The sequence below is a fragment of the Amborella trichopoda genome, chromosome 3 (assembly GCF_054954075.1).
Source record: "Amborella trichopoda isolate Santa Cruz 75 chromosome 3, AtrichopodaSantaCruz75HAP2 v2.0, whole genome shotgun sequence".
In the NCBI taxonomy this organism is placed as follows: domain Eukaryota; kingdom Viridiplantae; phylum Streptophyta; class Magnoliopsida; order Amborellales; family Amborellaceae; genus Amborella; species Amborella trichopoda.
Window position 1 is genome coordinate 1,677,273 of NC_142338.1, and position 119,405 is coordinate 1,796,677.

Genomic DNA, 119,405 nt, shown 5'->3' on the forward strand with positions numbered 1-119,405 from the left:
GTTGATCCTTGATTTATTTAAGTTAGTTTTGCTTTTGGCTGGTAAAGCTAGTTGGTGCCATACAAAGGCTGCAATCTGAATCCTTTTGTTATTATCTCCTTTCTAGGAGCAGGATATAAAGTAAACTAGGGGTATAGTATTTCCTCCATCAGGTTGTTATTTACTTGGTTCATCTAGAATATTTTGAGGTCCATAAGATATCATGATTAATCCTTAAATATTCATTTCATGTAAAATGACTGGCTGCCATCTTCAATGATTTTGCATGTACCTAAGAATTTGTTCCTTAAGTCTGTGTATGGCAAAGGTTAATCACTCACTGCTTATTTTTATCTGACTGATTGGGACATTAGAAGTTTGTGCCATTTGGATTTAGAAGGTTGTATGGCAAAGGTTAATCACTCAGTGCTTGTTTTTATCTAACTGATTGGGTCGTTAGAAGTTTGTACCATTTAGATTTAGAGGGTAACTAGTCACATATTTCATGGCTGCATTATGTTCATGTTTGAGTTTCTTACAACTAGAATACTGTTTTGAGTTGGATGTCAAGGTTGGATCTATTGTTAGTACCAGCTCCCAATTTCACATTGCAGAAACTTATTCATGTTCCATTGTTGGTCAAAGGAATGAAAGCCTAGGTGGATTTTGTATATTATAATGGGTTAGTGCAGATAGTCTTTTGTTTTATTCGTATGGTGCTTGTTGATTCTTTTATTTCATTGTTTAACATGACTGTGAATTAGCCTCCTAATCCTACAGTCCATTATTTGTTTTTAGTGGTGGAAACTTATTTGCCTGTAATAATGATATGCATCATCTGATATAGTTCTTCCTCCAAACTACTGTTCATCGCAGATTTGGAGCCATGGCAGGCTTCTGTGGCTTGTCTTATGTTCCATATACCTGACATGTGCTTGAGTTATGATATGCCATTTTTTGCTGTACTCTGCTTTTTCGTGTTTGTTGGTTTTGTAAAGCCTTTATGCATATTTCTGGATTAAAAAGTGCTTTTACTGAATAATCCCTATGGAAATCTCAGGGTTGGAGTCGTATTCAGTGGGAGGCAATCTCCAGGGGGGCATAATGTTATTTGGGGCCTTTATGATGCCATTAAATGCCACAATCCAAATAGCACTTTACTGGGATTTGTTGGTAAGTCCTAATAAAAATCATAAAAAATCCACATACATGCACGTCACATTCTCACACACATACATGCATATCATGTGTTGTAAGGAGTATCTGACACACTACAGATACTGGAAATCCATGTTGATATACATGTCTGGAAATCTTCATTTTTGGATTCTCAGGCCCTCTAATATTGAATGACTTGAAAAGAAAATACGTCTTTCATTTCACTTAGCTACTAACAAAATCATTTTCATCTAATTTCTCAACTGCAGCATCGTGCAACACATGTTCCATTAGCTAGTATATGTGTAGATATTCATGTATTCATGCACTATATGCATGCATGTAGTATTCTCTTAAATATTGGCATTTAATTATATAAGAAAAAGATATCAAGCATGTGGTCTCAATGCCAGCTTAAGGATAAAGTTTATTAATATTTTTTTTGGTCTAATATTTTGTAGTTGTATTATTATTTTTATCATTTCCTTTTAAATAATTGCTTCGTTGACTAACAAATTAAAAAAGAGAATTAAAAAATTCCCCTGATGAGCGCATGCATCATGATATCACATATTCACATTATTATTTCTTACGATTTTTTATTTGAACTGTTACTCTTGGAATTTTAATCTACAGGGGGCACCGATGGTTTATTTGCACTGCAAACCTTGGAAGTCACGGAGAAGGTTCTCTCAACATATAAAAATCAAGGTATCATTCTAATGAGTCGCTTTTTCATGATGCTGAATCTTTATTCATGATGTTATGAGTCAATATTGTATAGCTTGAACTTGTTAAAAATACTAGATTCAGTCAGCTTTGATACAAAAATAGGGAAAACATTACACTGGAAATCTCTATAGTTGAAAGGCATAATATGTACGTGGCAATGGACATGCTATGTGCTTAGACATGAAAGGCGCATGTAGACATGGTCTGGTGCTGTTTGCCCAGTTCTCAAAATATCTTTCGTTGTCACATTACTGATTATTCAGGGGGAATCCTTTCTTTCATTGCTTGTTCAGCTAAATTGACCCACTTTCAACTTATTGGGTAGAAGGATTTAAAATTCTATATGGTAAATGGCCTTTTATCTATTACAGAAAATGTATATTAAGTTTCTAATATAAATAAATTTGTGCTATCCATATATATAAAGAAAAGATTAGGGGTATTATATAACACCCTGCTGTTATAATCTTTTTTGGGCAAATCAGGGGAAATATTATTAGGGAGCTGTCTGGTAGTTCTATCAAGAACCTTAGGATGAAATTTGTTATTTATGATTAGAGTTTTTTGTGTGAAGGTGGTTATGATATGCTTGGTCGATCAAAAGATCAGATAAGAACAACCGAGCAAGTAAATGCTGCATTGGCTGCATGCCAGGCTTTGAAGTTGGACGCCCTTGTCATAATTGGAGGTAGGATTGTACTCGGCATAAGTAGTTTATTAACGATCCTTACACAGCCAAAAATACTTACATTTGATGAGTTTCTTGAAGGCGTCACATCCAATACCGATGCGGCACAACTTGCTGAGACTTTTGCAGAGAAAAAGTGCCCAACAAAGGTATTTTGCATGTGTGGAAGCTGAAAGCCTCCCCCCCTCCCCCCCTCTCTCTTCGGGTTAGTTGTAAGAAGATGAAATAAGTTTATGGTAATAATTTAATGGGCTTTTGGAACTGAAGAATGTTGAGTCTGGACTACTAGTTGAACCCTGCAAAAAGTCAATCCTGCCATCTTTTAGGACACATAGACATGGACACACACATACAGACACACTCAAAGAAGCACACATGTGGAGAGACACGTGGAGGCTTACATGCGCACATGAGTATTCTGTGCTGTTTGTAAATATTTGTGAAATTATTTCATCTATTGGCTGTTAACTTTGCTAGTGGGTTCTTGCAGGTTGTAGGAGTGCCTGTTACTTTAAATGGCGATCTAAAGAACCAGTTTGTTGAAACAGATGTTGGTTTTGATACCATATGCAAGGTATTGTGACCTGTCTGATTTCGTCTCTTGTACTTTAGAGGCATATGCATGAATTCAATATTATCTGTTTCGTTGATCATTGGGGATTGTGGACTCCTTATACATTAGCTTCGTGTTTTTCAATTGACATCCTGTGGTCGCCTTATGTATGGTTGAACTATGTGGTTCTTGCAGGTACATTTTAAGATATTGACCAAGCAAACGAGCATTTGGACAAAATACATTAGATAAGATAAGCTTGTCATGGATCTTTATGCAAAAATTGCAAATGGCTGTTTCTAACCCAAATGATCCTCGGATTGACCTTTTGTTTTAATCTTGCTTTTGCAATAATTTGCTACTGAAAATTGTGGATACATTTAGTTAATCTAGTGCATTGAAGGTTATGAACTTGAGCTTCAACGAACCTGATACTTTAGTTGTTTGGTTTATCTTCTTCTATTGGACTTTGTGATTGTGAAGCAGGAATCTATTTTTACTTCTGAGCCATGTGATTCCATGCGTACCGTATGATCAGATGCTTTGACCTAAAAATTATTTATTGATCTGTGTGGATGCGCTACCAGTTATATATCTCCTTATATGTATATTCTTCTTTCCATTTTTCAGCTTATTTAGAATGCAGCTCTCCAGTTTCAGATATAAAATATTTGGTTGGCAATGATTATGGATTAATTTTAAAATTATGCACGTAGTGTCGTATTTAGAGTAAACTATAGTACTGATACCAAAAAAGAAAAGAAAAGAAAGATGGTGAAAAAAAGAAACCTTATTTTGAGTAAGTGTTTCTTATCTTGTTGGAAATTTTTTTTTAATTGTTGTGTATCAGTGCCTGCACTCCATAAGGTAGGTTATTTGAATCTCTCTCTTCTTCTCTGGTCTCCAGGTGAATTCACAACTAATTAGTAATGTTTGCACGGATGCTCTATCGGCAGAGAAGGTGAAATATTTTATTTTGCATCATTTGTCTTGTAGATCATGCTGGTGTCCTCAAGGATTGGTTATATTTGAACTTTCCTTTTTAAGAGTTTGATGTCATTGCACCATGTGTGATGAATCTTGTGATTCCTCACCATATTTTCTGAGACAAAGATTATCCATCCCTTAATTGTGAATCATATTTGGGTAGGGTATTTTGGATTTTTTTTAATAACATTTTGAAAGAAAATTAAACATGCATGATTGAAACATATTTTAACTGGTCTACTAGACAGAGAAAGGAAGTGAAATATTTGGACAAGTGATGTCTCACTCATCCATATTAATGCAAGATGTGAAATAGTAACGTGCTCCAATTACATATGGTAGTGGTAAACTTTCCCATAATAAAGAGGGAGGGAGGGAAGGAGGGGAGTCACTTATTCTCATTTATCAGAATGCTGAATGCACTTGATTCTGTTGACTTTACATATGTTTCTCTCTGTTTGTTGTTTTGGGCTTTTATGAACTAACTGCACGCCAATGGTCTTTTCCTCGCAGTATTATTACTTTATTCGACTGATGGGTAGAAAGGCATCTCATGTTGCACTGGAATGCACTCTGCAATCGCACCCCAATATGGTTGGTTCTCTCAATTTGGAAATTTTTTTAAATTTGTTAGATTGATCTTTTAAAATGGAAATTAACTTTATTTGTACTTAGGTCATCCTTGGTGAGGAGGTTGCTGCATCAAAGCTGACTCTTTTTGACTTGACAATACAAATTTGTGATTCAGTTCAAGCCAGAGCAGAACAAAGTCTGATGTCACCTATTTACTTCAAAACTAAGCCTCTATCTTTCTCTATAGTTTTCATTGTTGCTCTCTTGTCTTTCATCTGTCGCTGATATACTTGATACTACTGGTCAGAAAATATCATCTCTCTCTCTCTCTCTCTCTCTCTTCCCCCCCCCCCCCCCCCCCCCCCCTGCCCCCGCCATTTCTCGTTAAGAGGTCATCTTTATCTAGTGTTGATTTACTTGTATTTCTTTTGTTCAGACAAATATCACGGGGTTATCCTTTTGCCGGAGGGGCTGATAGAAAGTATACCTGAGGTCTACGCACTCTTGCAGGTAGCTCTTGTTGCCAAAATGATTTTGACTATATGGTTTGTATGGAATCTGTAGCACCAATGGCCTCTTTGTCAGGTTTTTTACCATGAGATGTCTTTTTGGGAGAGTAAAATTTATTGGACTATTAGAGCAGGGAATTTTTCCTTTGTTCCATGCTTAGTTATCCTTTTTTTCCTGACAATGATTTATCTTATTCTGATTGACAGGAAATTCATGGCTTGCATAAGCAAGGTGTTTCTGTGGAGAGCATGTCTTCCCAGCTTTCACCTTGGGCATCTGCCTTGTTCGAGTTTCTTCCACCCTTTATCAGGAAACAGGTCACACTTGTTACTTAGAGCTTTTGAGATTATTTTGCATTCTTTGTCTAATAAGCAAGTGTTAAAGAAAGGACTAGTTTTGCGGCATGTCCCTTTCCTTAGGAATACTATAGAACATGCCCAGGACCCCTGCATATGACATGCAGGTGCCGCAGAAGTCTATAGTTTGTTTTTCCCTAACTAGCATTTGGAAATAGTGGACAATTTTTTTTTTCTTATTCAAGTATAGTCCAAATTTTGGAACACTCACCTAGCAGGGGCATATGGTACAATGCAGTCATTGTCCTTTTCCCTTCTGCAATCTGTTGTTTGGACTGCATTTTCCCTTAAAAAAAATGTAGGAAAATTTTCTTTCCTACCTGTCTGTAATGGTAAAATGGTAGAAGGAAAGCCTGACTGGCCCAGGTACTATGATTGGGTGCCCACATTGTATGCAGACCTTGTAGGACCTGTTCGATAATTTCTCCATGTCTTTTAATAATTTCTCCATGTCTTTTAATAAAAATAAATAAGCTTCAAGTGGACTTTATTGCGTTACAGTGAATGCTGCTTTTAAAAGTGTGCAGTGTTGTATTATTTCAGCTTCTCCTCCATCCTGAATCAGATGACTCAGCTCAGTTATCCCAGGTTAGTAGAGGTGGAATTAGCAGTTTATGTTACCTTTTTGCTGCTCAGTCTTCATCCGTGCTTCGATTATTCATGATTAACTTGCCTTATGATTTCAAAATATGTAGATTGAAACAGAGAAACTCTTAGCTCAATTAGTGGAGGATGAGATGAACAAGAGATTGGTAGGTTTTCTTAACCACAGAGAGAGCGAGAGGTATCGATTCATCTCAAGTTTCATCTCGGGAAACAACTGGTTAGCTGACTCTCTTTATGGATTTGTTGCAGAAAGAAGGGACATATACTGGGAAAAAATTCAATGCAATCTGTCACTTCTTTGGCTACCAGGCTCGGGGTTCTTTGCCTTCAAAGTTTGACTGTGACTATGCCTATGTATGATCTTGCATCCCAATGGGGTTCACTTGCTCTTTTGGCTGGTTGTGGAACTCACAAAATGAAGTCTCTTCTGCAGGTTCTTGGGCACGTCTCCTATCATCTTATTGCTGCTAACTTGAATGGTTACATGGCAACTGTGACCAACTTGAAAAATCCTGTCGCCAAGTGGCGATGTGGTGGAGCTCCTATAACGGTGAGGTTTATGTTTCTCCCTTTCTACTTAATGTAGAGAATTATGTAGAGAATTATTTAATGGTGAGGTTTATGGTTCTCCCTTTCTACTTAATGTAGAGAATTATGTAGAGAATTATTTAAGGCTCTGATTATTCAAAGTAAAATGAGCTCTCTCTCTCTCTTTTCGTCTCCCTCTCCTCCCCCCCTTTCTCTCTCGCTCTCTCTCTCTCAGCTTGGGTGCATAACACACACACACACACCCTCTTTCTCCCTGTGATATTTGTGTATGCTCGTCTGCATCTAATCTTTTCTCTCTCTGGTTGCTTGTAGGCAATGATGACTGTGAGGAGATATGCACGTGGTCCTGGGGTCATTCCAATTGGAAAACCTGCTGTCCATCCTGCTACTGTAGATTTGAGAGGCAAAGCATATGAGTGCGTCTTCTCATTCCTAAAACTTCAAAATGGACCATGAAGAAAGCATATCCATTGAAATGATGGAAGATGGTTGAGAGAGAGGGACCCATCATTAAGTTATTGTCAGCATTTTTGTGGGTCATGCTCTCTCAATCGCCGTCCATCATTTCCATGCATGGTGATGAACTGATGGACTATTTGTTTTCCATAGTCGGTTTGATACTTCTATACTTCCCAAAATTAGAATCCATGAAATCCCAGATGCTTATACATGGTTTCACTCTACAAGATTTCAACTATATAATTTTGAAACTCATTAGAATTTGTGCAATCCTTTTCCTGGGGAGGATGCCACATTCGAGTGGACCATGGTATATCGTACTCCAATCTGATTTATCATTCCTTACCCTAGTGGATGGATGGATATTTTTTTTGAAATCAATGGATGGATGGATATGAACTGCACTTTGTGAGCCCTACTCTGGTTAATCTCCATCCCTTATGGATGGGAACACACAGTGGATGCTTCCATGGAGTTACCATGTACCATAGTCCAATGGACTATGGCATGCTTTCCCTTTTATTGTTATGATTTATGAGCAGAATCTATTCACTAATTAATTGAACAAACGTGTTTTTGCAGGTTGCTGAGACAAAATGCAGTGAGCTATTTGACGGATGATATCTATAGAAACCCTGGACCTCTTCAGTTTGAAGGACCTGGCTCTGATGCAAAACCCATTAGCCTGTGTGTTGAGGATCAAGACTACATGGGCAGGATTAAAAAGTTGCAGGAATATCTCGACAAGGTATTTTCAACCAATCAAATGCATGCATTTATGCATATGCACCTACTTATATGCAACCATAGATGTCTTGTATTTGTTGACTTTGCATCCATTTTGCGTTCACCGTCCATAGATGTGTGCAATATGGATTGGCTTGTGTTCACACTGGCCATTCCTTAATTCTTAGGAAATTTATTGAAAGTTGAATATAGCATTGGTTTTCAAAATTTTATACCACCATTTTTGTGTTCCTAAGTAGAGGTTTTGGAGACCACAACCGTCTCTCTAGTCGGGTACTGCTGCTTTGAATAATATTTCTTGGAACCATCAGTATTTTCTTTGTTTCCAAATGCTCTAGTCCGATATGCGTAATCAGCTTGGCAACACTGCACTGTTTTCTCTATCCTCACCTCTCTCTCTTTTCAGGTGAAAAGCATTGTGAAGCCAGGATGCTCCCAGGATGTTCTCAAAGCCGCTTTGAGTGCCATGTCCTCAGTCACAGATATCCTCTCTGTTATGACAGCCCCTTCTTTTAGCAGCCAGACCCCCTTTTAACTCTTGGTAAAAAAATATTCTTGACAAAGGGCCCCTTGTCTCTCAAGTTCCGGCTTTTTATTTTAATCTATTTTTAAAAATTTTACTTTTGTCGTTAATCTTCAGTGTGTTTATCATGAATTATCTGAGAGATATTGAGAATCAGATTAATAATTATGCGAGTTTTAGGATTTAGATGTACACTGAGTACAAATGTGAGAGTAGCAATAAACTGCATATATTTGTATTGTCTTAAGCATATGAATTAGAATGAGACTTATTCTAGTCTCTTTTTTGACAGAATTCACAAAATTTATATGATGCCATGCTTTGGTTCTTAGATGAAAAGAATTTGGTCGATTGGTTTGATTTGCTGATTGAAAAATTCCTAATCAGGACCTATAATTAGGTGTTTCTGTTCTTGAAACCCTGTAATTGCCCCGATTCTCATGGTTTAACTTCTTTTGTTTTTCTTTTTTAAATTCCTTTTTGAAATACAGCCCTACCTGGCTTGAGAATTGCCCGAGTCGAATAGGTCTACTTGGAATCGGACCTTAGAGAGTTATGGTAAGATTCTGATTTTTAAAAACTGGTTTGATGTGTGATGCCTTTTTAACGCAGATTTACAATATTAGGACACTGGTGAAGTTCTATTACATATTATGGATATTTTACCAGTTTGAGTGGAGATCGATAATTTACCAGTTTGAGTGGAGATATGTTTTTTCACCTTGCTAAAGGAGCACTCTCTTTCCCTAAGTTCAGGTTCATGACTCTCTCTCTCTCTCTTGGAAGCAAGGGAAGAATAGAGCTTTTCCTCTATGGAGAGATTATAAATCAGTAACAACTTGGACATGAATATCTTTCAGCTACACTCCTGGTTTTTCTTTTGGGGAAAAGATCATTTGGATTGATAGCCCATGAAGTAGGCCTTCGATTTCTCTTCCTCTTCCTCTACCTGATATATGTATAGTATGCTCCTATGGAAGCATGTACTGTAGACTCTCTCCCTCAAGCAAAAGAGCTATTTGGGATAAAGTTGAAATTTTGGGATCCATCTTAGAATCTGAATCAAGATGATTATTTTCAGAAAGAGAAGAATTTTGAGTTTGTAGATCTTACCCTTAAAAAATGGGATGGTACTGCTTGTTTGATTGTAGTTTTTTATTTGATCGTTTTTTTTATTGGACGGTTGGTTGTAGGGGTGGCAACGGGTCATCCGGCCGTGGACCCGAATAGTATTCAAGTCTAGGTTTCGGACTTGGACTTGACCTTTCAGGTCCAAAATTTGGACCCATACCTAGACTTGACGTTGGGTCTACCCATCGGGTTCTAGGTCCGGTCGGGTCCATTGGTTGGTCACTAGGTTCAAGAGGTTACGTCTCCACCATTTGGGTCCTAAAAGTACACCTAGCTGACTTTAGGTCGAAGGCGCAAATGATCGGTGCCTAAACAATATGAAAGTTTGACTTTATTTCTCTCTCTCTTCCCCCTAAAAATTCTCTCATGCATATATGTTTTTTTCCCTTAATATTGGTTAAGCTTATAGGAAATTGTCCTTCAAATTTTGGAATCAATCAACTCCTGGAAAGTTGGCCTCCCTCTATCGACATCTTTAGACCCTCTCGTTTAAGGGAGCTTACCCTAAATTATCTTTAAGAATATGTCCATTCTAACAATGTGGCATGTGTTCACGTTTATTTGCAACCTTTTTTTTTTGAATGTTCCAAATCTATTGATAGCCGAGAAAATTACAAGATAGCATAGAAAATTACAAGATGTCGAGGATATTAGTAGAAATCATCAACATGTCCAACTCAACTCCCTTTTTGGTCAAGGAATCAGTCAAGATTTGGTTCCCAAGTAACTTGAGATTCCATGGTTCCCAAGGAACTTGAGTTGCCATGGAAGGCGTTCTCTCTTACACCATTTAATCACAATTAGCGAATCCTCTTCAACAATAAAACCCTATAAGTTCTGCATGATTAGCCGTCGCAACTCCGCATGGCTTTGCATAAGCAATAATGACATTTCCTTATCAATCCCGAATGGCTCCTCCATAACCAGCCAATCGTGGATTTCCCATCGAGCTTCCATCAAAGTTAAGCTTGAGTACACTAATGTCTAGTGGTTTCCATCTAGTGACCGGTCTAAACAAATGAACTTCCAACTGAAACAGGTTGAGGAGGTTAATCATGACATCCATCTTAGAGATATCCCGACCTTCCTTAGGAACATGCAGCCAAAACCAAAGAGTGAGTTTGATATTATTAAGAACCCTATCAAAGCAACAAATCTTCCTATCAAAAGTTCTACGGTTTCTCTCCAACCAGATTTCCCATAAAATAACACCTTGCAAGATCCTCCATATAGAACCACCAACCTTTGGCAAAGTCACCTCAAATTGAGTTAGCAAATCCACATGTTGTAGCATAGTCAGGTTAAACTCCAACATTTGGAAGCACCAGGGCCAAATCTTGGAGCAATGTAAAAAAAGATGCGCCACAGACTCACCATCTTCCTTACACATCAAATAGATATTTGTGATAATTTTGCCTCTTTTAGATCAAATTATCTACAATGAGGATCTTGTCTTTAGCCGCGAGTCATAATAACACTTGCACCTTATGAGGGATGGGCCACTACCAAATTCTGGCTAACACTGGAAAAGACCAGCGTACTCTATCAAAGAAGAGTAAGCGATAAACAGACTTGACCGAAAAATGTCCACCATTCTCAACTGCCCATACGACTTCGTCCTCACTATGCTCCCTAATAAAATATTGCTCTAATATTTCAAGCAAATTGATAAGTTGTAGAAAAAGAGGATTCTGAATTCTATCATAAGGAAAGCTTATATTCCAACTTACCTTATCGCCGCTAAAATCCACCAAATGAGCAATCGTAGCCTGGGAGCAGCTGACTTTACCAAAAAGAAGAGGAAAAATATATTTAAGTGGTTCGTCACCCTGCCATTTATGGTGCCAAAAAGACACCGCATTGCCCGCACCCCGGGATCCAACGGACATTGCAATCTACTACTTGCTTGAGTGTGTAGATATCTCTCCACAATGAAGATGTACTATCCCTACCCACTCATCTTTTAATCCAAATACCAAAACCATCTACGCCATACTTTGATAAGAGCACTATGTACCAAAGTTGATCTTTATTCAAGAGACTTTGCCACCACCATTTACATAACAGAGCATCATTCATCAACAAAAGTCTCCTCACACCTATACCACCTTCACATTTAGGAGTACACACCGTCTCCCAATGAATAAGGTGAAATTTCCTCTCAACCCCAAGAGAACCCCATAGAAAGTTGTGCATCAACACTTCAATATGCTTTATAAACAGCCCTAGGCATTCGCAACATAAACATCTGATAAATAGGAAGATTTGTAGGACAGAAATTCAAAAAGGTAACTCTGCCTCCTAAAGAGAGATGTTTAGGCTTCTAAAGAACAAGCTTGATTTGAACTATCTGTAGGACATTATCCCATGCAGAAATAGGTATTGTCCCAACAGAAATAGGAACGCTTAGGTACGTGAAGGGAAATTTATCCACCCTACATCCAAGCCTCAATGCTAAATCATTTACCAACCCCTCATCACAATTGACACCAATCAATGCCGTTTTAGAAAAGTTGACCTTAAGGCCTAGTAAAACCTCACAACAAATCAAGAAAGTTTTAATTGTCTCGATTTGATCTCCCATCCCATCACAAAACAACCACGTATCGTCTGCATATTGAAGATGAGAAATACGTGGAGCATTATGAGAGATTAAGAAACCGAAAAAATACCTGCTATTTACAATGTTACAGATCATCTTACTAAAGCATTCGACATAGAGCGTGAATAGAAAAGGTGATAAAGTGTCCCCCTGCTTGAGGCTTTGAGAGGCCCTGAAGAAACCTTTAGGGCTCCCAATAATAAGAACTGAAAAGTTAGCTGTGGAAGGGCAACCAAAAATCCATCTCCTCCATTTAGGACCAAAACCCATATGTTTCATGACTTCTAATAGAATACACCATTCAACTCTGTCGTAGGCTTTTTCTATATCCAATTTAATTACAATACCCGATTCACTTCTCAAAAGTCTAGAATGGATGCATTCTTGGGCAATAAGCATGCTGCCTAAAATTAACCTATTTTGGACAAAAGTTGATTGCATATCAGATATGATCATAAGGAGAACCACTTTCAACCTTTCAGCAAACATTTTCGCTACAATTTTATAGAGGCTGGTAAGGAGACTGATATGCCTGATATCCGAAAGAGATGAGATAGCAGATCTCTTAGGGATTAAGGCTATGAAAGTAGCATTAACTCCCTTAAAAAATTTCCTCGTCTCCATGAACTCCCTAATCATATCCAACAGCTCTCCCTTAACCAGGTGCCTGAACCGCTAGAAAAAAGAAAAAGGGAAGCCATTAGGGCCAGGGGCTTTATCTCCTAGAAGTTTTAAAACGGCAAGTTTAAGTTCATCCATATAAACATCTCTATGCAAATTATTAGCAACAGAAGGGGGAAGAGAAGAAAAGGCTAAGCCGTCCAACTTGGGTTTAAAAGGAATTTCAGTAGAGAAGGCTTTAAGAAAATGAGTAATAATACCCTCCTCCCACCCAGAGTGTTCATCTTCAGTAACACCAGGAATCACCAGACCAGACAAATCATTCTGTTTCCGATGAGCACTAGCAATGGCATGAAAGAACTTAGTATTGCGATTGCCTTTTTTCAGCCATCTCACCCTGGATCTCTGTTTCCAATACATCTCCTTTACTCTATTCAGATATTCCAAAGTGGACAACAACATACTTCTCTCCACCATATTAGCCTTAGAAATGAGCCTTACTTGTTGGATACCTTGATCCCAACTTTGGATATTGGACAACACTTGATCAATTTTAGTCTTAACCGAAGACCAGTTCTCAGTTTTCTAAGCCAACAACTTATGTTTCACATTGAGGAGTTTCTTATGGAGAATGAAGTCCACTGACCCAAAGCTAACAGAATTCATCCAGGTGGACTTAATAAGATCAACAACACCCGGTTCATCCAACCAACAGAGCTCTAGACAGAAAGGATTTTTTTCCTTTTTATTAAAAGTAGTATTGAGAAGAAGAGGGGTGTGATTAGATGAAAACCTAGGCAGTGCTTTGACAACAACCAAAGGAAATGCTTCCATCCAATCCTGAGTCACTAAAAATCGGTCAAACTTAGACATAATCAGATTATGAGTACAACTATTTGACCAAGTAAATTTAGCACCCACTACTGGCAAGTCAAACAATTGAAAACGCTCAATGAACGCATTAAACATTCGCATCAACGAATGAAGTTAAAATCACCGCCCAAACAAATGGGCACATCATGAGAAAGCAACACATCACCCAAATCAATAAGAAAACCTTCTTTAAGAGAAGACACCAGGGCCGTAGACATTGACAATACCCTATTTAAAACCACCACCTGGCCCCTCAAAGAAAATGCCCAAAATTCTATCCCTCTTAACTCATCAAAACTATGAAAAAGAAGTGGATCCCACAAGATCCATAAACCCGAAGCCTCTAAAGTATACACCCCTTCAAAATTAACTGCCTTATTACCCTAAATGTCTCTAACTACAGACAAATATGGAGCAAAAGACTTAGTTTCTTGCAAAATAAGAACTTCAGGTCTAAACTGGTGAACCAACATTTTGACATCATTCGTACGTCTGGGGTCACCCATACCTCTAACATTCCAAGTAAAAACAATCATTAAGGGTTAGAGGTAGAACCTGGTCCTTCAGGGAAGGAACCGCCATCGTCCCCATCTGTGTGATTTGCAACACCATCCATGAACTCCCCTAAGGTAGAGGAACCGCTAGTAACATCAATGACATCATCATCATTAAACGCGATACCACCCACACACTTCCCTTTGGGGCCCATTGTGGCCAGGCGAGTTGAAAACCGAATTGCCTGGCTATCTTGTCGGGACACAGAGTTTTTTTTCTTGGGAGTAACTAGCAACGGATCTTTCCCAGTAAGTGCTTTAGCAGGCCTCGCAGTTTTGATCTTCTCCTTCAAAGTTTGGACCACCAAAGCCAAGGGAACTCTAAAAGAAAGTCCTCAATCATCAATCAAGGAGGACAACTTCTCATCCTCATCAGTGGTATGGAAACCATCATCCAACGTGCTAGGAGCCCTGACTAGAGGGCATTCCGAAGTGGTATCATTCTCAGCTGTTAACATGCAACCATCATCTAAGTCCTCCTTTAGTACAGAAGGACCCTCCTCCACAGCTGAACCCACATGACCGACCAAAGAAAAACGACGAAGCAAAGGTGTAGATTGAGGAACAACCTCAATCGGCTGCACCCATCCTACTTCCACCATGGCTAGAGCACCACTAGCATGATCCACTCCTTCAGCTGCTTCGAAAGCACCATCAAGAGCACCTTCATAAACACCAACCTCGTCCACCATCTCCAAAGCACCATCCATTTCAAGATCTTCCACCAAAATCACCGCCAAAGGATCAATAGGCTGCGGTTTTTTCTCTTTTGCAGCTTTCTTCTTTTTAGCATCGAAGCGGAAGGGGAGTGAACTCATTTTCGCAACAAAGGACCACCACAGCAAAGGCACTAGCACCAAATGGCAAAAGCTAGAAAATGCAGGCTTCAGCGAAAGAAAAAGGTTGCCAACCTGTTTCCCCAAGAAGCAATCTTTAGTAACAACAGCAAGACCAAAGGGAGAAGGTGAACAACCCAAACCCAAAGGAAGGCGGTGCAATAAAGGAGCAGGGTTCTTTCTGAGGTGGGACTGGTACAACGCCATCATTGCCGGATACAGGTCAGCCTCCACGCCGGTATGGTCGCTCTTCCCAATAGCGCACCCATCCATCTCCAAATCTTTCCCCAGCGAGAAAAAAGTTTTGGTGGGCCCTCAAGAGAACCAATGATTCTCACAGAGAACTCATTTCACTTTGAGAGGTAGTCAAAGGTATTGCTAGGAAAGTGAGCCACCTACACCTAACGCTTTTTTAATTTCAAATTTTTTAAATGTAACTGATCCCCACGTGTCATCTTCATCCGCAGGATCTGGTGTCTGTGGGGCTACCCAGACAAACCTACTACACGGGGAGCATTTTTTTTCTTTTTGTGGCTAACCACCGTCCACTCATCATCGCTACATCGCTCAACTAAGATATGCTTTGGGTCTCGCTCCTCCCTAGGGGACTCAGACTCTACAACCACCACATTGATCATGAAACTTTCAAGGCCCACCAATAAGTGAATCTTCGAAGGAATGGGAGACTCTGCCAAGTGCCACAATTGAACTCTAACGAAATCCAGTGGGTCCATTTTCAGCAAATTCCAGTTAATGTCACAGTACGCTTATTTGCAACTTGATATACATGGAGTTGATGTAGGCAAAGTTTTGTTTATTTTAAATAATCGAAGTTGATTAATCAATAAGGCACAAATGATGATGATTTTAAATAATCATGAACAATGATTAAAAGTCCTTGAGAGAGGGATAATGATTAAGAGTGCTTCAGAGAGAGTGACAATAGTTGCAAGTGCTTAAGAGAGAAAATAATTAGGGAAAACATTTGTATGTCTAGTGGTGGACTGGACTAAAATCCATCCTCCCCCATTTTTGGGGGTTTAGGGGCCTCTGTTTTGCTCCTATTTTGTTATACACATCATTTTGGTCTTGATGAAGGAGATTGTTAAAATACATCTTCTCCTAAAATCCTGGTCTTCTCCTAATTTGTTAGACCCATCTTGGTCTTGGCAAAGAAGATTGTGAAAATTTTTTAGAGGTAGGGGTGGCTAGACCTGGACCCGGACCTGGACTCCAAAGAAAAAAAGGGACTTAGACCTGGACCCGAAGTTACTGGACCCCGACCTAGGCCTAGACCTGGACTCAATGGGACTTGATTGGAGTCGACAATAAATAAAAAATATATATTTAAATATTATATATTAAAGGGTGTGGTTTCTACAAAGTTGCAACCTTAAACAAGCCAATTAAGGTGCACCTCCAAATTTTATCATAACATGTAATCTTGATGTTAAAAATTATTAGGATTATCTCAAAATCTATTTTCATATCTAATTATAAAATTTTGAACTCTAAAAATGTTAAAATCAAGAAGATCTATAAACATATGAAAATCTTGAAAATGGACGGTCTAGATAATGTGTTGCAAGATGCATTATTTTTTGGAATCAATTTTTTTTTTTTTTTTTTTTCATATTCGTACATTTAGTTGTCGAGATGATGAAGTAGAGGGTTTTTCAACATTAAAAACACTTTTTCTGATGGATTTTTGGGGTGTATATGTAATTCTACATTTTAAGGTGTCAACCTTATATAACCTTTTTCCTATATTAAATATTATTTAAATAAAAATACTATTTAGGTTGGGTCCACATGGACCTGGACCTGAATAATGTTCGGGTCTAATATTTGGACCCAGATTAGGTCCAACTTTTGGACCCATACCCAGACTTTGGTCGGGTCTAGTTGTCGGGTCTCGGTTTTGGTCTGGGTCCGATGCCACCCTTATAAGTAGAAAAAAAAAAATGGCATGTAGGGCGATTTGTTTAACATCAAATTTCCTGTATGGCCTCATTATCACCAACTGGATAATTAAAAACGAAAAATGTCAAGAATCCTAAACCCATAGAGCTATAAGTCCGAATAAACCATTCTAAAGTCTCCTTTATCAGGACTTTTTTTCATGAGCTTCTTCACCGGGGTGGTGAAAACTTAGGTCGGGTCGACCTGTGGAGCTAACTGGTCGACCCGACTTGGTCCGTGTCGACCAGTGATGACATAACTTAGCAATGATCCCATTCTTGACGATAGCATTCTACGTATTGAAAAAAAATAAAAATAAAAATAGGCTGATGTATTGTTAGATCTAAGGTTAGATATACTCAAAATTATTTATTTATTTTGGAATTATTTATTTAGAATTTTAGAACCATCCCCTTGGATTTAAAATCAAATAAATCTTGTCTAAACCAAGGTTTTGAGCGTGGCATAGCTAGTTACTCCCCCAAAATCGCTAATCCTTATACTCCTGTTAAACTAAGGTTATTTATTTTTAGTATAAGGAAGTCATAATTGACTGTTAGATGTCAGGTCAAGTGGTCGGGGATGTATCATTGAATAGACACAAAGTCTAAAATAAAATTTCTCCATTTTTATGACACATTTCAACTTGTGGAATTTCATGTACAGTGGTTAAAAGTGATTGTGATCATCTTGTACCAAAAATAAATGTTCTTATTAATTAATATACAATCGATATTTCACGTAACAATAAGAATTTTCATTCCAGTGATTAAGCATTTCACTCATTGACCACATGCATGTAGGGTCTCTCCTCCCTTCATCCCTCCCTCTTTCTTTCAAATTTTAATTATGATTCATGCACTTAGCCCACCAATTTTTCTATTTCTAGATGCCATACGTCCAGCTTTAGGCCATGTTAAATAAATACCTGTATTGTGTCTTCATTCTTTAATTTTGAATATGAAATGGGTTTCAAATATGATATCATTTGAAGGCCTCAAACCATATGCGTGAAGGAACGAGGAAGCCAAGAACCACACAAACAAGTCTTAAGAATTAAATTTTTTTTCTCAATACAAGGCACGGTTGGTACATGGTGAAATACTCCTATAACGCAAAAAAACTCCTGATGTAACTAGGTACGAGAGTTTTTTCGCACCAATTGATGATCCCAATGCATTTTCACACTACTTGGCGGGGATTGATAAGAAAAAAACTCCCACACCAAATCATATGAGGGAATTTTTTTTGTGTGAAAATACTTTCATGGAAGTATTTTCACATGTACCAAACGTGCCCATAAGGTTCAAGACATGAAACACATTTGAAACCAGTATAACTATTTGTAGACCCATGAATTTGGAGCTCCAAAAACCAACGTATATCCTCAAAAATAAAAGTAAACAATAAAAAGATATGAAATAAAATTTTTTTTATCATCATATATATATTTTTAATTTTTTTCTATTTTCATGATAACGGATAGACTTATAAAATTTTGGATCTAAAATCCATCTTGAACATGAATTACGGAAGGGTGGACTAAATGTATGAGGTGCATCATTGGAGGCACTTAGACCAACCCTAATATTCTATTCTTCATGGTTTTTGTTTGGCCTCTAGTTTTTACAACTAGATTTATTAGGAACTACACCCATATGTGTGATCTTGACCAATGGTGTATTGCCCCTCTCAACTGTATTAGACAAGTGCAATTACTAAATACGATTTAGTTTCTATTAGCCTCACCTCAAAATCTTCTTCACGAAACACTTAGGGCATGGGAAATCCCCAATATTATTCTAAAATCTATTTCTGCCACCAATTATTAAATTTGTAGCTAAATAAATGATACATTTCTTGTGGATCTATGAACACATGAAACTGAAAAATTGGACGGATTAGATAACATGGTAGAATATATATTATTTTTAGGACTTGAAATCCTAATTTTTTTCGTAACTATAATGATTGAGGTCGAGATGATCGATTTAAGGTCGAGATGATCGATTTAAAGGCTTTATGACACCATAACTATAATTTTATGTGAGTTTTGAGGTGATGCTTTACTTTTTTCCATAAAACCTAGGCCTTATTTTATCCTTTTTGTATTAAATAAAGTGGGGAGAAAAACTAGCTTTCCTTTCGATTGTATAGGTGAGGTTAGCATATGTCCCTAAATGCAAGCAATTTGCTCATGTTGGAGATGGATGGACGATTCAAAACTCTATATCTCTAATATTTCGACATCTACAGTATTGAATTTAAAAATAAAAACGAAATTTAAGTCTTAAAAATAATTGACAAGGATTTAATATATGTTCCAAGTCTTCAATCAAGCTAAAATTGGATTAGTCTCATACGTCTTGAGATCTCTTCCCTCAAGGGAGAGAGAAAGACGAAAGAGAAAGGAGTTACCAGTTCAACTATCTAAGAGTAAAAAGAGGTTCAAAGAACCCAAATCCAACCAACTCTCTGATATAAGGCATCAAACCCAAATCATAGAAGTAGGGTGCATCTCAAAAATCCTCCAGAGAAGGTTTCTCTAATGGTAGAAGGTCTTCCAATTGATCGTCTTGACGTTGCAATGTATAGATGTGAAAGGATTCTTAAGTCTTAAAATAGTGCATCTTGTAACAAATTATTTGAGAGGTGCCGTTGGCATTCAGATGTATCCGTAGGTGTAGAGGTAAGGTGCACCTTCAAATTTTATCATGGTATATAATTTTGATGTAAAATATTCTTAGGATTATCTCAAAATATATTTTGATATCTAATTATAAAATTTTAAATGTCAAAAATGGTTAAAATCAAGTAGATCTATAAACATATGAAAATCTTGAAAATAGACGGCGTAGATAATATGTTGTAAAAGACACTATTTTTGAGACTTAAAATCTTTTTATTTTTCATAGTCATACATCTCGATGTCGAGATGATCAATCAAAAGGTTTTTCAATGTTAAAACTACCTTTTCCAATGGATTTTAGAGGGGCATCCGTAGTTCTACATTATAAGGTAGCATCCTTATATAAACTTTTTCTTTATTTGAGACACATGTTTTATAGATTTTCATATTTTATAGATTTACTCAATCTATATCATTTATGAAGATCTAAAATTCATAATTATGGTTGAAAATAGGCTCTTAGGCCATTACATCTTCAAATTGGAAGCCTGTCTTTGTCTTAATTTTGTTTAAAGTTGTCACCTTACACAAATCACACTCTAGATATTTTAACCTCCATTTGATCCTTACACAAATGCACCATGCACCATATAATGCATATGTGTTTCAAGTCTTAAAATAGTGCAACTTGTAACATATTATTTGTGACGTCAATTTTTTAGATTTCCAAATTTTATAGATCTGCTTGATCTATAATATTTGTGGAGATTTGAAATTCGTAATTATGGTTGAAAATAGGCTTTTAGGTCTGTCTTTGTCTTACTCTATTATTTAAAATTGACACCTTACACAAATCACAGCCCAAAATATTTTAACCTCTCATCTCCCCATCTATTTATTTTTGTCTCTCTCCCCCCTCAATCTCGCTATTGATGCATTGTTGTACAGTTCCAACCATGTGCAATGCATGGTTGCCTTTTAGTATACTTACCAATTAATATGATACTATTCAATAGTATTTTTCTTTAAAGACATGGCCCACAACCGTGTTGTGTCTTCCTCTCATTGATAAGGACACCAAATTTTAGAGAGGGAAAATGTTAGCATAGTAGAAAGAAATAAATATTGTTCGCGTGATGACAAAGCATCACTATCTCTTACCTAATAATTTCGGATCCGGTAAAAGAAATGGATTTCAGACTCTAAAAATGATATATCGTATAACGTATTATCTGAATCGCTTATTTTCACGTGTTTATAGATTAATTTGACTTGTATACTTTTTTTAACATCAAATTTTATAGCTAGGATGATCTTAGAAGGGTGAGGACTATAAACTTTCATTTAACCCATCTCTGGGTAAATGAGGTGAGTTGTGTCAGATAGATAGCCGACATAAGACCTGGCATAAGTGTGCCTCCTCAACTTTTTGTACCATCATAAATATGATGTTGGCATTTATCTATAACTAGTTTCATGCACATGGGATGCACGTTTTTTATTTTTAGTGTTGGGTGGGATTTCTTTAAGGCCTAGGTTTTATGAAAATAAAATAAAGTCTCACTTCAAAATCCTTGTCCAAAAAGTACTTTCAGCAATAGAAATATCCATGATGGCGTTAAAATCAATTTCCAATATCGATAATGAAATTTGAAACTAAAAAAGTAGTACAGATCTTTTAGATTTATGAACACTTATTTTTGGGTAAAATGAATGGTCTAGATAATTTGTTACAATATACACTATTTTTAGAGCTTGAGATCCTCTTTTTTTTCACAACTATAATGTTTAAGCCAAGATGATAGGTATAAAAGTTCTCTAATGCTTGAATTACGATTTTTAATGAGTTAGGAGGAGAGGCTTTACTTAATTTGATAAGAAGGCTTTCTAACCATTGAATTGCAATTTTTAATGTGCGAATGGAAGACCACTCATTATAGCGTCCTGCTACCTCCAGACCACCTAATTTTGATCTGATTCTACATTTTTTTTTGGTGCTTATTTGTTCAATGTTTTTCTCATGGGTGGCGTTTCTAAGCGTTGGCTGACTCATATATTCATTTGTGTTCCCTTCTAATATTCATCTTAAAGATGGATTTTGGATTTAAATCTTTAGGGACCCATAATCTATACAATGGTGATCATAAATATAAAAATAAGTGAATTTTGAAATACAAAAATAGGTCTTTTTTTATGAGATATTTTCCACCCCTAAATTTAGATTTTGGCACACTTTTTTTTTACATCCATATTAAAGATGGACGTTTGATGGTCAGGGTTTCGTGTGTCCCCTGACTCACCAAGTACCTTTCCTTTTCTTATCACGATGCCCTTCATGCTTTCCTAAAGAACAAGTATCTGGTGAGTCCGCTGCCTCATATTCATGGATTTGTAATTCCACATAATAATTATTGAAGAATTAAATTGGGCTATCCAAAAAAAAGCACAAACATAATTATTTTTAAGTCTTCAAATGTCAATTTTTTAAGATTCATCATTGTAGTGATTCACATGGTAGACTTGTAAAATTTGAATCCAAAATTCCTCCATAATTTGAATTTGGGCAAGGTGAACTTACTGCATAAAATTTTGGATCCAAATTCCATGTTTAAGATGAATTTCTTAGATCCATCTTTATTCCACCTTGAAATCAATTTTCAGAAAATAATTTAGTTCATATTTTAGTCAGGGAAGAGAGATTGATTTCAGGCACTTAATACACTTCGAAATCATTTCGTGATCTGGATATTTTGAAATTAAATAAGGAAAAATATTTGGTGAGTCAGCGGATTCACGCATTTGCTTGCATCCCTCTCTAAAGTCCATCTAAAGATGGATTTTGAATGCTAATCTCGATGATCATGTACGCTAATCTCGATGATCATGTATTTGAATTTTTTTTTTTTGAAGAATAAATAGTATTTTTAAACTTTTTTCCTATACCATTTTGACTTTAATTCGGGCACCCTATATGAATGTTTGATGCATGAGAAGATGATCAAACTAGGTGAGTCGGCTGACTCACCAAAATCGTGTCCATTACATAAAAATTGTGGATAAAACGGTAAATAACTTATTTCTCAACATTATTTTAATCGTTGTTTTTTTTTTTTTTTTTTTAATTTACAGGGCACTATGTTATGTTCCTTTGGGAGAATAATTTATTTCTACTCCCTCGGTCAAACGGCTTTTGTGATTTTTTTTGAGTCTGAAATTTTTGGAACCACTTAAAAATCAATAGATAACTATTCTCAAAAGAAAAAAAAAAATTAAAATTTGAGTTTTCTCACGCTTAAATCTCACTATCAAAAAATTGGATGGTCTCTATTCATTCTTGAGACATTATTATTTTTTAAGTGCATAGAGAGTACAATTTTTATTATTAAGGCTAATCATGGGTTAAAAAGGGTACATCCAAAAATTTTGGAGTCCTAAAATTGATTCTAGATAGGCTTTTACCCAAGGGAGTAATAGACAATATGCTCGCGGGAGTATCATATCGGCTTGTTGTAAAGGGAAAAGGTTTATGCACTTCTCCCATTATAAAAAAGTTTTATACTTACCTCTTCATCCAGCCGTCCAATTTAGATTAAATAAGCTATGACCCTTCGATCTAGATTTGATACTTCAGAGTAATTTGTTTTTAATTTTTATTTTATAAATATAAAATTTGTTACGTGTCATCTTCTCAATTACGCGCACTAAAAAATTATAAAAAACATTTTTAATGAAATAAAACGACCAAAATACCATAAAAGTTTTAGAGATATTTTGGTCATTTTATTTTATCAAGAATATTTTTTTATATTTTTGTAGATACAAGTTGAAGAGAGGAGTGGACACCCAAAATTTGGTATGAAAATGTTTTGTAAAAAATTTTAAATAAAATAGTGTAGAGGCGTAACCTTATAATTAAATCCCCCTCAACACGTCATTTAGATGTGACAACTAGATAAAAATAAATATATAACTATTATACATAAAGGAGAAGTATAGAAAGCTTGCCCTATTTATAATTCTAAAGGGAAAATTGTTTCATGCGGGCTTGACCACATTTCTACATATGCGGTCCAGAAAGGGTAAAGAATCTATTTTAAATATGGATGCAAGTAAGAGTTCCATCTAAAAATAATAGAAACTAACAATCTAAATGTTTTCTTACTAGAATTATTATTTATAAGTTTTAAAATTTATTTATTTTTTCATATTCATGAACTATTACATGTCCTTAAAATTTAGGGAAAAGTTTATATAGCGCTGAGGCTCTAAACAATCAAATTAGAGCCTACCTCAAAAATCTCAGTAGAAGAGGTTATTTTGACGCTCAAATATCCTCAAATTGATCATCTCGACATCAAAATGGATGGACATGAGAAAAAAATGGATTTCAAGTTTTGAAAATAGTTTGTAACGCATTTTTGGACCGTCAATTTTCAAGTTTTCATAGATTTGTCGATCTACATTATTTTTGAAGCTTTAAACTTTAAAAATAAAGGTGAAAATATATTTTAAGGCTATCACAAAGATTTCCACTATTTAAACCACATTTCTCAACACTATTTGGAGGTAGGCTCTAATTTGATTGTTTAGGGCCTAGGCTCTACACAAACCACACCCTAAAAATTAAGGGGTGCTGTTTGTATGGAGCATATGCTCTAAATAATCAAATTAGAGCTTACTTTCAAATAGTATAGAGAAATATAATTTCAATGCTGAAAATCTTTATGAGGACCTTACAATATATTTTTATTTTTATTTGTAAAGTTTAAAGCTTAAAAAATAGTGTAGATCGACATATCTATAAAAACTTGAAAATTGATGGTCTTAAAATGCATTACAAAATACACTATTTTCAAAACTTTAAATCCATTTTTTTCTCATGTCTATGCATCTTGATATCGAGATGATCAATTTGAGGATATTTAGGTATCAAAACAACCTCTTCTAGTGAAATTTTTTAGGTAGGCTTTAATTTGATTGTTTAGAGCCTCGATTTTATATAAACTTTTCTCAAAATTAAGTCTTAAAATCCATCTAAGAAATGGATTTATTAAGAGATCCGAATTTCTATAGACTTAGCCACATAGAATCCAGGCCCTATTTAGAATTCTAGAATGATTTATTTTAGGGAAAATATCTTCATATTTTTTATTTTTAAGTTTTATTTCATAATAAATTTAAGGTTTTAAAAGATATTTTGGAGCATTAAAATTATAAATTTTATTTCTTCTGACCTTTTAAACGAATTTAAATTTATTTATTTTAGGCTAAACAAATATAAAAAGAAGTATTTTCTAAAAGCTATCCTCCCTAACTTTGAGAGAGAGAAAAGAGTTTCATAGAGGTGAGGGGTTATACGGAGGAGAGATGAAAGTAGAGAGAGATGAGAGAGACATAAAAAAGAAAAAAAAAAGTTTGAAATATATGAATAAAGAGACAAAAACGATTGAATTAAAAAATAACAAGTCTTTCTCATATTTATTTAGATTAAAAAATAAATATAAAATAATCTAAGAGTTAAAAATATTTTTTAAAACCTTAAAATTATCACGAAAAAAATATATAGATATTTTATCTTTACTTTATAGGTAACTTTCGGTAATATTTCCCATCCCCTCCAACTATCGATCCAAAAACCCAAACATCCACGTGGCAATCACTCTTGTGCAACCACGTGGCACTATCTGGTGACCTTTCTAGACCCGGGCACGTCACCAGTTGCCTTTGGACTTGGCACGTGTCTCTATAAAGGGTTAACCTCTCAAAGTCTTGCCGTTGTTTTCTGAGAAAATAATGGAAACACCCAACGGAAAACAAGACGGAAATGGTGACGCCGCCGTCACGGAAGCACGGCCCGCCGTCCTCAAGCGGACGGAGTATGACGCCGTCCGCTCTAATGTCGCCGTCTTCTTCTGGTTGGGAGCCATCCACTGTAACGCCTTCTTAGTCTTAACGGCGTTTGCTCTCTTCCCAAGCTGGCGTTCGCTCCTGTACGTTAACTTTCCGTCTCCTCTCCGTTAACTGAACCTTCTTTCCTTTTGTGTTCATGAGGAAAAGGGGAATTTCCTTTTTTTTCATTTTTTTGGCGGCTGGAATTATTTATTTGTTACTGATGTTTAAGGATATTGGGGTTGCTGATTTTGCTAATGCTGATTCCTTTGGATGATAAGAGCAAATTGGGTCAGGACATAGCTAGGTATTACCCCATTTTTTGTTTTTTGTAATTTCAGTTTTTGCTCTTTTTTTTGATGAATTTATGATTTATTCTTGGTAAATATGTTTATGGATTATCTCTTTTTTAAAATAAATTTCTTATTTTTATTCTTGGTAAACTTATATATATATATATATATATATATATATATATATTGATTTTTCTTTTGCAGGTTTGTGTGTAAATATGCATGTGGGTATTTCCCAGTAACTCTACATGTTGAGGATATGAAGGCTTTCAGCCCCAATAGAGCTTATGGTAAGTAACATCGGTGTTCTTTTTCTTTCTTTTTTTGGGTAATTTGAAGCTCCAATTTGTTTTTTTTTTTCTTTTTGTTATTATATATCCTTTCTACTTTTTCTCAGCGCACTTGTTTATGGTTATTTTCTTGATTTGTGTAATTTTTTATTTTCTTCCAGTTACTGCATTTTACTTATTTGATGAGTTTATCTCCATTCCATTTACTCTTTTTTTTTTGTCTCTTTTTATTCTATTTTTTGGTTAATTTCACTAGGAACAGGTACTGGGACTTTGCTCACGCATGCCATTTACTTCTCTCTCTTTTTTTTCTTTTTTTTTATTCCTTTTCTTTTTTTTCATTGTCTCCTTTTTTTGGCTCTGAAAATTGATAGGTGTACTATATTAGCAATGTTCCATGTGTCTCCCTGTACAAATGATTTACGTGTATGTATGGAGAAATCTAGTCATCTTGATTGTATTGACTGCGAGTGATCGAACACTGTACCAGGTCGGCGTCAACTATGTTTGTCAAACCATAAGTAATGCGTGATATCGTTGTTGGCTCACTTCAAGAGACGTATAAGTTATATGTGGGAGGAGCCGCATAGAAAGATTTCCCCCTTAGAAAATGTTTGTCTTGTTGATCAAAAGTATAAAAAAGCTCTACGTGAAAAGCTTTTTCTTGTGTTAAGTGGTCATCCCTTTTGGCCCAAGTGAATCTAAATGACTGGATAGACGCCAAGCATGGTTCTTATTTGTAGCTGCCATTCAAGTTCAGACTTACTCTCCTACTGGTTAGCAAAAGCTTCAATTGTGATGTCTAACTTCAATCCACTGATTCCTTACTGTAATGGCCTCCACATCTTTCCTATAACTCTCTCCAATAATGGAGGTCGTGCAATTGGCCTAGGTTGGGTAAAGTGTCTGACAATTGCAGCACTGTTTCCCAAGTTCGAATACTACTGCTGAACTATTCGGAAAAGAAAGGAAGAAAGATGTTATATTTACTTAGAGAAAAAAAAAAAAATGGAATGAGGCAGAATCTGATGCTTCACATCAAACCAAGATTTTATTCCAATTATTTCTTTCCCTTCATCCCTGCTGAAAATGTGCTTGCTGTTTGTGCCACCCATGGTTGTAGATCGAATAAGGGGCTGTCACCATCTATGACTTACTGATTGCAACAAAGATTTGGGATTTTGTGAGGCTAGTGACTTGACTATCTATTGAGGAGTTGGGCAGCTGTGTTGCCTTCTAGATAGGAAGCACTAGTAAGGGGAAAGGTTTTCGACTTTTGTTACCCAAAAGTCAGCAGAAAAGTTAATCTTTCAATGGTGGCCTAGTTTCTTAGATTCCCGGTAGGCAAATGTCTTGGTTTCAAGGAGATTTGGTTATTGATGATTTTAATTTACATTTATGCTTAAAGAAGTATTATGAACACCAACAGTTAAAAAACAAATGAAAAAAAAGAAAAAAAAGAACTTTTACTAGTGGTATATTTGAATGCATATTTTAAGACCCAAATGCATTATGTAGTGTGTGAGCTCGCATACACAGGTTTTCTATTTTTCTTTGTTATATGCACATGGAAATAATGTGAATGCTGTCATAATGACTAGCGATCATGTATTCAATGACATGATCAGAGATATTGAGGATTGTTGTTTCATCAGATATGGGTTAATTGATGTAAATATTACTCTTCAGTGCATTAGTTCAACAGGAGAAATTGCATGCTTGCTTACTAGTTTGTGAATGATATAGTAAACTACCAACAGTTCTTCTTATCAGCAGAGAATCCAGTTTGTGGGGATTGGGTAGTTAAAACATTAATATACTGAATCTGTGTGTATGTCTTATTTTGGCAAGTTGTTTTCTGCTTTGAAAGTTGTCTATTTTTCTTGTACTTTTGATGCCCCTGCTGTTTGTGCTTAGGAAGTATGTGTATTTATGCACTGATAGTTACTGTGTTTTTGTGAATTCCTGCATAATTTTCCATAATTTCCTCAGGGTAGTAATTTTGTGTTTATTATGCGTCTTTGCCTTTACAAAATTCTTCTGTGATCATCAATGCAACTACTCAAATAAAGTGTTCTTTGGTTTCTACTTGAGAGATATTAGTGCTTTTTTAGAGCTTATAGTCTTATACCCATCTGCCTTCATAATGTTTTCGAGTAAATTCAAAGCAACTCATTCCAGCGAAGAATGTTCATGCTCCAGATTGCTCGTTTTGGATTTCATGCATTTTGTAGTTTTACAATTCCCTTAGTATTTCCAGGGAAGGCTTCCTCTCTTTGGAAGATAGAAATACTTGGTCTATCTTCTCTCATCTTGCTTTGATGATTATATGATATTCTCAGGCATCATCCAGATGAACCCATTCATAATTAATCATTCTTACTTCTTTGATATGACTGCCATTTTCATTAAAAATCCACTGAAACACCCTCTTTTTCAAGTAAATGTCCTTTTTAATGTATAGTTTCTTGGTAATCTCAAAATACACACAGTGGATGCTATGGTCCCCGTCCCTGGAATTTCTTACTCTATTTCATTTTGTTTTAACCATTTTGTGTTGTTTATTTATGCCTTTGATTGATCTGTAAACTAATTATTTATTTAAGCATTACTTTCCCAATTTGTTTTGGTGCAGTCTTTGCCGTTGAACCTCACTCAGTTCTTCCTATCGCCATTGTCTCCCTGTGCAACTTCACAGGGTTCATGCCTCTGCCTAAAATAAAGGCTCTTGCAAGCAGTGCGGTAAGCTTTGGTTCATGAGCTGAAAAAATATGCATTAACCCTTGGAAATGTACTCCTTAAACAACTTTTAAGGGATATGATCACAGCTTTGGTATCCAGTATCCATTCTCAATAATAGATGATGGAGTTTATCTGTGGCTCCTGATAAGTGACATCAATGGATAGTTTCAACAGTCTATTATTTAGAATGGATGGTGGATACACTGCCTATGTGCTTTGGAAGATATACTCCCAAACTTTAATCATGAGAACCAGAGAAAAAATACCACAATCCATTTGATTATTGAAAAGCTATGACTGTTATCACCGTCCAATCGATTAATGGTGGAGATACGGTGTGAGCTGCCTCGTGGGTCATGTTGTCTTGTTATGATTCACTCTCTCTCTCCATTACCGTACACCAATAAATGGGACGGTGATAACACTTAATGGCCGCTGGTTTTATGTAATGATATGGATCATGTTGTGCTTTCCCTTTCATCTTCTGGAGAGCGTTTTCTTGGTTATGATTTTTGTTTCTTTTGTCGTGTTTCCCTTTCCTTTTTTACTTCATGATCAAATAAGGACATTGGTTCTCATTATTTTTGGTTAGATATTTTACACACCAATTCTTCGTCATATTTGGACATGGATGGGACTTGTTGCTGCTACAAAGAAGAACTTTGTTTCATACTTGAGAGATGGCTACAGTTGCATTGTCATTCCTGGCGGGGCTCGCGAGATAATGTATATGGAGAAGGGATCTGAGGTTGGTAATGAAGATTCATTGAATTTGCATGGCTATGTTTTCTTGATATGAACAATTGATACTCGATTTCTGCCTACGCTGAAAAATAAAGGATTAATCATTAAGGTCCAGAGCTCGAGTCAGCTGGCTCTATGACTCGGGCAAGTCTCAATAGGACTCGTCCGAGTCTCAGTGACTAAAAGATAGTAGGGTTTAGGACCCAGTGAGTTCTGAGTTTTGGAAGTGGACCCGGCACCTTAACGTGTCCAAGTAACTTGGGCAAATCCGAGCATGAGTCACTGAGTTGGAGAACACTGATTATACGCACATTTCTTAACTAATCAACATAATATTGACGGTTTCTTAATTAACATTCTTTGCTTACCTTAGGTGGCCTATCTCAAGGCAAGGACTGGATTCGTTCGTGTTGCCATGGACATGGGTAGCCCTTTAGTCCCTGTATTTTGCTTTGGTCAGGTAAAAATTGCATGTCTATATACTGTTACACAATACATTCAGGTATGGTCATACATATAGTCAACAAAAAAGTACTTATTTATGCAAATGTACAAACATACACATATATGTACCTATAATTCAGTGATAGGAATCAAACTTTAAATGGATTGCTGCGATTCTCAACAACTAACCCATCGAGTGCAGGCCCGACATAACATAAATATACACACGCATGCATAAGTTGAAATATGAATGCATGCGCATGTATATTTGCATCATCATCATCATCATAGCCTCTTCCCCATTAATTGGGGTGGGCATGTAGCTATGTCTGCATGCATCTTTTTTTTTCTTCTTTTTCTTTTTCCCCCCTCTGGCTAAGTTTGTCAGCATAATTACTTGATTGTTCTGAATTTCAGCTGATTATTATCTATTTTGCAAGGGCACAGAGTGATATATATAGTTGGTGGAAAGGGAAAGGGGACTTATATGTCCGAGTAACTAAAGCACTCCGCTTCACTCCTCTTGTATTTTGGGGGCGGTTTGGGTATTTCCTACACCCCTTTTCTTACCATTATTTGAAGAGGTGCTTAGTGCGCGAATTTGTATATCTCGAGACTCGTAGCCATCACATCTTGATTGGACAACAGTGAGTGGGACGAGAACAATATCATAAGCTGACTCTTGCCATGTTCGTCAGCCATTATTAATGCGTAATATTGTTGTGTGCTGGCTTGACTGTCCAATCAAGATTGGATAACTAGATCATATGTATATCAGCCTTTTGGTAAATCTTCAAGAATAATGATCTTTTCCAACATATTGTTTCTCCACTCTAGACCCTCTTCACTAGTTTAGGTTCTCGTCTTTGTTTTATATTTTCAGAGATGAATTGTTGTCCCTCTCTCTCTCTCTCTCTCAAGAAATTGCTTATTATTTTGTGCTCTCTTTCTCTCTCTCTCTCAAGAAATCGCTCATTATTTTGTGCAGGCCTATCCCGTATCGTCGACCAATGCATGTTGTAGTAGGGAGACCAATTGAAGTGAATAGAAATCACCAGCCTACCAAAGAAGAGGTGGGGTGCATTCTTTGTTGATTTACTGGTCACTTGAGGAAATGAAAGAGTTTGTATAGGGTTGCAACTTTAATAAAATGTAGAATTAAGCTGCACATCAAAAATCCATCATAAAAGATTGTTTTGATGTTGGAAAGCCCTCTAATTGATCATTTAGAAATCAAGATGTACGAATATGGAAAAAAAAAGAGATTTCGAGTCCCAAAAATATTGTATCTTGCAACATATTATTTAGACCGTCCATTTTGAAGATTTTCGAAGTGTTTATAGATCTACTTGATTGAACTATTTTTGGAGTTTAAGATTTTACAATTAGAGATGAAAATAGATTTCTCAAGCCATCTTAATAATTTTTGACACCAAAATTATATTTACGATCAAACTTGGAGGTGCACCTTAATTTGATTGTTTAAAATTGCAACGTTATACAAACCGCACCTTTTGAAGAATAGGTTCGAATGCACCATTGACTTTGAATTTTGTTTCAGGTTGCTGAAGTTCATCAGAAATATACGGAGGCTCTTAGAGAGCTTTTTGAGAGGCATAAAGCTGAAGCCGGGTATGCTGAATATCAGCTGAGAATACTGTGATAGAAGCACATGTTGCTCTCTTTATGATGTCATTTGTTATCTAGCAGGAAATTTTTATTGTACTGGTTCAAACTAGGTTTCAAATCAGTGAATGGAAGCCTCTCTCTGTGTTATATGGTAGGAATTCTCATTATATGATTTCTATATGCACACACAAAAGCTTAGAACTCTTTTGATGAAAGGAAAACTGATTTGAGAGAGTATATGTTTTGACCTAAGAGTAAATGTTTCAATCCAAGTCTAGAATCCAGATTGGTAAATCATCTTCCCTCTTTCTCTCGGAAGGGTTTACAATATTCTTCAAGTGGTCAAATCAACTAGTTTAGCACGGGAGGAGTAATTATGAAATTATAATTATTTAGGCACTTAGAAATATTTTCAAAGTGTTTAAATTGGTCCTTTCCATATGGAACCCTGCAAGGATGTACAAGTAAGAGCTTTTGGTAGGTTGGTTCTATTCAAGTGGTGTCAAGTGAACTGATATAAATATACTTGTTTGTTGTGGGTAAAATTTTTATTATGGAATTAATTTTTTTCCTGTCCATGAATATAGAAGTACAATAGTCATTTAACTTGAATTATATTTTCCCGGGCCAAACCCCCACTGACTTACCGCTTTATTTACCCAAAAAATAAAATAGCTCTAGCAAGATATTGACTTTACCTATGCATGTTGAGGGCTGGAAGTTTGGAATTTCAATTTTTTTTTTCACCGGAAATCTTTATTCTAGGTTTCTGACCATAAATGATCAAGGCCTTAGGGGTGGCAACCGTCGGGTCAGGTCTAGCAGGACTTGGACCCGATCGGACCCGACTAAAAAAATTAAAATATCTATGTATTTAATTATATTTAAATATATTTCATATATTGGGACTCAAAAAATATTACTGGACCTAGGTCCAAACCCAAATAGTGATCTTGGACTCAGATTGACCCGTTAGGTCCAATTTTTGGACCCATACTTGGATGTGAATTGGGTCTACCTGGGTTGGGTCCAAGTCCATTGCCACCGCTATCAAAGGTTAAGTGAGGTTAAATTGTCAATAATAGTCTGGCAATTTAAAACAAAATTATGTGGGATGTACATATCTAAAGGGCACCCTACCAAAATTTTAATACTGAAAGCGCACTCTTTAGTTTGGCTTTTCGAGTGCCCGAACTCATTTTTTTTAAACAAAGTACATGTATATCATGCTTCCACAATTGCGAAAGACCTCCCTAGGATGATTCTTTGGATCTACCTAAAAATCATCGGATAATTATTTTTTGAAAAATGGAATTGGATTTTGACTTTTTAACGATTTAGATCTAACCAACCAAAATTTGGACAATCTGTGTTCAATTTTAAGATTGATGTTTTTTGGGTGAAGTTTGTATAAGGTTGAGGATTTAAACAATCAAAGTAAGGCGCATTTCTAAATGATGTCGAAATATTCTTTTTCAATGCTTGGAATCCCATGGTCTAAAAGTTTGCTTTCATCTTGATTTTGACATTGAAAATCTTCAAAGATGATGTAGATCGAGTAGATCTACGAACATTTCAAAATCTTGAAGATAACACATTATGTACCATTTCAAGAACTGGAAATCTTTTTTGAGATTGTCATGATCAATTGTAAGGTTTTTGGGCATCTAACAGCCTTCTCAAGTGAGGTTTTGAGGTGGACTTTACTTCTTTAGTATAAGGTTGCAACTTTAAATAATTTTTTTTTCTATTTTATACAAATAGAATTGAAAAAAAAAATATTTATAAGATGGTTGACGACGTCACATCCCAATGGGAAAAGAAAACTTAGCAAAATCATGTAAATACATTGGTCCATATATCATCATCATAATCAAAGGCTTTTCTCAACGGCTACACGAATTATGGTCCACCATTATGCTCCATCAAGGGCTATATAATTTGCCATATTACTTCTCATTACATCTAACCATGTCTTTTTGTGTCTACTCCTTGCCATTTTTGAGTTTTCTGCTTGAACTAATTTGTACATTATAATTGGTGTTGTACTGGATTTGTACTACACATACAATGATTGATATATATATATATATTATTGAGGGGTTTATAATTAATGACTAGTCGTGGAACTCCTCGTTCTTGTTCGGCATTTTTATTGACATAAAAAGCAGAGCAGCTCCATGGAGATGAATTGGGAAGTATGAGTTTCTTAAGAAGTAAATCTTTAATTTCATTATGACATGTTTGTAATAATTCCGTATTCATCTGAATAGGTCGAGCTTTTGTTGGTATTTTTGTTTCACTAAAATTTGGTTCATATGGTAATCCAACAATATGTTGTTTTCTATGTCAAAAAGCGGTTGGTAGATCATTACATATTTCGTTTTCAATAAAACTTTTGAGTTGTATTTTTTGTATCATATTATTAGTTTGGAGTTTTTCACTGATAATCTTATGTTTGATTTCAAGTTGTAACGATCCTATAAAATCTTCTTTTTGTTTGACAATATTAATTTCTTTGATTTTTGGTTTATCAAGGAATTCAAATTTAATAGGGGTACCATGGGTATTTGTTTCAATACCTGTATGGGAAATAGTAATTGGATATAACAGAGTGAGGAAATGTATACCAAGGATTACAACCTGACTGAGTCCCTTGACCATAATAAATGGAGTAGGAAAACAATGTCCCTCATTATAAATTTTAGCATTAGATAACTTGTATTTAATAAATAGTCTACTTCCATTCGCAGTATTAAGGATTTGGGTAGGTTTATCAAAGTATTTTGTAGGGACTAATCCTTCATTGAGGCAATTCAGATCAGCACCTGAATCAATTAAAGCTAGAGATTGAAATTCATATTCATCATTTATGACAATGGTTACTAAGACAAACCATTTTTGTGTGATTACTCTATTTAAGACATTTACTGATTTCTTGGTAGATGATTCGCATTGATTTATATAATCATTGGGATGATATGATTTAAGTAAGTGGTCAAATTCAATGATATCTGTGTCAGTGTCTATTTCGGAGGTTTTGTTATGGAGTTCAAGGATTTGAATTCTATTTTTTAATTGGGTTACTTTTACCTTGACTATATTTACTTCGGCTTTGAGTTCAGCAATAGTAGGTTCTTTTTGTGTGGCTTCATGCTGACTGATACGTTTCATTATATCAGAAAAATTATAATTATCAGGAGGTTTGACTAATGGCATATGTTTTGTTTTTGTTTTAGTTAAATTAATAAACTGAGTAATTATTTCTCTTTTTTCATCAGGATCAGAAATTTTCTCTATTAGGTCTAAAATAAGATTGTCTTCTTTTGTTAGCGTATGGATATCAGAAGTTGTAATAGGACGTTTACATATTTCTTCATCAGAACTACTATTCGTGGACCAATAGAAATCATCATTATGTATAGTGCCTATAAAAGAACTATCACTACTCGTTATAGTAGAGTCCGTATCTGAGCTAGATGAATCATATATTTGAATAATGTCATATATTTTATTTCTGATATTTTCATCTAGTGTAATAGAGTCTAATTTTTGTTTGACTTTGCATTGGCTTTTATAATGGCCAACTTTTCCACACTTATAGCAAACATGTAATTTCTTACTATTTTGTTGAAATTTTTTAGCTGTAAAACATTTAGTAAATTTCCTATATTTTTTATGTTTGGTTGGAAAAGACTTATGTGTTTTTTTAGGTTTATTAATGCGATGTTTTTTCTTTTTATATATTTTATGTATTTTATGTGGTTTGTTTTTATCAATATGATAGCCAAATTGTTGGCAGAAGTCTCCTAACTCTTTTTTACCACTTATGTTTTGTTTATCAAGTTGCTTTTTAAGTTTCATATCTGTGCATAGGGCTAAGCCTTCAGCACATATTTCAGAGGATAATTCTCCTAAAGTATATCGAGCGTAATTGATTACACCACTATTTTTATTTTTCAGACGTTCTTTGACCTGGTAATCCTGCTACGAACTTTTCTTTCTAGTGGTCAACATGAATATCTTCTCGTATAAGTAAACGAGAGAAAAAGACGTCTTTATACCATTTGTAGTGAGATAATGTGGGACAACGTAAATTGGATAAAAGATCAGCAGTTCGAGCTGAAAGTATTGAAGTATTTCCTATGAAATGAAGAGCAATTGTATAAATCAGTGAATTGACAACATCACTTTCAGAATATACCATATCCTGGTTGTGTTCATTTTTTGCTGTCCATTGGCGAGTATTTGTTAATATTTGTTGATTTGTTTGTTCATTGAGATAAGAATCCCACCATCCTCTTAGCCAGCCAGTAAATCTTGAAACTATGGCTTTTGCTATTTCCTGATCATGGTTACCAGCCATTTTACATGCCAAAGCATACATAGTCATATGTTTCATTGTATCTAATATTCGGTGATCGAAAATTCCATCAATGTTCCAATCTATAATAGTTCGACCAGTATATGTAGAAGTATGACTTGTAAGGTATTCTTCTAATTGTATATCAACTGGGGTTGGTCTCTTGTAATATGGTCGGGCATTTATTGGTTGCCAATTCTTATTATAATTGATTCGATTTATCGTATCTGGGGAAATATGATGTTCAGAAAATGCTTTTTGCATATTTGATATTGTGTTGGCAATTGATGGTTCGATATTTTCATTTTCTTGAAACATTATTTCTTCTTGAAGAGTCATATTATCACGTTCAGGGATTTTTGTTTTCCCTTTATCGTTGTCTGGTATAATAATATTTTCTTTAGGTTTGGAATCTTTTATTTATAATTTGGATAATTTGGAAATTAATTGGTCCATTAGTGTTTTATTATCGTCACCTATATGAAATTTTTCTTTATTTAATTCAGGAGGAGGTTTAAAGAATAATTGTTTCTTTTCTTTATATGTGGGAGGATGTAATAAGTTTTCTATTCTAATGGTTTGTTGTCCAATAATGTAAAGATAGAGATTTGTATAATTGTTTTGTTCAATTATGTGTGAGAGTAATTCCATACGAGCTAAATTTGCGTTATTTAATTTGTATGGTGTAGCTATTGTTTCGTATACAATCATTTGGGTTGAGGATCCTATATGATGCTCTGTGTTTGATCCTGTTGTGGTGGATCCAGTAACTGTTTCAGCCATTCCTTGTATTTTCAGACTTTGTTCAGGAGGATGTATGGCTTTAATTGTGTTTCCTTCAGTAGTATTGAATAATATATACTGAGTTTCTAGTGTATTTATTTCAAAGTCGGGAATAGGAATTTGGTATTTGAGTAGGATGTCTTTTAACCAATCAAAAAAACATGTTCCTTTATTTCCTTGTTTTCTCCATTTGTTGAATCTTTTATGAAACAAAGATACTAATTTAGGTTCAAAAGTTTCTACATACCATTCTCTGATGTTTTTATTTTTGTGGGATGAATAATCATTATGATAAACTCTTTATCCAATTGTTCTTCAAGTTGTAGTACTTGAATAAATTCTGCTTCCTCAGGTTCTTCCTGAGCCTGCTTATATTGAGGGATAATGATATGATCAGATGTTCGTAATAGTCCATCAATTGGAGGTTTTATTGGTGTTGATGGAAGAGTTATGATGGGAGGAATTCGATTGTAAGTAGTAACAGATTTTCTTGCTGGTTCTGGTTCTCGGAAAGAGTGAGTACTTGAAGTACCTAAGATGGATGAATCATCCATTTGTTGTAAAATCCTATTATTTGTGAATTGGATTTCAATATTTCCATCTGTATATTCAATAATTTTATCTGGAATATTTTGGATAGATGTTTGTGATGGTTGATTTTCATTATGGATTGACCATGTTTATGGTAAGATAATATCTGACCATGATATTGTTTTTGGTACAATCGTATTGGATTTTTCTATATTGGTTTGGAAAAATATTGTTTGTCATCTTGTATCTATCTGAAGTACATTTGGACATAATGTATTCATAACTTTATAATAAATACGATAAACTATAGCTATATTTTGAGAACCTAACATCATTTTAAATCCTTGAATTTTTAGATTTAAAGATAAAACATTTAAAATATTTGGGTCTGTAAGAGATACAGAATAATTTGGAAAACAATTGAAATATATTGGTTCGCTGCATACACTAGATTCGACCATCCCTAGTAATGAATCAGAAAATCTGTTATGCCTAGTATCTCGTAAGCATACTAAGATAGAATTATTTAATCCAAGACGAGTTAAAGGTTTTACAGCTATTTGGATTAGTCCTACGTGTAAATATTTATAGTTTCTTGTTTTATGGACTTGTAATATTTTTTGGGATAATAATTGAAAATCTTCTTGATTACTTGTAACAGATAGAGTCTGTTCTACTATTTTGATAGCATATCCGATTTTTAGATCGAATGTGCCTTTCTTATATACGTCTGATATTGGTACTTTGGGTGTGTTCTAATTTTGTATTTGATTTTCAATATCGTTAATAATAATTTTTTCTTTATTTTTTATCCTTAGAGTCCTATTAGTTGTACTGGTTGTTTTATCCGTCAGATTCTTAATAAATTTTTCCATTATTAGGTTGCGGTTGAGTGTTATCTGGACAGTCCTCTTTGACCACCTCTTACGTCTTCTAGACCTCAGCGGCTCTCCTGGCCTAAACGGTCAACTGACTGGGTGTCTGAGCGTCTCTAACCTCAATGCTCGGACCAACTTTCTTTAATGGATTAATTTGTTAAGTTTCTTGAGATAAAAGAACTAGCGATAACTCTTAGTCCTCTAATATAGGGTTGGCTCTGATACCAAAACTGCGCCAAGATTTTTAAGACCAAAGGGCATAACATTCCATTCATATTGTCCAAAAGGGACATTAAATGCTGTTTTATATTTATCTTCTTCCTTTATCAGTATTTACCAAAAACCAGATTTTAAATCAAATTTTGAGAAGATTACTGCAGGTAAGAGTCTATCGAGTAAATCTTTTTTATTTGGAATGAGATATCTAATCCATTGTAATATTTTATTGAGGGGTTTATAATTAATGACTAGTCGTGGAACTCCTCGTTCTTGTTCGGCATTTTTATTGACATAAAAAGCAGAGCAGCTCCATGGAGATAAACTGGGACGTATGAGTTTCTTAAGAAATAAATATATATATATATATATATATATATATATATATATATATATATATATATATGTATCAAAAAGCTGGGGTTATCCCACTAGCTCATATGAACATATGAGCGCAACAGCCCAGATTGAATCTAGGCCAATCTGACGATCACGGATGTCCGGTAGTACTTGAATTTTATTTATTTTTTTACGAATCGAAATCAATTGAAATTTTAGATGTGTGTTCTTATCATCAAAGCGCATCTAATAAAAATATAAAAAAAATTTATTTGTAAAAAATAAGATGACCAAAATACCCTAAAACATTTTGGAGGTATTTTGGTCAATTTATTTCATGTAAAATATTTTTTTGATATTTTTCGAAGATTCACCTATTTTTTATGAACACATGTCTAAAATTTCAAGTAATTTAGACTTATAAAAAAAAAATTTCAAACACTACCAAACATCCATGATCATTAGATCGGCCCAGATTGAATTTGGGCCGTTGGGCTCATACGTTCATATGAGTTAATGGGCTAACCCTATATATATATGGGTACGGTTTGCATAGAGTCGAGGCTCTAAACAATTAAAATGGAGCCCACCTTTAAATAGTGTCGAGAAATGTGGTTTCAATATTGAAAATCTTTGTGATAGCCTTAAAATATATTTTCATCTCTAATTATAAAATTTAAAGCTTAAAAAATAGTATAAATCAAGCAGATCTATACAAACTTGAAAATTTAAAAAATTGACGGTCCAAAAAATGTATTGCAAGATGCACTATCTCTAAACTTGAAATCCAACTTTTTCTCATGTCCATACATCTTGATTTCGAGAAGATCGATTTGCGGATATTTGAACATCAAAACAACTTCTTCTAGTGAAATTTTTTAGATAGGCTATGATTTGATTGTAATTTATATTGGCTACAAATTGGTCACAAATACGCATATATATACAAAGAGGGAGAGAGAGTCGAAAGTATTCTATTTATAATTTGGAAAAAATTTGGTGAGTCGGCCGACTCATACTATTCTTGTGTGGTCTCCCTAAAAAATATATCTCAAACATGTATTTTCGATTCAACACTTTAGAGTTCAACAATATCAACCATGACAATCATCTAAATTTGAAAATTTTATTTTTTTAAAAATGTAAATGTTATTTTTAAATTCTTTTTTTCACTATCCATTTTAACTTTTAGTGGATGTAACATTTTTTAACATCCATTTCAGAGAATGACACTAGGGGTACTTTGGGTACATGGAAATCTATTACGTCATGACAATAATTACAAGGAAATATGACATTTACGTTGGGTACACTTTAATAGAGATTAATTGAGGTTTCCTAAAAAATCACGAAATCCATTACGCGTGAGGGATGAAAAATCTATTATAAAGTTTACGGGTAAACTCTCTGCCCGCTTAAAAAAATATTTCCTTCTCTCAAGTATACATTCTACGTTATAATTATTAAAGTAAATAGAAAGTGAAAGTAGGGGATATGAAAAGGGGACTCTAAATTGATTTGAACAGATGTACGAGGACAATTTTCTACTGCAATCATCACAACAAATTTCTACATCCCTCTATCGTCAATTGGGTTGTAGCCCTCATCTGACTCTAATATAAGAACAAAATTTTTTAATAAAGGGAAATCTAAGATAGATTGTAGCCCTCATCTAACTCTCATATAAAAACAAAATTTTTTATTAAGGGAAAATCTAATTGATTTGAATGGTTGTATAACTTGACAAGAGACAATTTTCTACTGCAATTATAATAAAAAATTTCTAGATCTCTTTATATTCAATTTTAATAATTGGTAAATGAAAGTAGGGAGAAATCTAAATTGATTTGAACAATTATAAAACTTGGGACAATTTTCTAGCGCAATCATATTAAAAAAATTTCTACATCCTGCTATTCCCAATTTGGGTAGTAGGGAGAAATCTAAATTGATTTGAACAGGTGTAAAACTTGGGAAGCGCAATCATATTAAAAAAATTTCTACACCCCTATATTCCCAAGTTGGGTTGTAGCGCGCAGCTCTAGTATAAAAATATAAATAATAAAAATAATAATTGGTAATCAATGGGAAATTACATAACACAATCCTAATAAAATATTTCATACAACATAATCTTCATAAGAGATTAGTAAAAGCTCAATTGAAATAACATACCTCTTTAGTCTCTTCCAATACTTCAAAATTTTATATTGTAACTACCAAACGTTTCAGTTTACTAATCAAACTTCTTCCCATTTTTTAACTTGTACCATAAAGATTTTGATTTTGGCATAAAAAATTTATTGTTTATTTGAAATTATATATAGAGACATTTGAAAGATTTCTATAAAAAATAAATAAAAATAAAACTTATCACAATAAAATCATGTTATTCCATTTATATTATTCAAATGACTTATTGTATTGAAACCAAAATTTAATCATGTTAGCCAAATATAGTCATATTTTTTATATTTGGATAGTAGTGCATTTCTCATATTTTTTCTCGACATAGCCAAACAATAGCAGTGTATTTCCCAAATTATATCTAAATACTACCTAGTGACAAACCATTTACAAGTAATTTATTACATCTCTAATATATTTCACAAAAAAAATATTTCCAGATATCCAGACGGCCAATAGATAAGGGACCGTAATACATGAGTCGGCTGACTCACCAAAACGGTGTCAAATTAATTTTTTGGCAATTTTCCTTTCTATTTTCTAGGTTTTGAGATGGGGCTTTTCTAAAAGACGAGTATATTACCGCCTATGACAAAAACAACTAGGGCCAATCTCGTCCTTTCTTTGCTTTATTTTTTTTACAAACAGGGTGAAATTTGAAATTCAAATCCATTGGACCGTTGGGACCCTATGCACCTCAGCGGCTGCGTCTACAAAAAGAGCAGGACTTCTGGTTTCAGTTTTTTAGAGAGAAAGAGAGAGAGAAAGGAGTTTTCGAGAGAGAGAGGAGGGGCTTTAGTGTTTACTGAGGAAGAGAGAGATGGACGCCTATGAGAAGATTGAGAAGGTGGGAGAGGGGACGTATGGGAAGGTATACAAAGCTAGAGATAGAGAAACGGGCATGATTGTTGCCCTCAAGAAGACGCGCCTCCATGGCGATGAAGAAGGGGTTCCGCCCACTACCCTTAGGGAGGTCTCCCTGCTGAAAATGCTCTCCATGGATCCCCATATTGTCAGGTCTCTCTCTCTCTCTCTCTCTCTCTCTCTCTCTCTCTCTCTCTCTCTCTCTCCATTGATTTCCCTGTAAATCGTTATGTTTTTTCTATCTATCTACCTTAGTGTGTATGGTTTTTGATTCTTTATCTCTTCAAATGGGTCTTGTCATCGTCACCAGATTCTTCTTCCTCTTCCTTTCTTTGACTCTTTGGGTTCTTTTCATGTACCAGATTTTTTTCTTTCAAACCTAGGTTTTACACACTCTCTCTAGATTTTAACAGATTTGGGTCTTCCTCAAGGTTTTGACCGATTTAATTCTAAGTTTTGACAAATCTCTCTCTCTCTCTCTCTGTTTTGACAGATTTGGGTCTCTCTCTAGGTTTTGACAGATTCGGGTCTCTCTCTAGGTTTTCTCTGATTTGGGCTCTCTCTCCCTCTCTTGGTTTTGACAGTTTTTTTCTTTTAATAATAATTCCAGGCTCCTAAGTTTGAAGCAAAGCCACAATAAGGAGGGGAGGACTGTTCTTTACCTGGTTTTTGAATACATGGATACCGATCTCAAGAAGTACATCAAAAGCTTTCGCAATGAAGGCAAGAAAGTGCCACCTGAAATGGTGAAGGTACACATTTTCCTTCTTGTATGTTAACATATTGTGTTTTGATGATTTATCATGACATGAAATTAATTGCCAATGAGAAAAGATATAAATAAATTATGCCCAAGCATTTTTTTCCCTTTTTTTACCTGTTTAAAGCTTTCTTGAGCGTGATTCTACTTTCGATTTTTTTATTTTATTTTTATTAACTTTGATATGGTTGAGCTAATGTATTTATAAAATGAAGTTTTGGTTCCATTTTCTTTATGGAAAGGCATCTGAAGGTTATGGTTTTCATATTGATTGCTTTGGGAAACAGAGCTTGATGTACCAGCTGTGCAAAGGAATTGCAATCTGCCATGGTCATGGGGTTCTTCACAGGTTTCTCTCTCCCCTCCTCTCTCTCATATTTAGTTTTTGTTTGCTGTTTACAATTTTCTGACATTTGCCCAACCCTCAACAGAGGGTTTTTGAAGCCTCTCTCTCACTCTCTCTCACAATGGTGCTTATCTCTTCTGAAATCGCAGGGATCTGAAGCCCCACAATCTCTTAATGGACAGAAAGACTGGAAGGCTTAAAATAGCAGATCTTGGGCTTAGCAGATCTTTCACAGTCCCTCTTAAAAAGTACACACATGAGGTGAACACACTATTCGCGCACATTCCTTTTCAAAATTTCAATGAGAGTCACTTTGAAACTGTAGAATTTGAGTAAATAGTTCATAAAATTTCTCTTGAGAATCACTTATTTAGTCTTTTGCTTTTAAATTTTGAGACAGATGACTTGGCAATTCAATCAACGAAACCAATTTTGTTCAATGAATAATTTTGCAGGTTATTCAGAAGTTTGAGAATAGATGTTAAATGCGTTTTTTTAGTGGGAAAAAAAGATATGCCATGGCATTGATTAATGCAATATATTTGATGCAGATTTTGACACTCTGGTATAGAGCTCCTGAGGTGCTTCTGGGTGCTACTCATTATTCAACTCCAGTTGATATATGGTCAATCGGATGCGTATTTGGTCTCTCTCTCTCTCTCTCTCTCTCTCTCTCTTTTCAAAACCGTTACTGAGAATTTAATGGGGAGATTCTATTGTTATCAGCTGAATTGGTCACAACCCAAGCACTCTTTCCAGGAGATTCTGAATTGCAGCAGCTTCTCCACATATTCAGGTCATAACACATAACCCAAGCTCTACTTTCCCCTTGTATTCTTTTACTTTTTAATTTTAAGCATTGCTTTCACTTTGCTAGTTATGCTCTCCCTCTCTCTCTCAAACACTACACACACACTCTCTGCATTGTCTTAAGTGATTATCACTACCAAGCCCTTTATTTTCATCCTCTGTTTTTACTCTCTCTCTCTCAGATTGCTTGGAACTCCTGATGATGCAATGTGGCCTGGTGTAAGCAAACTAACAAACTGGCATGAGTATCCACAGTGGCGCCCTAAAGATTTGGTCTCTGCTGTTCCTGGTTTGGAACGAAGTGGTCTAGACCTGCTTTCTGTAAGTAAAAAATATATCCCTTTTCTCTGAACCCTAAAGATTTGGTCTCTGCTGTTCCTGGTTTGGAACGAAGTGGTCTAGACCTGCTTTCTGTAAGTAAAAAATATATCCCATTTCTCTAAACCCCAGTCCCAAACTTACCACCCATTATCCCTTTAATGTCAAAGCCTTGCCTTTCAATTTAGACTGAACTCATCTCTCTCTCTCTCTCTCTACAGAAAATGTTGCAGTATGAACCGTCCAGGAGGATTTCAGCGAAAGCGGCCATGCAGCATCCTTACTTTGATGGCCTGGACAAAGCCAATCTTTGAAGGCCCATCCCTTATACTGGATTTTCTCTAATGACTGAGCAGGAAAACCAGGGGGGATGGTCATATGCTTTCTTCAAGCATTTGTTAGCATAATTACTGTGAATCTATTGACATAATTGGACGTGGTTTCTTCTAATATGATCAGCTTGATCTAGGGATGGATCATACTTTTAACTGCCAAGTTTGTGCTGCTTTAACTTCAATATAACAACAGCTTTTTGGATTGTCTAATGGAAGCTAAAGTTTTTGACAGATTCCCTGTCTTCTGGTCATTGATGTTGTTGTTGTTCTGTGTGTGTGTGTGAGAGAGAGTGTGTGTGTGCGTGAGAGAGAGAAGAGTGTGTGTATGTGAGAGAGAGAGGGTGTGTGTCTTCTGGTCATTGATGTTGTTGTTGTTCTGTGTGTGTGTGTGAGAGAGAGTGTGTGTGCGTGAGAGAGAGAAGAGTGTGTATGTGAGAGAGAGAGTGTGTGTGCGCGTGAGGGAGAGAGAGAGAGAGAGAGAGTGTGTGTGCTTTAATTCTAATTGTCTACTCTACTCTGTTGCCATGGAAACTGCATAATTCAGATCTTGAATAATTATTGGTAGATCAAATTTTGGTGGGATCCCTCTCTCCAAAGGAGGAGGGTTTTGGGTTTGGATTTTCAACCCATACAATTTACTGCATACCATTCAAGATGAACACCATTCAAGATGAAGGAAGAAAGCCTATCAATCAAAATCAAATCATTTACATAACTAAAAGAAATATATTAATGGAAATAACATCTTTTGCAAATAGTACAGAATTCAGAGCTAGCACATAACAAAAGCCAAAGAACAATTGTTTTGTTTCATCCGGGCTGGATCGCATTTGTACCATATGCAGCCCAGCCCATAGATATAAAGTATCCATTTTAAAGATGGATGCAAATAGGTGGTCCATCTAAAAACAATTGTAACTAACCGTTCAAATATTTTTTTAATATAATTATTATTTTTAGTTTTCAAAATTTATTTATTTATTCATATCCATGATCTGCATGTTAAAAATTATATATTATCTTAAAATTAGGATCAAATTATATTTAAAATATATTTTTATTGCCAAGCTCGCATTTCTACTATATGCTGGCCGCATGCTAAGTGAGTCCAAAAAAAATAGAACAATCTAGGGTTTCATGATAAATTTTCATTACATCTACTACTGGTTAAAACAAGACGGGTCAGACTCACTTGGGCATGGGCATTGAGCCCAAGTTAGGTCACAGGCTTTGGCTGAGTTTCCTCAGGCCAGATTTGCACCTCAATTTTCTCACCCATTGTCTCAAGTGTTTTTTTAAGCCCTTTATTTTTGAATAAAAACAATTTTTAGTCGAGTTTGAGAAAGAAAAAAATCGATGTTTTTAGAAATTTTTAGCTAGCCCTTCTCATTTTTTATCAAAAAAATTGGGCTTTTTGAAGAATCATATATTTTGTATTTTCAATGCACAATGACAAGGATGTTGTGTAGAGAGTGTCAGGTCCGATTTAGATTTTGATCACTTCTCCTTTGAATTGTATAGATTTTGATTTTTCATTCTCATTTTTTAAATTTTTGAAAGGCCAACACCTAGATTGGGGGCTTTTTCATTGATTTGTGATTCATTTTTAACATATTTTTACTATGAGAAATTGAGGAAAATTTATGTTTTCTTAAAGCCCAAGCTCTAAACAATCAAATAGTGTCAAGATATGTGGTTTCAAGACTGGAAATCATTGTGATAGCCTTAAAATATATTTTCATATTTATTTATAAAGTTTAAAGCTTAAAAAATAGTGTAGATCCATAGATCTATAAAAACTTAAAAATTGGCGGTAAAAAATGCATTACAAAATACACTACTTTGAAAACTTGAAATCCATTTTTTTCTCATGTCCATCTATCTAGATATCGAGATGATCAATTTGAAGATATTTAAGCATCAAAACAACCTCTTCTAATAAAATTTTTGAGGTAGGCTCAAATTTGATTGTTTAGAGCCTTAGCTCTATATAAACTTTTCCCTTTCTTAAATCATTATTACAATAGTCCATATTTTTCTTGAATTCATAGTTAATAAGCAATTATATGATTATTTTCATGATTTATTTAATGAAGGCTCATTACAATTTCTTCTTTGTGGCTCCTTTTTTTTTGTTATTATTAGTTTCATAATTTATTCATTTTCTTCCACAATTTATTTTTTATTTTTATTATTTATTTATTTTTATTTTGTCATCATTGAATTGCTATTTATTTTTCTTTTTATACATCTCACTGGTAGGAGAGTGGTATGGGTACATATGGAGGAGCAGGGTATTTTTCTTTTTATACATCTCACTGGTAGGAGAGTGGTATGGGTACATATGGAGGAGCAGGGTCCTTTACGTGTTTTTTCTTTTTTGGCTAATTCAGGGGGAATACATGCCCCTACTTGTTTTTGAAATGGTTAGTAGTTTTTGAAGTTATGAGAATGGAAGTCACCACGTGCATGGGAGTTTTCCCGGGTCCTTTGCATGCTAGAGAAGGATGATAGATACTCTCTTTCCACTTGCCTTTGGCAACTTTCGTAGGTGGCATATACCACCCATTCCTATCTAAACCCGGCCACAAACATATGAACATCATGACTAGCTTTATGAAAACCACAAGGTCGGCCATAACTAAGGCAATGTCCAAGTGGTTTTTTGATTTTGGGATCCCTTTCACTGCAGCCAATTACCGATATTATGCATCAATGGTTGCCACCATTAGGAGTGATCGACTAAAGTCTACCCATCACGGCACATGATGGGTAGACCTGCATAGAGGTGGTCGTTTATTAATGAGCTTAAGATGACACCAAGAAAGGGGGTCTCAATCAGCTTTGATGTTTGGAGGGACGCAAGGGATGAGAGATTTTCTTTGGTGTAATAAGAATTTTAATCCGTTTTCAGCTTTATTTGATAGAGTAGTGGCGGAAGTAGGAGTGGGAGAGGAGAATGTCGTTAAGGCGACAATGCTAAGACATGAATATCTGCAGATATCTTAATGAGATAGAGGAAGCAGTTGGTCCTCTTTAGCTGCTTATTGCATCGAGTTGATATTCACTGCAATCTTAGGAATGTGGACACCATGAAGTTCTAATATCTCCTATCTCGCATCTTTCTCTTGATGAGGTAAACCATCGATGGGAGGGAGCGGATTAAACCAGATGTCACATGCTTTGTAACTTTTTTTTGTCCATGGAGTCTATTTAAAATCAGGTCAAAGATGATGGTTGCCTCAAATGAGTGACTTTCTGCCCTTATCTCAATGTCTGATGCTGATTAGAAAATTACTGGCATACTCATCTCCACGAGGTTCTAGGATAAGTGCCGGAACATAATGGCAACCACAGCTCCTACATTTGGCAATGTTGAAGGTCGTTTGACGGTGACAAGAAATCTATTATTGGGTACCTCTACAAAGGGATTGAGAGACTGAAGGCCGTTGCTTAAGAGGCTTGCTCCTTTCAGAGTTGATGGAGGACAGATGGATGAGGTAGTTGGGCAAACCGATTTACTATGAAGGTAAATGGCCCGCAGCCATTTAGAGCTTTCAACATTAAGAGATCTAATTATGGTTTTGATGATGATTCACGCGATTAATCATGGTGTATCGTCTTCATATCTGCATTGTCTAGGTTTCTTCAATCCTGACTATAACTATTTAAAGCCATATTCCCCCAAGATCATAGAAGGGATGAAATTCACAAAAGAAAGATTTGAGAGAAATAGGACAAACAAATTAAAGCTCCAAAGGATATAAAAATCAACCTTATTCGTTTCTTAGCTTCCCTTGTACTGGAATGCTAAAGAGACATTTTCAACTAACAGTGCCAAGTTATCTCAGAGTAACATTGATCCAGGCTAGCTCACAAGTCCTTTCTTATTCTCATTTCTCATCATTTTATTTTCATATTAGTTGGGGCATTTCTCAGCTAAACAGTGAAAGTTATGACATTAATTAACTGCACTTCAACAAAGCGTAGTGCTGAAAGAGCTCGGTTAAACTTGTTTTCGTACAAATGTGAAATCAGAATACATTCTAGAGGATGTATGCCCCTAAGAGGAATATATTGACTTCTCTGAGGTTTCAAAAATTCGTTTGCATCAATTACAATTTGAACCTCCAAAACGGGTGGCTGAGGGAATCAAGGACAATGAATTACAACCTCTCGCATATTTATAAGGGATTGTCTACAAAGAGACCATTTGCCTTTTCTACAAAGAGGTCACAACTATTCTCACATATTAGATGTCCAATTGGATGGCTTGGGGTGAGTCGCGAAGTCTGAGAATTTTTTTTTGGAACTTTGTGCCTAATAATGACACTCTAAAAACCACCCATTTTGAAATCTGAGACCAGAATGGTTGTCCTTCTTGTACAAAAGGTATATGGTCTCTTTGTAAACAATCACTATTTATAAATAATACAACTTGGTGATTAGTGGAACTGGAGGATCAATAAGAAGACATTACCAGAAGCATTATGTGACAAAGAAGGTGTGAACCATTAGGGATAAGGAGGTGATCAACCAAAGCGGAGGAAACAATTTGAGGAGTTGTAATGTGCAAGTACGTGTGGAGGGAGATTGGACTAGGAGATGGGAGAACAAAGGTGATGATGGTGATTGTAAGGCTAGTGTGTTGCCACTAGATGTAGGTAGGGCTGGCAAGGTGCCAAGCCGGCCCTGGCCCTGGCCCAGGTTGGGTGGGGCCTTATAAAACACAAAATTGAAAAGAAAAAAGGAAAACATAGGGCCAGGCTTGTCAATCGTGGCCCTAGTCTGGCTCAGTCTCAGGTCATGACGGTCCAGTCCTTGCCCGGCTTGAGGGCATATTTTGTGGCCCAAGCCCTAGATTTCAAGGCCAGGTTAGGCTACCTTGCCCATTGCCAGCCGCCCTAGATGGAGACACTCACACAAGAGAGCGTGAGCCTGACTCCACCAGCAACAGTAGGGTGAGGCAAGCTCCAGCATGGCCTAACCTTAGAGACTTTGGACTCAGAGGAAGGTACGACTCCTTACTCAACCAATGGTTCTCAAGATACCAAACCCTAGACATGTTTCTCAACCACTTGGTCCACTTCATCAATGGCACAACAATGATCATGATGACAGTAGTTGGAATGATTTAAGCTCTCGTTATTCAATTTTGTGTAAGATAGTTTGTTTTGATATATGTACTTATGTTTTTCACATTTGATTGTTCCTATGGATGTCATTATTGGAATCTACTCCATTTAGATTGTGAAATGGATGTGCAATACCCATATTGGAACCGAACTATTAATATTTCGGTGTTTTTGATAATTACATCAACATCAGCAATGATGTGGTCTACTACTTCTGCATTTTATATGCCTTGTTTAGACTTTCCAACATCCTTACAGCTGAATCGGTAGGAACCGGTCCAAGTCACTAATCTGGACCAGTTCAGTTAGCCAGCAGCCACCAGTTCAGGAACCAATACCAGCTTAGTGACGACAATGCAGTTTGGAAGGATACGCCTGGAGGACTGTTACACACCCTTGCAATTTCAATTTGGTCCATTACTAAAAGAGAGTGACTAATTATTTTGACTAATTACTTTGGTATAGTACATGATAACTTGAAACTCAGTAAAATAATTCTAAGATGTTTTGTCTTCCGTCTGGGTCAATAAATAAACAAGACAGGAAAGTTGCACTGGTTCTAATAACAAAAATTGACAACTTCCTCTTACATTGGTCAAATTGCTTGAGATTAGCCAATGAAATTTGTGACAGGAGAAGAGTAATTACCTTATAAGACAATGGATCTCTTGTGCATTTCTCGGATTAAAAGCAGCTACATTTATCGCTGCAGGGGCATTCACAGTTTAAGATGGAAGCTACGACACAATTGATGTGATTCATTTATTTTGATTTAACTGCCACATCCTATAAATCCTAAACAATGCTATTTCTAATAGGCATACCTTTTTGTCAGATCCTTGAAAATCTATACTCATCATCAAAATCGAATTATGAGCCTTCTAATTTTTGCATATGTTGGAGTTGATTTTCAATAGGTTTTTTATTTGTAGAAGTATGGAAGGGTACTTACGGTATTTTTTTTAATAAATACCTCATTATGCTGTACTTTGGATTTTTTTTGAAATGACATTTGTGAAGTTCTTTCATGATATACTCGTTTATTATACGGGGATTCATTTTTATTGGATCTATGATCCATCCAACTCTTTCCCTAAAGAAACCTAAATGTTTTTAAATGTCCACCCCAATTATCAACATAGGGATCTACCCCATGATGTTGTTCCTTATGCTTCAGCTTAGTGGTAGGCATGCCATTTTGAGTGATGGTGGTCTAGGATTTGAACCTTTGAAATCTGTCGAGAAAGGCCCAAACAACCTGACCTAGACTTCGATCTAATTTTTGTCTCCTAGACCTTGGCTTATTGGTACAGATATCAGTTTGGATGAGAGAAGAGCGAGGTCAAGGGACCCTTGAAGTTGTGTAAAAGCTCCATTTATCAACAACACTTAAAATGTATCGATCCTTGTTAAATGGACCAATCCCTTAAATCAAAAGGGTTGTGGGAAAAACAATATACTTGAAAACCAGATCTCCAGGACTTCTATTGACCATTATTATCCTAGGAAAAAGGAAGACCTCTCCTAATTGAAGTTTGAGTATACAATGTTGGAGCTTTCCTCACTCAATCTTCTTGAATCTCAGGTGGTTTCCCTGGAAATGAGTAACATTATCAGAAAAATTTATGAACCATTGGGGTTATTCCTAGTTATATGACCAATGTCCTCCATAACCCAAAGATCTCAAAGGTTGTCCCCCGCTTATTTCCCACTTAACTGTGCTTTCCCACAGTCACAACCTCTTAATCAAACAAAATAGGGTTTATCAATAGCTCCATTTTCCTAGAGGTTATAATGCAAGCTTTCATTAGAAATAATCAAGTGGCTGGCCAATTTAAAAGGAAATACCATATTTGTAGCATCAGCATCGCAAATATGGCTAACCTGAGAAAAGAAGCCCTAGAATATGATAAAAGCAAATGAAAATAAACATCAAAGAAACATCAAGTACCTACATGAACTTCAAATCTACAAAAATATTCCAGTCCAACCATGGAAGGAAAGTAATGGAAAGCAAATTAAGAAATATACAACAGCAACGAACTCAATTGTTATTTGACAATTTTAGTGCTAACACAAAGTAAATTTTTCAATCCCTTTGGCGGTTTGCATTCTGGAGTTTGAGAGTTGTATTTCTTTCTTTATTACTGCTGATAGAAAAGAAAATCTTAAGATGGTTATTATTTTCCCACTTAACAATATGTAGTAGAAACAACCATTGAAAATACCAAGTGGATCATATACAAATTAGGAAGGAAAACAAAATCAGCTTCAAACACATAATTGGAATGAAAATCAACCTCCAAGAAACAACAGGCCCTCTACTGATCTTTCATTATTTCACTAACTATCACAAAGAAAGAACAAACACATGCTTCAAAACTCTATATTCATAGATGACTCCATATTTCAACACATAAGAGATCAAATAAACATCATTACTTAAGAAGAATATTCTGGTGAACTCATCAGCAGGTCCTCACATACCAAGTCAAGAAAAGCCAAACACAAAAGACACTCATATATCTAATTAATAAAAGGAAAAACAGAAGTGAGAGAAAAAAAAGAGATTACATGGTGGAACCATATAATGATCAAAGATCATATATTCATATATGACACATGAGACAACCATGCTTCTCATAAATTACTCAACCATGTCATTATCATCATCCTCATCACCATCATCTTCATCATCAATAGTGAGATCAGCCAACAACTCTTCCAAAGGAACAGAAGGAAGATCATCCCCATCAGCCATTGAAGTTGTCTCAGACCGAGCATAATCTGTGTTCCTATACATTGAAACCTTTGACCGCATCTCAGGATCCTCCTCCAACTCTTCCAAAAATCTCTCATACTCCATATTTCTCTTCGCCTCTTCACCTTTCACCTTTGCACTATTCTCCACCTCCATGGGCAAGCTCTTGAGCTTCCATGGACGGGCTTTTCCTCTCTTCTTCTGCCTCTTCTCCTCATAACTCTTCTTCACCAAAACCACATCAGGAAGACTAAATCCTCTGTACTTCTCCAAGTCCAAATCATTAGTATTTGCCCCATAAAGATCATAACCAAGTGCATAATCGCCAGGATTCAATAGATGGCCAATATGGGTTTTTATAGTGAAGATCAAATCATTCTTTCCAAAATCTGATGCACGAGCAACCTGCGCTTCTCCTAGAGAATATTTTGTTCCACCCACATTTGTCACCATAGTCTCTAATTCAACATCCAAAACCACATATTCAACTAGCTGCCTACTTGTTAATAAAGGCCTAAAGGGGCTCCTCCAATATTGGTTTGCATCCAAGAAAGTATGCCTTAGAGTAAATGGGTCAAGAAGTATAATGTTATTGCTAACTTTTGAGCACAAAACAAGAGGACCCAAGTTCCCCAAACTCAAAGAAACCTTCGGCGGTAGACAAATAAGATCTTCTCGACAAATTGGGCAAATTTCGACAGAGAAAGTATACTTATAATTGTAATTGTTGCTCTTGATGTCATGTGAAACCAGCTGCTTATCGTTACGGGTCTTTGTAGGAACAACATTACCCAAAAAATCAACAAATTTCACCGCATGGCTCCTGTTTCCGAAGAAGAAATCAATGCCCATATGGATTTGCTTTACGTTTATGGCTTGAACAGCTGCTCCATGCCTCAAAATCACCTGTTCCAAAAAGTAGAAGGTCCTTCTATGGGGTACATGTTGTCTTAACTGAACAGATGCCACCCATTGATCTGGATTAGCCTGAACCCTAGTACAAGGTTCACACATGTGCTCTTGTTGAACAAATTCAACAGTATAGGCTTGTTCTAGGATTGCCCCATTAAGAACCTCCTTCTGAATCTTCAATTTGACCTTGATTCTCTTAGAATGGGGCTCAGTCCAAATGAATTCAGCATTAACCAGTCGAACCCTATTCAAATTCTTCAACCTTTTGACGCAAAAGGTTAGCAATTCTTTCGATTCGAGCTCAGCTTTGACCCATGTCTTTGGGGGTTGGAGATAAGAGTTGCATTCAGGACAATGGAGAATTATAACATGTTTTTGCAGACCCTCTGTGATGTCAACTTGTGATCGAAGGCAATTAACGCACATATTTGCAGCGTTTGGGACCATGGAAATACCGCATATGCAACAGAGGACGCGACCTACGGTTTGCTGGACAGTAAACATACCTGCCGCCATTGATGACTCCTGGAGAAAAGCTTGGTACGGGGCTTCGTTTTCAAGGAAATATGCAACCTTGGAATCCCTCTCCCTCTCTCTCTCTCTAGATTCTAAACTTTGAGGCTTTACGTTCAGGGAAAGATGCAATATCGGGTCTCTCTATGCAAGGGAAAGGAGAGGATTTTCTCTCTCTAAGATTTCAGAAGCTCTCCCTTTCTAGATTCTAATCTCTGGGACTTTGATTTTAGGGGGACAAAAAAAAAACCCTTAAATTTCTCTCTCTCTAGGATTATGAGAAATGGAACTTGTATTCTCTTTGTTTTGATGGGCTCCGAGCCTTAATGGCGTGAAGATTTGCAGGCTAAATAAGAAAAACCCTAGGGTTTCTCTCTCTCAATAGGGAGGATGTCATCTATAGGAAAAATGAGCAATTTTATTGCCATCGATTTTCAAGATAATATCAGAAATACTCTACAGGTTAAAAATCAAATTCCAATACATGTACAAAAGTATGACTTGGTAGCCCAATGGGGTTCCACTTGGTTATTTGTCAAATTTGTACAGCGAGAGACCATATTATGATTCTCATGATTAAAAAATAAATAAATTATGAGCATCAGTGTTATAGCCGTCGATTCATTTGCTGGGCGGTGACGGGAAGAGGAACCGCAGGAGTGATCCAATTGGCGCCCTTCACCGTCGATCTATTAATTTGACGGCCATATAATGCCTTTGATCATATAAATCATAGTTTTTAATATAATGCGCGTTGTGGATCCTAAATAATTGAGATAATGATAATGCAGATGATGATCAGTGGTTCCCTGTGCCCTCTCATCGAAATGGAGGGTGCAGATATTTCATCATGGCGAAATACAACATTTGCTCTCATCGGAAGCACTGACACTGGAGTCGTTTCTCATCGTATGGTGCACACCATATCATCATCAACAATACACTGGAGTCGTTTTTCATAGGATGCTGCAAATTCTGCTCACACCACATCAATCAAGCTCAACAAATCACACAAGTACAAGGCCTTGTGGCTTATAAATTCTCCTTTTTTTTTTTTCTTTTTTTTTATTTATTATGGGGGGGTGAATGTTTCATGAGGCACCCACATTTAAAGTTTAAACAATCAAAGTAAAGCGCACAGACAAACGTTTGTCCGGAAGATGTAATTTCAATATCGAAACCTTAACGCCTCGCCATGTTAGCTGCCGTGTCCCCAATCCTCACCACATTTGCGCTCGTAACTTACTTTCTTCTTTCGAGGGATCTATAAACAATTGAAAATGGATGGCACAAGATGCATAATGACACTTTTTTATTTTGCCCTCAAAATCGAGATGACCAAATGTAGAATTTTTCAACATAGAAATAAGCCAAATAACCTTTACCAACAGTTTGTTGAGGAGCGCTTCACTTATTCAATAAAAGTTTAGTACTTGTTAAAATTTTTTTCATTTGTTTCAAGGATGAAGGTTTTATAAGGTTCAGGCCCTATGAAAATTAAATAAAGCCGCACCTCATATTATCACCCGGAAAGCACTTTTAGCAATGGAAATCTCCATGATGGCTCTCCAATGCCCACAATAACATTTGAAACTCAAAAAATAGCAATAAAATTTGAAAATAAAAAAAAAAATACTACAGAATTTGCAGATCTGTGAATACTTATTTTAAAGCGAACTAAACAGTTTAAGACAATTTGTTATAATATAAATTATTTTTAAAGCTTGGAATTCTTTTTTTTTTTTACAACCATAATGTTCAAGCCGAGATGATCAATGTAAAGTTTTTTAGTTCTTGAATTACAATTTTTGATGAGGTATGAAATAAGGTTTCACTTATTTTGATAGGACTACAACGCTATCAAACCATTTTCCTTGTTTAAAGACACCTTCAAACTAATAGAACTTTACAATGAATTCCTTTTTATAAGATGGTCACAAATCAAAGTCAAATACAACATTAATAGTTATAATCACCCCTACTTGTCCAAAAGAAAAAGTTATAATCACCCCCCAGATATGAATCAAGCTTCTGATGTACTGTTTACTTTTTCTGAAGTTAAGAAAAGTTTCACTTGGTGTTAAAAGAAGGAAACATCTCAGCCAACCGATTTCGCATTTGATAACTCGTTCTTTCTGACCTATGATTACAAAAGGTAGCAGCCTCATTATATACCTTATAAAAATTTACCCATCATCAAGGAGCACTGATATAAAGAATTCACCATATCCTCTTAAGAAGCTTTTAAAGATGTCATTATGGGCAAAATCTAGTTTTACTAGTAAGTTTCACAATTGTCTGCAAAATAGCACTTATCCAAGAAGAAAAATATGAGGTCAAAATCTCAAAAGAGAGAGAGAGAGAGTGGTAGGGAGGCAAAATAGTTTTGGCAGTACTTGAATCTAAATCTTAACATAGGAATACATTTAGAATGGCAGATTTAGGGAATTCTTTCTTAGAGAAATTTGAGAGAGAGGAGAGATGAACTCTTTGATAAAATAATTATGCTCCACACATTATCGTTGTGATTTTTTATTGTATATATAATTGTGATACAATGGGATAATGAACACTTTCTTATCTTGTTACATTCTATCAGAAGGAAAAAGCAATACTTCTATTGTTGCCTTTCCAAAACTATGATTCTTAAATTTTGTTTTTATTAATTCTAATCCACGATCGACTTTAGGGAGAATTACACCTATACGGTAATATTTTTGCAGCATTAGTCTAGTTATTCCCACATTAACGCGGAGGTCTTATTCTCTCAATTTTCTTTATTTTTTACATTTTTCCGTAGTCCAATATTTGCAACTACTCTCTCTTTTTTTTTTTTCCTGGTTTGTAAAGCTATCTTATGAGTTGGAAGTATAAAAAGAGCCATTCCAATGTTCCAAACATTAGACTGCCCTAAACTTCACTTTGGCATTACAGATATCAGTAAAGTATCAAACTACTCCAAACTTCAAAATTCTTTAGTTTTAAACAGTCTGATTGTTATGACACTCGACTACAAGAGGTCGAAATCTGATATTTATGACACTAGACTACAAGAGGTCTGATTTTGAAGAAGAAGAAGGAGGAAGAAGAGGAAGAGGAAGAAGGAGGCGGAACATCAGACCAAGGGGCAAATTAAAAAAAAGAAAAATTACATACCAAGGGGCCAATTAAAAAAAAAAATTTACATACCAAGGGGCAAATTAAAAAAAAAAAAAATTACAGACCAACGGGCAAATTAAAAAAAAAAAAATTACAGACCAAGGGGCAAATTAAAAAAAAAAAAATTACATACCAAGGAGCAAATTAAAAAAAAAAAAATTACAGATCAAGGGGCAAATTTAAAAAAAAACCTAGACCTATTGTAATACTCACAAAGTATTTGTGTAAAGATACAATTCTCCGAATTTGATATATCTATTGGATCCTCTAATTTTTGAACAGCCAAATCTAAGTACTAAAAAACTCAAAAAATTTTAATTTTTCCGATGACAACTAGAATCCAAAATTTTTCCCAGGCAAACAAATATTTATTATTTTTTTTACCAAAAACACTTTGCTAGATTCACAGTATTACTCATAAGTAGATAGAGCATTTAACAAACAAAGGATAAAATGTCAAAAAAAAAGAAATCGATGCAAGCACTTATGTTTCACTAGCATATATCTAATCTTCAGTTGTCGACATCAAACGCCTGCAAATGTGCTCCCTAACTGTTGGGTTACCGTTGGAAACCCAATTGATCGCATTGAATGCAAATCCAAATTTAAATATTTTGTTAATCGCCACAAAAACTCCTTTCGAGAAATATCAACTCCTAGGTATAAAAGAAACGGTACTTAAAGAGAATTTACTTTCAATACGAAAGAACCATAATCATCATTGACCGTTAAATTTGAAATCAAGTGGTTGAGGATATGACATTGCTTAAGCACAATGTCCAGAATAAAATTTTTTAAATTTCTCAAATGTTGTGCTACACTTTTATTTATTGAATTTCGTATTGAATGGCTAAAAATGATTGTGACCTCCTTATACCAAAAATAAATAACCTCATATAGTAAACAACCCCAAATAAAAAACAACTACAAGTTGTAAAAAGTTCAAACTTGAATTCAGTTTGGCTCACGATCAACCACCCCTCCATTTCTTATGTCCACAGCTTTTGCATCATTATACATAGCAAAATTGTTTCATGTGGTGGGGACTGCATTTCTACATTTACAATCCTCAAGGTATAAAGCATCCATCTTGAAGATGGATGCAAATCGATTGTCCATCTAAAAACAATTAAAACTAACAATCCAATTGTTACTATAATAGAATTATTATTATAATTCTCTAAAATTTATTTATTTATTCATATTCATGATCTCCATTTTAGAGATTACATGTCTTTAAAAATTAAGTAAAAAAGTCCATCTAAAAAATAGACTTTTAAGAGCTGACTCATTTCTACGTGGATTCATAGAAACCATGTCCTTATGTAGTATAGATAGGACATTACATTATGTACACTGAATACAATATTCATTTATAAATAATAAGCATAAACATGTCTCGCTATGTTGTCTTTTTAAACCAGCGAACTAGATACTCCTGACTGTGTCAGTTTCTATGCAACATTCCATAATCAACAGAAAATTAAGAAAAGAGGAACTGCGAATACTACTGAGCAGAGGGACCCATAAATAGAGAGCCTGACAATGAATTTGAAGGGGAGCTCATGATAAGGTGAGCATACCCCTTGAAAATAATAGAAATAAGTTCCTAGAAGAATGAAAGAGTAAGAATAATCCCCATCTACCCTGATGGAGAATTCAAATTAAAAATATGACAGGTTCAAATAATAAATAAGCAATAATATCAAGAAACCAGGACCAAGAAAAAAGTGGACCACAAGGTAAGAGAGAGGATTGCCAATGCATAGGTCCAAAGGAAAATAATTGAGCACTCACTTTGGCCTGCACCAAACAATTGTGTCATGGTACCTGCCATTGTCACAACCATAAGCTTATATTAGTTCCAGAGAGACAGAACCAAAGCTATTCCAGGTGAGAAAAAGTTGCCACTTAGGGAAAGAGGGAGAGTAATGACCATTGCAGGTTAGAGCAATTATGAGGTGAGAACTAGGCACAGTGTGTGTGTGCGAGAGATAGAAGAGGGATGCGAAGTGCCCCTGCAAGAGACGCACTAACACCCATTGAGGCGAAAAATGCAGAGACATTGTGTGTGTGTGTGCGAGTGAGAGAGAGAGAGAGAGATTAATTGTAATTGCAGGTTGAAGCAGCCACAAGGCATAAAACATGTGATCACAGTGTGTGTGTGTGTGTGCATGTGCATGATAGAGAGAGCAATTGCCATTGTCGGTGGGAGCACTTACTCGGTGAGAAGCTCACACAGAGATATACTGAGCATTGGATGAGTGCACATGTGAGCACACACAGACACGAGCGAGAGAGAGAGAGAGAGAGAGAGAGAGAGATACCTATCGCCATTGCAGGTGGGAGCGCATACTGAGTGAGAAGTATAAATTTATACAAGGGATCAGAAGAAATCAGTCCAAGGTGACTTGCCAACTTAATTATGCCAATACCAGCGAGAGGAAGAAGGATATAACGCATGATTATGATTCCTATGATGAGATTGATGCGCATCTCTGACGAATTCAAACCTAAGAAGAAACAAAAGACAAGCATTTCTCACTACTTTTTTCTGGATAGGCTAAAAAGTAGCTGAAAATCAACCTTCTTAAACTCTAATACACTTTTTTTGAAATGCCAATTTTTTTCCAATAAAGAATCCGATAACTAAAACTTTGCATTGATTCTCCGATAACCTCTTTAAAGAGTGCACTATTTATCAGGGAAATTTTCCTTTCAAAATGGATAATATAAATTTCAGGAGCAAGGCTGCTAGTAACACTACCACCATCTCTCCATTATAGCAATAATCAAGAATACGTCTGGGGTATTTAGAGGAAGTGTTTTGATCAGTTCTATGGAAAACAGGGCCATTCAAGCCAAATTCTATTATTTCATAAGGAAAATGAACCTTTGAGATATGTCAAAACTTAAATCATTCATACCCTTCAAAAGATTCGCTCCCAAAATAAGGGTCAAGGATGGGATTGCACCTTCACTGCAAGAAAAGAAAAAGACAATAACACAACCATTAAAGAAGACAATTAGACCTCAAAAGAAAAAACTATAAGCCTAAGAAAAAGCTATAAGCCTAATGAATATAATGGTTAATTCTCTAGATCATCCTTTATAATCTCAACTGATTAATGAATATAGTTTATAATCTCATCTGATTAACAAATAAAGTCTAATAGAGAGAGAGAGAAAAGGGTGCATTCATCTAATGGGAAGCCGCACTTCCAGATGTTAACATGTTAAAAATACAGATAAAAGCGTTACCTTGGAATTTTAAGGATATAGAGTACCAACTTTGTCAGTAAGTAACAAAAACATAATATCTCAAGTCCAATGTGAAATTTCAGGGATAAAGTTGATACCCCAGCAAAGTAACAGCATCCTGGACAACTCGAAGAGGACCACTACTGCCGACAATTGTACTTCTGATCGGTGAGATTGCTCCAACCAAAAAACCAATTAACTATCCAAAGTAAATATATAAAATGGTCAACATTGAGAAAATTTAGATGAGCAAAGAATATAGGTTGGAGAGAGAGAGAGAGAGAGAGAGAGAGAGCAGCAAATTCATGGTATTAAAAATCTTTGAGCTGCATCTGAAAAAACATCTCAGGAGAACACCATCTTCAAGATGGGGCATGTTTAACAGTATTAAAATTGTTATGTGCATGAAAGCTGGGTTTTACAGAAAGGCCCGCATGAACTTCTTGACATCTAAAGGGTCAACAAAATTGAAGATAAATACATCAATGCAAGACAGAAAGGTATGATACATGCAGAGGCAGAAAAAATTGTACATAAAACCATGCTGAAAAAGTCCATCTCTGCTTCTCACACACACACCCACCCACATACACCCCCACACACACACGCACACACTCAGAAACAATCTTAAAAATAATTTTCACAGAGGCAAATCCTGGCACCTTTGCTGTATTGCATACTAGGGCAACTCAAAGAGATCACACATCCTAGAATTGACCTTTTTCCTGTTTCAGCCATGCAACCACTGATTCTACTGATATTCAATATGACTACACAAACATATGGTTGGTGTTTGCAATCACGGTCTAGAAATATGAAAACATTAATTCTGGCTTTGGAAAGAAAATGAGGACAAATTCGAGACTAGGTGATCTCTTGAGAAGTCCTCATGCCGATTCCTATGCTTAGCAGCCACTAAATCACGTCCAAGGCCTTCCCCAAAAAGGTCATTTAACTTTAAAGCTCTTTTGGGATTGGGTGCACTAGTGCTTTAGAATTCCATGCAATCTCATTAACTTTCAAGCAATTTAAGGCTTTTCAAGTTTATTTTAACATAAATATCAAGAAATGCCAAAGGTAAAATATGCAATAAGACTATTTACCTTTAGTACAAGGAGGTCATAATCATTTTCAGTAATTGGATATGAAATTGGGCATCTGGAGGTGTGCCAATAACTAGGGTCAAAGTTTCAAAGAAAATCTTTCAAACTTTGTGACATATCTGTAGTTGTCAAATTTTACATCAGACAGCTAAAAGTGATTATGACCTCTTTGTGCCAAAGGTAAATGCTCTCATAGTATACAATCCCAATGCCAAATAATAAAATATGTTTCATATCCAATAGAATCTCTGCAACAAGTACTCTTTGTGAACTAGATACCACGGGTTGCCAGTTCATGGCATCAGGACAGCTTGCTTGTTAAGTTAGTATTGTGAAGAGATGAAAAGGTATAGGAGCAATGCAAATTAAGATTCACGCAAACAAATTAAACTACAGAAAAAAATAGCACAAAGTTTTGCTTACCACATGGTCAAGAAGATGATCTGATTTTGATCAATCTTCATATTCATCCTTGTTTTCAAAATTTCTCTTGACTGGATGCTTTCTAAAAGTTTAATTACCAAAAATGCATGGCAGAAGCATCAAGATGATAATGCTGTCCCCATGGGAAAAAACTATACCAAAAAACAGCAGAAAACTAAATGTTGGTGGCTTACCACTGCAATAGTTGAAGGAGCTAACAATTTCTCCAAATGAAGATTGCTAAGCATGTTTGACACCCTTTTAAGCATTGGTGCCTGCATAGAGACAAAAAAACAGTTGCTTGTCATTAGGCAATATCTCACATGGTTGATAACCATCAGATTTGCAGTTACTTTCTTGTACCTCCATGATGAACTTCCAATAATAACATTCTCCAGTATAAAATGGTGCCCATCATATTTCATTCCAAAGCAATGAAATGTCATATCAAGGTTCCTCATGCATAAAGCATGATAGATACCAATTAAGAAATGATGCAGATTACAGAGTTCAGCCAATTCAGTCCCTAAATTATCTTAAATGGAATAACTGAAGAGTATCCAAAAGAATCTCAAATTAGAGAAGTAGGCTATAAGAACAACACCAATGGACTATGATAAATCATAGTCCATTTGGTTCACAACCAGATGGTGAAGCATAACGGGATGCACCCTGAGGAGTATTTCCTTTTCTGAAGGCTTTCGCATTTGGCCCACCGCCATCAATATGCTTGAATGATTATGGCCCTAATGGACTGTGGTTTTACATAGTTCATTGGATTAGCATACATTCCCCCCGAATAATGGTGAAGATGAACATGGGAATCTTTCTTCTAACAAGAAGGTGAGCAAAAGATTCTCACCTTAAGGTGCAGAAATCCATGCCTCACCAATATATTATTACTTAGCATGATAACTTCCATTAACCAATTCTATATCCTTGCAGAAAAGTTCAGGGAAGCATACATATAATCAAATGGAAAGAACGCATAACACATCTATACAAGAAATTTTAAGCCAAAGTTTAGATTAGTGGCATATATTTTCAAAAATTGACAATAACATAAACTTCACCAGGACTGCAGGATACTTAGAAGCAAATAGAACATACGAACAGGGAAGACATTTCATCATATATCCAACTAATTTTATTCTACGTAAAAAGATAAAAACATGATCAAATACTCATATATCAAACAATAATTGATGTTACAAAGCATGGTTGTGATTTAAGACAAGAAGACCCGCCTTCTGCTTATGAGGAGTTTCCGTACTTCTAATCAAAGATATTGTAATCTGATTCTCATTATGCACAGAGCTCAAGAGTCTTTGGCATGAACTTTCTCCAACCGCATGGCCATTTTCAGGCAAATTTGAAGATTCTTCAGGAAAACTGCACGTATATGTGCTCTCAGCTGCACCATTCGGTCCTTCAGTTTCATTAGTGCTTCCATTTGCATACATGCGTAAGATATTGTACGTATAAGACCAGATAAAAATGGCACCTATCTGAGATTTTCAAATCAAACAGAACATAGTAAAATTGTGAGAAAAATTAATACCATGGACTAAAACTACATATGCAAATAACAATGCATATGCTTTAACTCATAAGCTACACCAAAATGGTCTAGCAATATGCATAAGACACTCAAATAGTTTGTAACTTGATAATGCAAGGAAAAGGTCATTCGCATCACGATTTATTCAATTGAACATCATACCGCCATGGAAAGTGCTGCATAAGCATTTCCATAGGAATCACATGTATCAGCATCACCGAAAGGACTCCCTTGTTCTTGGCACAATGCTGGGACGATAATGAGAAGCAGGTTCCCCAAATTTCCTATTTCCATCATAAACAAAACACAGCATGGAACCATTTTATCATTAGAAATATACTCCACACAAAGAATTGAAGCCTAGAGAAATAAGCAGGTTCCCCAACGTTCCTATTTCCATCATAAACAAAACACAGCATGGAACCATTTTATCATTAGAAATATACTCCACACAAAGAATTGAAGCCTAGAGAAATAATTCCAGAACAACTAATTTCGTTAAGCAACGATGGTTTGTAATTGTGTTACATATATATATAGGAGTTCATACAAATTTATATTTGTAACAAATTTATGAAATGTCTAATTGGACATCGCATTTGAACATCTAATGGATTTTGAGTCCATAGATTCCATCACTGGACCACAACCCCATATTATGGAGACCAGACCCTCGTATATATCATATATATCTTTATAATGATAGCTGACCCCAAATAGTTGGGATAAGGCTCGGATGATGATGATGATGATGATATGATGATATAACTATATAATGATGATGATAACTTTAATATTACATACTTTAATAATCATAAAAAAAAACATAAAGAACTTGTATAATAGGGCACTTATCGTTTCAAAATTATTCCTTTTCAATTTAATTTCATAATTTGTAGTCTTAAATTAATATAACCACATGACATACTGTGTACAAAGAAATTTTGAACTGATGTTATGAGTACCAACATCCATGTTGATTTCCATAGCGACCCAGAAAAACAAAACTACATAAATACAGAAAACTATATGGTTCTTACCTGCAGAACAAGTAGAAATGATGAGACCTCTCAAATGAGGAGGAGGCTTGGTAATTTTTATAAGCACGCACCCAAGAGCAGAACCAACAATAAATGTGAGAAGAATATTAATGGGCATGAACCACCTACAACATACATAAAAAAATATTTATCATTTTGCAAATTAACGAACGTGTCAGTAAAAGTAAAACACAATGATATAATTCCTACAGCGACAATATAAATAAGGAAAAGTATACAATGAAACCATTTACCTTTGGTATAAGGTGGTCACAATTAATATTAACCATTGGACGCGAAATTGGATGGCTGCATTTATTCCATTGACCAAGCTCAAACTTCAAAAGAAATTTTCTTGAACTTTGTGACACACCCATGCTATTAAATTTCTCATTAGATGGTTATAAATAATTGTGACCTCCTTGTATCAAATGCAAATAGTCACATTGTATACAACCCTATAAATAAAGTTAAAATAACATTTTTAGTAAGTGTTGTTGAATGAAGTATGTTTGATATGAATCTATGAAGTTCAATCCAAAATACCTACATGGTTTGAAATTTCCTCAAAAGTGTAGATAGTAAGATCAAAAGATAATACACTAGAAAAAATGATTAGAACTAGAATAAAAAATCTGATAAGGTTCTTTTTCACTTTACATAGAACTCAACAATATATGTACCTGAAATCTATTGAAGGCAAGAATGTGAAACACAGGGAACCAAAAAACAACATTATACAGGCCTCAGACAACAGTATATTAGTGAAAAGACATTTCCAACAAGTATTGAAGATAACTACAGAAGTACAAGTCCATGATAATGATCATATAACAGACTTCTAGACTTAAGTTGCTGAGACACCCCTAAGTGGATATTGTACCAAATGAAACAGAATAAAATACATAATAAAAGAACTTACCTGTCAGTCTCAGAATATTGGCAATCATAAAAAGACTGTTTTGTGAAAGACATGTAAAATAATACCATCAGGTAATGCATGTCGTTCAACTATAAAAAGAGAGACTGTGAGTAATGTTTCAGTCAAACCCTTCCAGAAAGCTATCCAGAGTGAGCACGGAGTTTAGGTTCCTAAGTACCCTTCTGGGGTACCCAAGTGCTACTATGTTTCACCCCTTTAGGATGATTAGAACCCTCGATAAATTTCTTACTTGTGAATTTCATATGTGTAACTGACTGATGCTCTTGAGTTCATTGTCAAACAAAAATAGCTGTTTGTAGCGATATCTTAACAATCTCGTAAATTCCATTGCATTCTAATTCCCTCATTTTGCTACTACCCATTATCAAGGTGACAACGTCCTCCTAATTTGGCCTCAATAGCAAATCTCCCCGCCCTCCCAACATCCCATGTATACCCTCAATAAAAATGGTTAACAATGCGCTTGTCAAGTAATGTGTGAAGCGTGCCTAAAACATAAGGTGCAAAAAAAATGTTCATGCATAAGATTGAGGTAAGAGTAGTGAAAGGCGGATACCTACGAGTCTAAGGCATGCATCTCAAGCAAAATCATGCATCAAACACATCCAAATGAAGTGGTAAAGAAAAAAGTAAAAAATGTAAACGTGCCGCAAAGAAGTTCTCTAAAATAGGTGAGAGCCCAGGGCCACCTGACATTGTTTTTGGTTTGCATGGACACAGATAGGGCATGGGACCTCAATGAATACACTATAATAAATTCCTTCATAACCATCAGAGATCATCACATCGATTGTTCCGAGAATTAAACCTCATAGTTAACATGAGATTCACTGAATTAATTCAGGAAAAATGCATCAAATTGGCATTAATAAGAAATATTTAAGTTTTTTGAATTACCGAAAATATTCGGTTACACGTCATCCGTTAAACGATGTTGCCTGAATACTCTATCTTAACAAGTAAGATTGTAAGAACGATAGTTACTTTAAAACATACTAAAGGTCCATATCTGAAGTAGTATCAAGTAAATTATATATGATTAATGTATAATCAAGTAATAGAAATTCAGGGTTTCCCCTTTTCTACCATTTTTCTGCTGGGTCAGTTTAGGGTGCAATCACGGCCGCACCCCAAACCCTTCAATGCTGACACCGTCTTTTTCATGGAGAGAAGCAAAAATAAAACTAAAAGACCTGTCAATAAATGTCAATCACAAGAAAATGGATTTGGAGCACCTAAGAAACTCAACATTTGACTGATCGATCATCCATTAAATTGATGACCAGATTTTGAGATGGAAGTCGAGATGGAGTACTTTAGGGCATCAAGTGCAACTTTTCTAGGAAATTGTTTTTGGAGGGTAAGAGAATTGATTTACAGCATCCTGGGTCCTCATCCATTAAGTAAAAAGGAGAAATGAGGTGCAGCCTCATGGTTTTGGGTCTGTCTGCAGCAGCACCAAACCAATTTCCTTTGCTATTTTTTCATTTTTCTAACTGGAAATTTCCAATAATTGCATACATGACCTGCCATTTATGCCTCAAGCACTGATTCTGCATCTGTCCTTACCATTCATGATCTTAGCGCATAATTCTTGGATATTTCATGGTAAGGACGCACTCCATTCTTTTCAAAAATGACAAACAGACGAGCATTCATGTGTCAGCCTTGCAAAGGATCGAGGATAACCTCTTTAAGTAATATATTCTTATAAACTATAGAATGCGCCAAGGATTGTGAAACACATAACCATGATTAGCGATCTAGAGATGTTAGAACTCTGTATTTATTTAGAAAAAAGTTCTCACATATTATCCTTGTCTGCTGGGAACATAATTGTCACTACTATGTGTAATCAGAGGCAAGGTTGCGTTTTTACCATTGTGAATTCTGTAACACTATGCAGATAGGATTCTCAAATTGGCAGATAATACAAGTAGTGACTTCGGGAACTCACAACAACATTAAGCTATTCCATGTGATTGTCTTGGAGAGCTTTGAATACACTAGAGCTGGAGTAAATACAAAGAATACAACCTGTATTTCAAAAGTTCGAAGAAAAGGAGTTAGTCATGGGAATATTTTATTGTATTTAGTAGTCCTGAATTGGTAAAATAACTATGAAACATGTAAAAAGCACAATTGAATGCAAAAGAACCATATTATCCACAGAAGACCAAAGTAAGAGAGGTGGTTTATTCCTGGTCAGTAAATGACAGTATATAAGAGACTTTTCTAATGAAAAACCATAAGTCAGATGTCAACTAGCTTTTGTAAAGTACCACACTAACAACAAGCTGGAAGTAAACCAGACTAAAAGTAATGACAATAGTCACGAAGTGAAAAGCAGACAATCGACTAACAAAATTGGCAAGTGTCAACAGCACAAAATGTTTGCAAATAAAATACTAACTTGGCGAGTAAAGTTCAGCTAAACCCAAGCTAAAAATCAAGTTAATAAGACAATCCCCTACGTGACCCCAGAAATTCCAGCAGTAAGACTCTTAATCTTGATATGCAATACTAAATGCAATAATGTAGGAAGCATGAATTCTTAACAGTATTTTTCTCTGGCCTGTTATTGATCAAAACAATAACCAAACAATACTACCATAATCTGTGGCAAACTTGAAAGAATCCGTCCATGTACATTGGTAGTGTTGAAAAAGAGGCAAAATTACTAAACCATGCACATCACCCGCATCTTATAAAATAGACTGGTTACAAATTCTATGCTTTATTACAAAAGAAATGGTCCAATGGGGTCTCCAACAGCACATAGAAGTATTTCCCAAAATTCACGTGTGTCAATTATTGATTATTTTTCCAAATGCTTCTCTCATGCTGACAATACAATTCTCTTATTCTAACCAGGAACTTTTTTCTTACAGTTCATATGGAAGATAAGCTTTATAAGCTTAACAGGTGGTACCAGAAAAGCCAATATCATCACCAATTCAAATACCCCAGTTAAATAATTTAAAGACATGGAAAGAGAAAAGGAAAAGAAAAAGAAAGTCAAAAAAGAAGACCATGAAATACACGTATCAACAGCCTAAAATAAAAAACAAAATTAATCACAGGATCTCCCTTCACACTCTCAAAATCTTAACTCTTCGCTAACAGTAATTCCAAGCAATAGCATCAAGAGCCAATACTACCACCAATTCAAAACATGGTACCTGAGAAATCCCCAAAACTCAAATAACAAAAGAGAACACCTAAGGCAACAGTCACGCACAATCTTAACTCAAAACCCAACTTAGCTGAACCAACTTTCTCAATCACTTTGAAGTTAACTAATTGGAAGCGGTGGATTCAGGAGCAAATTTACTACAAAGCACAAACTTTTTCAATGAATGAATTCAACTACCAATTAAATAGAATACAACTAGATAACCAAAAAGAAAATATAAAAATCTAAAAGAAGGGGAAGAACGTAAAAAAAAAAAAAAAGAAGATCACAGGCCTCTTCATTAACATCATTGATTCCTAGTAATACTAAAAAGATCTGTAAATTGAAAGAGAACCCACTCGGTTCAAATGCTCCTTCGCCTCTGGTCCAAGAATGTCTACACGACCTAAGGCCAAGAACGACCCAAGTGCAGTTATAATAAGCACTTTGACAACAGGCTTAGCTGCAACAAGAAGAAGTTCCAAAAGCTCCATGATAAAGTCCTCCTTGTTCTATCCAGTCTCCTCCACTAAGAAGAAGAACCCAATCTCAGCTCAACAGAATACTGACTTACACCCTTTGAAACATCCGTTTATGACTCGACCTGAAAACCCAAAAAACGCATTAAAATCAAGAACATGAAATTGAAATGAAAGCACGTTTAAAACATCAGTCAAACAATTCAAGTTTCAGAACATATAAAATAGCCCACTACTGCAACAATTTATTTATTTTTTCCTTCTTGATGTAAGAAGTAAGTTGTAAAGGACAAAAAGCAATGAGGAAATAGGAATATTACAATTCACAGGTGCAAGTTTGCAAGTTGGCAGCAGAAAATACTTCTACTAGCAGTCTCTTAACGACCACAGCAATCGTACGGATTTGTAGACTGCACATTAAGTCAATAATTTACGACGCCTTTTTCTCTCACAGTTCGTTTTCATTAGGGATAATTTTTTTTTTCCATTTTCATAAGTGATGTTATATAATATTTTACAAATTTTTTTACTTTGGTGGCGAAAATGGAAAACCATGAAAAGCTTTCTTTTTTATGTCTAGAACACTTCTTTATGTGATATTATATGATTTCTAATTTATCTTTTCGGTAAATAATTTATGTGAAGTTATATATTTTTGATGAGTACCTCCATTTTTTTCAAAAATTCTCATTAAAATCGATATAAATCTCTAAAAAAAAGTTATCACAAGACTTATTTTTTCCATAAATCGCCGCCAAATTTGTCCTACACGCATGATGGAGGAGAGTCCTATTAGGTCATTTCCCATTTTTAAATTATCACAGTTCTCTTTTTATATGATATTATATGATTTTTAATTTATTTTTTTTTGGTGGGAAAAAAGAAAAACACGTTAAAAAACTGAACTCACAAGAGGCGTCTGAGTTAAAAAACACGGTGACGGGACAATTCAGTTGGCCCGGAGTCTGAGGAGACCCCCTGTTAGTCACTTGGTCTAAAAAATGATAGTGAAAGCCTCACACCTATTAGCGCAGACCGGCACGCCTCACGATCCTTATGTGAAGCGTTTGAGAAAGAGGATTGGCTGTATAGATCAGCCTCATTGAAATCCAGTTCGGAATGGCAGATCGACTGTATGCATAATGTCAAAACCAAAAACAAAAAAAAAAAAAAAAAAAAAATTAAAAAAATTAAAGATAAAAAATGGGGCCAAATCTGATAGTTCTATTAGAAAAACTGGCTAATTCCCTTGCATATGGTGGGACCGGACCACTCCCATCATTCCCGATTTCGACCAAGAAATTCTAATCCAAATCGACATTTTTTGATACACTGGTCGGGATGAGAGTATGATTTGGTGAATTATTGTCATCCATCTATGGATTAGACTATTGTGAAGTGATTGTGGAGATACTGATGCATAAATAACACGTTTATGGGACTCACTCTTATGAATATTCAACCCACATTGATGCCATAGTGATACCTTGTGGTCATCATGTTACATGCGATAATATGACATTAGAAAATCAAGAAATTGATCATCTGGACTTTGAAAATTATAATTTTGAAAAAATTAAATTTCAAGTTCTACAGCAAGTAGATCTTGTGACACATTTTTTGAATGGTTCATTTCAAGATCCACAAAATCTACCTTTTTTATTTTTTAGAGTGGGTCTCATGGGGGTCCACTTAAAACTATCGACATAACGAGCAGAATATTACTGCCATGTGACTTTGATCAAACAACTCAAAATTCTTGTCATTAGGCCAGTATTTCCTCTTACATTGGTCACGTACTTGATATCTAATTTCTTTTACATGTAATTATGACTAATTAGTGTTTCAAAAATTCCCAATCTAGATTGCAAATGAGTAGGCCTGACCTAGTTCCTCGTTTCATATGAGCTCTCCCAATTAAGTAAGAGAACCGGCCAATTCTATTTAAGAACAAGTCGATCTTCAGCCGAGTCTGGATCGCACTAACTTTAAACTAATATTTCTCTCAATTTATCCAAATTTAAAATTATTATTTAAGTTATTTTATGGACCAATCACACACTGGATAATCAGTCTGATAGTAATCCAGAGCGGTCCAGCAGTTGACCAATCCTGCCTCCCAACCTAAGTTTTAAGTCCGGCGATCAATCCCACACAAAATTTTCGCATTCTAAGTAGAATATTTCAACTCACGAAGTTTGGTGCACCACTCACAAGTTTGCTCTTACTTTTCCCATTTTAATTGGAATTTGGACTCCATAATCAAGATTCATATATCTACTGCCCATATATGAAGGTTTGGATCCTCAAAAAAAAAATTCTAATACTGAGATGACTAGAAGGTACATTTAGTTGGAAGATTTATTTTTTATTCGCACAAAAAATAAGGTAAAAATAAAAAAAGGTGCGAGCCTAGGCTCTAAACAATCAAATTAGAGCCTACCTTCAAATAGTGTCGAGAAATGTAGTTTCAACACATGAAATCATTGTAATAGCCTTAAAATATATTTTCAACTTTATTTATAAAGTTTAAGTTTAAAGCTTCAAAAATATGGTAGATCAACCGATCTATGAAAACTTGAATATATTGAAAATTGATGGTCCAAAAATATATTACAAAATACAATATTTCCAAAAACTTAATATCCATTTTGTTCTCATGTATACGTATCTTGAAGGCGAGATGATCAATTTGATGATATTTAGGCATCAAAATAACCTCTTCCACTGAAAATTTTGAGGAATAGGTTCGGTCTGGGTTGGCTCGAAACTTCGATCGAACTTTTTTTTTGGATAATTCAGTGGGAAAGACAAACCCCTACGTAGAAATGGATACCACAATATAATAACTGGATGAGGGGATGCTACCACCACGACCCCAGCCCATTTCCTAACTCCAATCGAACTTGATTGGAATGGACATACATGACAAACCAAGTCCGCTTATCAAGCCTTGACGTGGACCCGGGTTAGGGTAACTAAGGGTTTTTCCACCCTTGGGTGAAGAATGTTGAATGAGTCAAATAAAAGGGGGATATTCTCCAACAGGGAGTGTAATTGTGGGTTTGATAATGGAGACGCGAAGTCGAGGCTGTTAAAACAGTTGGGGTAAGGATTGGAGTAAGACTCGAACGATGATGAAGGTCAAGACCATGGTTCCAAAAGCTGGCTAGGCTCATCCAAACTAGCCTAGTCAGTCAAGCTAGGTCTCAAACCAGGTAAAGTTCAAGGCTTGACAAGTATTTACTGATCCGTCGTGTAGAATAACCCACCCAGTCGAGTCAATTCGTGTCTTGTTCGACTTAATCGTGGCTTATCAAGTCTCAGAAGTCACTTATTAAAAATTTGGAATTGGATCAATCATAATCAAGCCTTGAATTCCATGGGGTCAGATTCTGAGTCACACAATCCAACTCGAGCGATTGTTGAGTTGGATCGCGCCCTAATTAATAAATAAAAGAAAACAAAGGAAACCTATAAATACTGCAGTGACCCAAATTATCAGACAAGCCCACCCCCAACACTTTATAAATAACTTCACCAACGACAACCCTTATTTTTGCTTAAAATAACAACGGTCAGGTATATTCTCTGCCGGACCAATTTATTATCCTATTAAAACTGGTCTAACACCTATTGTATAAGATTCACTTTATTTTGAACAATGAAGTAGGTCTAGCAATGTGCGTCAGACTGGCTACTTGCCCTGTTAAAGCCGAACCAGCACATATTATACCAATCGGGCTTCAAAAAACAATGCAGCCGTACCAACACATAGTGTGCCATACCATCTTCAAGTTCCTAATAAAAACAGTTCATCACACATGTGCTACACCGACTTTATTTTCTTTTTTCGAGAAAGAAAGGCAAAAGAGTAGGTGGAAAATTGGCATTTCGAGCCTAAAGAATTATTTTTTCACTTCAAGGGTGGTTACAAACACAAATAATGTTCAGGCTAACGGTGTGGTAAAAAAAGCAATGGGAGTGTGCATGCCTACAAATTTAGGTGAATAGGGACTTCCATTACGAGTTCCTCGTACTTGAATCGCCAAACCCCTTAGTCCAACGGTGGAGATCATGAGTCGGATCAGGAATTATATATCACCCTTAAAGATTAAAAAAACGGGTGCTTTCGAGGTTCGAAAGGGACACTCTCTCCCATAGGTGAATCAAACTTGAGAACACTCAAATGTCTCTTTCACTTGACTAGGTAGGTCTCTGTATCTCTCTCTTAAGGTGAATCGAACTTGAATAATTGGGAACGGGATAGGAGTCGTGGAGTTTTTATTCTTACCCAAACCACCCGATTAACATTTTCAAAAAAAAAAAAAAATAACTGCTAAATTATTTGAAAAATGGGTAGGAATATATCTTCCTACATTATATTACCCCAAAAAAACCAAAAATGTCTTTTCACTTGATTAGGTCCAACATTGGTAAGTAGTGTGCATATAAAAACTAAATCAGAGTCATCATATTTGGACAACATTTTTGTTTTCTAAGTATAGCCAAAAATAAGACCATACACAACTCATCCATTCTTTCTGTCTTGCTTAAGAGAGCCATCGCAATTTTTCGTAGTCTATATGGTTGAAGTAAGTTGAAATACCAGTTTCTGAAATAGTGTATTTTGTTATCTAGACTATTTATTTTCAAGATTTTTAAGGGTTTACAAATCTACTTGATTTGAACCATTTTTGGATCTTAAGATTTTATAATCAGAGATGTAAATTGATTCTCAAGCCATCCTAAGAACCTCTGACATCAAAATTATATTTATCATAAATTTTGGATGTGCACCTTAATTTGAATGTTTAACACCCAATACTAAATGATAACCAACTTTAAACCAAGCGAAACAAATATGATACCAAATTTCAGTACATGTGACCAGCATCAACCATACAAGAATACAATACATCAATACAATTATGGAAAAAGTTTATATAAAGCCGTGCCTCTAAACAATCACAGTGGAGCCCAGCTCAAAAATTTCGCTAAAGAGGTTGTTTTGATGCTTAAATATCTTCAAATTGATCATCTCAATATCAAAATGCATGGACATAAAAAAAGAAATAGAACTCAAGTTTTGGAAATAGTGCATCTTGTACACATTTTTGGACCGTCAAATTTCAAGATTTTGAAGTCTTCATAAATCTTCTTGAACTAATATATTTTTGAAGCTTTAGATTTTATAGTTAAAGATGAAAATATATTTTAAGGCTATCACACATATTTTCAAAATTGAAACCACATTTCTCGACACTAATTGAAAATGGGCTCCAATTTAATTGTTTAGAGTCTCGGTTCTATACAAACCGCATCGATACATTACTTAGATACTCTTTTTATCAAAAAGTTACTGCCAATTTCAGGGTAAATTGGAAAACGTGAATGAATACGCATCACATTGAAGTTAGTTACAAAGAGTGAGGCACCAGAGTTTACTCTAAAAATTTAATAACTGCTGCGCAGAGAATAATAAAGCGCATAAACATCATTATAGGTAAATAAAAAGTTGCCTCAGAAAAGGGCTGGGTTATGGTGGTTGCATCCCCGTACCCTAGACACCACATTGTGCTCCATTTCCACTGACACCTCCCACTAATACTTTCAAATTAACTAATTCCTAAACTATTTGAAAATACTGAGGTGCCAGTATTTGTTTATGGGATAATTTGCTATAAAAATGTTTAATTTCGGCATAAATAGCTTGTGGTCACTCTAGCTATCAAAACCTTTGGACAGTCAAAGAAAAAATCTGCTTAACACAAGTTTACATTCGATGCAGTTTAACCGTCCCAAATTAAATAGTAAAAAGTTTTGACGATGCAGTTTATATAACGAACATACAAAAATGATTAAAACAATACGCACCTCCAAACCCTCTTGGAAGATGCAGTTCAGGACCAAAAACCCCTGCAATGGGTTCAGCCAAAAGACATTATACGCTGAAGGACCAAAAACCCGTGCAACGGGTTCAGCCAAAAGATATTATAGGCTCCTCTAAGTGAACCCCATCTAGAATTGAATTTCGTGGGGATGTAACCTCTTCAACCCATAGATTAACCTCAATAGAAAAGAATTCCTAATAGTACCTTCGATGCACTAGAAAAAAAAAAAACATTAATAATTAATATTGACCTAATATAAGAAATCTCAAATTTCAAATTAATATTTCAAAATAATCACCTAATAATTCAGTAGTTTCCAAAAACTTATATGTAAAAAAATCTCCTTAATATGTCTTTTGACTTATTTTTAAGCTATCAAAAGAGCATAAAATACTTGCTTATGGTTTGAAAATCTATTTTCACCTCTAATTTTACGATAAACATTTAGCCTATCTACAAATAACTAGAAATCAGGAAAATAGGCGACCCGCATGTTATGCTATAAGATGCACAATAGTTTGAAAATTCAAAACCCTTTTTTTATTATTGAAGCGCACTTTACTTTTGCAATACATAAAATTGGCACCTATTATAATTTTTTACTAAATTTGATGGCTACGAATTCTTTAAACCAAAAAAAGGAAATTTGATTTATACATCCACTTTGTTTGTTGAAACCACCATTTTGGTTGAGTCACCCTCTAACATCTCCAACGAATGACAAGAAGATCTCATGGCGAGGTCTCAATCAAGAACCGGACATGGGCCCCAAAGTTGAAAAACACAAGGCCAAAAGGACATGCCAGCTATACCCATTAACGTTTAGGTACATGTTATCTGGAACCATTATAGGATCCTCTGTGTACACGACATGCTTAGTATGGGGTCCTACATATAGGAACGTCATATTTGAACATTAATAATACATGTGATGCGCATGATGAGGTCCCAGATAAGAGGAAGTGGCGAACAACAGTTCACTATCGTACACGACTTGTGCACCGCAATGCCCACAGTAAGTGAAAGTTTTGCCGAGAGCGTGGACATCGTAGTCCCATTGGTTTAGTATTTAATGATGTTTTTTACCTTGCTGGACACGGTTTCACGAGTTCATATAGAAATGTGTCGATCAGACGAATCGGAACGGTTAATCACATATGGCTCACAAGCGATTTAATCAACCTAACCCCTAAATTAGCTGATTCAATCACTCTAATTGGACAAATTTCAAACGATAAAAAAAAAATTGAAAATAATAAAAAATATACAAAAACAATTCTACTAAAATATAAAAAACATACAGATAATGTGATTAAAAAAAAACACACTCAAATGAAGTTGAAACTTGACGAAAAAAATGGATTTTAACGAAACGAATTGTGTCAAGAGATATTTTTAAAAAAATTTAAAAAATATGAGAAAAATATAAAAATGAGTATCAATGACCAAATAATTTTTTAATCTTCACCATAATATAAAGAATATTAAAATAATATTAAAAAATTGACTTGACCAAGTCTTTTTTTAAAAGAAAATGAAAAAAAAATTAAATTATATATAATATAGATGCTTTTTTTATCAACTAAGTAGTAAATGGTGTACTAATTAATGGGTCTGATAGGCGGCAAGATTCGAACAATGATTCATATAAAACTTAATCATTAAAGCTAATCTGGGTGGTCCAATCAAATCCAAAAACCAATGTCCAATAAAAGATGGTTCTAAGAACTCAAAATCTTCTAAAAAACCCCTAATAGATTTATAAAACATATAAAATTAAATGTAATATCAATGGGTGATGTTTTGATCAATTTTTGTCAACTTTGAAAAAACAAAAAAAATTCACCTCTGGGGCGGGACGCAAGCCTTGAATGGCCGGCCTGGGCGTCCGCCTAGGTGGGTTCCGTACCGCCTAGGCAGCCGCCCAAGGACTCCCGTCCAGATGGGCCGCCTAGGCTTGGGCGATGCGCAGACCTTCTGGACCGCCTAAGCGCTAGGCCGTCCACTTTTTGAATCACGGAATAAACCATTCTAATGTATTTGATAAAAATTTAAAGTAGTATTTTATTTAAGATTAAAAATATCGGTGGATCACCAAAACCGGAACCAGCCGATTTTGCAAACACTAGTGTCGACTCTTAAATTCTATTTTTGAGATGGATCATTGGACCCAATTTTTAAGGACATCTAATCCCTAAAATACGGATCATGAATATAAATAAATAAATAAATTTCAAAAAACTAAAACTAGTAATTTTATGAAGAAAATATTTGCATTATTAATTTCAATTGTTGACCACCTATTCGCATCTCTAACATAGATGCTTTATACATTGCAAGGTTTAAAAAAAAAGGATCAACGACCTGGATGCTGTATACCGGCTTCAGATGGGGATCTTCAAAAATATGGGGATCGTTTCAAAAAAAAATTGAAAAAATCATTATAAATCACCTAAATGTTTGTATAATTATAATGTATTACAATATTACATTAAAATAATTTTAAAAAAAATTAAAAACACTAATGAGATTAAAAAAATAATTTCTCATTATAAAATTAGTATCACATAAAAATATCAAACATTCATTAATTTACTTTATTCATCCAAGTTAACTAACAATATACATTTGAAATATATTTTTTAAAATATCATTTTTAAATTTCTTCGTTAGGTTCTAGACCCGAACTCAGGTTAAGTCTAGATTGAGTCAAGGTTCAAATCAAACCAGACCAAGACCCCGACCCCATTGCCACCCCTGCATCTAATGAGTTTTGATTATAGAATAATGATATGTTCTAAACCTTGTTATTATTTACCCTAATCTAAGAAAATTGACCCAGATATACACAAAGGAGGTCGTGCATGTCATTAAGAAAAATCATAATGGGGATAATAAAATTGGCGATGACGGAATGAGTTTCTAGTGGTTACTTTTCATACATATCACGCGCATGTTTTCACCTCAATGAAAGTTCAAGAGGAGTTAGTCCCACGTTATAGGTGAAGTGAAAATGGGTATAAAAGTTAGTGAAAATCATCAATGCGTTCCCACGCGTAAGCATCAGACAGCTCCTAAAAGGACTAATGATTATGTACTGCCAATGTGTAACGTGGTATTACGGTGGCCAATAAATTTTTTTTTTAAAATAAGCCATAAGGAGCATGGCAGTTGAGAGAAATACGTAAGATGCACACGGCGATTGAGAGCCGGATCTTTCTTTTTAACGCTTCTATCGATACTCGATCGGGGGTCGGATGATTTGGATCTATTTTTTTAAACTCTAATAATGTGAGACAACATAATGTAAAAATACAATTTACCACGTATGAAACAATTTTTTTATTTTTTTAAAAAAGCAAATGAGTGTTTATTTTCTATACAAATAGGTCATAATCAACATTGACTAAATTTAAAACCAGGTAGTTGATGACCTCTAATTGTTTAGTCATAAAGTCCAACAAAATTTTTCTAATGTTATTAACTATTTTCATATATTGGATTTCACATCTAATAGTTATAAATAATACTGACTTGTGCAAAAAAATAAACAATATCGTAATTACAATCACGTATGTTTTATTCAAAGACACCAAGATTACTTTAGAAAAAAATATATCACAATATTAAAAAAAAAATATTGTTATCTTGTACCTCAATAATGAAGTATTATCAACCACCCCATTTCAAATCAAACAATCAATAATGATTATGATCTCCATGACTCAAAAGTGAAAGGCCTCATTATAGATATTTTTTTATATATTTAACCCAAGAGCCTATGAAACTTTGGAATATATTTTATAATTGTTAAATAGTATTAAATTTGAATTCGTTATTTCTAATTATTAAAATCTTTCCATCTAAAAAGTGGATTGTCTGTGCTTTATATTTCTTTATATATTTAACCCTAGAGCCTATCTAACGCATTATCTTTTCCAAGTGTATCTAATGTACCTCTCTATTTTTAAATTTACTTATTTTTATTATTTGTTATTTTATATTGATTATTTTTTATTTTATTTTCATTTTTGGAGTAGGTTACCAATAAGGCTTTTCTTTCTTTGTTCTTTTTTGGGTAGCCAAAGGTGTGCATTCATGAATATTTTGTAAAGGTTGATTTAAAAAGTACTCTTAACATAGGAATTGTCAATACTAAGTGAAAGCAATATGTTACCAAGAGATCATTTAAATCTTTTGAATTAAGATCAATGAAAGGTGTACGATAAGGGTATCCATTTTTTGGTACAAAGAGGTGCCAATCATTATTTTGACTACTAGATGTAAAATCAAGCAAATGGATGTACAAGCCACAAAGTCTAAAATAAAATTTTACAAATGTCATGACATACTTCAATCAATAAGATTTCAAATTAAACAAATGAATGTGATTCCGACCTCCTTACACAAAAAACAATAATAATCTTATAATATACAGAAAGAAAATATAGAATGCGACCATTTACCTTTGATACAAGGTGGTCTCATTAATTTTGACTATTGAATGTAAAATTGGGTATATACAATTATTTCATTGATCAAGCTCAACCTCAAAAGAAAATCTCTCGAACTTTGTGACACATCCAAACTATCAAATTTCATATTGAAGTTGTGAGTAATTGTGACTGCCTTGTATAAAAAGTAAATGGTCTCCTTATATACAATCCCATATAAACATCCTTAAAATCAAAATAGTGAATTTTGATTTACAGTGAATCAACTTTCTCATACGTTTATGCTTGTAATCCACTATTACAAAAACCTAACCATAAAGAAGAAATACCCAAAAAAGAAAAGCGAGATTTAGGTACAGACCTAAAGTTCCAACTAAAATACAAATGGCTTCGCAAAAACTACAGTCAGCTCGTCTTTTTTAATTTTTCAAAATTACCCTTCGATCAACTTGAATTTTTATTTCTTTTTAGCCTTTTGTCAATGGGGCAAAAAATAAAATTAAAGTTAAAATATGTGTTGACCAAGGAGTATTTGTGAAAAAAATAAAACAAAGATGGTTGAAAACCTTTTTTCGTAATTTCCACCTATAAATTTAACAATTCATATTGTACCTACAATTTTAACATCCGTATGTAAATCACTCAAAAGAAAAACTTAATTGGAAAAGCCATTCGTGAACTACTGCAGAATTGAATCTAGAGTAGCATCTTAAGAAAGGTTTCTATACTTCCCCTACAGCACAGAAGGACTATGCTTCCCCTACCATCTAACAGTCCAATTTTGATCAAGAGAGCCACTCACCTTTTGTTCTTAGATCCGAGGTTTCAAAGTATTATATTTTTATTTTTTTATACAATTTGTATGAATATGAAATTTGGTACGTGCCACCTTCTGATTGTGGTACACATAAAAAATATTAAAAATAATTTTTTGATAAAAAAACTTGTGCGATTATTGAGGCATTAACGTTGATGAAAGAAAACGTGAAATAATTGAGGCACGTGCAGTTGCGTGTGAAACACCCTCTCCACTTCGGCCCCTCTTTAAAATGTCCTTTTCCACAATTTGAATCAATAGCGGCCGGAATCTACGTCGTGGTCTCAAGACTTATATTTACGTAGGAGCTTGAGATATCAATATTTTAAAAAATATTCGATCACTTTTAGTTGTCAAATACAAAATCCAGTAATTCCTTAGGATTTTAAGCCAAATCACAGGACTCTAATTTGCAAGTCAAGCTAATTTCACATGTGATAATTTGGGGGAGATAGTGACCTTATTTATCAAAAGAGTTTTAAACGATACTCTCCTTTCTTAAAAGGAAAAGTTTATATAGAGCCGAGGCTCTAAACAATCAAATTCAAACCTATCTCAAAAATTTTATTAGAAGAGGTTGTTTTGATGCTGAAATATCTTCAAATTGATCATCTCAAAATCAAGATGCATGGACATGAGAAAAAAAATGAATCTTCAAGTTTTCGAAATAGTGTATTTTGTAATGAATTTTTGGACAATTAATTTTAAATATTTTCAAGTTTTCATAGATCTCTCGATCTACATTATTTTTTAAACTTTAAACTTTATAAATAAAGATGAAAATAAATTTTAAAGCTATCAAAAAGATTTCCAGAATTGTAACCACATTTCTTAGACAATATTTGAAAGTAGGCTCCAATTTAATTGTTTAGAACCTAGGCTCTATACAAACCGCACCCTTTCTTAAATCACTTGTGACTCACCGTACGTTCAATTTTTCAGAACTCTATATTTTAAGCATGATCAATTATTCAGAATTCTATATCTTAAAAAATATACTATCGCCCCTAGCAGTCAAATACAAGTTCCGGTGATTAGTGATGTCAATAAAAGTTTCCTTAGGACTTTTTAGCCCAACCACATAACTCTATTATGCAACTCAAGCTAATTTCACCTGTGATATTTTGGGTGTGACCGTGACGATATTGTATCAAAAGATTTTTAAATGATATTCTCTTTTCTTAAATCATCTTTGTATCAAAGGATCAATTTTTCAGAAATCTATATTTTAAGCCAAAAACACAAGAAGTAATATCTCAATTAAATGGACAGCGCAAGGAAAAACCGTTAAGCTTGGAAAGTCAAGGGGGCAAGGTGTTCCTCAAGGTGTCAAAAGCCAGATCAATGGGACAGATAGTTTTATCTAGATCCACGTCGAACCGCTAGTTTCATAGGACTGATACAAAGAGGGGACCTAAAAAATTAAAATAAGTTTAAAAAAGAAGAGAAAATATATGTAGGAGGGGTTTTAAGGAAGCAATTCGGTCCTAAGCAATTCCCATCCGAATTGACGATCCGACTTAAAATCCGCCAGTTTTTTAACATTGTACTGCTTGTAACATCAAGAGTTCCAATTCTACCCAGGCCCAAAATTTACAAAAAGAAAAAGAAATTAATAAATAGTCAAACTTGAAACTTGATGAGATTAGATTTGAAGCATGTATTGAGCTTCAAGTCAAATGTATTTGCTTCTTTCTATTTAACACAGGACAATCCAAAATCATTCGAGGAGTTTGCAGCCCACCACCACCCACTGCTAAGCCTCACATGCACGTTATAATGTACAATTTGGCCACATCGGTCAAAAAGTTACCTTCCGTTTTCACAACGCACATGCTCCAAAACTGAGACATCAAGTTGCAGATCTCATTTAATAATCTTTTTTCCCGCATTGAATAATTCACTACCATTTTGATGAAAGTAAAGACATCCAAATGGCCATTTTCAAACAAAAAAGATAGAGGGAAGGGGGTTGCTATACTTTGGAAGACGAGGAGAGAGAGAGTAAGAGGGGTCAAATTCCCAGGGTGGCCAACCAGGGTCAATATGTAAAAAGTTGATTAAAGATGATAAAAATAGATTTACAATATAGAAGTAGAAAATCAATAATTTAAGAATTTGGATAAGATGACTGTATAATTATTTATGGGATTGTCTACAAAGAGATCATTTAGTTTTGAAATTTTTATTTCATGCGGGGACCGCGTTTCTACTTTTGAAGTCCCCAAGGTATAAAGAATCCATTTTTAAAACGTCCAATCTTAAAGATGGATACAATAGGTAGTCTATCTAAAACAATTGAAACTAACTGTCCAAATGTTTTCTTAATAGAATTATTATTTTTAATTTTCAAATTTTATTCATTTTTTCATATTCATGATCTCTATATTAGATATTAAATATACTTAAAAATTACGTCCAAAAATCCATCTCAGAAATAGATTTTTAAACATGGACTCATAGAAACCGTGTCTTTTATCTTTTGTACGTAAACATCACAATCAATCTTGTCCCTTAAATTTCAAATGGGTAGTTGTAAAAGTGACATAGAGTTCCAAAAAAAAAAAAAAAACGAACTTCCAAGCCATCTAATTTGACATCCAATGAATGGAAATAATTGGGAACTCCACATACAAAAGATAAAAAAAAAAGTTTATATAAGGTTCCAATCTTAAAATGTAGAATTATATCGCACCATAAAAAGGAAAACTGTTTCATGCTGGCCGGATAGTCCAAAATGTGTAAGTGGTCCACAAAGTTTAAAGCATTCATCTGAAAGATAGATGCAAGTAGGTGTTCCATCTAAAAACAATAGAAGCTAACGGTCCAAATGTTAACTTATTGGAATTATTACTTCTAGATTTTTAAAATTTATTTATTTTTTCATATTCATGATCTCCATGTCAGAGATTATATGTCCTTAAAAATTAAGTCTTAAAATCCCTCTTAAAAATAGATTTATTAAGAAACCCGTATTTCTACATATGTGCGGTTATCCGCATAGAAACCGTGTCCCCCTAAAAATCCATGGTTCTTTTGATGTTGGAAAACCCTGTAATTCATCATCTTGATATCAAAATGTATGAATATGAAAAGAAAAATAGATTTCAAGTCCAAAAATAATGTATCTTGCAACACATTTTTTGACCATCTATTTTCAAGATTTTCATGTGTTTATAGACATACTTGATTTGGACCATATTTTAATTTAAAATTTTATAATTATAGATGAAAATAGATTCTCAAGCTATCCTAAGATTTCTTTGACACCAAAATTACATTTATAATAAAATTCATAGGTGCGCCCTAAATTTATCGTTTAAGGTTGCATCAATCCCAAGTAACTATGCCTATTCAGAGCTTTCCACACCCACTGGGTGAAATTTACGAACATTTTAAATAAAATTTTTTAGAGGTATGCAAGAGGGGATAGTGAGAATGCTGTGCATGTGGAGATGACCTAGTTATTGATTTTCTTAGATGAGCTAGTTAATGATTTTCTTAGTTGCTTTGACCATTTCAATAATATTTTTTCTTAAATAAAAATATCAATACGAACTAGGTAAAACCTCCCCAAAAATTTTCCTCCAATTAGAAATTTTCCTCCTTCGATTGGGACCACAAATTATTGTGTTTTGGTAATATTCAGTGTTCGCAAAATCGAATCAGAAACTGGACATTAGCCTGGAAGCAGTTTAACTGGCCGATTCAACCACTCTAACCGTGCAAGTTCTAGATGGTCAAAAAAGTGATGAAAAATAAAATAAAAAACAAAAAAAAAACTATTAAAATATGAAAAACATATAAAGAATGATTAAAACAAAACACATTCAAATGAAGCTTAAAATTAATGAAAAAAATGAATTTTAACCGATTTTATATTTTCCAAGCTATTTTTAATTTTTTTTTTTGAAAAAAATCAGAAAATATAAAAGTGAGTATTAATGACCAAAATAATTTGTAATCTTTACGATAATGTAAATACCGATTGATTACCCTAACCGCCCAAAATCGAAAACCGGCCGATGGCCGTTTATGATCTATCCAAAGATTAGCCGTTAGATCGAGCGATTTTGCCATCAATAGTAATATGTCCCTTTTAATCTCACAAGTGAAAAATGTAAGTCATAAATACAAATGCCAAAAAGTTTGGAAGGCGCCCAAACCCATAAAACACAAACGTACAAATCAGCGTTTTAAAAAACGCCGGGTCGAACCGGGCTTCGACTCGAAATTCGCGAAAAGGACCAGATCGATTGAAAAATCGGAAATCGTCCGATTCTAGAGAGAACCTGACAATTCCGCACAGTGACTCACCGATTCACTGTACAGAATCAGCGAGTCCATACAGGTTTTTTTTTTTTTTTTTTTTTTTTTTTTTTTTTTTTTTTTTTTTTTAATTTATGATAGATTTTTTTGTAATACTTGATCGAATTTTTTGTAATCCTTGATCGAATTGTTTTTGTTTTTTTGTAATCCATGATCGAATTTTTTGGTTTTTGTAACCCATAATAGAATTTTTTGTAATCCATGATCGAAAAGTTTGTTTTCTTTTCTTGTAATCCATGATCGCTTTTTTTGTTTTTTTTTGTAACCCATGATAGAATTTTTTGTAATCCATGATCGAATGTTTTGTAATACATGATCGAAATGTTTGTTTTTTTTTTGTAATCCATGATCGAAATGTTTGTTTTTTTTTTGTAATCCATGATTGAATTTTTTGTTTTTTGCTTTTTTTGTAACCCATGATAGAGTTTTTTGTAATCCATGATTGAATTTTTTATAATCCATGATCAAACTGTTTTTTTCTTTTTTTGTAATCCACGATTGAATTTTTTGTTTTTTTTTGTTTGTTTTTTTTTGTAATCCATGATCGAATGTTATGCAATCCATGATCGAATTTTATGTAATCCATGATCGAATTTTATGTAATCCATGATTGAATTTTTTGAAAATTTGTGATTTTTTTTTTTTAATCCATGATCGAATTTTTTTTTGTAATCCATGATAGAATTTTTTGAAAATTTGTGATTTTTTTTTTAATCCATGATCGATTTTTTTGAAAATTTGTTTTTTTTTTTTTTTAATCCATATTATTCAAAGAGAAAATGAGAGAGATGATGATTCGGAGGCCACCCTATCCCAACCATATTATTCACATATCGAGTCCCAACAGCAACAGTGTAGGGATGAGCACGAAATACTGTAAATTAAATGCTGAATGGCGGTTCATGCAGAGAAAGAACATATCAGTATTCGCATATTCATTCAAAAACATGAAAATTCTTAATGGAGTACCCTCATTTTTTATTGAATTCCTAAAAAATAATATTTATAATGAATTTTAATAATTTTTTCGAATTTTTTTTAAGCTTTATTATGACCGATTCACCCGATTTCCGATCCGAATCGCCGATTCGCCGATCCGAATAGATTTTTATGGGAAGCCCGATCCCGATCACCGATCCGTTTTTTAAACCATTGGTACAAATAAAGCTTATAAACCTACCCGAAAGCTACGTGTAATAAATCCCATGTTCCAAAATTAAAGAATCCCCCTAAATGTCTCTCTTTCTCTCACCCTATCTCTCTCTACCTCTCTCTCCCATACCGACAGCAAAATATTAACATCGAGAAAAGTTCATAGGAGTGAAATCTTACAATGTAGAAGTGCACCTCAAAAAATAAGCTCGCTCCGATGTCAAAAAGTCTTTTATTTTTTCATCTCTCTTTAGACGTGTCTTGCAAAGTATTATCTAGATTGGTTTATTTTTTTTATTTTTAAGTGTTTATAGATCTGCTCGTTCCAAACTATTCTTCATTCCAAATTTCATAATTAAAGTTAAAAATAAATATTAAGGCCGTTATAAGGTTTTTAGCGCCATCTATTAGCTAAATTTAGAGATACACTTCAATTTAATTGTTTAAGGTTGACACCTTATACAAAATTATAAACCACACCCTTTGAAAATTGACAAACATTTTTTTGCAAGTATCCAAGAACTAACAATCAAAGGTGTTTGTTTATACATGGGGCAATCTCATGAGAGTTTTAAGTTCAAAGTTTAGATAGAATTCGTGTTTAAGAAAATCGAATCAAATTGCTTGGTCTTCCAGGTTACCGGAACCAATGGGATGGTCGCAGGATTAGAACTCGAATCAATACTGCTTAAAATATTTGTTTCAGTGTTATACTGAAACAATTTACCCGGGTTTCAATTCCTAGCCATACACACGCAATGGACCCGATTAGACTCGGGGGAACCCGACGTTGAGTTCAGATATGGGATTCGAAATGCAGGTCCAAATCAGGAACTCGCATACAATTCTGGTCCGTGTGTGGGTCCAGCCACTTGAGTACTTAAAGAGCAGTCTAAATCCTCATCTCCAAAATATCAGCTGCCTTGTCAAATCGAAGCAATCCGTACCGTCCATCCTAGTCGTACGACGCATGCAGTTGATAAATGTTCTATTGCAAGAACTGACGGTGTATAGAGCTCCACGAGTATTGATAGAACGATCAGTCCTTGAAATTTCAAATTAACCGATTTGACAGAATTTTTTATTGTAAAAACGCAGTTGAAGTTTCTGTATGTCCTAGGCTCTACGAAAACAAAATAAAGCTTTACCTCAAATGTTTGTTGGCTCAGTAACCAAAATAAATCGATTTCCTAACATCAACAATAAAATTTGAAACTTAAAAAATAGTACAAATCTTGCACATCTATGAACTCTAGGGTGCAATGGACGACCTAAATAATTTATTCCAATATATATTATTTTTAGAGCTTTAAATCCTAAAATTTTTCTCAAACATAATGTTCAATCCGGGAGGATGATGTAAAGGTTTTTCAATTGCAGTTTTCAATGAATTATGAGGTGAGGCTTTACCTATTTTTGATAAGGTTGCAGCCCCGTAAAACCATTTTCCTTCTAATAATTTAGAGAAAAAAGGTCTAGGAAAAAGGCATTCCTAGGAGAAATGCAATTTCTAGGAGGTAAATTTATTTATTCATTTGAACTATTCTGGAAGGTAAATTTATTCCAAAAAAAGTATAAATAAGCAGATAAATGTAAATAACACCTTCTTCTAAGAAAACCATAAAGAAGGAATAACCAGATGAATAAAACTAATAAAACATTACTCTGAGATACATAATTTTTTCATTCTGATATTTAATTCAGTGTTTAAGAACGAATCTAATATGAACTAGTTTATAATTCAGATAATGAACAAAGATAAACGAAATTATCACGAGAAGTTAGCCTGTTAGTACCAGCAGAATTCCATAAAAATATATGAGAATTGCAGTGCTCAATTATTTGTAGTTATTTTTTGGGTAATTGCTACCTCCACTCCTCTAATCAATATATTACCTGAATTAGTTAATTTCACGGTTATTATGAAATGTAAATGGAGTTATCAATCTGTAATGGCATTTACAGAGATCTAAGACTAAACAAACTAAAAAGAGAAATAAACATAAAAATAACATGAAAAAAAGGCAGTAATTCAATATAGACAAAGCTGAAACCGAACCCAAACCATTCAGAATCACAAAAAACAAGGAATTATCAATTGATATATTCTGATGAGAACCAGTGACAGGTGCAAAGAGAATGAAAAACTCCACTCACATTCACAGTTAAACTGGAAAAAGGAAAACTGCGAAATATCAGGAAACAATCAAAGATAACTTGTAATATTTTTAAGCAAAGAATTCATATGCGTACCTTGGAGTTCTGGTTTTCTCTCGACTTCACTGTCTTTGCTCTATCAGAAAACCCTAACCCTTGAGCGATAGAGTGAGATGAACTCAAAACCCTGCCCAAGACCTTTCGAACGGTTATCACACAAACCCTCGAAAAAAAGAGAGGGAAAATGAAAATGTAACCAAAAAGAACATAAAAAAAAACGTTCTGTGTTTTGATTTTCACCTGTTGATCGACTATTTATAGGCAGGTTTTAAGCACAGGAGCCCAGGGTTCGGGAAATCTGAATGGTTGAACGGGAAAATATGAAATCCTATCCGTTCGATGTAATCGCCGCACAATGTTCTGACAAGCAATTAACACCGTCGTATCTATCAGTTTGATCATAGAGTGTATACTTGCTATTTGCTATTTTAAGTGTTCAATTTGGACCCGGTTTCTATGCTAGACGATAAATATATTTTTTAGATATAGTTTGATCCTAATTTTTTGATAATATATAATCTTTTTAAGATGAAAATCATGGATATGAAAAACATAATAATAATAAAAACTAGAAATAATACTTATATTAAAAAAACATTTGGACTCTTATTTACGCTTGTTTTTAGATACATCCAACTTTAAGATGGATTCTTGTTTTTAGATACACCTTTTATTTGCATCCAACTTTAAGATGGATTCTTTATACCTCTGGACTTTATAGTGTAGAAATGCAGTTCAACCCGCATAAAACAATTTTCCTTTCAATTTTGCACTCAAGAAGGTAGAGTCACCATATGAGCGTATTTTGAGTTCCTAAAAGCATTGATCTTTTAGATATGACTGTTCGAAATTGGAGTCAATGTAATGATTTTTTTTTTTTTTAGGTTAGTTGTTAACATAAGAAGGCTGCATCCCAAAATTAGGACTCTAAGAACACCATGTTTATCGAGGCCAGACTAACTCTCGATAAGCATGGTTATTTATAATCGAGCACCACCTATGGTTATTTATAAAGCCCCACCCAAGTGATCAACAGATGCCTTCGTTCTTCTGGTAAGACAAGCCAAAAACAAATAAGATGAAGATTTGCTTGAAAACATGGTTTTTGATCTATTATGGGCGCTCAAATTGACTAGTTTTTTACTAGTTAGATTGGCTGAAAAAATTTGAGCAATTAGCTCTATTTTTTTAAAAAAAATGATAAATATCCCTAAATTCAACTTTTAAAATATCTTACACCTCAAAACTTTTTGTACCCTTAAACCCCAATATTGTTTTTTTTATATGGAAAAGTTTATATAAAGATGCTATCTTACAATGTAGAACTACGGATGCCCCTCAAAAATCTATCGAAAAAGGTAGTTTTAATGTTGAAAAATTCTTTGATTGATCATCTCGACATTGAGATGTATGATTATGAAAAATGAAAAGATTTTAAGCCTTAGAAATAGTGCATTTTACAATATATTATCTACACGGTCCTCAAGATTTTCATATGTTTATAAATCTACTTGATTTTAACCATTTTTTAAATTTAATATTTTATAATTAAATATAAAAATAGATTTTGAGATAATCCTAAGAACATTTTACATCCAAATTATATACCATGATAAATTTTGAAGGTGCACCTTACCTCTACACCTACGGATGTGTCCGTATGCAAATTGCACCCTTCTTATATTAACCTGCCGAGTCAAAAAGTCCCTAGATTTATAACAAAAATGCTCTTACTTTCTCTTCCCCTCTATTTTGGCGTCATGTGACTCTCTCTCTCTCTCTATTTGCCAACACTCTCTAGCCCAAAGTAAAAACTCATTTCTCTCTTTCTATCTCTCATTTTTTTTTTCTTCTCTCTCTCATTCTCTCTACCTTTCTCTTTCTTCTCTCTCTCTTCCTCTCCATCTTTGTCTTTTTCTCTCTAACTATGGACTAAGATTTTTGCAATCCGACACCGGTTATAATTTGGGGTAAGGCTGGTAATGTAGTCCGACATGCATTGTGCTGGATCGAAACTTTTTTGCGGTCCGGCACAAAAAAATGTGTTGAAGCGCAAAAAATTTCGGTGTCAAACCGCTTTACAAGCCTAAGAAAAGCTTACTGGAATTCAATATGGTTCGGCACCTTGTGTGTTGTGCCGAACTACATTACAAGTTACATTACTGGAACTCAGAGAGAGTATGATAGAGAGAATGAGAGAGAGTATGATAGAGAGAATGAGAGAGAGAGAGAGAGATTAAGAGAGAGTGAAATGGATTTTTACTTTGGCAGGGAGAGAGTGTTGGCAAAGAGTGAGTTAGAGTCAGGTGACCCAAAAATAGAGAAGAGAGAGAGTAAAGGTATTTTTCCCTTAGATCTATTGATTTTTCTACTTGAGGTGTAAATATAAATAAAAACAATATTAAAGTTTATGGTGGGATACAAAAAAGATTTGGGAGTAGGATGTCTAGAAAGTTTATTTTAAGGGGTATTTATACTTTTCCATTTTTTTTATTCTTGAAATATAATCTAACTTATTTGACTAATGGCTTGATTAATTTTAACACGACTACACCCTTCACTAATTCGATGCCCAATATAATTTTGATAACATTCTCTAAAAGTACTCTCATAGGTAGGGCTCTATAGGACATTTTCACAAAATATCAATCTGAATCCGAATCATGTGATCCAGAATTTGCATTGGTGGGAACCGACCCATTTCTTGATTGGAACTGAGAATCGGGTCGATTCTCACATAATTGTTCGACTTGTTGAGGGAATCGGCTGATTCGGTCACAAAACCAAGAGATCCGAATTACTCAGTTCCCACAATTTATATTTTTATAATTTTTATTTTTTTCAATTTTTTTTATTGACTGATTCTCACTTGGGAGAATTAATCGGATCGTTGATCCAAACCAATTTCCTGGACGGTCGGTTAGCCCTGTCGATCCGGGTTTTAAAGCAGTGGTTCTACCCAAGAGATTGAGAGAAAGAATTATGACCTGAATTTTGTATTAATTTGATTGAGAGAGAAAGAGAGAATTGTGACCTGAATTTTTTGTATTGATCTGATTGATTGTGAGAGTGAGAGAGAGAAAAGTTCCATGTACCTATTTTGATGGTAAAGTTCAGTAAGTGTCTGAGTTGCTTGTTAGATCCCAACGAGCGTCAAGGGCGCCCAATTCGAGAATTAAACGGAACCATAACTGGTGCCGTCAAATACGATTAAGTACTGGATGAGCTTTTCATAAGGCCTAGGCTCTATGAAAGCAAAATAAAGCTTCACTATAAATCTTTGCTCGGAAAGCACTTTCGATAAAGAAAATGTCTAAGATGGCTCTAAAATCAATTTTCAACATCAATAATAAAATTTGACACAAATAAATATTACAAGCTTTGTGGATCTGTGAACATTTATTTTTAGGGCGAAATGGATGGTCTAAAAAAATTATTACAATATGCACTATGTTTTACAATTTGAAATCCTAATTTTTTTTTTCACATCTATAATATTCAAGTCGAGATGATCGATGTAAAGGTTTTTCAATACTTGAATTGTAATTTTGAATGAGTTATAGAGTGAGGCTTTATTTACTTTGATAGAGCTACAGCACATGCAAAACAAAAACCGCACCCCCAATATACATTCCCATACTAATGGAGCCAATCCAACTGAAAGGGTCTTTCTCACTACATGACCGGTTTCTCCCTTAAACTGATTTTACTTTTGTACTCTTAACCTTTTGAGCTGGATATTGTGTTTCATTTGTGAAAATTTGGTGGGTTTATGGGTCTCTCCTAAAGAGCCTGGAAAATTATTAAGGTGTTTAAAATCAAACTATTTTTGTCAAGAAAGTCACGGCTTTCTCATATGCCATTGTTTGACGATATAGATTGTTGGATTTTCTTTTTATTGCATTACTTCAGGATGTAGCACAACTGCCCTATTCTAAAATTATAAACTTATGAGTTGCACTTTCTTTTCATTATTAATAAAAGAAAGGGTAGGGGCGGGCTCCTTCCCCACTGACTCCCCCCGCCCCCCCCCCCAAAACACAAAAATCAAACTATCTAGCATTAGAACAATGGGAAAAGTTTATATAAAGATGAGGCTATAAACAATCAAATTAAGGTGCACCTCATAAATTCAGTAGAAGAGGTTGCTTCGATGCTAAAAAATCTTCAAATTGAACATGTTGACCTCAAGATATATGGACATGAGAAAAAATAGATTTCTAGTAAAAAAATAGTGCATCTTTTAATACATTTTTGGGATTGTCAATTTTAAGATTTTCAAGTTTGTTTATAGATATGCATGATTAACGCTATTTTTGGAGCTTTAAATCTTATATAAGAGATGGCAATAAATTTTCAGGCCATCACAAATATTTCCAATACTAAAATATCTTTCGACAGAAGGTGCGCTTTACTTACTTTGATCATTTACAAACCACATCCTTGGAACAATTACCATCTAAGATTTCTCTCACTAGTTACCTCCACCCAATTTTTTTTTTTAATCATATCCAAATTGCCCTTAATCCAAATGTGAAACCCTAGAAAACCTTTAACCCAAATGTGGAACCCTAGATATCCGAAGTCAGTTTGGTATCTTATGCCCACTTAAAGGGCTCAAGCCAAATATATATATATATCTAACATAACATTTAAATATATTTAAATAGATTATTATTTTTGGATCGGATTCGGTTCCAGATTTACTGGGGTATGGATCCAAGTCCAATTACTTCAGGTCTGGGTTTAGGTCCCAACTTGTTTTTTCGGGTCCATGTTAGGGTTCAAGTTCAGGTCAGGTCGGACCCGACCCATCCCGATGACACCCTAGACCCAATGAGCTGTCCTTCCTAGGAGAGTAGTTGATGCCTCATTCCCATTCCCTATTGAACAGTCTCTCTCTATTGAACTCTCTCTCGAGTAGTAATTGGGACTTATCGTTACTATGAACAACTTTTACTTTGAAGAGAGAAAAATTATGAAGGGTTTAGGGTGGGGAGGAAAATTCTCTGTTTCGCTTGAGTAGTAGTGAGGAACGCTAGAGTATTAGCAAAGGAATTCATCATCATAATTTTTTTCCAATTGATTGAGGTCCGCTTAAAAATCGCTTTACTAGTAATAATGAGTAAAGTTCTCTTGCTCCTTATGACGGGTAACATTGGCAAATCACTCCCTCTGTGAAGGGAGGGACGTGGTGACAAACTGGAATACCACAAACCCAATGAGCTCTCTCACTGTCGTTGTTACAGAGGAAGGGAGCAAGTGACAAACAAACTTGTTTACCATATTTCAGTGAATCCAATGAGCTTTATCCTTCGTACAAGAGAAGTGGACGTTGTTGGGATGTGAGCATGTGACAATCAATCAGCTTTATCCTTCGTAAAAGCGAGGTTGAACTTGTGATGTCAAAATGAGGCCCATATATTATTGGGACGTGAAGTCAAAATCACTCTCATATGGTATTTTTTTTTTTTTATATAAGGTATTTTAATCATAAAGTTTTTTTATTTTTATTTTTTGATGAGGAGGGCCACAAAAGAGAGAAAATAAAAAGAAAAAGTATCAAGAAGTCTAGGGATTGTAATGGGGGGTTTTTGTACAAATATTAGCTCCATTGTGGTCTCGTATTGGGCCGGTTTTTCATCATCATTTCTTTGCGCTGATGGTTTTAGTGGACAGTAATGTAGAGAGTAGTCAATTGATGGTGATGTTGTGGTAGGAATTTTTCATTTGAGTTTTTTTTGTCATTGTATGAGGTCATCTCTACAAATCTCTAAAATTATAGATTTCTTCGTTGATAGTGAATACATATTTGCCTCTTGATCGTGGATGTAGTCCATTTTGGATGAACCGCATAAATATGTGTGTGCCTTCTACTTTTACTTGTGTTGTAGTATGATGATTTTCCATTTTATGTGTTTCTCTAGTTTCTATATTTTTTCTCAAATGTATTGCACACATTTTTGTTCTTTCTTGGGTATTTTATTTGCATGTGGAATCATTGTTATGGGGTGTTCACCACATTAAGTAGGGATTTGGACTCTCGATTTGAACAAGTGGTATAAGTTTAATGAGAATGATGATTTTGAAATTTAGAAATTAAAAATACAAGATTTATTGGTGCATCAAGGGCAACATAAGGCATTACTTGGAAAAGATAAAAAACCGGTAAATATGACCGATGATGATTGAGAGAAACTTGATATGAAGGCATGGGCCACTATTCGCTTTTGTTTGGCTAATGAAATGTTATTTAATATTATTAAAGAAAATACGACAAAAGATTTGTAGGAAAAATTAGAAAGTTTGTATACAAAAATTTCTCACAATCCTAATTTTTTTTAAAAAAATTTATATTCCTTGATAATGAAAGAGGGTACAAAAGTGTCAAAACACTTCGATGAATTTAATAATATCATTTGTCAACTTGAAAGTATTGGTGTGAGAATGGATGATGAATGTAAAACGGTTACCTTACTTTCTACTGTGTAAGAATCATATGATATCCTTGTTAGTACATTGAGCTGTAGTAAAGAAGATTCTCTTAATTTGGGCTCGATTTGGAGTGCCCTTCTTACCAATAAATATCGAAAGAAAGCATCGATGAGTTCCAGGATGGATGTCCTTATGGCAAGAGGCTGGTTGGATGAACGATTAGTTCATCAAGACATTCCTCAAATAACCGATCAAAGTTAAGGAGGTCATATGACAAATGTTGTTGGTTTTGTGGCATCCTTTGCCATAAAAAAAAAAAAATTTTGTTGGCAAAGAAAGAGGCAAAGTTCTTCAAATTGTACAATTAGGGAATGGAAGGGCAATGTGAGGCCAACAATGAAGCTAACCAAGTTGAAAAATCAACATCCGATTACATTGAAAAAGAGCTATTGATGGTGGGATGTAATCCCATGTATAATCAAAGTTAGATTCTTGATAATAGAGCGACACATCATAGGTGCTCACATAAATCGTGGTTTGATGCATAAGAGTCATGTGATAGCGGTTTAGCATGAATGAGGAATAATTCAATGAGTAAGATGATTGGAATGGACACGATTCGCATAAAGATGCACGATTGAATGGTTCCAACACTTGAAAATGTGAGGCATGTACCAGATTTTTATAAGAGTTTGATTTCACTTTATTCTCTAGATATAAAAAGCTACAAATTTACTGAGTAAGGCGGAGTGCTCAAAATTTCAAATGGGGCTCTAGTTATGATGAAGACAGTCCGAGAAGAAAACTTGTATAAATTATTAGAGAGCACAATTGTAAGTAAAATGGTAAATTTGGTTATAGAAAAAGATGAAGTTCAAAGGGGGTACATGATTTGGCAATGGAAGATCTTGATAGTACAAAGCATGGTCTTGATAAAGATATTTGGCAAGGTAGATAAATTGAAGATTTGAAACTTTCACAAAGGGATGTGAAGCTGGAAACATCACATGAATTTCTTTTGAGTCAATGTTAAATATTTGGTGAATGAATGGTCAATGTGATTATAGTGTAGAATGCTACTCTAGTACTAGTTATTATTATTGCCATGATTTCTATAAAATTTGTCATTTCACTTGTTTAATAGTTCATTGATTGGCTTGTGTTTAGCCTAAGAAGAAATTGTTGGAATGAAGTGAAATGGGTACTGAAGAATTTAAAAAGTATGGGCAGGTACTGCCAAGGTTTTGAACATAAACAAGGCTTTGTGGGAAGGACTTATGAAAGGGATCTCGATGATATGAGATCAAGCATCGATTGTGCTTGTAAGTGTGTAGAAAATGATTCACATAGGGCAAGTGTGAAGGCAAGATAGTCTCACGAAATCAAGGATGAAGGTATTGAAGAAGGTAGAATTTGCGTAAGAAGAACAAATATCAAAGAAGATGAGCAAGACATGCTCATGGCGGTTATTAGGTTAGAGAGCTTGTGGAATTGGTTTATGTAGGTTCTTTCAAAAAAAAAAAAAAAGGATATGGTTAGCTGTTGGCTACATCAAGGTGGAGATTGTTGGGAGGTGATGCCAAAATCACTCCCATATAATATTTCATCTTTTATGAAAGGTATTTTGGTCACAGAAAATAGGCCTTTTATGGAAACCTATAAAAAGGTAGAGAACTTTTAGGGACTTAAATTGAGGGTTTTTATACAAATCCTTGTACAATTGTGGCTTTGTATTGGGCCAGTTCTACGTTGACGGTGATGAAGAGATGATTCAATTAATGGTGGTATTGTTGTAGGAAATTTCTATTTGAACTTTTTTTCCCATTATATGAGGTAATCTCTATACAACTCCGAACTTGTGGATTTCTTCCATTGATAATGAATGTACCTTTGTCAATTCCCGTAGATGTTAAGTCATTTTGGGTAAACCACATAAACATATTTATTCATTCTACTTTTACTTGTGTTGTAGTTTGATGGTTTCTCCTTTAACTAGTTTTATTAGTTTTTATGTTTTTTCTCAAATATATTTCACACATTATTGTTCTTGGATATTTTATTTGGGTGTTAGAATCATTATTGTAGATTGGTCGCCACATTAAATACGGATTTGGATAATCCCGATTTGCCAGTAGATAATTCATTCCAATTCCTTATTGAACTCTCTCTCTCTTTGTTACGAAGGGTAGGCAAGAAGTTGATGCCTTCATTACAATTATGTATTGAACTCTCTCTCTCTCTCTCTACTTACCCAAAAAAAGAGGCAAGCTTTCTACACTTCCTCTACCCCATAAAACTTCTATACTTCCCTTATCCAACCATCCATTCTAAATGGATGGCTTAGACGACCCCAATCACAATGTTACCCTATATAGTATTTTATTTTTAATTTGTTTTATACAAAACATTTTGACACCAAAATTTGGACATCCGATCCTCTCTTGAACTCACACCGATATATATATATATATATATATATATATATATATATATATATATATATAATTGAGGCAAAATAAGATTATTATGATGAAAGGAATAACAGAAATGTCAATAACAAACCACGATGTGTGTGTGTGATTACCTATTTTTATACTGAATACAAGTTTAAACTGCATTAAATTACATATCAGATGTATACAGAAAGATTACAAAATCATTTGTATATAAGCAAACAAATCTTACATGAACAAATACTTACAGCACAAAGACAATAACTGGAGAATAACTTCCAGCCGTGAGGACAGTATGATGGGAGTTTATGGAAGTTACAGTCACGCATTTATACAGAAAAATATAAAATAAGAGGATAAGAGAGAACCTGGTTTTGGAGCATCAAAAAGATAGGAAAAAACCTGGATAGCATGGAATAGGTTCAAGCTGTGAGGTCAGGACAGCTGCTGTAGAGTGGAGTAATATGGTAGTCGTGGTCTTGAGACCAAGAGAGTAGGGAGATAGAGAGATGAATAAAGCAGAGAGGATTGTGAGTAGGAGAGAGCGGAGAGGGAAGAGAACTCCGAGAGACCTGCTTAAGATGAGGAAGGGTGCTTCCTTATATAGGCGAAGGCTGAGGTAGCTTAGCGAGGAAGGAAGAGGAGGAAAGTGAGTTGATTTGACCAAAAGGGGGAAGAAGAGACGTAAAGCAAAAAAGAAAAAGAAAGATGCTTAAAGAAGCATCTTAAACAGTAATATTTTTGTCGTCTTATGTCGGCAGCACAGTGCCGGGTTTGTCGTATGTGTCGGCAGCCACAGTGTCTGCTTTGTCGTATGTGTCGGTAGCCACAGTGTTTAGTACGGAGGGTATCTTGATACATTAGCTTGAGAATGACATATGGTACGTATAGCATCTTGGTACGGTATTCGGTGTAGCATCTTTATGGTCTTTGACTGAATTCATTGGGGTCTTCTTCTTCTGGGTCTTCGTCTTCTTCTGAGTCTGTTTCTTCCAGTGGGAAATATTTATTTTTGTGCGTTGGTGAGGATTGTACGGTTTCATCCGATGCAATCGGTTTTCTTCCTGCTTCTGCAAAGATTTCCTTCATTTGTTGTTCCAAGGTTTCTTTGGAAGCATTTGGGTTTGATTGGAGCATATTTCGTAAATATGTGGGGAAGTCAAATGAAGTATTGGCTGTATTATGTTCACTTGGACTTGGGTTATATATGGGTTTTTGTGGAGGTATTCTTTTGGGGACTATGATTGTGGGATCCATATTAAAGATGTCCCACCATTTAACTAAAATGGTTTTGCCTAGTCATGGAATATAGGTATGGTCGGCTGTATTATTGACAGAGATTGAGTATTCCCATTTCATGATCCATGGGAGTTGGTACAGTGCAACAAAGTATAAGTGATTGTCTATATTATTATCACTATTATTGAATATCACAAATTGTTCCTGCACTTTTTGGAAAGCAGGAGGTAAAATTGCAGTAGTTGATCCCCAGACTAAGAACTAATTTTTAAACCAGTTGGGGAATCTTTCGAAAATAGGTAAACGGAACTGAATTAAGCCTTGTATTTTAATTTCCATTGGTGTTTGTAATAGTATGCTTTTTAAAACTGATACCAAAACGCGCCAAGATCTACAGTGATTTTTAAGCCATGTATTTTATAAGAGATAAGCAAAGAGCATACTATTATATTTAACTAATTAATGTAATATACGAATATAATTGAGGCAAACTAAGATTATTATGATGAAAGGAATAACATAAATGTCAATAACAAACCACGATGTGTGTGTGTGATTACCTATTTTTATACTGAATACAAGTTTAAACTGCATTAGATTACATATCAGATGTAAACAGAAAGATTACAAAATCATTGGTATATAAGCAAACAGATCTTACATGAACAAATATTTACAGCTTACAAAGACAATAACTGGAGAATAACTTCCAACTGTGAGGACAGTATGATGGCAGTTTATGTAAATGTGTGACTGTAACTTCCATAAACTCCCATCAAACTGTCCTTACAGCTGGAAGTTATTCTCCAGTTATTGTCTTTGTAAGCTGTACGTATTTGTTCATGTAAGATCTGTTTGCTTATATACAAATGATTTTGTAATCTTTCTGTATACATCTGATATGTAATCTAATGCAGTTTAAACTTGTATTCAGTATAAAAATAGGTAATCACACACACATCGTGGTTTGTTATTGGCATTTCTGTTATTCCTTTCACTAGAAGAGACTATTTGATGTCCAAATATCATCAAATTGATCATATCAACATCAAAATGCATGGACATTAGAAAAAAATAGATTTCAAGTTTTGAAAATAGTACACCTTGTAACACATTTTTTTACCATCAATTTTCAAGATTTTTATAGATCTGCTCGATCTAACTATTTTTTAAACTTTAAATTTTATAACTAAAGATGAAAATATAATTTAAGGTTATCACAACACTTTCTGGTATTGAAATTATATTTTTCGACACTAATTGAAGGTGGGCTCAAATTTGATTGTTTAGAGCCTCAGCTCTATACAAACCATACCATATATGTATAGGGAAACACTACGCAACACCTATAGACGAAAATGAACAGCGATTTCGTCTACCCCCATCACCGTCCAAAGTTCATCGTGCCGTCACGATTGTCCGGTAGTGTTTCATTTTTTATTTTTCTTATACAAATCGAAATGATCTGAAATTTGGAGCGTGTATTCATCAAAAATAAGGGAATCTTCAAAAATTATAAAAAACATATTTTACATGAAAAATTTTGACCAAAAACCCTTAAAAAGTTTTGTGGGTATTTTGGTCAATTTATTTTTTACGGATAACTGTTTTTATATTTTTATTAGATACACCTCAATAAGATGTGCAATTCATTCCTATTTGTAGAAAAATAATAATAAATAAAACACTACCGGACAATCGTGACCGCGCAATGATTGGACGGTGATGAAAATAAACGAAATCACTATTCATTTTTCACCTATAGGCGTTGAAAAGCATTTTCCATATATATATATATATATATATAATAACTAAAATATCCCTAAACGTTTCAAAGATATTTTGACCATTGTATTTTATCAAAAGTATTTTTTAATATTTTATTTACATACACCCCATTGAGATGATAGCAAGTACCAAATTTCATATTCATATAGCTAGTAAAAAAAATAATTAAAAAAAAATACTCTGAGACATCAAATCTAGATTAATTGGTTAATGGCTCACTTGATAATAAAAAAAACTAAAAAAAAAAAAAAACTCTCTTCCTCCTACTTGTTAGAAAAGGTAGGCAAGAAGTTGATGCTTCATTCCAATTCCCCATTGAACACTCTCTCTCTCTCTCTCTCTCTCTCTCTCTCTCTCTCTCGCTCTCAGTTGTTACGAAGGGACAAAGCAACAAAAAAAAAAAAAACTTGAATGCCACACTTTTTTTTCTTTTTTTTTTTTTGGGAACATTGACTTGAGTAGCACATTTGAGTGACCTCAATGAACGTTATCCTTCCTAGGTTAGAAGTCGATGCTTCATTTTCATTCTCATTCTCTATTGAAAATTCTCTCCATTGAGCATCTCTCTTTCCCATTCTCTATCGAACACACTCTCTCTCTTGTTTTGAAGGGTGGCAATAGCAAATCTCTCTCCCTTTTAAGGATGGAGATAGCAAATACACTTGAAAAGAACCTTAAAAATATCCTACCCATGCATTCATTGCTTTTTGAGTTTAAAGGGCAGATAGCGTCACGTAGACGGAGCAAGTTACAAATTCTCTCCGAAACAAAAAGCAATCAAAAGAATTCTTCATAAATTTTTGAGAGAGATCATTTATCTTTTGTACATAAAAATCACAATTATTCCCACTTATTAGATATTAAATTAGATGAATTAGAATAAATCACAAAGTCTAACATTTTTGTTTTTGGAGCTTTGTGTCTATTTAAGACATTATTATAACCGCTCATTTTGAAATTTAAAAGACAAGAATCATTGAGACCTCCATATAAAATAGATAAATGGTTTCTTTATAAACCATCCCTGAATTTTTTATTCACTTCAAAAATCATTAGATGAGTAATTAAAAAGGCGCATGATATTGAGCTTGAAGCTCAAAGTGAATATCAAGATGCTATCATTTTCAGCTTGATTTCTTTTTAAGTCATTATTTTTCAGCTTTATATCTCAAATAGTTGACACAAGGCTCAAATGACGACGATCTATTTTTAGCTTTATATAAGTTTGTTTGTGTCTAATTTTTATTTTCTTTTGAGGTTGATAGCCAGGAATAAGAGATAGGTGCAGTTGGCATAGGGATGCATCCATAAGTGTAGAGGTAAAGTGCACCTTCAAATTTTATCATGATATATAATTTTGATGTAAAATGTTCTTAGGATTATCTCAAAATCTATTTTTATATCTAATTATAAAATTTTAAATTTTAAAAATGGTTAAAAACAAGTAGATCTATAAACATATGAAAATATTGAAAATGAAATATGCTGTAAAATGCACTATTTTTGAGACTTAAAATCTTTTTATTTTTCATAATCATACATCTCAATGTTGAGATGATCAATCAAAGGGTTTTTCAACATTAAATCTACATTTTCCGATGGATTTTTGAAGGGCATCCGTAGTTCTACATTATAAGGTACCATCCTTATATAAACTTTTCCATAAGGGATTTGCATATTTAAAAATTTGAGGATGTAAATAAGACAGGCGATGGGAGAGCCGCCAACGAGCCAAATTAGAAGTTTCACTCGAGCAAGTGAAAGGGAAAAATGTTCCATGCCAGCATATAATTAGATATGAAAATAAATTTTGAGGCTGTCACGAATATTTTCAGTACTGAAACAACATCATTCAAAACTATTTGAATGTGCACCTTACTTTGATTGTTTAAGACCTCAGCCTTATACAAACAACAACAAAAAACAGATGTACCTTTCGCATCGGATCTGTTTCCACAAGGATGAACAGAGGACTCAAATTGCACTTCACACCACCAAATCCAACGGCTAAGGGGACACATCATTTTCTAGTCAGAATGGTTTTTTCCTCTACCTGAATATTCTTCTTTTCTTCTATGCATTTTTCAGAAACACAGAACTAGGCTTCGAACAGGGCAGGGACTGAGCCCACTCAGGCCATTCCCAAGTTGGTTCGACTCCTGTCGTACATAAACCATATTTCTTGCAAAAATATTCATTGGATATTTTGAAGACTTGAATAGACTTTGGTTAAACTCTGACAGACTTGGATCATATGGGTCTAGCCCATCCAGAAGTGACAATTCCAAATGACTCGGACATGTGGAGTTTTTAAGCACTGCTTCTATGTCTAATCCCAAGTCCTACTAGGTAATGAGAAAAAAAGGCAAGAAATATGGCCATTGTTTCACTCTACATTTCAGCAGTTTCCAGTAAAAATTCAGTTGTAACTGTTAACACCCATAGTTCAGCTGAAAAGTTCATGTAACTTTGTCCTGAACATGCTACCACTAGCAAACTGGAGACTGAAGTGAGATCTAAGTATTGCACAACTTAAAATTAAAGTTCTCTCTTTAGAAAATAGTCATCTAGTGATGATAAAGGGATCAGGAGGTAACGTCCTAGGAGGTATTCCCACTGTTAACAATTCCCACCCCTCCGCCCATCACACCACCAAAAAAAGAAAGACCAAAAAAAAGGAAAATAATCTTCTAGTGATTTTTAGGTGGTTCCCAAAATATCAGATCTCAGGTGAGTCTTTTGCTCGAGGGAGTAGGTGTACAGTATATGCTCCCGCAGGAGCGAGTTATTATCATCTCTTAAATAGAAGCACATTTTCTAAGTCACTTCAGTTAAGAAGATTAAAAGTTCGCATAAAAACTAAGTTCCCATTTTATGAACAAATTTTACGGATTGGGGTCTTGTTTATGGATTATGTACTAGAGCTAAGGTAGCAGAGATCGAAACATGATGATTAGGAGCCCGATTCTGATCAAGACAGTGGGTGGTTGATTCTGGTTTGACAGATACAGATTTGTGCTGATTCCCCTGGTTTTCGACTTCTTTTTTTTTTTTTTTTTTCCCTTTTGTAATATATAGTGCCATCCAACTCAGGAATTGCCTAAGTTGGACAGCGCATCAGAATCATATCTCTAGCAATTCAGCGCCCAATTCAGATTTTTAAAATGTTGACCAATAGTTAAAATGTTGATCAATAGTAACGGAGTTACACAAGAGAATAGCGGTCCAAAAACGGGTGTGGACTTCTGCACAACACAACCTATAAACTATGAAAAACACCAAACAATCTGTACATCTGTCGACAACCACATAGCAGAAAATCTTTTCTTTGTTTGTGGTGAGCTTATACCAATAAAATTTACAGAAATGCCGAGTGAAATAAAAAATGAAAAAGCAATAATATGCAAGCAATTGAATATAGTAATAATCACAGAAGAAAAGAGAATGACAGGTTTCCATAAGTTGTTCAAAACGTTACATAATACCGAATCAATGCCACAAGCCCAAAACAGATAGCAGAATGGTATAATCAAATAGAATTTACTGGAAATTAAGAGCTAAAGAAAATCAAACAAATTGATAAAAGTGCTACAATAGTAGTACTAGAGTAATAAGGGATAAGAAAACAAGGTTTTGAAGAGGTGCAGACTCAGGAAAAGTGACTCCTAAACTGACACAAACGCCAAAAAATCACAGTTACTATATGGCAAATATAACATACAAATTACAAAAACACAATATACGAAATTTAAAATTACTAGAGCACCTGTAGTTGTAGCAGCAACCCTGGCAGTAAAAATAACAGAAATAGCAGCAGCAAGTGATGAATAGCATTTGAGAAGCATAATTGAAACCTTATATCACAAACTGCCAACCAACTGAGAGAAGCAGTGATAAATTGTAAATTTTATACTTATATCCCAACATAACTTAATAACTTATTGCAGTTAAAAATTGCAAATCATTGAGCTGAAAAGGAATAAGATATTGCGTAAATCACATATATCACAATGGAGAAGTACCAGTTATTTTAGGTAACCATCTCGCCGATCCTGCTCCTCAGTTGCTTTGTTGGCAGCGTGTACAGATTAGAACCACAAAAAAGCCTACATTGATATTTCAATTTAGAGGATGAAGAAAACCTACATTGCTATTTAATCTAGAGGGAAAAATAGTATGAAACCTGGAGAATTAAAAATGTCAAATAGATAGACGTACAGAAGTGGGTACACACCAGTTATGGCGAAGAATCCTAGCAGAGGAGCATAAAATATGCTATCTGAATCGATTACTCCAAAACCCGGCCTTTGATTGGCATATTCAAAGACAACCAATCTGTAGCCATGTCAAAATAAAAATTTAATTTAGCATGTGAGATCTGAACTGAAATCAGCACTGAAGTCTCTCCCTCACTCCCTCCCTCCTCCCTCCCTCCTCATGTGTGTGCACGCGTTTGTCTGTGTGTGTGGATGCACACAAGGAATTTGCGGAGATTGTTTGGTCAATAAACGTTCTTAGTCAGATTTTGGCTAGGTGACGACAATGAAAGGCCAATCTGGTTATATCTTCTAGTGTAAGAAACTTATCACATCAGATAGTTCCTATAAATGTTTTTATAATTGCCACAGGCCAAGAACTGGCTGCTGCCCCAAGATGAGTTACTTGGGCAAGTCTGAGTGGACTCGCCCGAGCAATGTACACCATGGAAAATGGTCAAAAAATAAAAAAATCATTAAAAATAATAAAGAATAGCAAAAATTAAAATAAGTAATAAAAATCATTGAAGCACTATAGAAGAGGAAAAAAATATATAAAAGCTGCATTATTCGAAAATAGAATGTATACCCTGAATATTTCAGAAAAATCAAGAAAAGGATAAATAAAAATTGGATCATGTAATAAGAAAAGTTACCAAATCATCCAAAAACATATTTCTACATATTTTTTATCTTTTAACATTATTTTATATTTTTTACTTTTTTTTTTGGCTCCTGGTGAGTTGGGCACCCCAATTCGCCTCGCTCTATGGGCGAGGCCAAGTAACTCGCCGGAGTCCACTCTTAAAATGCTGGTTCCTGTAGTTAAAAATCCATGATGAAATAATAACAGTACTAAGAGTATAGAACTCTTAATCAAGAATGGCCATAGTTGAAGTAAGAATGTCACTTTTTTATTAAAATTATAATCCATTCACCAGTAATTTGAAAAGAAAACCACTTTGGACAAAATAAAACCATAACACTTTGTTCAGATTGCTAGTTAGCTAAATCAGTAAAATACCGCTGCAATGGCAGTTATGGCAGAGTCAAGAAGATAGGCATAAAAGGGAATCTCAAAGGTGGTTGAGAACCATCAGCTTTTCCATCATCACGGGCCCAAGGAGGAGGCTCATCCGAATCAGGCCTTGCCCAAAATGGGATCGTTTCATCTGTCTGACTTGGTTTCACTGAACCTTCAGCGGCTGCGATTACTCTAAACATGAGAGCCTTTTTGCCCACTTGGCATGAAGAGCGTTTGCTTATTTTCTTTAGAAGACCATACACATTTGATGGCTTTATCAGTAAGATCAGATGCAATGGATCGCAATTCCTTAGTGCATGAAGCACTAGATGTGAACAACATTAAGATAAAGAGAGCCATTTACCCCTCCTCCCATTCTCACCCTTCAGTGACTCCACATAAACAGACCCAATATAGCTGCAAAGAAATATATAGAAACGAAACTCTCAAAATACATATAAAGGAAAACTAAAATAAGCCTAAATTTTGGCCGATATGCTGGGATTAAAAGTTACCAAAGATAAAAATATAGTTCTTTTCTTTTTTGTTAAGGCGACTATATCATTAGTTTAAAGATCGACTGAAAGACTTAACTCTCCCAACCCCCCTCCAAAAATAAATAAATAAATACAAGCATGATTCTTTTTTCCGCATAGCAGCAGGAGATTTATTAAATCATCTCGAAAAAGTAAAACAGGCAAAGAAGAAATCGAAAAGGCCACAAACTTAGCGAGACTTTAGTCATCATGGCAGTATAAAGATCTCATTTTTCAATCATATCATTCTTACAGTTTGAACTTGGAAGGACAGTACTGAACAACGCACAAAATCTCAAAATGAATACACAAAATGCGTACTCCCACACTGCTTGACTAATCTTTTTTGATAAATAATGTTTCATTCATTGAATATAAAGTATATATGAAGTCATACTCCACTACTCCAGGAGAGGCCTGCCGAGGTTTTGAGTCTGATAGCCAAGTGTAAGGAGGGGAGAGAAGCCATCGAGAAGTGTGAAGGTTGTGTTGGAATTTTGGTTAGGGTTTTGAGGGAGAGGAGATCGAGGAGTAAGCAGCATGCCCTAGCGACTTTGGCGAGTCTTTGAGAGCACAACACAGGTATGGCTTGGGAGGCAAGAAGGGAAGGGGCTATCTGTTGTGGGGCTGAGATGGTAAAGGATAAGAATGTGAAGATTCGGAAGAATGAGATGAGGCTGGTTAGGGCTTTGGAGAAGGGTTCTGATTCATTTGACTTGATGAATGAATGAAGGAATTTAGGATTTCATCCCTTTTATCTACGTTCTCCATTAAAATTCAATGGTACTTCATAGGGGCTAGTTTTTGCACTCGTGATTTTAGTAAGCTCATCCATCCCGTACAATTCGGAGTTGTGCCACCTATCGTTAAATTCGGATTTTCAAAATCCAAAAATTATAAATTTTCAATCTTTCAAAAACCTGAAAAGGGCAAATCCATCTTTTTTTTTAAAAAAAGTGTTATAAAGTTGAAAAAACGGGTATAGATGTAATAACGGTAACTTTGAGATAATCTCGTAATAACGAAAAATATAATGTATATATACATTATTTTACCTAAAATTTTACACTAAAAAATTGATTCAAATCAAGTAGATCTATAAACAAATGAAAATATTGAAAATGGACGGTCCACATAATGTGTTGCAAGATGCACTATTTTTTCAAGTCCAAATTTTTTTTCTTTTTCATATACATATCAAATCCAAATATGGCTATTTGATGTTAGATACATTGTAAAATGAAACAATAAGCTATTAGATGTATGATACATGGAGCTAGAGACAACTTTGGGGAAAACAAACATAGTAGAAATTTGCGGTAAAATATAGGTACTTATCGACCAAAGAATAATTTAAATAATTCTACATATGTAAAAAAAAAACCAATAATCAAATATCCTTACAATGGACATTTCACCGAGGATTGGTTGGAGACTCTGCTAAAGTTCACCATCATCACCATCATCATCAACGCTTTTATTCCCTATGCAGACTTTTCAATTGAAGGAACAAAACCTGCCATACTCATTTCATTGTTCAAATTTCTCATCAAATTGTAAATATCATTTGAGCATTGGTTTGACAAGGCTCCTGCAACAAATTCCTTAAACTCCCCCTTCACTTCAATCCAACTACACCCAGTTGCTTTTCTCAACCCACTTTCATTTAACCTCTTTCTAATTTTTCCCTTATCTTCCCATTTTCCCTTAGCTGCATAAATATTTGACAACAAAATATAAGCTCCTTCTCTCTCAGGTTCGATCTCCATAACCTTCTCAGCTGCCATGGCTCCAAGCTCAATCTCCCCATGTATCATACAAGCCCCAAGAAAAGCCTCCCAAGCCGCTCCTTCCTTCTCTATTGACATGATCTTGATAAAGCTCTCAGCCTCTCTTAACCTTCCTGCTCGACCCAACATATCGACCACGCAGGAATGATGTTCAGTTCTTGGTCTTATGCCATAAAAATCAGTCATGGTTTTGAAAACCATAAGCCCTTCTTTAACCAATCCACCATGGCTGCAAGCTGAGAGAAGACCCAAAAAGGTTATCTCATCAGGTCTCATTCCTTCTCTCTCCATTCTTTTGAACAAACTCAATGCTTCTTTGGATTTTCCATGCTGAGAAAACGCCCCTATCATCACAGTGAATGAGACCACATCCCTGTAATTCAGGGTTTGAAACAATAGATGAGCCTCTAGTAAACTTCCACACTTTGAATATGAATCAATCAGAGCATTTGCCACTAAAACATCTGACACGAATCCTAATTTGAGGATTCGAGCATGAACTTGTTGGCTTTGTTGTAAGGTGGCGAGGCCACCATAGGCAGGGAGAACACTAGCTAATGTGAACTGGTTTTCTCGCATCCCTTCTCTCTGCATCCCCTGATAAAACCTCACAGCTTCATGGTTTAAATCATTTTGAGCAAACCCAGCGATCATGGCCGTCCAAGAAATAAGATTTGGAGCTTGCATTCTAGCAAAGAGTTTACTGGAACTGCCCATTTTCTTACTCTTAGAATACATGGTCAATAATGCATTTACAACTGGGGTTTTGAAAGCTAAGCCTTCTTTTATCAGGCATCCATGGAGCTGATCTCCAACTTCATGTCCCCCGGAAAATGCCCCAAGTATACTGGTTAGGGTGAAGCCATCAGGTTTTAGGCCCTCTCTCCTCATTTGAGAGAAGGTTTCAATGGCTTCTTCATCACAAGAGTTCTCTATGTAAGCATTGATCATTACATTCCAAGAAACCAAGTCTACTTTAGAGATATCTGCAAAGGCCTGCCTTGCTTCACCAATCTCTCGAAGTTTCGAATAGCCATCGATCAATGAACTACCTACAAAACCATCTGAATTAAGACCACGCTTTAGGGCTTCAACGTGAATTTGCGTTAAAGGGTTCACACTAGAAAGAGAATTGCAGGCCTTGAAAAGCAAGGTCAGAGTGATGGAATTAGGGATCAGACCAGCTTCTTTCATCATAGAATACATAGAAAAGACCCTGTTGTGGAACCTGTGATTGAGATAAGCCGAAATAATTGTATTGAAAGAGATTGTATCTCTCTCTAACATATTCTCAAAGACTCTTGATGCATAATTGAGATGCCCACATTGACTATACATGTTGTTGAGTTTGTTCCATAGTGATATACAGCTGATAGAAACCAGCTTTATCATGTGAGAGTGGTGCGCTAGACCCCTTCTTAGGTTTCTTTCACTAGTGCAAGCTTGCAAGGATTCACTGAGTCTATTTGATTCGATTCGAAACATGGGTTCGATATAGTTGGGCTTCCTTTGCCATTGATCTCTTGGGCTGCTTTCTTTAATAACTCCCTCCATTTCTTGAAACTGGTTTTGCAGGAGAAGAGAGAAGAGGATCACATGGGTGAGTTTGAATTTTGCTAAAACTTAAAATTATTGAAGTTGGTGTTCATAGAATTGGCTTTCCTTCCACACTGGCTTTGGTCGGTTGCTTTGAGTGACAAATCCCTCCAATTTTGAACTTGGTTTTTTCAAGATGTCTTATTTGTTTTCTAGTTTTAAACTCAAATTTTGAGGTTATAAGAGAAGATCGTTTCTTTCTTCTTTTCAAAAAGATGATTCAAGGCTCGTGTTTAGTGTTCATGACAAAACGCCGAAACAACTATTATTGCAAATTCTTTTGCTATTCAAAATGGTGTGACCACATTTCATTGAAATTGGACTGCTGTGAATATCAAAGCACATTATCTGGACCATCCAATTTCAAGATTTTCATGTGTCTATAGATCTACTTGATTTGAACCATTTTTAGAATTAAAATTTTATAATTAGAGATGAAAATAGATTCTTAAGCCATCCTAAGAATTTTTTATATCAAAATTATATTTATGATAAAATTCAGAGGTGCACCTTAATTTCATTGTTTAAGGTTCCAACCTTTTACAAATCACACCCAAAAACTAATTCATTTCACTTCATTTTAACAAGCTACAAGGACAAGAAAATATCAAGTTAAAATGAAGCAAAAAAGAAATTGGAAATATTTACAAAGCAATGTAGTAAATGAAGGAGATCCATGAGAAAAGATGGAAAAAATTAGAAAAAAATGTTTTGATCCTTAGACCTATATAATTACATTACGAATTTCAATGCATGATCAAGTAATGCTCCAACTCAAAAATTAGAAAAAACTCAGTAAAAAATGAAAGCACACTCCGTAAATACCATATAACTCATGAAAGTTGTACTAGAAGAGTAAGCATCAAAGAGCCATCTCAAATCTCTCTCATTACATAACAAACAACATCAAATTCATGAAAACCGAGATCGCAAGAGAAAAGAGCATAGACCCACCTCAAAACCAGTATTTCCTCTCTTATCACTCTAGAGAGAGAAAGAAAGCCCCATGAAACAATGACTCGAGGAACTTTGGTCAATAGAAATGACATCTCGTTATTCAAGTATTTTCGCAAGATAATGAAAATTAATAATACAATATCCCCATTTGTTTTGAAAACCTAAAAGAATTATTTATAATACTCGTAGTCACTTTTTAACCTTTTTTATTATTTAAATGCAAGATCCAACCGATCCACAAATCAGGATAGCTGATTTACCAATTTGGATCAGTTTTCTAGATGGCTGGTTTGGGTAGACAATCTTGGTTATCAAGGACGGGAGAAAAGGAAGAGTTTGTGTAGGAAGAAGGCATTGATGAACGAGATGTAGAAAGATTGATTAACAAAGATTTTGGTTATGCTTCTGATGTGTTGATTCACAAAATGCCAAGTAAAAGTTTTTTATGAAAGAATGTGGTTCCACATTATTGTTCACAGCAATTCAATTTCGATGAAGTGTGGTCACACCATTTTGAATAGCAAAAGAATTTGAAATGTTAGTTGTTTCAACATTTTGTCATGAACACTAAACACGAGCCTTGAATCATCTTTTTGAAAATGAAGAAAAGAAAGATCTTCTCTTATAACATCAAATTTTGAGTTCAAAATTAGAAAATAAATAAGAGATCCAAAAAAACCAAGTTCAAAATTGAAGGGATTTGTTACGCAAAGCAACCCAAAAAAGCCAATGTGGAAGGAAAGCCAATTCTATGAACCCCAACTTCAATAATTTTAAGTTTTAGCAAATTTCAACACCCATGTGATCCTCTTCTCTTTTCTCCTACGGAACCAGTTTCAAAAAATAGAGGGAGCTATTAAAGAAAGCAGTCCAAGAGATCAATGGCAAAGGAAGCCCAACCATATCGAACCCATGTTTTGAATCGAAGCAAATAGGCTCAGTGAATCCTTGCAAGCTTGCACTAGTGAAAGAAACCTAAGAAGGGGTCTAGCTCACCACTTTCACATGATAAAGCTGGTTTCTATCAGTGGTATATCACTATGGAACAAGCTCATCAACATGTGCAGTCACTGTGGGCATTTCAATTATGCATCAAAAGTCTTTGAGAATATGTTAGAGAGAGATACAATCTCTTTCAATACAATTATTTCGGCTTATCTTAATCACAAGTTCTGTAATTTCATCACTCTGACCTTGCTTTTAAGGGCATGTAATTCTTCCTCTAGTGTGAACCCTCTAACGCAAAGCCATGAAGCCCTAAAGCTTGGTCTTAATTCAAATGGCTTTGGGGTAGTTCATTTATCAATGGCTATTCGAAACTTCGAGAGATTGGTGAAGCAAGGCAGGCCTTTGCAGATATCTCTAAAATAGACTTGGTTTCTTGGAATGTAATGATCAGTGCTTACATAGAGAACTCTTGTGATGAAGAAACCATTGAAGCCTTCTCTCAAATGAGGAGAGAAGGCCTAAAACTTGATGGATTCACCATAACCAGTATACTTGGGGCATTTTCAAGGGGACATGAAGTTGGAGATTAGCTCCATGGATGCCTGATAAAAGAAGGCGTAGCTTTCAAAACCCCAATTGTAAATGCACTTCTGACCATGTATTCTTAGAGTTAGTAAATGGGCAGTGCCAGTAAACTCTTGGCTAGAAAGCAAGCCCCAAATCTTATTTTTTACCCCCATGATCGTTGGATTTGGTCAAAATGACTTGAACCATGAAGTTGTGAGGTTATATTAGGAGATACAGAGAGAAGAGATGCAAGAGAACGAGTTCACATTTGCTAGTGTTCTCCCTGCCTATGGTGGCCTCGCCACCCTACAACAAAGCCAACAAGTTCATGCTCGAATCCTCAAATTAGGGTTCGTGTCCGATGTTTTAGTGGCAAATATTTTGATTGATTCATACTCAAAGTGTGGAAGCTTACTAGAGGCTCATCTATTGTTTCAAACCATGAATTACAGGGATGTGGTATGATTTACTAAGATTAGAGGGGCGTTTTCTCAAGATGGGAAACCCAAAGAAACATTGAGTTTGTTCAAAAGAATGGAGAGAGAAGGAATGCCACTTGATAAGATAACCTTTTTGGGTCTTCTCTCAGCTTGCAGCCATGGTAGATTAGTTAAAGAAGGGCTTATGGTTTTCAAAACCATGATTGAGTTTTATGGCATAAAACCAAGAACTAAGCATCATTCCTGTGTGGTCGATATGTTGGGTCAAGCAGGAAGGTTAAGAGAGGCTGAGAGTTTTATTAAAAACATGTTGATAGAGAAGGAAGGAGCAGTTTGGGAGGCTTTTCTTGGGGCTTGTATGATACATGGGGAGATGGAGGTTGGAGCCATGGCCGTTGAGAAGGTTATGGAGATTGAACCATAAAGAGTATGAGCTTATATTTTGTTGTCAAATATTTATGTAGATAAAGGGAAATGGGAAGATAAGCGAAAGATTAAAAAGAGGTTAAATGAAAGTGGGTTGAGAAAAGCAACTTGGTGCAGTTGGATTTAAGTGAAGGGGGAGTTTAAGGAATTTGTTGCAGGAGCCTTGTCAAACCAATGCTCCGATGATATTTACAATTTGATGTGAAATTTGAACAATGAAATGAGAAGTGCAGGTTATGTTCCTTCAATTGAAAAGTATGCACAAAGAAAAAAAAGTTGTCAGGGAAAGGCATGATGATGATGATGAACTTTAGCATAGCCTCCAGACATGCCAATCGAAAAGGATATTTAATTTTTTTTTTTTTTACGTATGTAAAATTATCGAAATTATTTGTTGGTCCATAAGTTTCTATATTTTATCACAAATTTCTACTACTTGTTTTCTTTTTCTCCCCAAAGTTGCCTCCATTTCAATGTATCTAACATCGAATAGCTCATTGTTCAATTTACTTATGTTTAAGAAATTCGTGAGGCTGTTCAAATCACGTCCAAATTGAAATTGAATTTGTAGAGTAATATTGCAGTAATATATGTTGTTTATTTTATTTGGATAGAGTAGATTTGACATTGTTATAAAAGATGTGCTATTTTTTGACAATGTCTTATAAGGCAATCAACACCGTCCAACTAAAATAAACGGTGTAAAATATTGCAATCTTACTTCTACAAATAAAGTTGTAATCTTATATAAACCACATCCTTGAGATGTTAAAAAAATGCAGCGCCTCCACAAGTATCTTCACTTGCAAACACTTAAGACACCATGTCCGTGTCTAGACAACATAGGATGAAGGTTTGCCCTGGGTTTAATGGACATGTTTTCCATGCGGGTAAACTCACAAGCTTGCACACCGACAATGTCGAACTTAAGGCCAAGCATGACACATGTCCATACTTCAAGACAAGTTATTTTAAAATAGATAAATTTACCAAATTACCCTTAAAGATGAATAATTTTTATATATTTCGATTTAATTTCAAAATACAATTTGGTCTCAAGTTTGTATGGTCTTCCACTACACCAAATACATCTAACCGTAATAAATACAACCTATTAAGCTGAAGTGCTCAGCACTTGATACACCGGGTCCATATCTAGGTAAATTAGGACAAAAGTCTGCCCTAGGTGGTTTATTGGACATGGTTTCTACGCGGCCAAGCCCACAAACCAGTACACCATCTACACAGTCCAACTTATTGTGACAGTATAGATCACATGGCACGGTGCAAACTATAGCATCCAACTAAGTTGGACGGATGAGATGCCAAGGAAGCTTCCAGCTACCCCGCATGAGACAATTTACGGGGAGACAATAAGTCGGGTCTGGGTTACGGGATGGCAACGGGTTGGGTTGGCTCCAGGTCCAGACCTAGCCCGTCCAAAAAAATTAGACCCAGACACGGATCAGGTTGGGTAGGGACCATTTTTACCCCACATTATTTATCCGGTTTTCTATTCCTTGCTATGTGCGCGTGAAAGGTACACTTCAATTAAGTTCAACCACACAAGGAAAGGGGCTGGGTCTAGTTGGTAGCACCCCCATACCTAGTTACCATGTTGTAGTTTCCAATTCTACCGACACCACCCACTCACAACTTCAAAAAAGCTAAATCCCTAATCTATATGAAAAAACCAGTAGGGGTATGTCTTCCCCACTGAATTACCCAACAAACAAAAAAAAAAAGTTCAACCATGCACCACCTCACTAGAAGGACAGTTAGAAACTGTGACACGTGTTTGTGCGAAGCAATCAATACCGTCCATCCCTACCACATGAAGTGTATGATGAATGCAGTCGTTAATGTTCTATTGCAGGGATTGACGATCTATAGTGCTCCACGATTATTAACAGTATGATCAGTCCTTGAAATTCCAAATTTACCCCTTTCATGGAGAATAAAAATGAGAGAAAGAGCAATTTTTTATTAAAAAATTGCATTTTTCTAACAATTAAGAGAAAAAAAAGTCTAGGAAAAAGGCATTCCTAGGAGAAATGCAATTTCCAGTTTCCAGGAGGTAAATTTATTTATTTATTTGAACATTTATTAGGAGGTAAATTTATTCCAAAAAAAGTAAAACTAAGAAGATAAAATATGATATCTAAGAAAACCATAAAGAAGGAATAACCAGATGAATAAAACTAAAAAAATATTATTTAGAGATTCATTATTTTAAATTATGATATTTGATACAATGTTTAAGAGCTTCATACAAGAGTAAATTACGAGAAATAAATTATGAATCTAAGATGAATTAGTTTAGAATCCAGATAATGAAGAAACAGAAACAAAATTATTGCGAGAAGTTAGCCTGTTAGAATCAGCAAAATTCCATAAAAATATATGAGAATCGCAGTATTAAAGTATTTGAAGTCTTTATTTTTGGGGGTAATTGCTACTTATATTCCTTTGTAATCAAACATATTGCATAAATTAGATAAATTGACGGTTATTATGAGATGTAAATGAATTTTTCAAAAAAAGTTATGAAATGCAACTGAAGTTATCGATCTCTGGGGGCAATCTACAGAGATCTAAAACTCAACAAACTGAAAAAGAGAAATGAATAATACGAAAAAAAAAACAGTAATTCAATATAAACACGCTAAAACCTAACCGAAAACATTCAAACTCAAAAGAAAAACCAATTATCAATCGATACATTTTGATGTGGACCAGTGACAGGTGCAATAGGAAAAAGAGAATGAAAAACTCCACTTACTTTCACAGTTAAATTGAAAAAGGAAAACTGAGAAATATCAGGAAACAGCCAAAGATAACCGGTGATATTTTTGAGCAAACAGTTCATTTGTGTACCTTGGAGTTCTGGTTTTCCCTCGACTTCACTGTCTTCGCTCTATCAGAAAACCCTGACCCTAGAGCGATGAAGTTATCAGATAAACCCTTGAAAAAAACAGAGAGAAATGAAAATGGAACCAAAAAAAATTCCGAAAAAGCCTTTCATTTGATTTTTGACCGTTGATCGAGTATTATAGGCTGGTTTTAACTACACATATCCAGGGTTCGGGAAATCTGAACCGTTGAATGGGAAGGACGAATCCGTTTGATGTAATCGCCGCACAATATTCTGACGCTTATCTCACAAGCGATCGACACCGTCCGGTCCACCAGTTTCGATATACGGCGCTGTTTTTTTCGACCTCACAGTGTTCTCCCGCGGGATCATTTTTCTACAGCATAAAACTTAGATACTTCCCCTTATCCAATCATCTATTTGGAATGGAGGGGTAAGATTGCCCCAAGTACAATGTCGTTTCCACACTATTTTATTTTTAATTTTTTTTGATAAATTATTTTGATGCCAAATTTTGGACATCTAATCCTCTATTAAACTTGCACCATCAAAAAATGTAAAACAAATATTTTCAATAAAATAAAATGACCAAAATACTCTTGAAAGTTTCAAAGGGTATTTTAGTTATTATATTTTATCAAAAAAATATTTTTAATAGTTTTTATAGGTGCGCCCCAATGAGAAGATGAAATGTACCAAATTTCATATTCATACAATTTTTATTAAAAAAACTAAAAATAAAATACTTTGAGACGTCGGATCTAAGATGAAACGGTGAGCGGTTCTCTTGATCAAAATTGGACAACTGGATGTTCTATGCTGTAAGGGAAGTATAGAAATCTTTCCCCATATTATATACTTGTTGTTTTAAGCAAGAACAGTTGTTTTATGCTGGCTGGACTGCATTTGTACAATATGAGGTTATGAAGTATAAAGCATCCATCTTAAAAATGGATGCAAATAGGTGGTCCACGTAAAAACAAATTGAAACTAGCTGTCCAAATGTTTTTTTAACAAAATTATTAGTGGGAAAATTATGCAAATATATGATATATTTACTGTTATTACAAAAATTAAATTTAGTTTTGTTATTATAGATATCTCAGTTTTTTAAACTTCATAACATTTTTTTTTTAAAAAAAAAAGACAAAACTTCCAATTTTCGATTTTTGAAAAATCGAAATATTTAAACCGAAAACTCAATCTCAATTTCTAAAAAACTAGCTGAAATTAGTCATTGGTTTTCGGTTTTTCAAAAACCGAAAATGCCAAGTATGTGATGTATATTGTATATACAAAGGATGAAATTTTATAAAACCTATGAAAACAAAATAAAGCCTCACATAAAGCATTTTCATCAACGGAATCTCCATGATGGCTCTAAAGTTAATTTCCAACATCGATAATAAAATTAGAAACTCTTATGTATAGATCGTACGGATATATGAACACTTATTTTTAGGGCGATATGGATGGTCTAGATATTTTGTTACAATATACACTATTTTCAAAGCTTGGAATCCTATTTTATTTGTCACAAGCATAATGTTTAATGTTTAAGCCGATATGATCGATGTAAAGGTTTTCAACGCTTAAACTGCCATTTTGATGAGTTATGAGGTGATGTTTTACTTAGTTTGATAGTGATACAGCCCTGTCAAACCATTTTCCTATAAGAAATAGACAATGTATTTCTATCAAAAAAAAAAAACAAATGGACAATGTATGTACGGAAGACTTTTCCAACTTAACAAAGAAAAAATAAATAGAAAGATGCCCTTTTGAGGATGAATTGAGTGATTTAACTACTACAATGTATTTGATATTGAGGGGTTATCTACAAAAAGATCATTTATCTTAAAAAGTTTATGTAAGGTTGCAACTTTAAAATATAGAAATAAGATGCACTTCAAAAATCCATCATAAAAGGTTGATTTGATGTTTGAAAACCCCCTAATTGATCATCTCGACATCAAGATGTATGACAATGAAAAGGAAAAAAGATTATGAGTCCTAAAAATAGTGTATCTTGCAATATGTTATCATGACTACCCATTTTCAAGATTTTCAAATGTTTTATAGATTTACTTGATTTAAACTATTTTTGAAGTTTAAGATTTTACAATTAGTAGATTCTCATCCTAATAATTTTTTATATCAAAATTATACATATGATAAAATTTGGAGGTGCGCCTTAATTTGATTATTTAAAGTTGCAACTTTATACAAACCACACCCTTTATCTTGTGTGCATGGAGATCATAATATTTCCCACCCATTAGATGTCAAATTGGGGTAAGGAAGTATGTGAATTTGTTTTGGAACATTATGTTTATTCAATAACACTTTTACAACTACCAATTTTGAAATTTAAGGGATAAGAATGATTGTGACCTCTATATACAAAGATAAACAATCTCTTTGTATACAATCACTTGAAGGAGCAAAAAATAACCCTCATTTTCAATAAAAGTAGGAGGAAAATCAAGAAGATTCACCCCATTGTAACAAACAAATTTGACCACCACATTTGAACTCTCTTTCCTCTCTTCTCCCCATACCGTCCCCCCCCCCCTCCCCTTCCTCCCTCCACCACCCTAATTCCCTATTAAACTCTCTTTCTAAATGTTTCCCCTAGTCTCCCTTTGTCAAAATTCAAATCGGGTGATTGTAAGTATGTTATTGATTATACTCAAAGCTTAAAAAAAAATTATTGAATTTTATAACACACCCCAAGTTATTCAATTTGATATCCAATAACTAAAAATGATTGTGACCCCTTTGTAACAATAATAAATGCTCTCATGGTATATAATCCCTTTAGTAGTTGAGACTTTTAATTTGTGGTAGTTCAATAGTAGGAATTGAATTTAAGATAAAAAATTGGGTCTCTTCATTATTTTAATTTTTTCCATAATGAGAGAGAAAATTATAAACAATTTACTAGTAGGGTGGGAAGGAATAGGGTGGCAATAGACCTAACCAGACTCGAGACCCAACAGGTAGACCCAACACTAAGTCCAGGTATGGGGTCGCATCCAAAACCTGGAGCCAAATACTATTCGAATCTAGGTATAGCCAAATGGGTCCCAAATAATATGAGTATATGTCATGCGGCTATTCAATCTAAATGTTTCCAACGTCTATTTCTTAGGAATTTTAAAGTATTATATAAAACAAAGGAAAATTTTGTATAGAACCCTAATACGTCATATTATTTCATGGTAGATCTTCATTCCATTTTTCTTTCAATCAGCATAAAGAAACCCCTAAAGATTTTACTGTACCCTCTCATTTCTTATCTCCCTATTTTATTGACTTTTGACCATAAAAATTAACTCTAACAAATCTTTTTATACCATTTTAACTCAAAAACTTTTTAAACGATTTTCTCCTTTCCACTCATTAAAAAACATTCGTGGGTTGAAATGGTATAAAAAAATTTATTGGGGTTAATTTTTATGATCAAAAGTCAATAAATGAAGGAGATAAGAAATAACGGGATACGGTGAAATCTTTAAGCGTTTCGTTATGCCGCTAGAAAGAAAAACGGAAAGATGATCTACTATGAAATAATATGAGGAATTATGGTTCTATACGAAATTTTTCCATAAAACACTAAGGAATGTGGGTATATACGGGAATTCATAAATGTTACGCAATACGATAAATGTTGCCAACAATATGGATATATGATGATGATAAATAAATAAAAAGAAAGAAAAAAAAAAACTCAGACATAAGGTGGCAACGGATTCGATCAAACCCAAGACCCGACAGGTTCAGGTATGATCCAGATTTTTTACCCAAAAGACCCGGTCCTGGTCTGGGTTTCAAATCTAAACCCAAATATCATTTAGGCCCTGGCCGGACCCAAACCGTTGCCATCCCTAGAGGAGAATAGTCCCTGCTTCCCCAGGGTACCATCAAGGAAATTGGTCTGCCAAAAGTACTGTGTTAAGTACTCTCTCGTTCGTTATGAAGGGCGGCAGTAGTAAATCTCGCTGCCTCTGAGGGGAGGGACAAAGTGACAAATAAACGTGAATACCACATGAGTGAACCTAATGAGCTTTATCCTTTTTTAGGCTACAAGTTGATGCCTCATTCCCATTCTCTATTAAAAACTCTCTCTCTCTCTCTCTCTCTCTCTTACTTAAGGGTTTCAATAGCAAACGTAAGATTCAATAGATAAAAAAGTCACATCCATCATTCAAATTTTTTTATTTTGGACATTGTGGTCAAGCAGTGGCACAATTTCAACCACCCGATTTCAAATCTACCGATCAATGATGACTACGAGCTCCCTATATCAAGAGTAATTTGTCTCTTTGTATACATTTCCTAATAATATTCTTCAT

The 119,405-nt window shown here is 34.8% G+C and overlaps 7 protein-coding genes across 34 annotated transcripts in view; 4 read left to right on the forward strand and 3 right to left on the reverse strand.

Annotated features, from left to right (window-relative positions):
* The window catches only part of LOC18439713 (pyrophosphate--fructose 6-phosphate 1-phosphotransferase subunit alpha), a 12,064-nt gene extending 3,305 nt beyond the window's left edge, over positions 1–8,759 (forward strand). The window contains exons 3-19 of one of the 2 annotated variants that reach the window (XR_016052684.1): positions 1,040–1,152; positions 1,774–1,848; positions 2,444–2,557; positions 2,639–2,706; positions 3,048–3,131; positions 4,018–4,071; positions 4,611–4,691; positions 4,773–4,972; positions 5,107–5,180; positions 5,387–5,497; positions 6,080–6,124; positions 6,232–6,288; positions 6,392–6,496; positions 6,576–6,692; positions 7,004–7,107; positions 7,733–7,898; positions 8,304–8,759. Coding sequence is in view for 1 of the 2 variants with exons in the window: in XM_006849871.4 (XP_006849934.1) it covers positions 1,040–1,152; positions 1,774–1,848; positions 2,444–2,557; positions 2,639–2,706; positions 3,048–3,131; positions 4,018–4,071; positions 4,611–4,691; positions 4,773–4,866; positions 5,107–5,180; positions 5,387–5,497; positions 6,080–6,124; positions 6,232–6,288; positions 6,392–6,496; positions 6,576–6,692; positions 7,004–7,107; positions 7,733–7,898; positions 8,304–8,432 (1,591 nt within the window). In the remaining variant the exon portion in view is untranslated. The remainder of the gene's footprint in view (positions 1–1,039; positions 1,153–1,773; positions 1,849–2,443; positions 2,558–2,638; positions 2,707–3,047; positions 3,132–4,017; positions 4,072–4,610; positions 4,692–4,772; positions 4,973–5,106; positions 5,181–5,386; positions 5,498–6,079; positions 6,125–6,231; positions 6,289–6,391; positions 6,497–6,575; positions 6,693–7,003; positions 7,108–7,732; positions 7,899–8,303) is intronic. The other variant, XM_006849871.4, reaches the window with a different exon arrangement.
* Positions 8,760–25,405: 16,646 nt separating this feature from the next.
* Positions 25,406–31,806, forward strand: DGAT2 (diacylglycerol acyltransferase family). 2 transcript variants are annotated; one of them, XM_006849872.4, is made up of 9 exons: positions 25,406–25,618; positions 25,750–25,824; positions 26,015–26,100; positions 28,736–28,842; positions 29,435–29,590; positions 29,960–30,046; positions 30,478–30,575; positions 31,019–31,103; positions 31,592–31,806. In XM_006849872.4, the coding sequence occupies exons 1-9, from the start codon at positions 25,422–25,424 to the stop codon at positions 31,691–31,693; spliced, it is 993 nt and encodes a 330-aa protein (XP_006849935.1). In that variant the 5' UTR covers positions 25,406–25,421; the 3' UTR covers positions 31,694–31,806. The 2 variants fall into 2 exon arrangements, with proteins under 2 accessions (XP_006849935.1, XP_088718865.1); XM_088862739.1 differs by lacking the exon at positions 25,750–25,824.
* Positions 31,807–41,703: 9,897 nt separating this feature from the next.
* LOC18425738 (cell division control protein 2 homolog D) lies at positions 41,704–44,620 on the forward strand. Of its 2 annotated transcripts, none has more exons than XR_016052685.1 (8): positions 41,704–41,973; positions 42,431–42,572; positions 42,868–42,929; positions 43,076–43,187; positions 43,478–43,571; positions 43,653–43,722; positions 43,919–44,149; positions 44,276–44,620. XR_016052685.1 is itself a non-coding variant. In XM_006830273.4 (8 exons), exons 1-8 carry the CDS (start codon positions 41,777–41,779, stop codon positions 44,366–44,368), a joined length of 909 nt encoding a protein of 302 aa, XP_006830336.1. In that variant the 5' UTR covers positions 41,704–41,776; the 3' UTR covers positions 44,369–44,620. The 2 variants fall into 2 exon arrangements, 1 of the variants encoding a protein (XP_006830336.1); XM_006830273.4 differs by having other exon boundaries at positions 43,919–44,057.
* Positions 44,621–51,896: 7,276 nt separating this feature from the next.
* NMD3 (nonsense-mediated mRNA decay NMD3 family protein) lies at positions 51,897–53,734 on the reverse strand. Its single transcript, XM_006849873.4, has one exon. The coding sequence runs from the start codon at positions 53,711–53,713 to the stop codon at positions 52,172–52,174; it is 1,542 nt and encodes a 513-aa protein (XP_006849936.1). The 5' UTR covers positions 53,714–53,734; the 3' UTR covers positions 51,897–52,171.
* Positions 53,735–58,221: 4,487 nt separating this feature from the next.
* LOC18439716 (protein PIN-LIKES 3) lies at positions 58,222–87,943 on the reverse strand. Of its 9 annotated transcripts, none has more exons than XM_088862749.1 (13): positions 87,754–87,943; positions 68,735–68,979; positions 67,158–67,237; positions 64,512–64,566; positions 64,258–64,382; positions 63,380–63,501; positions 62,904–63,164; positions 61,851–61,931; positions 60,229–60,329; positions 59,797–59,849; positions 59,197–59,382; positions 58,806–58,887; positions 58,222–58,699 (listed from the first exon to the last, which is right to left on the reverse strand). In XM_088862749.1, the coding sequence occupies exons 5-12, from the start codon at positions 64,373–64,375 to the stop codon at positions 58,838–58,840; spliced, it is 972 nt and encodes a 323-aa protein (XP_088718875.1). In that variant the 5' UTR covers positions 64,376–64,382; positions 64,512–64,566; positions 67,158–67,237; positions 68,735–68,979; positions 87,754–87,943; the 3' UTR covers positions 58,222–58,699; positions 58,806–58,837. The 9 variants fall into 9 exon arrangements, with proteins under 9 accessions (XP_088718875.1, XP_088718871.1, XP_088718874.1 ...); XM_088862745.1 differs by lacking the exon at positions 64,512–64,566 and adding an exon at positions 74,732–74,773; XM_088862748.1 differs by lacking the exon at positions 58,806–58,887 and adding an exon at positions 74,732–74,773.
* Positions 87,944–103,069: 15,126 nt separating this feature from the next.
* On the reverse strand, positions 103,070–115,341 carry LOC18439717 (putative pentatricopeptide repeat-containing protein At3g23330). 17 transcript variants are annotated; one of them, XM_088862761.1, is made up of 7 exons: positions 115,050–115,212; positions 106,853–108,801; positions 104,913–105,329; positions 103,867–103,967; positions 103,655–103,738; positions 103,399–103,418; positions 103,070–103,297 (listed from the first exon to the last, which is right to left on the reverse strand). In XM_088862761.1, exon 2 carries the CDS (start codon positions 108,790–108,792, stop codon positions 106,933–106,935), a length of 1,860 nt encoding a protein of 619 aa, XP_088718887.1. In that variant the 5' UTR covers positions 108,793–108,801; positions 115,050–115,212; the 3' UTR covers positions 103,070–103,297; positions 103,399–103,418; positions 103,655–103,738; positions 103,867–103,967; positions 104,913–105,329; positions 106,853–106,932. The 17 variants fall into 17 exon arrangements, with proteins under 17 accessions (XP_088718887.1, XP_088718886.1, XP_088718884.1 ...); XM_088862760.1 differs by having other exon boundaries at positions 103,070–103,302; XM_088862758.1 differs by having other exon boundaries at positions 103,399–103,510.
* LOC148782674 (pentatricopeptide repeat-containing protein At5g04780, mitochondrial-like) lies at positions 110,797–111,771 on the forward strand. The gene is made up of 2 exons (XM_088862582.1): positions 110,797–111,123; positions 111,535–111,771. The coding sequence occupies exons 1-2, from the start codon at positions 110,797–110,799 to the stop codon at positions 111,769–111,771; spliced, it is 564 nt and encodes a 187-aa protein (XP_088718708.1).
* Positions 115,342–119,405: the final 4,064 nt, after the last annotated feature.

What these genes read in the sequence shown, in the direction of transcription:
- DGAT2 (XM_006849872.4), top strand. Translation starts at nt 25,422, where the DNA reads ATGGAAACACCCAACGGAAAACAAGACGGAAATGGTGACGCCGCCGTC. An exon ending in CTGTATTTTGCTTTGGTCAG is followed by an intron (nt 30,047 to 30,477) that starts GTAAAAATTGCA and finishes GCAAGGGCACAG; the next exon opens with AGTGATATATATAGTTGGTG. An exon ending in GTATTTTGGGGGCGGTTTGG is followed by an intron (nt 30,576 to 31,018) that starts GTATTTCCTACA and finishes TATTTTGTGCAG; the next exon opens with GCCTATCCCGTATCGTCGAC.
- LOC18439717 (XM_088862755.1), bottom strand. Translation starts at nt 108,792, where the DNA reads ATGGAGGGAGTTATTAAAGAAAGCAGCCCAAGAGATCAATGGCAAAGG.
- NMD3 (XM_006849873.4), bottom strand. Translation starts at nt 53,713, where the DNA reads ATGGCGGCAGGTATGTTTACTGTCCAGCAAACCGTAGGTCGCGTCCTC.
- LOC148782674 (XM_088862582.1), top strand. Translation starts at nt 110,797, where the DNA reads ATGATAAAGCTGGTTTCTATCAGTGGTATATCACTATGGAACAAGCTC. An exon ending in TTCGAAACTTCGAGAGATTG is followed by an intron (nt 111,124 to 111,534) that starts GTGAAGCAAGGC and finishes AGGTTATATTAG; the next exon opens with GAGATACAGAGAGAAGAGAT.
- LOC18439716 (XM_088862740.1), bottom strand. Translation starts at nt 68,869, where the DNA reads ATGGAGCTTTTGGAACTTCTTCTTGTTGCAGCTAAGCCTGTTGTCAAA. An exon ending in CGAAGGAGCATTTGAACCGA is followed by an intron (nt 67,238 to 68,734) that starts GTGGGTTCTCTT and finishes TTTGAAATACAG; the next exon opens with GTTGTATTCTTTGTATTTAC. An exon ending in TGGAATAGCTTAATGTTGTT is followed by an intron (nt 64,383 to 67,157) that starts GTGAGTTCCCGA and finishes TGTATGTTGTAG; the next exon opens with GTGGTTCATGCCCATTAATA.
- LOC18425738 (XM_006830273.4), top strand. Translation starts at nt 41,777, where the DNA reads ATGGACGCCTATGAGAAGATTGAGAAGGTGGGAGAGGGGACGTATGGG. An exon ending in TTAAAAAGTACACACATGAG is followed by an intron (nt 43,188 to 43,477) that starts GTGAACACACTA and finishes TATTTGATGCAG; the next exon opens with ATTTTGACACTCTGGTATAG. An exon ending in GTGGTCTAGACCTGCTTTCT is followed by an intron (nt 44,058 to 44,275) that starts GTAAGTAAAAAA and finishes CTCTCTCTACAG; the next exon opens with AAAATGTTGCAGTATGAACC.